At 40.3% G+C, this 144,179-nt stretch overlaps 1 pseudogene; it reads right to left on the reverse strand.

The window, feature by feature from the left end:
• Nucleotides 1-22,987: 22,987 nt before the first annotated feature.
• LOC136317665 (glyceraldehyde-3-phosphate dehydrogenase-like) lies at nucleotides 22,988-112,682 on the reverse strand (annotated as a pseudogene).
• Between the last annotated feature and the right edge of the window lie 31,497 nt (nucleotides 112,683-144,179).

Consider the following 144,179-nt stretch of genomic DNA (forward strand, 5'->3'; position numbering starts at 1 on the left):
GGGAGCAAAATCTAACATCTCTGAAGAACTTAATCAGAATTCTTCCTCCATTATCAAATGTTCTGACCAAATCCACTGACCGGTATACGTCTGTCATGCCAGGTATTAGGCATCTTGACAAAAATTGTAGAACCAAGGGTGAATGAGGGAGCTAGCTAGATACACTGCTTCCTTTAGCTGAAGATTGAAAAGAAGTAGTGATGATTGAAATAGCTGAGAAGCAACACATTCACTTTTATTTTCAGAATGATTAAAAATAAGTGCTTTGACTGAAATCCCAAGAGGAATGTCTTGCCAGGTAGAGAGAGCCATCCTGCTCTGTCAGGAGCCAGTGAGCATTATTAATGCACAGTACAGCGCTGTTGCTGAGTCAGACCCAGGCAGGTGTGAAAATTAATCAAAAAGGAATGAAATTATTGCAAAAAAACCAAGCAAACACGATTCAGTGATTAGCAAAATTCAATGAAGTGAAAAAGAGTGTCTTGGAAACTGAGTACAGTTTCAGGTGCTTCTCTTCCTCATATGAATCCGTCCCTGCACGTTGCTGTACATCTGCAGCTTCAGGCAACAAACAGCCCTTCTGAAGATGCCTTGGAATTTCAGGCTATCCTTAGTGCCTGTTTCAGACCAACAGATATTATTCCTGTCTCACCAGCTACACACCCAAGCGTATTCTACCAGCCTCCACGATTACCTGTATAGCCACATAAGTGTGTTTTACTCATTCCAAATCAGCCACACGTATTCATATTCCACAGAGAATGTATTAGTCAGGGAAACAAACATGGAAAGGCCATTTCAGATAAGGGGAATAACATGAGCAGAGGCATAGAGCACGAAGCCCCTGCTGTGTGTAGACAACCCCGATCTTTGCTGGAAGAGGAAATGCAAGTTATGGTTCAGCAAGTGAAGGGACATCTTCATTGCTTTCAGTTATGACCCACTCGCTCAAAAGTGCAAAGTACATGAATATTTAGAGGCAATAGTGAGTGAATGAGTCCATGCTTGGCATATGAGGATTACAGATGGCTAATACAGGGGATCCTCAGGTTACGACACAGTTCCGTTCCTACAACAGTGACATAACCTGAATTTTGGTGTAAGTCGAAACACACCCTAGCCTAATACAAACTGAACACTTGCGCTTTTAACAGTCCAAAATGCTGTAGTTAAGCATACTGGGGAACATCAACTTCCTCGCTCATATGCCATGTTACTGTGTATTCTCCCACCACATGCAGCCAACCTAGTTCATTCATGTAGATAAGGCTAACAGTGTAAGCCAAACACTCACATCTCAATTTTTTAAGGTTTTTATGGGAGTGAGAGTCATAAACTTGAAACGTCATGTCGAGACACATAACCCGAGGATCCCCTGTATATATGTCAATTGACAATAGAATCTTTCTCTGTACCTAATTGCCCTATTGTCATTAAACTTTCCTGTGTCCCAGTTCCAGCATGTGGTATCAGTGTTACGAAATTTCCTGTTTCAACAGGATATAATTAATTACCTCTATCTTTTCTTATTTATTAGTTGGCCCAAGCTTTCTAATATGGTGTCTCTCAAAGTATGGACTAGACATCTGCATCAGAAACCTCACTCAATGCTTGGTGACATGTAGATTCCTGGAACTCAGGCTAGGTCTGCCGAATCAGTGTAGAGTCTAGGAATCTGAATTGTGACAAACACCTTTAGCTGATTCTAACGTGAAAATCTAACCACGTCACTGGAATGACACCTATGTGTGGTAATTTACACCAGTCGTTTCTGCACTTTTTACACTTCGGGACTGGTGAAAATAGGAGAAATATTTTGGGGACTGCTAAGGCAAAAATCACCCTGAGCATAAGCGAATTCAACTAAGATCACTGGATCTGTGACAATTTGTGAGACATAAAACAGTAAAATACAGCTCACTTCTCTTATTAGAATTTTTTTTAAAAAAAGCATTTTGTTTGATAGCTGAGACATGATTTGGGGATTCTAGCAGATCAAATGTGACCTATAAAGCCACGTTTAGCAGTTATAGATCAGATGCTGTTTTCAATGACTTCGCGTTAACATCCTCCCCACATTCTGGTCCACGTGTGGTGCACTGTCCATTATCTGGCAGTGAATTCACTGCTGTGTGGATTTATTTGTGGGATTCTGAATTTTATTTTATCATTTTATTTTATTTTATTTTATTTTATTTTAGTGAGAAGAGGGGAGAGACAGGCCTCCAATGCACCCTGACCAGGATCCACTGGCAACCCCCATCTGGGGCCTATGCTTGAATCAACTGAGCTATCCTCAGTGCCGGGAGCCATGCTCAGACCAACTGAGCCACTAGCTTTGGGAGAGGAAGAGAGAGAGAAGAGGGAGGGGGAAGGGAAGAGAAGCATGTGGTTGCTTCTCCTGTGTGCCCTGCCCAGGGATCGAACTCAGGACATCCACATACTTGGCAAACGCTCTATCCACTGAGACACTTGGCTAGGGCCCTGAGCACAAATTCATCACCTCACACCGGACTGCTGAGCAGCCCTCCACCCCCGGGACACTGGAAACCCACAAAGAACTCCCAAATCCACTCAAATTTTACCCCAGTAGCCTTCCTTCCACCTATTTCTACAAATTACAGCCATAGGAACAAACTTTCACCTTTATAATGTCTCCAGAAGTTACCGTTTATTTCTGTATCGACTCATTTGACCCTACTGATACCATTCACCTGTTTCTCCACCATAACTTCCTTATTACCCTGGGAACCTTGAGCTTTAAATAAAATGAAACCAATTTAGGAAAGCACAGACATAGAGTCTTTTTGAAGCTGGGACCGAGTATGATACATGCAGTCATAATCCCAGGTAGAAATCATTTGCTTTAAAGACTTTATCAATGATAGACTGTCCCATTGTGAAAAGCAGTTTAGCACAGAATTAGCAATCAGAGCTTTTTGCCAGCCTCCTGAGCAGCTGTTAAAATTTGTTTGGAACCTTGGCATGAGAAAGGCTGCCGCCACTGTAAACTGCAGTGGTTCATCTGAAAATACATTTATGATTATGAAAAGCACAGCAAAACATCTGCAAAGGAAAGAAAGCATAGGGGGTTAGAAGGGCAAGTGAGTAAAGCTTCCCAGTATTATCTGAGGGCTAGCCAGAGGAGGCTGGAAAGGAGGTTTCCCAAGCAGCTGCCTGATCCAGGACGGAGTTGCCAACAGTTAACAGAAGCCAACAAAGGGAGAAGGGACCTAAGGGATCTCTCTCTCCCAGGCTCAGCCTGAGGAAATGGAGAGAGAGCCTCACTAACCTCCAAAGTAGAGGAACATACAAAGAAACACAATGGGTTGAGCCTTGTGTGATCAACACAATCTGTACACAAGGTAGAAGATATATTCTGTAACACGTGAAGCCTTCGCTACAGTCATGCCAACAAGGAGCTTCTCAATTGCTACTTTGAATGGGATAAAACTACATTATGTGGAAATTAGTCTACAAAATTAGAAACTTGATCAGTAAGAGTAAAAAATGCATTTGCAGCCTGACCGGAGGTGGCGCAGTGGATAAAGTATCTACCTGGAATGCTGAGGTTGCCAGTTGGAAACCCCGGGCTTGCACGGTCAAGGCGCATATGAGAAGCAGCTACTATGAACTGATGCTTCCTGCTTTTCTTCCCCCATTTCTCTCTCTTTCCCCTCTCTAAAATCAATAAATAAAATCTCTTAAAAACGCATTTTCTGAAGAAAATAGACTGTATATATGAGTCAAAGTCAAAGAAGGCAGTGTGGAGAATTCCAAGTAATTTTATTAAAGATTGAAGGGATTTGAGTCAAGTTCACTATAAATTCCGAAAAGTGCATTTGGGAATTTAAGAAGACATCGAATATTATCAATGGGTTACTTTTGCTTCAACTTATACCGGCCAACTGATTTATCTTCTCTCATTCCTCTTTCTTATAATCTTCTAAGTCATACATAGGCCAAATATATGTTAAATGGAAATATACAGAGATTTATGTTAAAAACTTCACAGTGAAATGTAAATCTATTGTGATTATCTTTCCATCATTAAGTGTTCAGTAGTAACTTTAGACATAGTGTAGAAATAATGTATAGAAAGTTCAATGCATTTATTCTCTGAGGAGGTATAAATCTAAGGTCGCCCTGATAGCTGCCACTGTCTTTTAATGTATTACAACACAGTGTTGGTAACTGCTACGCATTTTAAAGATTGTTTTGTTACCAAAAAAGCTAGGTAGCTGAATCCTAGAGAGTTTACTGAAAACCATCAAAGGGAACCAAAATTCTTGCCTTTTGGGATATTGATTTTTAAGCTGGTTATTAAGAAAACTCTCAGAAAGAAACTCTGACCCTTCTCTTTCAGATGGAAAAACCTGCTTCAGGAAGGGAACCTTAACATAATCATCTCTGCATTAGACAGGAAGCTTCTAGAGGGAGCCTGTTGAATAAATCCTGGAACCCCACCCCTGGATCTCATTGTTTCTGGGTTGCCTAGCAACAATTTAGGTGTCACATGTGTTCTGCTCCATCATCCTTAATTACCTGCAAATCACCCATTCTCACTTTTGAAATCTCAGATCCCTACCCCACCTTTCTCTTTGTCCAAAATAACATATATACCCAATTTCAGCACACTGTTTTGAGAATTTTCATACTTTTGTGAATTCCTCAAGCACACACATTAAAATTTGATTTTCTCCTGTTACTCTATCTCTGTTCATTTGATTATTAGCCCAGATAGAAGAACTTTGAAGGTGGGAGGAAAAGTACTTTTTTAGCCTTGACACCACACTCCTAGAAGTCAATAAAAGATAAAAAATATTTTTACATTCCAATATAGTTCATATTAATTTCTGCATCTTATGTTAGATAGGTCTGGAATCGTAACTAAAAAAAACGCAATTGAGTGATAATAGGGTGATGATGATAGGTTAACATTAGGATATTTATCCAAAAGTCAGAACAAGGTAAAAACCTCTGTGTTATAGATTGCTATTGTGTGTTTATAAAGATCATTTCTTAAGGATGTTCACCCTATATTGATATCAGTTTCTCTCAACTTTAGAACCCACATTCTAAATTCCTCCATAATAGGCCAATCTACTAGCATCAACTAAATTTCTCATCATCAATGCTATCTCTGCACCCTCACATATGAGGTCCCCTTACTTCAAATATCCTCACAGTGCCTCCCAGATCAATCCCCAAATCCTCCAATCTCTTTATGCTTCAGCTCAATGTTCATGTACTGTATCAAAAGTTTTGATGAGTCCTCATCTATACTTAACTTTCCACAACTTTAAGTTCCTCCAGCATTTGTTAATAGTTTATATCACAAGATCATATTCTTGCTCATATGCAGGAATTATTTTCTAGTAATGCTATAAAAAAATAAAGTTTGTTTGGCCCTAGATGGTGGCTCAGTGGATAGTGTCAGCCTGGCATATGGACGTCCCAGGTTTGGTTCCGGTTAGGACACAAAGGAGAAGTGACCATCTGCTTCTCTTCCCTCCCTCTCCCCCTTCTCTCCCTCTTCCTACAGTCAGTGGCTCCACTGAATGGAGCACAGCCCCAGGCCCTGAGGATAGCTCCTTTGTAGTGCATCAGCCTCAGGCACTAAAAATAGCTTGGTACTTGAGCATTGGCCCCAGACAGGGTTGTCTGGGTGGATCCCTGTTGGGGCACATGCAGGAATCTGCTTCACTATCTCCCCTCCTCTCACCTAAAAAAATAAATAAGTAAATAAAGCTTGTTCTTACAACTAGATCTCAAATTCCTCCAGGAGAAAGCTCAAACAGTGCATTTGGTCTTCCATAGCACTTACTTCAGGGCTATCATTCAGCCAAAAAGGACTTATTCGGGATTTGTTTGTGGTCCCAGCATTGTACAATGTATTATGGGTATGGGCACGAGTAAAGATCATTGTCTATGCACAGAGCAAATGTGAATAAATATTTCTCACATGAAGGAGTACATCCAGCAATGGATTGTGTGTAGACACACTGTGATCTGTCTTGGATTTGGCTATCTCTTGCCTAGGCTCTGGGATTTCTGTGGAAGGGCCACCTTTCCAAGCCTACTTTTTTCAATGCATCTTCTAATGCAAACAGAAATGTGTAACCCTTACCACTATATTATCTACATTTACATCCAGTGATTATAAGCACTTCAAATGGGTGGGTGACACCTAAGCCAAATCATAAACAAACTCTGATCTTTAGAGTGGTGTGAAGGGATAGAAGGGGCGCTGTGCAAAGAGTCAGGAGGCTGGGCTCTCTCGTTAGTTGACCGTGTGGGAATTGGACAGACTACTTGGTCTCTTCACTCCTGTTTCTCACGTATTTACCCTCCCAACCCTTAAATCTGAAGAAGCGGTCTGTGGACCAGCAGTACTGGCATCACCTTGGAGCTTGTTACAAATGCAAAGTGTCAGGCCCCACCCCAGACCTACTGGATTATGGATTAAAGTCTACATTTTAACAGATTTCCCAGGTGATCTGTACAGACATTAAAGTTTGAGAGGCACTATCTTGGATTATGACACTTTTGAGGACAGAGACAATTGTAATCACCATATATCCCCTAACATCTATTGATGAGCCTAGGGCATAGATAATTTGTTGAAAGGATAAATGAAAACGTAAAAAAAGGGAGGAGAGGGGCTAAAATTGATTGTATACCTGGTCCTTCCCAAGTTTAACACTCTGTAGGTCAAGCTTCAATTGGTGGATTTTAACATAGGCAAAATGGGACTTCAAACTAAATCCTGCTTGAGGCCTAATGTCTCTGACCTATTTTTCCATCTGCTAAATAAAAAATTATATGCCAACTCGTCGCACAGTATTCTCAATTAAATTAGATGAAAAACACTCAAGTATGTGTGTGCGTTCCTTTTATAATAAATTCTTGCATATGCTCACTGAGCTCCTGGATCTTAACATTAAAAATGTTCAAGTTTTTAGAAGTGGGAAAAAAAATGTTGTCCCGGCCAGCTGTTTTTATAGCTCCTGTCTACCAGCTGGCTTTAAATAATAACACCAGAGAGAGAATGTATGCCATTATTTACAGACGCTGTCAAACTGTGGGCACTGAATTTCTTGCCCTTCTACCACTACTTGTCTCTTGCTTTTCAGAGAGTTTAAATAATCTCGTATGCACTCCTGGGCTTCTGCCTGTCCCAACTCACTTGGCTTCCACTGTTCTCTAAATATAAATTGTACAAGCTCATATTTTCTCTCACAAGACTCAGTTATTACTGTAACATTCTAAGTAAAAACAAACAATGCAGAAATATTCATATTGCAATGACATCTCCTAATACGATTCTTCCATTACAGTTTGAAAATAAGGTTTTGTTTCTCCAAATACCAATAACGCTGAACAGAAAATATCTGTATCTGGGATACCGGGTTTCAGATTTTGCAAGCATCCAAAATACAAAGAGGTTTGCATTTACTTCTGCAAAATCCTAATAAATGATCTACTTAATTTCCTAGTTGGATTTATTGAATAAATTGGTTCCCTACAAAAGTGAATGGTGAATGTGCTACTTGTATAATTTCCACATCTAATTATGGCGCCTTTCGGAAAATGTCCAGCAAATCCTTGTCCCAACTTTCTGAACATTCTAACAGTTTGTCATTTCTGAATGAGTGAACTGTCTACCTGTGTGGATCTGTGTGAACACCTGGTGTTGTAAGCACTGGTGGCCGGAGAAGCACAGTGATGAAAATGGCAAAAAACAAACAACTGTAAGTGTTCTACACCAAAACACTGTGGCTACTTCTGAGCATAAGCTGGAGGTTAGAATACAAGGAGATAATGTTTCTGTGGAATGAGGCTTTACATTTCTGTCTCTGTGTGTCTACCAATAAAACAGAACTGATATTAACTACCACTTCTCCTCCTCCTATCCTAAGCAGTCTTAACATTTGCAATACAAGCACCCAACTGTTTATCTCTAACGCTATTCTAAACTCTACCATAACTGACCTTTCTAAAAGAATGCTGAGCAATTCATCACTGATATTAGCTTGCTAATAAATCTATCATGGTGAAAATAATGATGTTTCCTTGTTACTACTAAGGTTTTTTCAGATTCTGTCCTAGAAGGTATAATAGCTAACAGTTAAAAATCTTGCTGGGGAAAGATATAATTCAGATTGCTACAAATAATTGTTTTAAATTTTTATTTATTTATATTAGCCAAAGAGGAAGGGGATAGAGAGAGACACGAACACTGCTTCCTGTATGTGCCCTGACCAGAGACTGAACTCAGCAACCTCTGCACTTTGGGACAATGCTCTAACCAACCAAACTATCCAACCAGGGTACTGCAAATGGAGTTGAAACCTGGTTAAAAGGCAAACCATCTACTAATTTCATACATAGCATTATTCCTACATTTTAAATTGGTTAATAATGAACATAATCAGAATGATTGAAAAGTCTGTCTCTCCTCTTTTGACACGAAATATTTCTGAGAGATACATAAACAAGAAATTAAAACAAACAAAAAGCTAAAAACAGTGGCTCCAAAAACCCATATTTCACTCAGGAGACATTATTAGGTACCCTCAATTATTTGAGTAGAGTTTTTTTTGTTTGTTTTGTTGGGGGGTTTTTTTGTTTGTATTTTTCTGAAGTGAGAAACGGGGGCAGGGGGCAGAGAGACAGACTTCCTCATGAGCCCAACCGGGATCTACCCAGCATGCCCACCAGGGGGAGATGCTCTGCCCATCTGGGGCATTGCTTCATTGCAACTGGAGCCATTCTAGTACCTAAGGCGGAGGCCATGGAGCCATCCTCAGCGCCTGGGCCAACTTTGCCCCAATGGAGCCTTGGCTGCAGGAGGGGAAGAGAGAGAGAGAGGAAGGAGAAGGAAAGGGGTGGAGAAGCAGATGAGCGCTTCTCCTGTGTGCCCTGGCCGGAAATCAAACTTGGGACTTCCACACACTAGGCCAGTGCTCTACTACTGAGCCAACCAGCCAGGGCCGAGTAGAGCTTTTTTTTTAATACTTAATTTCATGTGGTAGGTTAGGTCTCTGTGGTATCTACACTCCCAGAAGTCAAATGCTCAACTCACCAATAGCCAAAGGTCTTAAAAACTGCCTGGTGTGCAGAGAAGTGGGGGGTGGGGGCCAGGTGAAAAAGGTGAAGGGATTGAGGAGTACAGACTGGCAGTTACAGAACAGTCATGGGGATGTAGAGTACAGCACAGGGAATACAGTCAATAACACTGTAATAACTGTACGGCACCAGGTGGGTACCGAAAATATAAGGGGAAACACTCTGTAAAGTGTGTGATTGTCTGACCACTATGCTGTACACCTGAAACTAACACAAAATAATCGTGTCAACTGTAATTGAAAATTTCTCTTAATTTTAAAAAATGTAAAAAAAAAAGGAAGGAAAAAGGGAGGGACGGAAGGAGGGAGAGAGACAGAGAGAGAAAGGAAGAAAACCACCCTGCCTAGCATGATCTAAAATCTAATTGACCCTGTTTAAGTACAATTCTGACAAGAGACATGAAGCAGTGTACAGGCAGTCCCCAGATTACGAACGAGATAGGTTCCATAGTTTTGAAAATGTTTATGTATTCATGTGCACAGAAAAGTAAAAATAAATACTATGCTAAGACAAACATCTGTCTAAATTGCATTTAACAGGTAAATGTACCTGTTCTGACTTAAATACAAATTCAAGTTAAGAACAAAGCTACTGCCTGACCTGTGGTGGCGCAGTGGATAAAGCGTCAACCTGGAAACGCTGAGGTTGCTAGTTCAAAACCCTGGGCTTACCTGGTCAAGGCACATATGGGAGTTGATGCTTCCTGCTCCTCCCCCCCCTCCCCTCCCTATAATGAATAAATAAAATCTTAAAAAAAAAAATGTCACTTAAAAGAGAAGTTAAAAAAAAAAAAAAAAAAAAGAACAAAGCTACAAAATCAATCTCATTTGGAACCTGGGGAATGCCTGTATTCATTTCCATAGGCTAGTATAAAAAAAAAAAGATAAAAGTACAACTAACTGGGTGCCAAATCTACACAATCTTTTTTTTCTTTTATGTTCAGCCTCTTTATATTTATTTTCAATATGGCTGATATATAATATTACATTAGTTTCAAGTGCACAATATAGTGGCTAAACATTTATATAACTTAAAAAAATGATCACCCCAATATATCTAGTACCGACATGGTGTCATGCATAGTTATTATATTATTGACTCTATTCCCTGTGCTGTACTTCTCATCCCTTCCCCTTCTTCACCCAGTCCCCTCAAATCCCCTCCCATCTGTCAACCAATTTGTTCTCTGTATTTCTGAGGGTTTTTTTCTGTTTTCATTAAGTTTTTATTTTATGTTTTTAGATTCCACACATAGGTAAAATCATATGACATTTGCCATTCTCTGTCAGACTTCCCTCACTTAGCATAATACCCTCTAGGTTTATCCAAGTTGTCACAAATGACAAGGTTTAATTCTTTTCTATGGTCAAGTAACATTCCATTGTATGCGTGTATAGCTTCTTTTTCCAATGGTCTATCAACAGACACTTGAGTTGCTTCCATATCTGGCTATTACAAATAACGCTGCAACAAACATAAGTCTGCATTTACCTTTTCACATTAGTGTTTTACATTTCCTCCGACAAATACCCGGAAGTGGAACTGCTGGGTCATATGTAAAACCACAGAATGTTATTCTTTCACAGTTCTAGAGGCTAGAAGAAGTCTGAAATTAAGGTGTTGGTGCTGTCATGCTCTCTCGGCAGCCTTTATAAGTGGGCCCTTTTTTACTTCCTCCAACTTCTGGTAGATTCAGACTTTTCTTGCCTTGTGGTAGCATTAATTCCAGTCTCTGCCTCTGTCTTTGCATGGCTGTCTTCCTTGTGGTTTCTTATAAAAGGAAATGTCAAAATTTTCCTCTTATAAGACACCAGTGACATTGCATTAGGGCCCGCCCTCCTTCATTATGACCTCATCTCAACTTTATTACACCTGCAAAGACCCTATTTCAAAATAAGGTCATGTTCACCAGTACCAGAGACTAGTCTTCAATATGTCTTTTATGCAGGGTGCAATTCAATCCATAACACTGAGAAAACTGGTGTCTGAATACCCCTTCAAGGTCTATCCTTCCTTAACTCCTTTATTCAAATGTCAGACAAGAAATCCAATTACAGCCTGACCAGGCAGTGGCACAGTGGATAGAACATCGACCTTGGATGCAGAGGACCCAGGTTTGAAACCATGAGGTCACTGGCTTGAGTGAGGGCTCATCTAGCTGGAGTTTCAGGCTCACCACTTTGAGAATGGCACTGGAGGCTTGAGTGTGGGAACATTGACGTGATCCCACTGGCTGGCTTGAGCCCAAAGTCACTGGCTTGAACCCAAGGTTGCTGGCTTGAGTAAGGAGTCACTCACTCTGCTGTAGTCCCCCAGTCAAGGCACGCATGAAAAGCAATCAGTGAACAACTAAGGTGCCACAACTATAGGTTGATGTTTCTAATTTCTCTCACTTTCTGTCTCTGTCTCTGTCTCTCTCCCTCTCTCTCTCTCTCTCTCTGCCTCTCTCTGTCTCTCTCTGTCTCACAAAAATAAAAAGAAATCCAATTACATCTTATAATGCTAATTTTTATATCAATCTGACTAAATCTGATATGTGGTAAATGAAAGCAAAGAGATTGAATTTACTTTTCTTTTTAAAAATATCACTTTTGAAGTATCTCCCAGATCCCACACTGCCTAAATATACATCTCAGAACTAGAATCAAGTACACAGTCATTAAAGACCAAAAACCACAGATGTCACAAGCTCCATGTGGTCAATGCCTTTAAGCAGACAGTCTGCTACAATCTGTACCAACTGACACTTCCAGGTGGTGGACAAACGAAGCCCCAGGGAAGCAACATCACTTCATACTAGCCACAGGGTAAGATACATCACAAAAATCGACTTTGTGTGTTTTTGAAAAAATTTCCCTCCTTAGGTGATCTAGGTGATTCTTAATTGCCTTCCTTCTTCTCCTTAAATCTGTCCTGGAATTAAGAGTGAATAGTATGTGATGTCTGTTATTTGGTGAGACTCTCATGTTTCTGTGCATACCGATGGTAGATGAAATTGCTGCCCCTACTGTGGAATGACAATCAATCACAGTGGCAAGTTTGTAGAGGGGTGATTTAAGGAAAGTATAATAGCTAGAACAAGCTCTATTACAGGCTAGCAATGTACTCTTATAAAAGGAAACGATGAGTAAATTCAATACTGTCAGAACAATGCTTTTCTTGAAGCATTTTTGGAATATTTTGCAACTATACCTGATTGACTTAAATGCAGAACAAAATAAGCAGATGACAATGACATCTGCTATCCTGTAGGGAGGAATTGTACATCAGATCCCTTGTACCTGAAACTTTCTGAGTCATTTAACTGTCAAATCTAGGTTTAAAACTACTCCAAACTCAGAGGTAGATTATGCTTGTAGGCAGGAGAAACACGGGGGCCCTAGGGTGGCCGGAGGCTTGTCTGCTCAAATTCAAGTAGCCTTGCTGGTATCCCTATGCTGACCTGTACTCTGGTTCTCACCTTGTTTTTGTGATCTGATTCTAATAAGTGGCCTCGCTCCTATTACTAGATCTTGGTCTTCTCACTGAAAACCCTGGGCTCTGCCTAGATTTCTACACCATTCCTCCAACTCTAGGATTCTGACTGATCACTGCGTCCTGGTAGAATCTTAGCTCCATCCTCGATCCCATTCCCTAATGAGGCCTGCTGAAGCTCTACCTATAGCCAGGTGACTGCTGTTCCCATCTGTATGGTCTGTCAAACATTCATGGCAGATCTCCATCGATCTCATCATTCATTCATTCATTCATTTAGAGACAGGAAGGGAGAGAGAAGGTGAGAAGCATCAACTCATAGTTGCTTTCACTTTTGTACATTGATTGCTTCTCGTACATGCCTTGACTGGGGCTGAGCCAGTGACCCCTTATCAAGCCAGTGACCTTTTGAGTTCAACAAGGTGAACTTTGGAATGTTTTCCCCACTCAAGCTAGTGACCCTGTGCTGACAAGCCTGCGCTCAGAGCCAGCAACCTTGGGGTTTCAAACTGGTGATCTCAGCGTTCTGGGTCAACACTTTATCCACTGCACCACCATCAGTCAGGCTCAATCTCATCTTAAACTCTCATATCCCATATTTCTGTCCTGCCTTTCTAGTAATCAGTCAGATATGAGTTCCAATCAACTTTGGACACAGTCTAAGCTGCAGTTATGATTTGGGATAACAGTTTGTTAAAAGTGTTAACTCCAAATAAGCAATCACTCAAACTATAAGCCCTCCATAGAAATAATAAGTATACTCACATATTACCTTGCTTCAGAGATTAACTGGAATAGTTCTGACACTTTTATTGTATATTTTGCAAGTTAGGGACTTCTATTTCCCCCTAGGTAATCTAGGTGCTTCTTAATTCCTTCTTTTTTCTTTTTTCCTACCATTAGAAATAGCTTGCGTTTATCTGTTTTTTAGGATTCTTCATTTCAGAAATTATTTTACGTTTAAACCTTCATGGGATGTCTCCGATTTCATACAGGTTTTATGTTGATGTTGGAAACTTTTAAAATGTAATTATAGCTCTCAGCTCTATCACATGAAGGTGCATTTGATTGCTAGGAAACCCCCTGTTGTGGACTGAGCTGTGTCCCTCCAAATTTCACCTGTTGAAATCATAACTCCAATTGCCTCTGAATGTGACTATACTTGGAAATAGGGCCTGTAAAGAGGTAATTAAGGTTAATGAAGTTAGAAGGGTGGAGCCCTAATCCAATGTGATTGGTATCCTTCTAAGAAGAGAAAGAGATACCATGGATATGCACTCACAAAGAAAAGGCCCGGTGAGGACACAATGAGAAAGCAGCCATTAGCAAGACAAGGAGAGAGGCCTCAGGAGAACGAATCCTGCTGCTGCCTTGATCTTGGACTTCTAGACACCGGAACTGTGAGAAAGTAAATACCCGCCATTGAAGCCACCCAGTCTGTGGTATTTTGTGACAAGCAGCCCTAGCAACAAACATATGTCCTTTAAGGTCACAACCCTTGAGTCAAGAACTAAGAGAAAAGAGGATGATCTTTGTTAATAGCTTATTCTTGATATTTAATACTTTCCTAGAAAATAAGCCATGAGCCTGACCAGGCAGTGGCACAGTGGATAGAGCATCAGATTGGAAGGCAGAGGATCCAGGTTCAAAACCCCGAGGTCGCTGGCTTGAGCAAGGGGTCAAGGCATATATGAGAAAGCAATCAATGGACAACTAAGGAGCCGCAACGAAAAATTGACGCTTCTCATCTCTCTTCATTTCCTGTCTGTCTGTCCCTATCTGTCCCTCTCTGTCTGTCTCTGTCACACACACACAAAAATGGATATATTCTAACAATAAATCTCAAAAACTAGTTACAGCTGGAAGATTTAGAAAGCCAATTAACAGGCAAGAAACTTGATTAGCCCTGACTGGTGGAGCAGTGGATAGAGCATCATCCTGGAGTGCTGAAGTTGCTGGTTTGCTGGCTCTATCTTAGGGTCACTGACTCGATCTCAAGGGCAGCCAATCAGGGCACATAGGAGAAGCAATCGATGAGTGCACAACTAAATGGAACATGTTTATGCTTCTCTCTCTCTCTCTCTCTCTCTCTCTCTCTTTCTCTCCCTTACCCCCTCTTCCTCTCTCTCAAAATCAATAGAAAAAAAAATGTGACTATAACCAGTTGAACCAATTTACTAGTTGTGAAACCTTGCGCAGGTCACAACCTCTCTGAACCTTGATTTATTACCTAGCAAAGGGGTTTACAGCCTCTGTCTGTTTCACCACAAGAGGTGTTATAAGTATCAAAAGTGAGAGGGTGTGAAAGTATTTTGAGGTTCCAAAGGTGTAAAAAATATAAGGGCTTCATTTTAATAAAGTTCAATGACTGTCAAACGTTAATAACGAGGGTTTTTTGCCCCCTACTCCCCACCATATTCATCACGTGTTGAAATATAATTGTAAGGCAACCCACTACGTGACCAACAAAAACTGCATGAGAATAGCCCTGTGAAGCCCACTGTCCTGTGATCCTCTTTGATAGTTAAAAGTGCCAGCTTTGCCCTGGCTGGTTGGCTCAGTGGTAGAGCATCGGCCTGGCGTACAAGAAGTCCCGGGTTCGATTCCCGGCCAGGGCAAACAGGAGAAGTGCCCATCTGCTTCTCCACCCCTCCCCCTCTCCTTCCTCTCTGTCTCTCTCTTCCCCTCCCGCAGCCGAGGCTCCATTGGAGCAAAGATGGCCCGGGCGCTGGGGATGGCTCCTTGGCCTCTGCCCCAGGCGCTAGAGTGGCTCTGATCGCGACAGAGCAACGCCTCGGAGGGGCAGAGCATTGCCCCCTGGTGGGCAGAGCGTCGCCCCCTGGTGGGCGTACCGGGTGGATCCGGTCAGGCGCATGCGGGAGTCTGTCTGACTGTCTCTCCCCGTTTCCAGCTTCGGAAAAATACAAAAAAAAAAAAAAAAAAGTGCCAGCTTTGGCCTAGAAACACCTGAGTTTAAGCTCTGCCACTTCCTTTGACTAACACAACTCTTTCTGCCTTAATTTCCTCATCTATAAAATAGAAAGATTAATTTTTACTGCACAGGTTAATTATCACAGCAATCGAGAAACTAATAAATATAAAGGCCGTAACACAACATCAGCACAATATGTGGTAAGCACTTAATAAATGCTGGTTATCATCATTATTGGTATTATGCTTCTCACTAAGAACCTAGAGAATATTCAGGAGGCTATAAGCGCTCTCACACTTTCCCAAGCTCAACTGTACTACATCTTACCACCCTCAACCCTCGTAGATAAGCCTTGCAGAACAACTACATCAATGTAAAATCTAGCATGTGATCGTGGCAAGAAAACTGACTCAAGAGGGAAAAAAAACACATGGGGTTTAACTTTTTGAAAAGTCTGACTTTCCAGGGTCCGGCCAAATTCAGTGACACAACCCAACTCTGGATTCTCCATCAGTGGGGCCAGGTGGCCAGGCACAACCTACAGTGAATCTGATCAGATGGTCACAGGTCAGCATTTGAGTGTTGAGGTTCAAACTGGGCTTAAATAATGAAGCAGCCCAACTGAGGCCAGCAAGACGAGGAGGAGGAGAACAGATGGGATGCTTCACACAGAAGCGTAGCTGGGGTGGGACGCAGAGGGTGCCTGTCTGGTGGCCTGCTTTCTGTGCTGATTCAAGCAATGTCGTATTAACAGTATGGGGAGAGGGGGAGGAGGAGGGGGAGGAGTGTCCAGGGAAAATAAATGGTAACAAGAAGACTTGGCTTGGGGGTGTGGACACACAATACAGTGTATAGATGATGTGTTACAGAATTGGGCACCTGAAACCTGTACAATTTTGTTAACCAGTGTCACCTCAGTAAATTTAATAAAAAGGGAGAAAAAAAGACAAGCAGATTCTGCAGTATCAGGGAATGAGGCAATGTTGACCAGGTAGCTGTGTCTACGTGGAGTGGAGGTTCTCGGTCAACAGGAAGTCCTAAGAGTTCTAAAAACCCCTTTAGCTATTCTGGCATGTGTGTGTGAGTCTGAAAAATTAACTTGTAGATGTCTAGACAGCGTGTTGATGAGGCACTGCAGTGGGAACGGCTCTGGAGTTCTAGGTATCTGCATTTTGACCCTGGTATATGATATATATGTTCACTTAGCCATCATGTATTTTACAGATATTCTTTTATGTTTGTTTTGATTGGCTAGGGAAGAGGATATGGTGGGAAGGGAAAGAGAAGTCTTCATGAAAATAACAAACATATAGTGTCATATATTGTTCTGAATGCTTCACACATAATTATCTCATTTAATTCTCCCAACATTCCTGCTTGTTTTTCTATTTTTCTAAAATTGGTTTTAGAGAAGAGAGAGAGAGAGAGAGAGAGAGAGAGAGAGAGAGAGAGAGAGAAGAGCAGGAAGCATCAACTCATAGTAGTTGCTTTCTGTATGTGTCTTGCTTGACTAGGCAAGCCCAGGGTTTCAAACCAGCAACCTCAGCATTCTAGGTCGATGTTTTATCTACTGCGCCACCACAGGTCAGACCCAACATTCCTGTGAAGTATTACTGTTGTCCTTATTTTCCAGATGGTAGCCCAAGGCACTAATAAGTAGTGAATTTAGGAATCAAAACTAAGTAGTTGATCCCCAGTCTCCCAGGCACCAATGTTGAGTATCTAGTAGTGCCTCAATAAACGTTTGCTTAATTGATGCATAAATAAATGTTAAATGTTAGGAAAGGTTGTAATTGTATGTGTACACCCTGATCTTCATGTGCAGGCACATTGACTATAAAATGTTTTCCACAGTCCTTGTACCTACTACTTCCTCGTGCATGGTCAATGCTTACACATCCTTGGTACTGATGATGAAAACCAGAATTAAATTTGATGCCTAACGGGTGATTCACACTTAGCATGTCCACAACAGTGTCATGAGCCAGCACAACTCATAATTTCAAAGGCCTCGAATGGGAATGGTGGAGGATTAGAAAAAAAAACATAGAAAGAAAAAGGATGGGGTCAGGAGGACTCATTGCCAAGACTGATGGTCTGCAAGAGCAAGTCTGCACCCCCAAAATGTTTTATTTATAGAGCAGAGAGCAAAGCCATTTGCAAAACAAAGAGAGCTCAGATACAAAGTCACACTACTTAGGCAAACCAAGAATTCTCCCAAGTGCAGAACCACCCCCCCTACCATGCATAACATTTTAACTTCACAAAACAAAGGGTAAAAAGAAAACTGCCTCCAGTCTCTTCTAGGGACATGAGCGATGGAGGATGAGTAGAAACAGTCAATATCACAGCTAACATGGAGGTGTGGGGAAGGGCAAGTAAATTGCCTTTACCAACTTAATCAATCAATCAGAGATTGTGGGAAAGAGCTTAGCCTTTTGGCTTAAGCCTTAAACTGCTAGGACTTTTTTCAGCTTGCAGTCTCCCACACAACAGCATTTTTTATTTTATTCCCCAAACCTGCTCCCTCTTCCGTCTTTCTGATCTCAACTAATCCTATCAGCTTCATCTTCAAATATTTTCAAATCTGACCGCCTCTCACTGTTCCGACTGCCACCACCAATGATTTCCTGGGTCGCTGCATTGACTGGTCTCCCTGTTTCCACCCTGGCCTCTTTCCAGCAGCCAGAGTTATTCCATTACTGATCTAAGTCAGATCATGCCATTCCCTTGTTCGCTTCATTGGCTCCCATCTCATTGTGAGGAGAAGACAAAGACCTTACAAATGGCCTAAAAGGCTCTGCAGGGTCATCGCTCTGACCACATCCTCCAAATCTCCATTCTTCGCAGGCTCACTGGGCTCCAGCCCCACGGGTGGGCCTCTGTGCTGCTCCTCCAACTCACGAGGGATGCTCTCTGATAACTGTTTCTCTCCCTGAACTTCTTCTTCCCACATATCTACTCCCTGCCTTCTTCCACTTTTTTCTCAGCTGTCACCGCAGCAACGTATATCCTGACCACCCTATTTAAAACCACACCTTTGCCCTACACTTCGGATCCCTGGACCCCACTTTAATTTTCTCCAAAGCCCTTAGCTTTAGAATATGTCACAGAATTGACTGATACAGTCTGTTTATGGTCTCCCTTCACCAGAATGTTAACTCTGCTAGGGCAAGTCTTTCTGCCTGGTTTGGACACTGATAATCCCAAGTACCATGAAGAAAGCTGGACACTGCACTCAATATATGCATTTTGAATTAGGAGCTTCTCATGTGCAATACTGATGAACAGGCCTCAAGTTAAAGAAAATCCATGTGGTTATACTTAAAGCAATATTTCAAGATAATTCAAGTCCATGTTAAATTGTTCAAGCAGGTAAAACCCACCCTCCCTAACCCCTCGGGTTGTTCTAAGCTAGATAGGTAGGTTCAAACTGTACTAGTATGTTCTGTTTGAATCCAACAAGCCCATGGTATGCACCAAGCAACTCCCACCCCCACCCAGGACAAAATGTAACCCAGGATAGCAAAATGTCAAAAGAAAACAGTGCCTCTAAAAGTCGGTCTATTAACGTGGACCGTTTCCAATGGAAATGGTAAAACTGATAAACTTGTGAAAACGAATACATTTGCCAAACTCATAAAATTTATTTTTTAATGTGAGGTTTTCTGTTTATTTTTTCATTGTTGGCACAAACTAAACCATGTCCTTTAGCAGGTAAATGGCTAAATAAACTGTGGTGGTGCAGGCAGACAACCCAATATTATTCAGGACAGGAGGCAGGAAGGGAGAGAGGGAGAGGGAGAGAGAGAGAGAGGGACAGAGGGAGAGAGGGAGGAAGGAAGGAAGAGAAGGAGGAAGGAGGGAGGAAGGAAAGAGGAAGGAGAGAGGAGAGGGAGAGAGAGGGGAGGGAGGGAGGGAGGAAGGGAGGAGGCAGGGAGGGAGAGAGGGAGAAGGGGGCAGGAAAGAGGCAGGGAGGAAGGAGGCATGGAGGGAGAAGAAAGGGAGAGGAGAGGGGAGGGGGGAGAAGAGAGGGGAGAGGAGAGGGGAGGGGGGAGAGGAGAGGGGAGGGGGGAGAGGAGAGGGGAGGGGGAGAGGAGAGGGGAGGGGGGAGAGGAGAGAGGAGAGGGGAGGGGGAGAGGAGAGGGGGGGAGAGGAGAGGGGAGGGGGAGAAGAGAGGGGAGGGGGAGAGGAGAGGGGAGGGAAGAGGAAGGGAGAAGAGGGTAGGGGGAGAGAAGAGAGGAGGGGAGGGGAGGGGAGGGGAGGGGAGGAGAAAAGAAAGGGAGAGAGAAGAGAGGGACAAAGAGGAGGGAGAGGATAGGTGAAGAGAAGAGAGGAGAGGGAGGGGTATGGGAGAGGAGAGGAGAGGAGTGGGGAGGGGAGTGGGGAGAGGAGGGGGAGGGGGAAGGAGGGAGGAGATGGAGGGATGAGGGAGGGGGAGGAGAGGGAGGGGGAGGGGGGAGGAGGGGGAGGGGGGAGGAGAGGGAGGAGGGGGAGGGGGGAGGAGAGGGGAGGGGGAGGGGGAGGGGAGGGGAGGGGGAGGAGAGGGAGGGGGAGAAGGGAAGAGAGAGGGGGAGGGGGAGGGGAGAGGGGGTTAGGAAGCTGGCTGTGCCCTCGGTGGTTGCTTCAACATTGTTTGGACCAAACAGACCCAGGGACCCTTCTTCCAGCCTCTGACTACCCTCGAAACTCTTTTCCAGGCACTACCTTCAGAAACCTCTCAGCCATCTCGGCCTCCAAGACCTGCCGACAACATGTTTTGACCATAACTCCTTGTTACCTAACAACCACAGGCTCCCAAATCTGTCAGAATGATTTTACTCAGGTGGGGGCCCCCACACCTACCTCTCCCTGGGCTCTTGTTTCCCCCGCGATGGTGGGGCTCCCGAGCGGTCTCACCCCCGCCAGGAGCATGAGGAGGGGGCACTTCTCTCCCAAGACGGGCCAGGTGACACTCACGACGCCATCAGATGCCGCCATGGCCTCGAGGAGAACCTCTGGATTCCATACGCCCGGGTTCTACCCTCACAGACACTCTTCTCTGTGACGCGGGAGAACCACATCCGGGCGGAAACGGAAACTCATCATGAAGATGACGCCCACTTGCCCACTTCCGCAATGTCCCCCAGCTGGGCTGGGGGAGGGTCTCTTCTGGAAACTCCCCCTCCAGCACGACTCGAACCTTTGGAGCCCAGAGGCCCTCATGCACCCTTCCGCCTCCCCCTGGTGTCTGGCTTTGCCTGAGCCCCTCCCTGAAACCACAAGGTTGCCCTGGCCAGTTGGCTCAGCGGTAGAGCATCGGCCTAGCGTGCGGAGGACCCGGGTTCGATTCCCGGCCAGGGCACACAGGAGAAGCGCCCATTTGCTTCTCCACCCCTCCGCTGCGCCTTCCTCTCTGTCTCTCTCTTCCCCTCCCGCAGCCAAGGCTCCATTGGAGCAAAGATGGCCCGGGCGCCGGGGATGGCTCCTTGGCCTCTGCCTCAGGCGCCAGAGTGGCTCTGGTCAAAACATGCGACGCCCCGGAGGGGCAGAGCATCGCCCCCTGGTGGGCAGAGCATCGCCCCTGGTGGGCGTGCTGGGTGGATCCCGGTAGGGTGCATGCGGGAGTCTGTCTGTCTCTCCCGGTTTCTAGCTTCAGAAAAATACAAAAAAGAAAAAACAAACAAACAAACAAAACACACCAGTGGTGGCCAGGGGCTGCGGGAAGGGACGGAATAGCGGGAGGAGCACACGGTGAGAATATGTTGTCTGCTACTGTTCTGCTCATAAAATTAGGGGATATTTTACAGCTTCATATTCACTTTGAAATATTTCTTAATTTTTGTGAGCAGTGCGTGTATAACCCATAGGATGGACGACATCGAGAAAGAGAACCTTACATAAACTACTGAGTTGGGGTGATAACGCTGTGTCAATTCGGTTTGTTAATTGTAACAAAAGTACCACTCTGGAGGGGATGTCAGGAACACGGGAGACCAACCAACCAGGTGTGGGGGCAGAGGCTATATGGGAAATATCTGCACCGCCCCCTCAATTGTGCTGTGAACTTAAAACTGCTCTAAAAATATAGTCTGATCAATCGCTTCCCAGCCTTTTGGCTAAGAGCAAGTGCAAAAATGTAGTATGATTTTTTTAATAAAAGAAGAAAACTAACAGCTACATGGCATGTGTGCCATAATACAGTGTGTCTGTAAAGTCATGGTGCACTTTTGACCGGTCACAGGAAAGCAACAGAAGACAATAGAAATGTGAAATCTGCACCAAATAAAAGGAAAACTCTCCCAGTTTCATACCTATTCAGTGCAGTTCGATGTGGGCTCACACACAGATTTTTTAGGGCTCCTTAGGTAGCTATCCAGTATAGCCTCTACAGATTCGTCAGTGACTGATGGCCTACCAGAATGGGGTTTCTCCACCAAACTGCCAGTTTCCTTCAACTGCTTATCCCACCAAGTAATGTTATTCCTATGTGGTGGCACTTCGTTATAAATGCGCCGACACTCACGTTGCACTTTGGTCATGGATTCGAATTTAGCGAGCCACAGAACACACTGAACTTTCCTCTGTACCGTCCACATCTCGACTGGCATGGCCGTGGGCTGCTCCGTTGTATACACAGTGTTACGTCATCATCTGCGCATGCGCACATGCTGCCACATCATCCTACAGAAACTGGGAGGGTTTTCCTTTTATTTGGTGCAGATTTCACATTTCTATTGTCTTTTGTTGCTTTCCTGTGACTGGTCAAAAGTGCACCATGACTTTACGGACACACTGTATTTCCCTTTGTGATCATTCAAAAGTATCATTTAATATTACTGAAGTAGTATTTGTGCATTACAGAAAATGAGAATATACATGCAAGCAAAACTTAAAAACGAAGTCTTCACGTTGCCCCTGCCACAGATCCCTTAGGAGGTTAATTCTGTAGTGCGTGTGCTTCTGAGCTTTGTGTAAGCATACATGCATATACAATATATAGGTTTATATATTTTCTTAATGTTCTTTATTTATTCATTTTAGAGTGAAGAGGAGAGATAGAGAGAGAGAAGGAGGAAGGGAGAAGCAGGAAGCATCAACTCCCATATCTGCCTTGACCAGGCAAGTCCAGGATTTTGAACCAACAACCTCAGCTTCCCAGGTTGACACTTTATCTACTGTGTCACCACAGGTCAGGCTGGGTTTATATATTTTTGATGAAAATAGCATTATACTGTTTGGCATTCTGCTGTACTTTTCTTTCTTTTTTTTGGCTGGTATAGTGAACTTTATTGATGGTACATGACAAGTTAGAGCTCTCTAAGTCCCTCTCCTTCCTCACAGCATCTGGGACGCTACTTGTGGGGATCAGGAGATTCTCAGTGTGTTGGGGGATTAATTTGGGGCATGGACCTTCCAGCAGCTGAGGGCCTCTCTTGCTCTTGCTGGAGCTGTTGGTCCAGGGGGCTCTTACTCTTTGGAGGCCATGTGGATCATAAGGTCTGCAGCCCTGTTGCTGTAGACAAATTCATTTTCATACCAGGAAATGAGCCCAAAGAAGGTGTCATGGAGGGCAGTGCCAGCCCTAGCATCAAAGGTGGAGGAGTGGGTGTTACTGTTCAAGCCACAGGAGACAACTTGGTCCTCAGTGTAGCCCAGGATAGCCCTAGAGGGGAGTCTGATGTTTCTTCCATACCTTCTTGATGTCATCATGTTTGGCAGTTTCCTCCAGGTGGCAGGTCGAACCCACAACTGACACATTGGGGTTGGGACATGGAAGGCCATGCCAGTGAGCTTCCTATTCAGCTCAGGGATGACCTTGTCCATAGCCATGGCAGTGCCAATAGAAACAGAGACAATGTTCTGGGAAGCCTCTCGATCATTATGCCACAGCTTCAGAAAGAGGGACCATCCATGGTCTTCTGGGTGGCAGTGATGGTGTGGACTGTGGTCATCAGTCCCTTCATGATGCTGAATTTGTCGTGGATGACTTCGGAATGGGGGCCAAGCAGTTGGCGCAGGAGGCATTGCTGACAATCTTGAAGGAATTGTCATACTTGTCATGGTTCACACCCATCACAAGCATGGGGGCATCCGCAGAATGGGCACAGATGATGATCCTCTTGGCTCCTTCCTTCAAGTGGTCCCCAACCTTCTCCAAAGTAGTGAAGACATAAGTGGACTCCGCAACTTACTCAGCACCAGCATCACTCCATTTAATGTTGGTGGGATCTCATGCCGGGGAGACGGAGATGGATTTTCCATTAATGACATTTCACATTCTGAGCCTTGACTGTGCCTTTGAACTTGCCATGAATAGAATCATACTGGAACATGTAGAGTCGTAGACCATGTATTTGAAGTCAATGAAAGGGTCACTGATGGAAATAATGTCCACTTTTTCAGAGTTAAAAGCAGCCCTGGTGACCAGGCGCCCAATATGGCCAAATCCGTCCACTCTGACCTTTACCTTTGTGTCTCAGGGTTGCGGCTGGCACTGTGGAGGGAGACAAGGCTGTCTGTCCAACAGGAGGAACAGAGAGCCGGGATCTTCTTTTCTTAATCAATGATCTTTGTCTTTCCATTTCAGTAAGATTTCACCCCATCTAATACCCAAACTGCAGCGAAATTCCACACGCCCTCTATTTAATGAAAAAAAAAAAAAAAAAAAAAACCAAAACACTACAGTTAGTTTGTCAAAAAACAGTATCTAATCCAGGACAATGCCCTGAGAAATCACTTTGAAAGTAATAGTAACCCAAACTTTTTTAATTGTATTATTTCATTTTAAAAATATTTCCAACCCCAAATGTTCCTTTATCTGAAGTTAGTCATTTTTATTGCTCCATTCATCTGAATGTGATTTCAACTTTGTTCAGTATAATTTTATCAGTGAGTTGTTAAATAAAATTCTAGAATAGATACTAAAATGTACAGGATCTTCAACTATAAAAATTAGAGAAAACTCATTTAATTATTACAAAAAGCTTTAGATCATTTTAACTGTTCCAAAAATCCACAGTATCACAGAATAACTCGCTTTTGCTGACTTTTTATTAGTGGGTCATTACTCATCTGATACTGATTATTTTAAATTGCCTTTTCTCTTTTTACTATGTAATGAACTGCTCATGTTCTGTGGCATTTTATTAAATTTTTCAGTCAAAAATATGAATCTTCATTTTGTTACTCTTAGTGATAACAAAGCATTTGGTAATAAAATGGCAAAGATCTTAGAATTAATGGAAAATAGAAATAATTTGTATTCAACAACTCTTTCTCTTCAGTATCCCTTACATTTCAATATACAGGTTGAGGCAGAAGTAGGTTTACAGTTGTGAGTGCATGAAACACAGTTCTTAACTTTTAATTTTTAATCTTTTTTAGTAACAGAGAGAGAGAGAAAGGCACAGACAGGAAGGGAGAGAGATGAGAAGTATCAACTCATAGCTATGGCACCTTAGTTGTTCATTGATTGCTTTTTTATATGTGCTTTGATAGGCAGGGGCCTCCAGCTGAGCCAGTGACCCCTTGCTCAAGCCAGTGACCTTTGGCTTCAAGCCAGCCACCATGAGGCCATGTCTATGATCCCAAACTCGAGCTGGTGACCCCATGCTCAAGCTGGTGAGGCCGTGCTCAAGCTGGATGACCCTGCGCTCAAGCCAGCAACCTCAGGGTTTCAAACCTGGGTCCTCAGTCCTCAGCATCCCAAGCTGATGCGCTGTCCACTGCGCCCCCAACCGATCAGGCAGTTTGGTCTTTATTATGATTTATTTATTGTATTATTTTTCATACAAACAACTGTAAACCTACTTTTGCCCTGCCTTGTATATTGTCCTTAAGACAATTAATGGAAGACTTACCATGGTGGTTTTCTGAGGGAATTTTCATTCTAAAGATAAAGTACAAGCACATAATATTTATATAATATTTATATAATAAATCCATTGATCTGTATAGGCCCTAAACTATGCTCCTGTGCTTGAGATTTGGGTATTAGGTGAAGGAAACTGAAGAATCTCAAGCTACACCCTGCGTAATGTTTTGTTTTGTTTTTTTTAATTCTGGAAATACGGTCTTGACATCTTTGTCAAAACTATTGCATTGCCTGACCTGTGGTGACACAGTGGATAAAGCATCCACCTGGGACACTGAGTCACCAGTTTGAAATCCTGGGCTGGCCTGGTCAAGGCACATATGGAAATTGATGCTTCCTGCTCCTCCTCCTTCTCTCTCTCTCTCTCTCTCTCTCTCTCTATTTCTCTTTCCCCTCTCTCTAAAATGAATAATAATAATATAAAAACTATAGTATTATTCTCAAAGACAAAACTAATGTGGTCAGTTTAAAGTGTTATTTACTAGGAAAGAGTATGGCCATTTCTTACAAAACTAAAAATGTAAACAATCATCTAACCCAGCAATCACACTCTTTAGCACTTATCCCACAAAACTAAAAGTTTATTTTCACAGGAAGAAAAAAAGCGCATACATGGATGTTCATAGCTTAATTGATAATAGCCTCAAAGTGGAAACCACCCAAATGTTCTTCAGTGGGTGACTGGATAAACAATCTTTGGGTCAGCCATGTAGTGTAATACTCTCAGTGATGAAAAGGAACAAACTGCTGGGACACTGGTCAACCTGGATGAACCACTGGAGACTTACACTGAGTGACAATAGTCAATCTTACAAGGTTACGTACTGTGCAGTGCCTTTCATACGATATTCTTGAAAAGACAAATTGTTAGAAAGGAAAATTAGTGGTTGACAGGGTATAGGGACAGGGAAAAGTGTGGGGAAAATGAGGATGGTTATAAACACAACAGACCCATGTGGCAATGGAACCATTCAGTATCTTGTCTGTGGTTGTACATATGGGAATCTGTCCATGGGATACAATTGTGTAGAAATAAATACACACACACAAGTGAGTACAGGTGAAGCTAGGAAATTTGAATAATATCAGTGGATTATATCATGCTGGAATTCTGATAACGATATTGTACTATAGTTTTGCAAGATACTATTAGTAGGGGAAACTGAGTCAAATGTGCATGAAACCTCTCGGTTATGTCTTACAACTCCATTACATTCTGCACAAACAACTATATTCATTTCTTCAATCTCAAAGAATATATGAAGATGGAAACAATCTTTGTTTAAATAACAATGGCCAGCCTTGTTTTTATTTTTATATTCTTCAAAAATACTGGGAAAAGTTTTATAGCTATACATTTCTTGAAATACAATTATTCATCTTACTCTTTTCATATAGATATTGCTTAGATAATCAGAGTTGAACCCACTTTGGGCTTATGGATCAAGGAGAAATCAGCATAGAAGTAATTGGTCTCAATTAATAATGATTGAGGGGAAAATAAAGTAAGCTTCCTCCCTTGGATGATTCTTCAAGGGTGAACAGAGGCGGCTTTAACGGCAGGTGCAATGGGAGTGTACCCTGGCCCCAACTTTTGAAGGGCCCTGCAAAACCCTAACTTTACACTTGTTTCTGATGACACCAAGCTTGGTTTTATATGTGCAATTTTAACATTAATAGTACATAATATTTTTTATTTATTTAAAAATATGGTTAATGTAAAGCCAGTATCCACGGCGACCATCCCAGTCGCCTGGCCCATGCAGGTTTGCATTAGATTCGGACAGTCGGTAAAGAAATAACAGAGCCACAAACTGATGGGCCATCATCTTTAATCCTAGCTTGCACCCAGCGGGCAAGTAAAAACACACACTGGGCTCCAAAACCCACTCATTCGGTGCTCACAAAGCTAATGATTTATCCGAGTTTCCTAGATCCAAAGGTTTCTAGCTCACCAGACTTAATCACCTCTGTTTCCCATCTCCTCTCTGCATAAATTCTGCACAAACTGGCCTCTCACTCAGCACTCCACCATCTTGGCTGCTTCTCCTGGTCTCCTCCAGGTGGCCTTTCTCTGCTCTCCTCTCTAATGCTAATCTCAGGAACCAAGAGAGAGCAAGCTCCAGGTCTGCCCTCATTTTATAGTGTAGAAATCAAAACCTTTAATCCAATATACAAACAAGGAAGTCTCTGATACAAAGTCACTTATCTGAGGCATAATGGGATTTCTTATGAGAGTGCACCACCCCACATCAAAAAGGGTGGGAATGGCCTAGTTCTAAAACCAAGCCCCAGGCTACAAGGATCCTGCCTGCCCACAGCCTGCCCCCAACACACATTAATATCACATGGGTGCCCTGGCCAGATAGCTCAGTGGGTTAGCACATAGGCCTGAAGTGCTGATGTTGCTGGTTCGATCCCTGGTCAGGGCACGTACAGGAACAGATCTATGTTCCACTCTCTCTCTCTCTCTCTCTTTCTCTCTCTCTCTCTCCTTTTCTCTCTCACTAAAATCAATAAAAATGAAAATTAAAAAAAATATATCACATGGGTGACGGGCTTCCACATGGGCAGCACCATTTTTAACAAAGTGAGCTTAATATATTTTATCTGCCCAACAGTTAACATGTATTTTTATTTTCCATCTCTTTCTATTTTTTAAGGGGCCCAATATTTTCTTCTGCACCCGGGGCTTCAACTGACCTTAATCCACCTCTGAGCATGAAAGAGTAAGGAAAGAACAGGTTTAAAAGAAGCTAAGTTTAAATTTAGGATAATCGAGCAGATGCCACTTCCTGGCCTTTACTTCTGGAAAGTTCTGTCTCATATCTACACTATATCAGACATATCCAACTGTTGGGAAGATAAAATATATTATGCTCATTTTGTTAAAGATGGTGCTGCCCACGTGGAAGCCTGTCACCCAGGTGATTGCTTGAGATGGGCGTGATTGTATTAATGTGTGTTGGGGGCAGGGTATGGGCAGGCAGTATCCTTATAGCCTGGTGCTTAGTTTTAAGACTAAGCCTTTCCCATCCTTTTTGATGTAGGGTGGTGCACTCTCATGAGGAATCCCATTATGCCTCAGATAAGTGACTTTGTATCAGAGACTTCCTTGTTTGTATATTGGATTAAAGGTTTTGATTTCTACACTATAAAATGGGGGCAGACCTGGAGCTTGCTCTCTCTCCGTTCCTGATATTAGCATTAGAGAGGAAAACAGAGAAAGGCCATGTGGAGGAGACCAAGAGAAGCAGCCAAGATGGCAGAGTGCTGAGGGAGAAACCAGTTTGTGCAGAGTTTGTGCAGAGAGAAGGAGATGGGAAACAGAGGTGAATAAGTCTGATGAGCTAGAAACCTTTGATTCTAGGAAACTCAGATAAGTCAGTAGCTTTATGAGCACTGAATGAGTGGGTTTTGGAGCCCAGTGTGTGTTTTTACTTGCCCGCTGGGTGCAAGCTAGGATTAAAGATGGTGGTCCACGAGTTTTTGGCTCCATTGTTTCTTTACCATCTGTCCAAATCTAATGCAAACCTGCATGGGCCAGGTGGCTGTGATGGTGGCCGTAGCTACTGACTTTACAGCAACTTAGATCAGTTCTCCTTCAAACAACCTACTTCAAGACCTTTAGTTTGCCTAGAGTTTCAGTTCTCATTCCTCCCGTTTCTACCCTCACAGAAACTGTTACTCAACACAGCCTTTTTGTTCTAGAAGGTTCTGTGCTCATACTCCCATTTTATCAGAAATACCCAGGGGACAAGGTTTAGCTCACATTTCTTTCAACAAACATGTTACAAACTGCCCCACACGTTTATTTTTCTCAGAATGTTCTGTCTCTCCCCAGGCCCCACACAGAAAACTTCTGTGAAGTGGGCTATTTAGTTTCTGGTTATCTAATCATGTGCTCAACTGATTCAATTACCTTTACTTCTTCCAGCTAGTTTTGTCTTTTTCCCCACACACACTGTCACAGAAATCCCAGGAGAGGGAACTTAGCTGATTAAACCAATCACACTCTGTCCCTGAGGGCTGACCTTGCATTTTCAGGAAGCTTCTGTCCTCTGCCCTTACTCTATCAAAAACACTCAGGGCAGTGAGCTTAGTTCAGTTCTTCTTCAACTAAGCATATTTGGATCTGCTACCAGACTTTCACTTCTTCCAGAAAAATCTGTCCTTACTTCCCTCCTCACAAACTCACCTGTAATTAACCCCTCAGGAGAGGAATTTTAGTTCATTTCTCCTTCAACCTAATATTTGACCTACCTCCTGACCTTGATTTCTTCCAGAAAATTCCATTCTTATAACTTTACTGTATCAGCAATACCCAGGGGAAAGACCTTAGTTCAGTTCTGCTTCAACCAATCATGTTCTGATCCCCCTTCTGTACTTTAATTTCCCCTAGAATTTTCTATCCTCATTCTCTCCACTCTAAAGGTCTCTGTGAGGATGGGTGGATGAAGATACAACATTCTGGGAGAATTATGGATCTAGGATGCTGTCTCAACATGATTGCTTGAAGGACAACTGAACTAGGTTTCTACATCTTGGGGTTTCTCAAATGTGTCTGTATGGAGGGTGGGGTGGGGTGGGATTGGAACAGAACTTTCTGGAAAGAGTAAAGGTTAAGAGGAGGGCTCAGAACATAAATGGATGAGGGAGGACTGATTAAGTCCCCACTTCTGGAGTTTCTTTCAGATTCGGTGCATGAGGAGTGAGCATTCTGGGGCAGGCACAGGTCTTGGAGCAGATCAGAACATGATTGGTTGAAGAATGTTTCTACCCAGAGTGTCTCTGACATGCCAATGGTATAAGGACAGAACTTTATGGTGTCAGAATGTGATGGATAGGTGCACTGACCGATGTTCCCGCCTGTGGGAATTCTATTAGGGTCTATATTGGGGTAAATAGTAAGGATAGAACTTTCTGAAAAACAGTGAAGTTTAAGAGGTAGCTCATAAAATTAATAGATGTGGAAGAACTAGATAATTATTTAACACTGAATCCTGGACAAATTAGTCACAGGGTCTGGTCCACTTAAGTATGTGAAGAAGGGAGGACAGACTGCTGCCGGCAAGATTCACTCCAGTAAAACTGGATCCTGAACCAGTTAGACATGGGCTCCAATCCATCTAAGAAATGCCTGTCTGATGCTGGAGAGGCAAGATGCTATTAATCACCAAGTTAGTTACAGAGATAGTGGATTCTGGATGAGTTTGTCACCAAGTCCAGTCTCCATAAGTGCTCATATCTCTGAAGAAGGAGGGGGAAAGTCACCTTCAAAAGTAAATCCAGAGATATTTGCTTCTGGAATAGGCAGTTGTGTTGTCTCACCCATGTGTACATAAGTGTGCCTCTAAAGGAGCATAAAGGAAAACCATGTATTTATTGGAAAGACTATGTGGACATGAGTGGCAACTGGTTTTTGTCCTGAAGTGCAGTTGTGGTGAAGAAGAGTGTGAGAGAGTCTCCCACTGGGAAGAAAATACCAGGGCATGGCATCAGCATGTTTTCATAAACAGATGTAGTTTAAGTCTCGTCTCAGAGTGGACAGGAAACTCCGGAATGGTGGCCGACAAACCAGTTATTCTGGATCAGAGTAAAAAAGAAAGTGGGCAACTGCAGTGGGTACGAAAAGCCAAAGACGATGGTTAGCAATCAAGAAATCTGTGAGGAGATCGAACACTTCAACTACGGGAGACAGCAAACCCATTTTCTTAATGGAAAGAAAACTAAACAACTGTAGAGCTAGGGAATCTAGATCAAGGATAAATAAGCAGAAACTTCCAGTGGGGAAGAACGGGGGTGGCTAGGAGAGTGCAGAGGATTGTAGGAATCAGAAGTTATTGAATAGGTCTTGAAGTGTACAGAAATAAATGTAGGAAGTAGCCAGCCACCCTGACCAGATAGCTTAGTTGGTTAGAACATCATCCCAGTACACAGAGGTTGCCTGTTTGTGTGTGTGTGTGTGTGTGTGTGTGTGTGTGTGTGTGTGTGTGAGAGAGAGAGAGAGAGAGAGAGAGAGAGAGAGAGAGAGACAGAGACAGAGACAGAGACAGAGAGAGGGACAGATAGGGACAGAAGACAGGAACAGAGATGAGAGGCATCAATTCTTTTGCTGCAGCACCTTAGTTGTTCATTGATTGCTTTCTCATATGTGCCTTGACTGGGAGCCTACAGCAGACCAAGTGACCCTTTGTTCAAACAAGCAACCTTGGATTCAAGCTGGTGAGCCTTGCTCAAACCAGATGAGCCCGCACTCAAGCCGGCGACCTCAGGGTTTCAAACCTGGGTCCTGTGCATCCCAGTCCGAAGCTCTATCCGCTGCATCACCATCTGGTCAGCCTAGATGCAGAGATCTTAAAGACAGGACAACTGAACTTTACAGAGAAGTGCAAGTGAGTTCTAGCACTTCTGACCCCCAACCCCAGGTGAAAGCACCACCAGAGGATGGGAAGGTGAATTGGAAGCTAAAGACTTTCTGCAGATGATTAAGGCCTCAAAATGTAAGTTGCATTTATTACAACGATCTTAGTGTGTGTTTGGAGGGAATTGGAAAGGGGTTTCGTTGTTCTGAGCAGCATGTGCCCATGAGACAGCAGCTGCAGTGCGGGAAAGGAGAGGAATCCGAGTGCACCCAGTCAGACACGCGCTACGCTTTTTCCCCATAGCAGTAGCAGGATAGGGTTTGGAACATTACTGTTGCAAATTAATACTTAGTGAGCATTTTCTATCTAGAGAATTTTTTTTTTGTACTAGGAAGTCATTTTGCATTCAACAATTTTGTAGAAATGACATAGCTAAGGATATATTGAGTGTAAACATTGTTATCTCCTAAGATGCCTTGTTAAGACCAAGGTGAACATCTGGCCTTGAAATCTACTTAAAAGTGAATTGTGGTTTAACACACTTCTTAGCTGAGTATTTCATTATACAGCAAGCCAATGCTCTCCCAGCTCTTCAGCGAGCAATTTCTGGTTGCCTCTACATATGTATGCTAGAAAAATAGCTCACAAATAATGGATTCTTGGAATAGCAATGCTTGTGTCCATAGTTCAAATCTATATTCTAAAGAATTTCTTAAAGTGCTACTTTATTTTAACTTTGTTCTTAGAGCATTTTTCAACTACAGTTCACTCTTCGTGAAGAGCATTTAAGCTTTATCTTCTGACTCCAACATGAGATAGTTCCTCTCAAAGTCCTCATCCTCTGAGGAAACAAGTTTAAAGGTTTCAGTGGTTTGCTTAAGGGTATGATAAATTATCCGAACTAGGACTAACCCAAATCCTGCTTCTGGCCAGTTCTCTTTTCAGTATCCCCATATTGTAGCAGGAATCAAGGGGGACAAAGACACCCAGAAAACTTGATGAAGGAAGTAGGATTTATTAGCTGGTGGTGCAGAGTGACCCCAAAAGAGGCAACAAAACACGAGCTCCCCAGAGTTAGATTTCTTACATCTTATATATTTTTACAGCTTTAGCTTTCACGTGACAAGTGCCTGATTTCTATGACTTCTTTGTCTGCAGACCTATGTGACTTCTGTATCTCTGGGAGGGAGGGGAGGGTGAGAGGACAACAGAGGGTCTGTTCTTGACTATCACTCATTCTCTCTGGAACAGCAAGTTCATTTCAAGGAACTGATAACAAACAAGGTCCACAGCCTTGGTTTGTTATTTTTCAAACTTTCTGTCTGCCCTTACTCCCTCAGTCCTGAACACTGACGTCAGTGGCTTGAGCGTAAGTCCCCAGACATTGCACGCCCCCTCTCTTCTATATTCTTCTGGTTTCTCCTCCCTCAATATGAATTGAACTTTAAATGACAACTATAATGTTGCAAACTTAAATTGTAATAAGATATTAAGAATTTTCTAGCTCTAGCTGGATAGCTTGGTTGGTCAGAGCATCATCCTGAAGCATGGAGATTGCTGGTTCGATCCTTGGTCAGGGCGCATACAGGGATAGATCAATGTTTCTGTCTGTCTGTCTGTCTCTCTCTCTCTCTCTCCTTTCCTCTCTTGCTAAAAAATCAACAAACAAAACATTAACAAAAAAGAATAATTTTCTAGATAGTATGGTGGCTTCTGTTAGCCTTTGCATCCCATAGGCATGGGCAATAACTGGTAGTATAAGTTTAACAACCAAGTTGTAAACTTAACTTTTAGATGTTAGACACTTCTGGCTAGAGGTGCAGGATTTGGGTGACTTTGTTCTCCTGAGGGCACTGTTGTTAACTGGCAGTATTTGGGTCAAGTCTTTGTGTGTCACTATTTTCTTCCAGAATTCTCTGAAAGCATTTTTGGGATGAAAATACTATATTGCCTAGGATTTTATTCAAAATAATCTAGTGAAGGGGAGGGGATTGTATATATACATATGTATAAAGAAAACAAAACTGGCCATGTGTCTATAACTACTGAGGCTCCATGGTGAGTACATGGAGGTTCATTATACTGCTCTACCTACTTCTGTATATACCTCAAATTTTCCATTATGAAAGGTTAAAAACTACATTTCTTATTTATATTATAAAAGACAAGCCTGATGGGTAACAGGAGCTAGCTAGTAATAAAGTAGCGAGGCTAAGGGCAGGTGGTATGTTTGGTAGATTTTACTTTCTTTTTCTTCTACATAATCTTCCTTCCATTTTAACATATGTGGGCACAATCGGACTTCTGTTTGGTGACCTAATTTTATACAAGATTGAAGAAAGACTGATGAATATAAAAGGCACCTATCTGATCTGAGTTAAAGTGAGAGGAAATTGCAGGTTTTCTGTAAAAGTGCCAATTTTCACCAGGGTGGCCCAACTACGAGTATCAAATTTATTGTTATTGTTATCCAAATTTTGATTGCTCATGAGGAAACCACATTTATGAAAGAAAGAATAGAAGCAATGAGACTTGTAGTGGACAAAAGCAGAAGAAAGTGTTTTTATGACCTTTATTCCTTTATTCATTCATTCATTCATTCATTTATTTTTGCTTCAGGGTTCTGAATAATCCCCGAGTTGTCATTTATTTCCTAAGCAATTCGACCATCCTGACTCTGCCTTCCCTGTTTCTGCTCTAAAACTTTGTATTCCTGCTGGGCACTAATGCTGTAAAAGAAAAAGATAAGATAAACAAAATGCAGCAACATATAATGTTTTCTTTTCAAACTTTTTCATTGTGAAATATAACAGATATAGAGAACTGCATAAAGCAAACATAGAGCTTAAGGAATTACTATGAGGCAAACACCCTTGTCACCAACCACCTAGGTTACAACTTAGGTTAAAAACTTAAAATATTGCCAACCACTCCACAGGGCCATCCTACCCACAACCCTTTCCATTTCCTCAAAAGTCACCTCTATTCTGACCTTTCTGGAAATCAATTCTTTGCTTTACAAGTTTATTATCCAGATGTTCATTAATAAACACTAGTTTAGTTATGCCTCCCCATAATAATTTCTAAATCACTTTTTTTTTTAAATGAGAGGAGGAGAGATAGAGAGACTGACTCCCGCATGCACTCAGACCAGAATCCACCCGGCAACCTCCACCTGGGGCTGATGCTTGATTCAACTGAGCTATCATCCTCAGTGCCTAGGGCTGGCGATCGAACCAACTGACCCACTAGCTGGAAGAGAGGAAGAAAGAGAGAAGAGGGAGAAGGAGGGAGAGAGAAGAAGCAGATGGCCGCTTCTCCTGTGTGCCCTGACTTGGAATTTAGTCCGGGTCTTCTACATGCTGGATCAATGCTCTACTACTGAGCAAACCAGCCAGGGTTTTCTAAATCTCTTTTAACTTGGAGTTTCTACTCCCTTCTTTTTATTTTTTATCACAATTTATTTGTTGAAGAAATCATGTCTTTTGTCCTCTAGAGTTTTTCACAATCCTGATTTTGCTCTGCCCTGCATTTCTTACAGATTGGTATTTGGTTCTATAGGCTTGATCAGATTTTAGTTGGTTGTTCTTCTTTCGGTATCCTAGGTGGTGGTGTGCTCCTCTGTCCAGGGTACCAAAGGTTCAGCTGCCTCTCTTGTCTCTGGCTTTGACTGCTCTCAGTGGTCAGGCCATCAAGTTTTAGGCTGAGGATCTCTCCAGACATTTTAATTTTTTGCTTTTTTATTTTATGTTTTTAATTTTTTCTATTGATTGATTGAGAGAGAAAGAGAGAGAGAGAGGGAGAGAAGCATCAACTCGTTGTTCCACTGAGTTGCTCCATCCAGTTGTGCACTCATTATCTGCTTTTCCTACATGCCCTGACCCAGCATGGAACCATGACTTCAGTGCACGGGGAGGACACTCTCTTTATCCACTGAGCCACCTGGCCAGGGCTCTCTCCACACATTTTAATTGTCAGAGCTCTTTTTTTAAAATGAAAATGACTGCATGAGAACAATATTCTCTGAGTTCTTGCTTGTTGAAATATCTCTTTGTATTTTTTTTCTATTTAAACGTCAGGCTGGATATAAAGTCTTGGGCTCCCGTTTTCTTTCCTTGGGTATAATTATGTGTGCTATTTCTTTTCTGCTTATGTAAAACTTTGCTGTCAAAGTCTGCTTATAATCTGATTTTCTTTTCTTTATGGCTGATTTTGATCCTTCTAACTGAAAGTTGATTTCTTTCCCCTTTGAAATCCAGTAATTTTATTAGAACATGTCTCTCTGTTGGTTGATCTGGGTCAATTTCCTCAGCTACATGGTTGTATTCTTTTAATATGCACTTTTAAATATAATTTAGGAAAGTTTCCTTGCATTCTATTTTTTAGACATTGTTTGATTTTGTTCCAACACTGTTTTTCTTTGGGGATTGAGAGACTGTGCAAAGTAAAAAAAAGGTTTCAGACAGCTGCTGGGGGCATCATTACAGGGATGAATGAAGAATTGCCAACTAGTATTGAAGGCCCAATTGAGATTGAATGGCATAAATTTGTAGTGGAGCCAATTGGCACTCTTCTCCAACTTTCCGTAGCAGAACTCAACACAAGCAAATAAAACAGATGTTTGGGTTCCTCTAGTGCTGTTGATTGGCAGGGCAGGTGGGTGTGAGGTCAGGGGGATGAGGGATTCTAGGTGTTAGTTAAAATGTAGTTGAAATAGTTATCAAATTGTTACGTGCACAAATAAGACAGAATTTGCAGGACAGCACCAATCATATCCTATTTAAGGGAATTTATTATTTTTCTATTAAACTTATTGGGGTGACACTGGCTAACAAAATTATACAGGTTTCAGGTGCCCAATGCTACAACACATTTCTGTATACCATACTGTACAGAAATTCTGTACACCATATTGTTCACTGCCCCCCCAAAGGAAATTTAAATGTATGACTAAACATACTTTAATTCTTACTCTTCTGTAACAGTGTTCACAACACATTAACAAATCAAAAACACATAATGTTGAGAAAGCATTTGTCCCAATTTTTATTTGGGTAAAAATATTCCATATCTATGGTTCTTTGGCCATGCTATACAAAATACACATGAATTGTGTTATATAACAGTAATGTCAATGAAAGCAGTGTTTGAGGAAAAAAAGACTTTAATTTGAATTAATCTGTCATGGAAAGCAGTGTTGGAAAGTTTACTATTCTTACCAATATTTTTTTTTTTTTGCTAAATTCTACGCTCGTGGAACTGAAGGTACTGACAACCTAGAAAATGAGCAAAGTTGATTTTTTCCCCAGAAATTTCCTTTCCAGCTTAAGGTAACACCAGACAACATTGTAATGATAAAAAGCATATCGTTTTGTCAGTCTCTTTTTCCTCATATGAGTGGCAAAAGTGCCCCTTGGTCACACTTCTTCTTATTCTCCTTTAAGATTCCCAGTGTTTCCTGCCTTTTCCCTGTAATCTCGTCATATCTGGCATCGTTTATGCTTATTAATTGGTTGGCTTTCTCCAACACTTTCCCTTATCCTCCTGTTAGCCAGGGGCGACATATGGAGTTAATGTTGATTTTTACATGGTGGTAGCCTCAAGGACAACAAAGCTGGATACGCAACAAGTCCCACCGACAAATCAGAAGAAATTCTGTAGTCAACTTGAGAACTCATATGAGGTTTTATTACCTCTAGTTGACCTCTTTTTGCTTTTCTTGTCACTACAAAGCCCACTTTTCTCTCTTTCCTGATGCCCTCTCTTGCAATTATCCAGTCAACAGCCATTTTATCATCTTTGCCCCATGTTTGTTTGCCCTAACATGATGAAATGTAGTCGAGATGCACTGGAATCAACTACTCAGGATCTTAGTATGAAGCTCTTGACTATTTGTCCACCTTGCAACCCTTATAAAATACTCCTTTTGTAAGATGTCAGCCATTTCTGGTCCCCAACTACCTTTAAGACATCTACTGCTGCTCTCCACAGGTGGCTCCAGGATGCTCATGGGTTCACTGAGAAGACCAAGGCTTAAAGTCTGCGGTAGGCCAAGGCCACATTACAGATGTTGAGTCCCTTCTCAAGACAATGCTACAGATGCCTACATTGAAATTAATGATTGTAATGTGTTGACAAGTCGACCTGGAACACTGAGGTTGCCGGTTTGAAACCCTGGGCTTTCCCGGTCAAGGCACATATGGGAATTGATGCTTCCTGCTCTTCCTTTTCTCTCTCTCTCTCTCTCTCTCTCTCTCCTCTCTAAAATGAATAAATTTTTAAAAGTTTATTAAAGTAATCTGTTGATAATATCTCCCCAAAGTTTCTGTACATCCAGAACCTTTGGATATAATCTTATTTTGAAATAAAGTATTTGAAGATGTAATTAGATTAAGGGTTGAGATGAGATCATAGTGGGATTCTAAATCCAATGGACTCTTATAAAGTGTTTATAAAAGATAGAAAAGGGCACACAGAGACAAACAGAAGAGAAGGCTACGAGAAGAAAGAGGTAGAGGTCAGAGTCAGGTTACCACAAACCAAGAAGCTGGGAAAGCCACCAATTTTGCGGTGATTTCTTATGGTAGTCTTAGGAAAGTATTAGTAATACACTAATACTGCACCAAAGTACCACATCATAATACTACCAAAACTGTTATCTCCAATGTAGTTGAGCCTTTGGCTTTGAATGTCTCAAGGACATTTAGTCTCTCAATTGTATGCAGTCCCCATGTATGTGTGAGGGATATGTTCTAAAACCACTCATGGATGTCTGAAATGGTGGATAGTACCAAGCCCTATAGGTACTGTGTTTTTTTCCTATACATACATACCTATTTCACACTTAATTTATAAATGAGGCACAGTAAGAGATTAACAACAACAGCAGCAAAAAGAATGATTATAACTATATACGTAGTAAATGTTATGTGAATGTGGCATTTTTGAGTAAAATAATGCTTACCTGAAATCAAGCACTCCAGTACCATGATAGTCGATCTGATAACTGTGATGGCTATGAAGTGACGGGTGGTTAGCTTATACAGTACGGAGATGCTGAACAAAGGGCTGATGCATGTCTCTGGCCTGATGGAATGGAAACAAGATTTCATCATGTTACTCAGAATGGAGTGCAACTTAAAACTTAAGAATTCTTTATTTCTGAAATTTTAATTTGATATTTTTGGGCCACCTTTGACCATGGGTAACAAATCACAGGAAATGAAACTATGGAGCTTGGCCAGACGGTGGCACAGTGGATAGGGCGTTGGCCTGGGATGCAGAGGACCCGGTTTGAAACCCCAAGCTTGTTGGCTTGAGCACGGGGGTTCTGGCTTGAGAGTAGGATCATAGACATGACCCTATGGTCATTGCCTTGAGCCTAAGGTCACTGGCTTGAGCAAGGAGTCACTGGCTTGGCTGGATCCCCCCATCAAGGCACATTTGAAAAAGCAATCAATGAATAACTAAGGTGCCGCAACTATGAGTTCATGCTTCTCATCTCTCTCCCGTCCTGTCTGTGTGTCCTTGTCTGTCCTTCTGAAGGAAGGAAGGAAGGAAGGAAGGAAGGAAGGAAGGAAGGAAGGAAGGAAAGGAGGGAGAGAGGGAGGGAAGGAGGGAAGGAGGGAAGGAGGAGGAGAAGAAAGAAAGAAGAAAGAAAGAAAGAAAGAAAGAAAGAAAGAAAGAAAGAAAGAAAGAAAGAAAGAAAGAAAAAAGGAAGGAAGGAAGGAAAAGAAAAGGAAGGAAGGAAGGAAGGAAGGAAGGAAGGAAGGAAGGAAGGAAGGAAGGAAGGAAGGAAGGAAGGAAGGAAGGAAGGAGAGACCATGGATGGGGGGAGGGTACTGAAGTCTCTTGAGTCTAACATAGAAGACAATTTGATGTATGCCATGTTACACTTAGCGTCTGCTTCCGCACCATACTCAAACACTGGTCTGCTTCCAGAGTTCAGCTTGTTCATCTTGATTCTGCTCCTATAATTCTTTCTCAGAAGATGCCTTAGATCCTAGTGCAATATAAATGGATCCTTTGCTTTGCAGTCCCAACAACTGTGAACATGTTCAAAATGTGCCTGATATTCCGGCTGTAATTTTTCCCTCTCCATTACCCCTGAATATAACTTATGTTGTCTCTTTTAAGAATATACCTCTATCTAATAATAAGCCCTTCTTAGAAAGATGGAGAAATTGACATTCTTTCAGGGGAGTCTTTCACAGTACCAAAGCCTGGGGGGAAGGAAAAGGTGGGCCACCTGGCATTTGCCTATCAGTTCACATAGGTTGCCTCTGTTGGTGTTACTATCCCTGTCTGGTGGCACATGGTAACCCATGGGGTTGAGAGAGAGCTGACATTCAGTGCCTACTTAGGTCATAGTATTCTTCCTATTGCTTCTTTGCCACATTTGGGGCATAAGTATAATTTATGAGGTTGCCTATGTTTCCATATTAGACAACACATACCAGTCATTTCCTCTCGAGTCATGAGACCTCATCATCCTCACTACAAAGCACCAGGGCAAAGAACCCCTGTCTTCCTTGTTCTCAGGAAGTAATACTTCCTTTCAGTTTCTTCTCTCTCCAAGCTAAGCAGAATATCAAGAATGTGGGGAATGACTTTGTCCCTACCACTCACTTTTATGAACTCATCTAATTCAACATACTTCTCCCATACAGCTTGGCTGGAGGGCAGATGGGGTGTGGTTAACAGAACCAGTTTCAATATTTGTTAGAAAGACTTATAGAATAGCTTAGAGCAGCCTTGTAGCTATTTGTCACTTTCTTTAGAATGGAAGTAGGGGGAAAACTTCACACTATTTTCAACTTCAGGATTTTAACCGAAATTGTGATTGAAAAGTCCACTTAAAGTAAGGTAAAATTCCACCATTAAATGTAGTCTTCCCTGTAAACATAGCAAAAACGTACTTTTTAATCTCTTATTTATTGTCTTTGGAACATTCTGAGTCCAGTGCTAGAGAGGATTCTTTCCAGCACTCTGAAATGCAGGCCTCCCATGGTCATGGACGGATAGCACTGTGGGACAGCCCCAAGGGGAGCGCTGGGAAGAACATTGGGTGATGCGGAACATAAAAAGGAGGGCGTTCTGTTTGAGTTATTGTATAACATGACAAACCAAAGCTATGTGCTTAAGTCTCTCCCATTTTTGTACTTACCAGTCAGTGTAAATAAATCAAGTGTAAGCATAGAATTTCAGAACAGGAATCAACATCTCCTGTGGCCCAGGGGTAAAAATACTTAGGGATCTTGATAGGGTTACATTAAAAAATAACATCAAATTGGCACTATTCAAGGAATAGACTGCTTTGAAAGGGGTCTGTTACTATTACATCTAGATGTCTTACTCTTTTGAGGGAGTAATCTAGGTACAGAAGTGATTTCCAATAAGAGTCAAGAAAACAGATGCATTGTGATTTCAGAATAAGCCTGGGATAGTGGGAAAAGTCATCAGCTCCTTTTAGTACGTTGGAACCCCAAAAGTAGATCTATACATTTAAACACTGGGGTGAGGAGAATATGCCACTATGAATGTTTTCTGTTACAGAATGACAAAGAAGTTGGCAGAACAGGCCCTGGCTGGTTGGCTCAGTGCTAGAGCATCAGCCCAGTGTTTGGATGTCCTGGGTTCAATTCCCAGTTAGGGCACACAGCAGAAGTGACCATCTGCTTCTCCACCCCTTCCCCTTCTCCTTCTCCTTCTCTCTCTCTCTCTCTCTCTCTCTCTCTCTCTCTCTCTCTCCTCCTCCTCCCACAGCCATGGCTTGATTGGTTCAAGAGAATTGGCCCTGGGCACTGAGGATGGCTTTCTGGCCTCCACTTCAGGCACTAAAAATAGCTTTATTGCTGAGCAACAGAACAACAGCCCAGATGGGCATAGCATCCCCCAGTAGGAGGCTTGCCCAGTGGATCCCAGTTGGGGTACATGGGGAGTCTTTCTACTTTCTCTATTTTCATTTAATAAAAAGAAGGAGGAGGAGGAGGAGGAGGGGAAGAAGAAGAAGAAAAGAAGAAGAAGAAGGAGAAGAAGAAGAAGAAGAAGAAGAAAAGAAGAAGAAGAAGAGAAGAAGAAGAAGAAAAGAAGAAGAAGAAGAAGACGAAGAAAAGAAGAAGAAGAAGAAGAAGAAGAAGAAGAAGAAGAAGAAGAAGAAGAAGAAGAAGAAGAAGTTGTTGTTGGTGGCAGTACTGTCATGTGTTATAGAAGAAGAAGAAGAAGAAGAAGAAGAAGAAGAAGAAGAAGAGAAGAAGAAGAAGAAGAGAAGAAGAAGAAGAAGAAGAAGAAGAAGAAGAAGAAGAAGAAGAAGAGAAGAAGAAGAAGAAGAAGAAGAAGAGAAGAAGAAGAAGAAGAAGAAAAGAAGAAGAAGAAGAAGAAGAAGAAGAAGAAGAAGAAGAAGAAGAAGAAGAAGAAGAAGAAGAAGAAGAAGTTGTTGTTGGTGGTGGCAGTACTGTCATGTGTTATAACATACAGCAATCACAAAATTCACACGTCCATAAAAGAAACGCAGGCTCACACGTGCTCAAGCCACTTCAGTAAGAAAAGGTGGAGACCAAAGTACATTTCCTTGGAATTTCTGTGGTGTGTACATCCTTTTGATTCTCATGAGTCAGATATGATAATATACTTTTCATAAATTTAGAATGATGAAACACCGGCCTCCTACCAAGCAGTACAAAGCACTTTATATTGAGGGTTGTGTGTAGTCTTAGCGTACAAATTGAAAGCATATTAATCCACATGTGCTGGAATCTTTTCAGATTTCTTATGACTATGATTACAGACATATCAGCAGTGAGATTTGGTAATGATCTTATTCTTTGTTTAGGCTTCTCTGACACAGCTTTCCTCCTAGATTATCCTGGAAGGCTTTGAGTCATTCAACTTTATGACACGCCACTCCTTCTGAGCTCACTCCACATCCTATGCAAATAGAGTGCACCTGGGTCCTTGACTTAAATTTCCATAGCCTCTTTTTCTATCCTTAGTCCTAGAAAGTCTCCTAAATGAAAGTCATTTTGATTATTTACATTTTAGGATATCCTAGAATGGTTGTCATAGGGAACAAACTAGAATTGGGAGTTACTTTCTTATATTTGCACCTAACTCCTTGTAAATTTTTATGGAACGAGTATATGGAGTGCTGGTAACCAGCAGTTCGCAACCTGCTGCAGGTATTCATATGCCAAGTGTTAAAAGTGGCCCAAATAATGCCACCACTTCCTCCACATCTGTCAAATCAGGATAATTTCAGTAGCCAGTTCACTTCTTTCATTTCCATAATGTTTTAGAGAAATTCTAATCTGACACTTAAGATACCAGCTGTTCACCTAAAACCTATTCTATTTTCTTACTGAATAATAGTACTTGATTTGTTTCATGGAGGAGACAGAGATCCTTTCATCTCAGTGTGGATAGATCCCTGACCTAGTCTCAGAGGATAAATTAATTGCTCTACTCATTTGAATTCTGTTTTCTTCCACACAAGTGACTTGTCTGGGATTGGACTCACAGCTGAGTGAGTGCTGATATCAATGGGAGTCTGGAGGGCTGTTTCTAGGAACTATTTTGCTTGCTAGTAAAGGTGACAGAGCATAAGGAAAGGGCTTGCTAACAATGTCCCTTCTTCCTTCTTCCAGCCTTAAACTAAAAAGAGAAGCCTGGAACTCTGTCAGCCATCTTATGACATGCAATGACAATGACGGGGATAAAAAGCTAACAGGAATGAAAAAGACAGAGCCTAGCAGAGAAGTATAGATACTGTATAGTCCCTCCTATATATATTATATCTTAAAAAACTGAACTTAGAAAATAAACAACAGTGTGGAATGGTGGTTACTAGAGGTTGGAGGGAAGAGCAGTGTGAAAAATGTTATTTAAGGCTACATACTTGCAACTAATAGATAAATAAGTCCTGGAAATATAACACACAGCAAGCACCATTGACCCTTGAACAATAAGGTTTGGAACTATGCAAGTCCATTTCCATGTGAATTTTTTTTTCAGTAAATACATTTACGTATACTGTTTTTGATTCACCATTGGGAGTCTGCAATGCAGAAGGCCATCTCTCTGTATGAATCTATGCCATGTATTGGAGACTTGAGCATCCATGGATTTCAGCATCTGTGGGAGAGTGGGTTCTGGAGTCAATGCCCTGCAGATACTGATGGAAAACTTAAGTTTTGGGGGAGTTAGAAGTTATACATGGATTATTCAACTGCTCAGGGGTCAGTGCCCTTAACCCCATGCTGTTCAAGGGACAACTGTCCAGTGATTACAGACAACAAAACTGTATTATAAACATTAAACTTGCTAAGAGACTAGATCTTAATTGTTTCCACCACTAGAAGAAATGATAATTATGTGACATGACAGAGGTGTTAGTGTTAGCTAATGCTACAATGGTAATATGATTGCAAATATGAATGTGTCAAATCAGTATGTTGGACACTTTAAACTTATGTGATGTTATACACCAATTAAATTATGATTTTACAAAAACAAAATCTGAGTTTTTTTGTTTGGTTTGGTTTTGCTTTTTTTTTTAAAGAAAAGAGGGGAAGCAAAGAGACTCCCACATGTGCCCTTACTGACCAGGATCCACCCAGCAATCCCCCTAGGGGCGATAGTCTGCCCATCTGGGGTTGTTGCTCCATTGCTTGGCAACTGAGTTATTTTTAGCACCTGAGGTAGAGGCCATGGAGCCATCCTCAGTGCCCTGGGCCAACTCACTCAAAACAATCAAGCCATGGCTGCAGAAGGGGAAGAAAAAGAAAAAGAGAGAGAAAAAAGGGAGGGGGAGTGGAGAAGCAGATGGTTGCTTCTCCTGTGTGCCCTGACTGGGAAACAAACCTGGTACCTCTACACACTGGACCAATTCTCTACCACTGAGCCAACTAGCCAGGGCGAGTCTGAATTTTTGATGCTGCTTTTGAGTTACTGAACTAATACTGGCAACTGCTTACCTATAAACTAACAGATATCAAACTTACCAGTCTCAGCACCGTTTACAGACATACTCATTACTTAGGAATGTTAATTTCTCAGTTTTGATATGTTTGCTATGGTTATGTCAGATGTAATATGAGGGGAAGCTAGATGAAAGTTACAGAGAAACTTTTATCTCTGCAATTCTCTTATAAATCTAAAACTTTTTCAAAGTAAAAAGCTAAAAAGTTATTAAGGACCCCCTAAAAAGCTTTCACTTATGTAAAATATATCTCTTGATACTGGCCATATTATCAATAAGAATGGACAGAATGTTTAATATTTTATTTACTCATTCATTTAAACATGAAAAATAATACCTCTCTCATGTTAACATAATGACATTTTCATGAACATTATACTTTCCAAAGCAAAAGTACATTTAGTGAGAAGAGTACTAATATCTTATATTTCTACAAATCTCTTTAATGTCTACCGTGACAGAACACTGCTAGATTCTCTTCTTCTCTGTTCAACCTGTTGTGACGTGTAGTTCTGGTTCAATAGAGAAAGAAAATCTAGCGTCACTAGGAATTGAACCTGGGACTTCCACACGCTGGCCCAATGCTCTATCCACTGAGCCAACCAGCCAGAGCCAGCATTTTGGGTAGACCTTTTACCCACTATGGATTTTGCAACATGATGTATTCATCTGTCATTTGAAAAATACTGGTTTGCTGAGTTTTACACTGGACTTTCAAATAGTGACACATTTCATCATAATATATTTTTAAAATCACATGTTTTGTTAATACCACCATTGATCTTATCAGAAAAGTCTTGGAAAGCTGACAAACAAATGGTAGTGGATATAAGTTTTCCCAAACTCAAGTTTTCACTTGAAAGCACAGATGTTATTTTGATTATAAATACTTAGAGTTGTTTTCCTTAAAATGACAGGCTCGTTTTGTTCATTTTTAAAGAAAATATCTGCCAAATACCCAAATCTGGGTAACTATACTTTGCCTGTCAGTCATTTTTTTAACAAAAAATTATGCTTCTTGACAAAAGCAGTCAATTCAGCTTGTTACTCAATTACATAAGCTTCTTTTTAGGAGACAACCATTAAACTCCAGTTCATAGCGTAAGTGCTTTATGCAAACTCCCCATGTCATCCCATCAAATATTAACAAGATGTATAGTCAAATGTTGAGTTTTAATAAAATTCACATTTTTACTGCTTCTTTAAGAGACTTTCAAAGTGTAACTGGCTTTTCTTTTCTTTTCTTTTTTTCCCCAGTACCTGACAATGAAGACTACAACAATGACTACTCATGCTGTTTGGGACCACCATGCTTGTTGATTCATGTTAAGAAGCCAACAGTTTTAACCTAATTGCTTTAGCTTGACCAGGCATTGGTGCAGTAGATAGTCGGACTGGGATGCAGAGGGCCCTGAGTTTGCTGGCTTGAGCACAGGGTTGCTGGCTTGCACATGGGGTCACTGGCTTGAACCTGGGATCATAGACATAATCTGATGGTCGCTGGCTTGAGCCCAAAAGTCACTGGCTTGGAGCCCAAGGTCTATGGCTTGAGCAAGCAATCACTCACTCTGCTGTAGCCTCCCAGTAAAGGCACATATGAGAAAGCAATTACTGAACAAGTAAGGAGCCACAACGAAGAATTGATTATTCTGTCTCTCTCCCTTCCTGTCTATCTCTCTCTCTGTCTCTGTTATTACATATACATACACAAACATATGTTGCTTTAGTAACAGTAAAAATGTCAACAGAGTGAAAGGGACAAATAATATTTTAGAGTTACTATTAAAATAGTTCTGGCCTGACCTGTGGTGGTGCAGTGGGATAAAGCGTCGACCTGGAACACTGAGGTTGCCGGTTCGAAACCTTGGGCTTGCCTGGTCAAGGCACATATGGGAGTTGATGCTTCCTGCTCCTCCCCCTTCTCTCTCTCTTTATCTCTCCCCTCTCTCTAAAAATCAATAAATAAAATATTTAAAATAGTTTTGACCTTGCAGAACTCTAACAGAATTTCAAGAACCCACATGGGTCCATGGACTAGACTTAAGATGGTTGTTTGCTTTATCTGCTTGTAATAAGGTTTTCTGTTATCTGCAACTGAAAGTATTCCTGATATATTACTGAGCATTCCTTAGTATTTAGAACATCTACAGTCCCACTTCTGCTTTAGGCAAAAGGCATGGTTATTTGTTTGAATTGTTTCTTCTTATATAGAGCCAGAGATAATTCATTCCTAAAAATCCCATGGCTTTGCCCTGGCCAGTTAGCTTTAGTTGGCTAGAGCATCATCTGAAAACAGCAAGGTTGCAGGTTTGATCCTCAGTCAGGAAGCAACCAGTGAATGCACAACTATGTGGAACAACAATGAATGTTCCCACCTTCTCTTCCTCTCTTGGTCTCTCTAAAAGCAAACAATAAAAATAAATTCTTTCCTGACAAGGTGGTTGCACAGTGGATAGAACATTGACCTGGGACACTGAGGTCCCAGGTTGAAAACCCGAAAGTCGCCAGCTTGAGCACAGGCTCATCCAGTTTGAGCATGGGATTATGCGTTTAAGACAGTGATCCCAATGCAAGGTCATTGGCTTGAGTCCAAGGTCGCTGGCTTGAGCAAGGTGCCGCTGGCTTGAGCAAGGGATCACTGGCTCGGCTTGAGTGCCCCAGTCAAGGTACATATGAGAAAGCAATCGATCAACTAACAACTAAAGTGCTACAACTACAGGTTGATGTTTCTCATCTCTCTCCCCTTTCTCTCTTTCTCTCTCAAACAAAAAATCATGTGGCTTTTTCATGACTGCTTTGTGAGGGCTATATTTCTCCACGTACGGGAACAAAGCTAAGCAACTCTCATACTGCATGTGATCTTCCAGTTCTGAAACATTTCCCATTACCTCATTTTTGGAATAGGAATCTTAAATGATAAAATTACCAAGCAGTGATTCTCCTCATTTGCATAGATGTATTTAGAAAGTTCTTATCAGCACCATTGCTGCCTCAAGCTAGACAAGCTGCCATCTCAGGAGAGCTGAGTCAGAAACAGCACAGCCCATTGCAGTAGGTGTGGCACTGGTGACCTGCGCCTCAAGGTACATGACACATTTGAAGGTGAAGAAGAAAGAGAAAACACACAGGCATAAATGTGAGCTTCTCCTTGTTTGTATTTTGGGGATATATTGCTACAACAGTGTTGGTTCTATTCTAATTTATTTTGTGGTTTGCTAGTGGTAAAGTCACTTAGTATTCTAAATCCCCTTTTGCTGCATTATCTAATTATGTCACATTTGAATATATGTTGTATATAATAAAACCAGTAGGTAACATGCTGGGGTGGGGGAATTGAGAGATTTGGGAACAGACAAATAAATCTGACTACAGTTTGGCCACAGGCTAATGGCTAGGAAAAAATACTTTAAAAAGACCAAGGGATTCCTGTGCTCTGAAATGTTAACCATGGAAATGAAACTCTTTAGTAATGGAGAAACTATGTTTTAAATGCCTAAATGTAACTGCAGATATTCTGATTTAAAAGATAGAATTTCTGGCCCTGGCCAGTTGGTCTAGTAGAAGAGCATCAGCCTGGCATGTGGATGTCCCAGGTTCAATTCCTGGTCAGAGCACATAGGAGAAGCGCCCATCAGCTTCTCAAACTCTCCCCCTCCATCTTCTCTCTCTCTCTCTTTCTCTTTTCCCCTCCCCCAGCCATGACTCAATTGGTTCAAGTGCATCAGCCCTGGGCACTGCTAATGGCTTTGTGGAGCCTCTGCCTCAGGTGCTAAAAATAGCTCAGTTGCAAGCATGGCCCCAGATGGCCAGAGCATTGGCCCCAGATGGGGATTTTTGGGTGGATCCTAGTTGGGGTACATACAATAGTCTGTCTATCTCCCCTCTTCTCACTTGAAAAAAGAAAAAAAAAGATAAAATTTCTTAAGCCTGTCACAGAAAGAAAAGTATTGCATGTTTCCACTTGTATGAGGTATCTAAAATAATTAAATTTATGGCATCAAAAAGTAGAATAGCGGTTGCCAGAGGCTGGTGGGAGAGAGCAATGGGCAGTTACTCATCAACAGGCATAAGATTTTAGTTAAGCAATATGAATAAGCTTTAAGATCTGTTGTAGATCATTGTACCTGTAGTCAACAATAATGTGTCATACACTTAAAAATGTGTTAATCTCATATTAAGTATTCTTACTACAATAAAAATTTAATTAAATAAATAAATAAGACACAAGATATAATTTCTTATTAAAATAGAGGAGACCTTCCAAAAACTGAGAAAGGACATCTGTAAAGCCAGTAGGCAGGGCCAGAGCCACCATCACAGCAGCCGCCTGGCCCATGCAGGTTCACATTGGATTTGGACAGTCGGTAAAGAAACAGCGGAGCCAAAAGCTGGTGGGCCATAGTCTTTAATTCTAGCTTGCACCCGGTGGGCAAGTAAAAACACACACTAGGCTCCAAAACCCAGTCACATTCAGTGCTCACAAAGCTACTGACTTATCCGAGTTTCCTAGAATCAAAGGTTTCTAGCTCACCAAACTTATTCACCTCTGTTCCCCATCTCCTTCCTTATTCCAGATACAAACTCTACACAAACTGGCATCTCACTCAGCACTCCGCCATCTTGGCTGCTTCTCCTGGCCTCCTCCACGTGGCCTTTCTCTGCTCTCCTCTGCTCTCTTTTCTAATGATAATCTCAGGAACCAAGAGCCAAGTCCTGTTCTGCCCCCATTTTATAGTGTAGCTTCACAACCTTTAATCCAATATACAAAATAGGGAAGTCCCTAATACAAAGTCACTTCTCTGAGGCATGATTGGATTGTACCACCCCACATCAAAAAGGGTGGGAGAGGCTTAATCCCAAAACCAAGCCCCAGGCTACAAGGATTCTCAACACACATTAATATCACCTGGGTGACGGCCTCCTCGTGGGCAGCGTAATCTTTAACAAAGTGAGCATAATACATTTTATCTGCCCAACAACATCTATGAAAAACTCTCAGTTAACATCACATTTAACATTAAAAAGAATGAGTGCTTTTGATCTAAGGTCAAGAACAAGACAATGCTGTTGCTTTTGCTACTTTATTTGACATTTTACTGGAGTTTTTAGCCAGGGAAACAGAATCAGAAAGTGAAATAAAATGCATCAATATTGGAAAGGGAGAAGCAATGTCATCAAAATGACATTATCTTATATACAGAAAAATCCTAAGGAATCTATTAAAAAAATTGATAAAACTAATAAAGAAGGTCAGCAAAGATATAGGCTATAAAGTCAACATACAAAAACGAACTATATTTCTATACACTTGCAATGAAAAATCTGAAATGAAATGAATAAAACAATTCGATTTGTGATAGCACAAAAAATATCAACTAGTTAAGAATAAATTTAACAAAATAAATTTAAAACTTATACTCTGAAAGCTCAAAAACATTGTTGGAGAAAACTAAAGAAGATGTAAATAAAATGGAAATGCATTTCTTGTTCATAGATCAGAAGAGAAGACTTAATATTGATCCACACATCATTCTACATAAGCTCTATCAGATTTCCAGCTGGCCTCTTTGTAGAAATTCACAAGCTAATTCTAAAATCCTTGTGGAATTGCAAAACACAGAACAGCCAAAACAATCTTGAAAAAGAAGAACAGAAGGTGGAGGACTTGCACGTCTTGATTTCAAAACTTGCTACAAAACAACAGTAATAGAAACATTGTGGTACTCGAATAAGGATAGACATTTAGATTGATGGAATGAAATTAACAGTCTAGAAATGAATTCAAGTGTCTAGGGTCAACTTATTGTCAACAAGGGAGACAAGCCCACTCAATAGGAAAAGATAGTCTTTTTTCCACAAATTGTGCTAGGACAACTGGATATCCACGTACAAAGGATAAAGTCATTGCATTCTCTATGCAAAAATTAATTCAAAATGGATCAGTAACCTAAACATAAGAGCTAAAACCATAGAACTCTTAGAAGAAAACATAGGAGTAATTACTAGTTTCTTGGATTTGGCAATGGAATAGTAGATATGACACTGAAGCACAAAAAAGAAAAGAAACCAATAGATAAATTAGATATAATCAAAATTTAAAACTTGCCTTACCAGACAGTGGCATGATGGATAGAGTGTTGGCCTGGGATTCTGAGGACCCAAGTTTGAAACCCCAAAGTCGTCAGCTTGAGCGCAGGCCCACCATCTTGAGCATGGGGTCACTGGCTTGAGCATGAGGTCATAGACATGACCCCATGGTCCTTGCCTTGAGCCCAAAGGTTGCTGGCTTGAAGCCCAAGGTCCCTGGCTTGAGCCCCAGGTCACTGGCTTGAGCAAGGGGTCACTGGCTCGGTTGGAGCCCCCTGATCAAGGCACATATGAGAAAGCAGTCAATGAACAACTAAGGTGCCACAACGAAAAATTGATGCTTCTCATCTCTCTCCCTTCCTGTCTGTCTGTCCCTGTCTGTCTCACTTCAATCTTGCAAAATAATAATAACTTTTCTGTATCAGAGGACATTATCAAGAAAGTGAAAAGACAGCCTACAGAAGTGGAGAAAGTATTTGCAAATTCTAGACTGTGGGGATGATTGCACATACCTACCACTATACTCAAAAAGATTAGCACATGTAGTTTTGAGAGCATGAAATATATAGTATGTAAATCATGCCTTAATAATGCTATGAAATGAAAAAAGGTATAATTTATTAGCAAAATATAAAAATGAGATGAGGCTGATGCACATTTTCTATTCCTTTAATGTCATTCACACAAACATTTTTCATCACCCTATTGAAGGGTCCTATCTCTAAAAATTCTTGTCAACCTGCTTGTGTTTACTGTCCTAACTCAGAGATCTGAGAAGCTGGGGACAGGCCTGAGGAATCTGCTTGCCAACAGGATTTGAATTGGGGACAGAGTTGAATGTGCTGGATGATGAAAGTATAGTAGGATAAGTACTAGAATGGTTGTATCTAATAAGATAGAAGCTATTGTAGATAGGTAAACTCAGGAAAGACATGGATCATATATTGATCCATGAGTCAGGGTTACAGAGAGCAAACATTGAAGTTTGTATGGGAAAATCTCCAAGACTTACCACGGATGAGTTAAGCTGTTGGGTTGGGTGGGGGTGGGTGGAGGGGGTCAATGTACATGAAGTAAGAAAAACAACCAAGATAACTGAAGACAAGAATCACTAGGTGATCTAACTGCACAAAGCTATTTTCTCTCTTTAAGTGGATCTTGTACTTGCCAGGTCTTATATTCAAGCTTCTTGAAGATGTTGCTTGTCATTTGAAAATAAGATTATGGGAGTCCTAAGTCTTGCAGGATGGCTCAGTTGGTTAGAGTATTGTCTAGAAGTGCAGAGGTGGCTGGTTCGATACCTGATCAGGGCACATACAAGACCAGATTGATGTTTCTGTCTCTCTCTCTCTCTCTCTCTCTCTCTCTCTTGCTAAAATGAATCAATTAATTTTTTTAACTTATTAAAAGATAAAAGATTATGGGAGTCCCAAATTGAGGGTATGTATGATTCACAAAGGATAGACATATCTGGCACACTGGTCAACATTGGTTGAATAAACCTGAGAGAAGTGTATGAGTTCTGAAGAGCCTCTTGGAAGTACTCCTCCCAAGGGAAAAAGGATACAGTCTTCGTGCTGTTAGGGGTGCAGTGATATTGCATAGAGCATGGCAGCTGTCATTTGCATTAATCTCCTGATCCCAGCTCCAACTTGACTCAAGGTTAAATCCTAAACTCTTCTGTTTCTGGGAGTATAGACATCACTTGCATGGATTTCCCTCTTAACACAGACAAATAAGAGGCAGACCAACAGCAGGCAGTCTGGTGGGGGTGCTGCTTCACCCAGCAGATGTACATTTCTTCAAGAATACACTTGGGGGGTCGCTTGCAACCTTCCAGAAACACTTAGCGGAGGACCTTTAAAGAAACCTGAAGTCATGTGTCATAACAAATGAAGACATGAACTAATTGGCTCAGGTATAACTATATATTTATGTCATCACCACAGGTTGATGAGTCCTAAAGAAATGGGAGATATGGACAAAGTCCTAATCCTTCTGGAACAGTTGAATGTTGTCTTATAGCAGAAGAGATCTTTGACCCGTGCTTTGAAGGAACACAAGGTGTTTGCCACATGGAGACAGGCTTCGTAGGGCACTTCAGATTGGAACAGAGGGGATGTACAAATACACAGATGCTCACTGTACCGACTTATGGAGAGTAGTTTTTGTGGACCAAGTGTTTGCCATTTTGTTTGGCTACACATGTCCATACTTAATGGGAATCCTGCCATTTGGACACAGTTCCCACTGAGAGCAGCTCAACTAATTCTTTTAACAGTTGGAATTATTAAAATATTAGCATGGAAAGGGACCACAGATGCCATGTACTCCCACTCCCTTTCCCCAAGTGCAAGGGATAATTGGAAAGCAATTAACAAACTCTGAGACTGAGAAACACAGTGTTTCCTTACAGCATCTGCTTTGTCATGTAAATCTCGAGGAGCTAACAGTTCCTATAAGATTTAGAAGGCTGAAGGGATGCTGAAACTCTGGTCAACAGGTCAGAAGTGTTTCTTCTGTTGGTCCAACAGTCTAGTCATTTGACGCACAATGAGGGCATAAAGTTCCCTGAAGAATTCTTTGAGGTACATGTAGCATTTGTACATATGACACAAAAGAAAATGGCGTTTGAGGCTGTTATAGTTTGCTTGTTAGTGAATCATATTGTTTACTGCTAGCATCTAAATGTCATGATAGCGCCTACAAACCGAACATTGTGACTGTAATTGAAATTATTTTTGTGCCACTTTACAGCATTTGCTTTCTTTCACACTGTCTCAATTAAGCAGCTGAATTCATCAGAAATGATACCAAGTAGAATTTATTTTGTGTAAAAAAGTGAGGTGACCCCCACCCAGTGTTACAGCAAGCCCCGAATGCAGTGCCAACTGTAATTTCTCTGAAAACCCAGGTCAAAAACATAAATAAAAGCAACTCTAAAATTCAGGAAACAGATTAAAATAAAACATAACATTTCTGTGGCTTTTCCAATGCAATTTGATTATTGTAGCCTTTCAGAGATTATAAATGAAACCATTCGTAGCTGAAAAACTTTAAGAATACTTACATAGAAAGGCATGCACATTAGATTTAGTCTTTCCATTGTGAGATACTCAAAACATCGTTATCAAAATTAAACACCAAAAAATGTTTTATACCAAAGTATAAAGCACAGTCCCTTTAATTTTAAACAATTCTTAGGTTCATAGAGTTCAATTAACCAGGCACTCTCTCATTATTGTCAGGCATTAAAATTACTTGAAATAATATCTCTGTTACGCACATTGCAATAAAACTCTAAATTAACACCACCTACCCAAAGAATGGTTGGAGAAATAAAGTGTAAGACCTTCTCCTGGAAGGATTTATGAGATACACACGAAATGATCACCATATGACATTACCCCTGTATCAAGTGAGTGTGACAGCTGATTACAGCTATAGGAACGCAGAGGAGGCTCTGAGATGCTTCTGTACATATGGCTTTGCAAGGCTAGAATTTGTAGAGCTTTCTTTAGACTGAGGAGTTCAGCTGCAATTAGAGCTGAGCTAACTGTTTGTTAGACAATAATATATTATTGACTTCTAACCCTGGGATGAATACTTTTATAAATTGCAATTGGTTCATACTTTAACAAAAGATTTAACCAAGTAAGTTTCCAATGACCATATTTTAAAAAATAATAACACATTTGGAGGAAAGTTGAAGAAATGAAAATAGCTAAAGACCATATGGTCTTAATATTTTAACAGCTGCACACCTGTTTTTCTTCTCTCTACCCCACTTGAGTTCCAAAAGAAGAAAGAATCATTAAGTTTAGTTGTTTCAGTTTCAAAAGCTTGAATAGACCCCCTTTGACTTCCAAGTTTTTCCCATGGTGTAGATTTGAATGACAAACAGAAAAAAGTATTTTCTTTGAAAAACTGGTTTTCTCTTACTGCACCACTCAACAATTCGCTCTTACACTCACCGATCTCTCTCATTCTCTTTGCTTATAGAAAACGTTGCCTGTTATATGACAAATGTAAGTTGACAGACATGATAAGAGAGATGAGAGCCATATATAATCTGTTGACGTAAGAAACGTCCAAACCAGTAAAGGACTTTTGTAAGGGTTTATCTGAGCCAAAAGGATTACAGTTGCTGGGAAGCAAGATCTCAAATGTTCCTGAGAATGACAGTGTTGTGTTTTCTTCTGTGCATTTGCAATTAAGGAGGGAATGTAGGGAAGAGAACATGAAAGAAAGCAAGACAGGGGGCAGGATAATTTACAAGGTCATGTGCTCCCTTGAGGTTGGTTATGCCTCCTAGGGATCTGAAAAGGAGGTTTAATCTGACATTTCAAAGGTGTGTTAACTAAACTGTACTAAGAAAAATGGTCAGGATTTGCTGAAGACAATGATAAACATTTTACTAAAGAAGTTATATGCCTGGAGTGTGACTACTGACCATTACCTGCCCAATTACAATTATGATAATTATGATCAGATCACCCTGTGAGGTTACTTTGTCAGTGGACTTGTCAGATTTCCTTTTTTGTGTGTGAGAATGAGAGAGAGGGAGAGACAGCAGGAAGGGAGAGAGATGGGAAGCATCAACTTATAATTGTGGCACCTTAATTGTTTATTGATTAGTTTCTCAAATGTGCCTTGACCAGGGGACTCCAGCAGAGCCAGTGACCCCTTGCTCAAGCTAGCAACCTTTGGGCTCAAGCCAGCAACCATGGGGTTATGTCTATCATCCTATACTCAAGCTGGTGACCCCATGCTCAGCCAGATGAGTCCATACTCAAACCAGTGACCTCGGGGTTTCAAACCTGGGTCCTTCATGTCCCAGGTTGATGCTCTATCCACTGCACACTGCCTGATCAGGCAACTTGTTAGATTTCTTACAGAACCCCTTTTTCTTCCACAAACCTTATTTCTTTCCTGTAATGACTGTGTTCTTCCAATCATAAGGATGTCTTTTTTTCTTTATTTCACTTATTTAACAAGAATTTGTAGAGCACACAGAAATATGTACCTGACAGTATACAAGTGTAGGACTACAAAAAATATTTTTCCTCCCATATTTTTAAGTTTTCCTGGCTGGGCTAATAATCAAATTAACATGAGACAGATTAATGGGAGAAAATGTCCAAATTTATTATATATATACATGTGGGGGTTCCATAAGACTATGAGACCTAAGACCATATTAGGCAGTTGAGGATTATATGCCATACTGGGCTGAAGAGAGAGGGACAGGGGTCCAGAATTTCAAAGGGCAATTAGGCAACTCACAGGGAGATGAAAAAGAGCAAATATGTGGTAAACCAATTATTGCTGGGCAACACAGAAGGGAGTCCAAAAACCATACTTTCCTAGAGTCTTTCTTGTCCACCACGCTTAGTTTGTAGTATGATCCTAAAGTGTTATTTCCTTCTTTTAAGTAGGTTTTGCTATCTGAATTCAGTCAGGCAGGCAAGGGGGAGGGTCAAAGCTTCTATCTGAATCTTGTGATTCTTAATAACCAGCTTAAAGTAAATATTTCAAAAGGCATATCTTATGGTGCCAAACTTCAGTCCACCTCACTAGATATCAAGGACACAAAAATAAAAAGAGAAAAAAGGCTTCATAATCATGTATACAAATAATTGCAACAGGATGGGATAAACAAAAGAGGAATGTTTGGCCCTGGCTGGATAGCTCGGTTGGTTAGAGCTTCATCCCAAAGTGCAGAGGTCACTGGTTTAATCCTTAGTCAGGGCACATGCAGGAACAGATAGATGTTTCTCTCTCTCTCTCTCTCTCTCTCTCTCTCTCTCTCCCTCCCTCTTTCTAAAATCAATAAACAAAAATTAAAAAAAAATTTTTAAAGAAGAGTGTTTGAAGGCCATACCATGTCCTCTAAGACCCTTGCTTACCTTTCTAATTTTATTTTAGCTGCTATCTTTGTGCCTCACTGGCCTCTTTGCTTCCAATGTTTCCCTTTCACTTCAGGACTTTGCACTTACTTCTACCCTATATTCTTCAGCTGGCCGAGCCCTACTTACCCTGTAGTAATCAATGTAAATATCATTTCTTCAGAAATACCTTAACTATCTCCTCAGATTATGTTTTCTTCCTGTTATATACTCTTCTTTTTAAAAGAGAGACAGACAGACAAGAAGGGAGAGAGATGAGAAGCATCAATTCTTCGTTGCGGCACCTTAGTTGTTCATTGACTGCTTTCTCATATGTGCCTTGACCAGGGAGGGAGACATCCAGCTGAGTGAGTGACCCCTTAATCAAGCCAGCGACCTTTGGGCTCAAGCCAACAACCATGAGGTCATGTCTATGATCCCACACTCAAGCCAGCAACCCCACGCTCAAGCCAGATGAGCCTGCAGTCAAGCTGGCAAACTTGAAGTTTCAAACCTGGGTCTTCAGTGTCCCAGGCTCAGTCTCTATCCACTGCACCACCACCTGGTCAAGCTCTTTTTGTCATATACTCTTATTGCCCCTTATGCTTTTCAGTTTTAACTCCAATCTAAATTGTAATTAAATAATCATCCACATATAGTTTATTGCCTGTTTTTAGGTGAGACTATAAAGTCAGTGAAAGCAGGACAACCTCAGTATTGTTCACTGGAATAGACCCCATGGTCAACATGGGGCCTGGCACATATAAGTTATTCAATAGACATTTGTGGAAGGATGGAATCTAAAAGGAGAGAAGTGGGTAAGGGAGAGAAGAAGGAAGGAGGGAAGGATGAACTAAAGGAAGGATGGACAAAAAGATTATATGTGCGTAAAGAAGAGAGGGGTTTACCCCTGTTTATGAGAATGAGAGGTGCTGATTTTTGAGGTTTATCTCTTCATCAGAGTTACTTATTCTTAGCATCCTTGTCACCTCCTTTCTGACTAATAATTTGTATCTTTGGTTATTAGACCCAGGAACAGGAAGATGTGCTAGCACCAACCTCTTTCTGACAATGACTACACCACTAGCATGACGTTTTAAAGTGATCACAGTACAACAACCTCCATAGTTTTACTATGGAGTCTACTGAATGCGCAGTTCCATAATCATACAAAACTCAAGTTTCCCCTTTTTTCCTCTTTAGTTAAATCTCGTATTATGTCTGCATCCATGCCTGCACTTCTACCTTGGTGATGGAGAAAGTAGAAAAGAAATACCAAAATTAGATCCTTGAGGTCATTTGTAAATGCACTCTTTTTTGCTCAATCTGCCCTTTTTTCTCATAGGTAATTACAAGTTGCTTGTATAAAGTGATTGTCATCAGTCTTAGAAAGACCGTTACAAGCAAAACTAACAGTTCCCTTCTCTGCTAGTTAATGCTTGAAGTCAGAGGTTTCTACATTTATACGAAAGAAAAAGGAGACAAGACAAAATCAGTCATCTTAGAAGCTTCAATAGCAACCTAGTCTCTTTCAAATATAAAACAGCAACTCCCTTCTCCACACTTCAAAAGATTAATATAGCATTGGAAATTGTCTTTTCATTCTACTTTTATTATAATGCTGAAAATTTAAGTTACTATAGTAACCATTTTGGATTGGAGTGAAAGCTTCATTATTGTCAGTTTAATTGTTTGGTTTTGTTTTCTATCTCAGCTACATTGGAGTTTTTAAAATGAAAAATAGATTTATCTTTTACTGCTCTCTAAATATTATGGAACACAAAGACAATTCAGATAATGATTCTATATAACTACTATTGGAAATATCTGTTTATTATACAATCTTAGATGTCTATTTTAAAAATACCAGACATTACATTAAAGCAGACCATTGTTCTGTATAATTAAATATCAGACTGCTATCAGCTAATCTTCAACACTCCACTGAAAAGCATATAACAATGCAACTACTTTTGTAATATGTCATTATTAAAGAACACTTGTTTTGACATTTTGTAGAGAACTATAAAGATGATGATCATGATATTTACATCATTATACAATTCATGCACTAAGAGACAGGACATTATAATGGATTTGTGTGATTTTATCATAATATTCCTCAAAATTACCAATTAATGTAATTTAAGTTATCCACATCTGATATATTTAAAAAAATTTTCAAATGTGTCTGATTATTCTCAACTGTTTTACTGGTTATTGCTCTAAAAAAAATTATTTGTGGAGAGTCCCTGAGGCTTGTAATAATTGCACTTTACCCCTCTCTGACTGCCTTTTAGAGGGTACACATTGGAGACCACACCAAATTTACTGCTTATCTATGCTATATGTTCCTGTGGTACAGTCAATATGAGGGCAGGTCTGTGATCACATCTTCTCATTAGTATTTTATCCCCCTTTTTATCCTGCTCCTTCTAAGTCCAGAGCAGGCTTTTCTCTGAGTTTATTGGGTGGGAGAATATCAGGAGCTGATAGGTTATTTCTGAGTCATCCTAATCCCGAGAGTATAGCCCTTTGGGACGCAGCTTAATGCAAGAAAAGGTATCCTGTAAAAGTCTTCAGATTGAATGTGCTCTGTGCCTTGACTTCTGTCATCATTATTCCTCCAATGTCTTCAAGCTAAAAGCAACTGTGGCACTCAAATAATACCCTAGTCTCTTTGGATTCAAGTTTCTGTCAAAGTTGCCCTGGTATAACTGTTATCTTTTCAATTCCTCAGTGCTTTTAAGGTGGCTTTTATTCAGAGTTGTTTTCAGCTGGTGGGTTTGATCTGAATAACTGACTACCTTATCTGCCCTTATGGGGAACTGATATTACATTTTTATTGTATAAAATGATGCATTTGTGTTTAACAACTATGATATTTGCCTTTAAGAACTTTATAATGCAAAAAGATCAAGGGAATGTTGGCCCACAAGTTCTTATTTGTTTTAAGAGATTAGCAACCATATGGAAGACTTATCTGGTATAGACTTTTAGAGAACAAAGTTATGAGCCTTTTGATGGGTTGTTCCATAAACATTATGAAATTAAAGACCCTATCTTTCTTGACACCACTTTTCTCAAGGAGTAACAATTGGCCAACAAGTTGTAGCCTTGTCTTGAAAATATAACCACCAAAATAAAACCACTCTTAGCTGGATTCCCAACAACCTCCGCCTGGTTCTGAGCTGCCCTATAGAGGTCAAAATTCAGCCTCTTCTAATTTGAAGCTAGCTATGATTCAGACTATAGAAATAGCATTAGCAGTCTCTTCTCTTATGCCCTGACACCTTAGCACTCCAACATATGTCTGTGACAGGCAGATTCCTGATTCTAGACATGATTAAGTGAATAAACTGGAGCCAGGTTTGTGACTTTGTAACTTCTTAATAACTAGCTACATTCACAGCTCAGTGCCAAACTAGCAAAAACAAAGGATTTGCTTCTGAGAAGACAAATCAGCAACACCAGGCACCACAGCTCTGAGGACAGGATTATGGTGAAAGTGGGATTTTAGATCTTACAGAGTAAAAACACATCTACATTCACTAATGACATAATTTAGGTATGAACATGCTTCCTAATATATGCTGAAAACTTGTTGAAATTATCCAAGATAAACCACAAATATAGAAATACATCGTAAAAATGAAAAAACTAAACTTAAAACCACAAGATTTCTAAAGCATATTAAAAGAGTGGTCATTAGTAATTCATTGAGTATTAACTCATTGTTTTGACATGTGCATAAATAGCACATTTTACCTAAGACAGTGGACATTTTTTTTAATAATTTTATTTTTAATGGGGCAACATCAATAAATCAGGATACATATACTCAAAGATAACAAGTCCAGGTTATCTTGTCGTTCACTTATGTTGCATACCCATCACCCAAAGTCAGATTGTCCTCTGTCACCTTCTATCTAGTTTTCTTTGTGCCTCTCCCCCTCCCCCTTTCCCTCTCCCTCTCCCCCCTCCCCCCGTAACCACCACACTTTTATCAATCTCTCTTAGTTTCACTTTTATGTCCCACCTACGTATAGAATAATGCAGTTCCTCGTTTTTTCTGATTTACTTATTTCACTTCGTATAATGTTATCGAGATCCCATCATTTTGCTGTAAATGATCCGATGTCATCATTTCTTATGGCAAAGTAGTATTCCATAGTGTATATGTGCCACATCTTCTTTATCCAGTCATCTATTGACGGGCTTTTTGGTTGTTTCCATGTCCTGGCCACTGTGAACAATGCTGCAATGAACATGGGGCTGCATGTGTCTTTACGTATCAATGTTTCTGAGTTTTGGGGGTATATACCCAGTAGAGGGATTGCTGGGTCACAAGGTAATTCTATTTTCAGTTTTTTGAGGAACCACCATACTTTCTTCCATAATGGTTGTGCTACTTTACATTCCCACCAACAGTGTATGAGGGTTCCTTTTTCTCCACAGCCTCTCCAACATTTGCTATTACCTGACTTGTTAATAATAGCTAATCTAACAGGTGTAAGGTGGTATCTCATTGCAGTTTTGATTTGCATTTCTCTAATAACTAAAGAAGATGAGCATCTTTTCATATATCTGTTGGCCATTTGTATTTCTTCCTGGCAGAAGTGTCTGTTCATGTCTTCTTCCCATTTTTTTATTGGACTGTTTGTTTGTTTGTTGTTGAGTTTTATGAGTTCCTTGTATATTTTGGATATTAGGCCCTTATCTGAGCTGTTGTTTGAAAATATCATTTCCCATTTAGTTGGCTGTCTGTTTATTTTGTTATCAGTTTCTCTTGCTGAGCAAAAACTTCTTAGTCTGATGTAGTCCCATTCATTAATTTTTGCCTTCACTTCTCTTGCCTTTGGAGTCAAATTCATAAAATGCTCTTTAAAACTCAGGTCCATGCATTTAGTACCTATGTCTTCTTCTATGTACTTAATTGTTTCAGGTCTTATGTTTAGATCTTTGATCCATTTTGAGTTAATTTTAGTACAGGGGGACAGACTATAGTCTAGTTTCATTATTTGCATGTGGCTTTCCAGTTTTCCCAGCACCATTTGTTGAAGAGGCTTTCTTTTCTCCATTGTGTGTTGTTGGCCCCTTTATCAAAAATTATTTGACTATATATATGTGGTTTTATTTCTGGGTTTTCTATTCTGTTCCATTGGTCTGAGTGCTTATTTTTCTGCCAATACCATACTGTTTTGATTGTCATGGCCCTATAATATAGTTTGAAGTCAGGTATTGTAATGCCCCCAGCTTCATTCTTTTTCTCTAGGATTGCTTTGGCTATTCGGGGTTTTTTATAGTTGCATATAAATCTGATGATTTTTTGCTCCATTTCTTTAAAAAATGTCATTGGAATTTTGATGGGAATTGCATTGAATTTGTATATTGCTTTGGGTAATATGGCCATCTTGATTATATTTATTCTTCCTAACCAAGAACAAGGTATATTCTTCCTTCTCATTATAACTTTTTCGATTTCCCTTAAAAATGGTTTATAGTTTTCATTATATAAATCCTTTACATTCTCTGTTATGTTTATTCATAAGTATTTTATTTTTTTTGTTGCAATCGTGAAGGGGATTATTCTTTTGAGTTTGTTCTCAAAAGTTTCATTGTTGGCATATAGAAAGGCTATTGACTTCTGTATGTTAATTTTGTATCCTGCGACCTTACTGTATTGGCTTATTGTTTCTAGAGTCTTTTTGTGGATTCTTTGGGGTTTTCAATGTATAGGATCATATCATCTGCAAAAAGTGATACTTGTACTTCTTCTTTTCCGATATGGATGCCTTTTATTTCTTTGTCTTGTCTGATTGCTCTGGCTAGAACCTCTAGTACCACATTAAATAAGAGTGGAGAGAGTGGACAACCCTGTCTTGTTCCTGATTTAAGGGGGAAAGCCTTCAGTTTAGTGCCATTTAATATGATGTTAGCTGATGGTTTATTATATATGGCCCTTATCATGTTGAGAAATTTTCCTTCTATACCCATTTTGTTGAGAGTCTTAAACATAAAATTGTGTTGTATTTTATCAAAAGCCTTTTCTGCGTCTATTGATAAGATCATGTGGTTTTGTTTTTTGTTTTGTTGATATGGTGTATTACGTTAACCGTTTTTCGTATGTTGAACCATCCTTGAGATTCTGGGATGAATCCCACTTGATCATGATGTATTATTTTTTTAATATGTTGTTGTATTCGATTTGCTAGTATTTTGTTTAGTATTTTAGCATCTGTATTCATTAGAGATATTGGTCTGTAGTTGTTTTTTGTTTTTGTTTTTTTTTGTGTGTGTGCCATCCTTGCCTGGTTTTGGTATGAGGGTTATGTTGGCCTCATAAAATGTGTGTGGAAGTATTGCTTCTTCTTCAATTTTTTGGAAGACTTTCAGTAGAATGGGAACCAAGTCTTCTTTGAATGTTTGATAAAATTCGCTGGTATAGCCGTCAGGGCCTGGACTTTTATTTTTAGGGAGGTTTTTAATGTTTTTTTTTTTATTTCTTCTCTACTAATAGGTCTGTTTAGGCTTTCTGCTTCTTCTTGACTCAGTCTAGGAAGGTTGTATTGTTCCAGGAATTTATCCATTTCTTCTAAGTTGTTGAATTTAGTGGCATAAAGTTTTTCCTAGTATTCTACAATAATTCTTTGAATATCTACGGTGTCTGTGGTGATTTCTCCTCTTTCATTTTGGATTTTGTTTATATGAGTTCTTTCTGTTTTTTCCTTGGTAAGTCTTGCCAAGGGTTTGTCAATTTTGTTGATCTTTTCAAAGAACCAGCTCCTTGTTCTATTAATTTTTTCAATAGTCTTTCTGTTCTCTATTTCCTTTATTTCTGCTCTGATTTTTATTATCTCCTTTCTTTGGCTGGTTTTGGGTTGTCTTTGTTCTTCTTTTTCTGGTTCCTTAAGGTGAGAAGTTAAGTGGTTCACTTGGGCTCTCTCTTGTTTGTTCATATATGCCTGAAGTGGTATGAACTTCCCTCTAATCACTGCTTTTGCTGCATCCCATAGATTCTGATATGTCGTATTCTCATTTTCATTAGTCTGTATATATCTTTTGATCTCTGCACTTATTTCTTCTTTGACCCATTCATTTTTTAAAAGTATGTTGTTTAGTTTCCACATTTTTGTGGGATTTTTTTCCTCTTTTTTGCAGTTGAATTCTAGTTTCAAGGCTTTATGATCAGAAAATATGACCTGTGGTGGCGCAGTGGATAAAGCGTCGACCTGGAAATGCTGAGGTCGCCGGTTCGAAACCCTGGGCTTGCCTGGTCAAGGCACATATGGGAGTTGATGCTTCCAGCTCCTCCCCCACTTCTCTCTCTCTGTCTCTTCTTCTCTCTCTCTCTGTCTCTCCCTGTCTCTGTCTCTCCCTCTCCTCTCTAAAAAAAAAAATGAATAAATAAAAAAAAATAAATAAAATAAATAAAATTTGTTAAAAAAAAAAGAAAAAAAAAAAAAGAAAATATGCTTGGTACAACTTTGATTTTTCTGAATTTGCTGATGTTGTTTTTGTGGCCCAACATATGGTCAATTCTTGAGAATGATCCATGTACACTGGAGAAAAATGTATACTCAGTCACTTTGGGATGAAATCTCCTGTAGATGTCTATCATATCCAGGTGCTCTAGTATTTTGTTTAAGGCCACTATATCTTTGTTGATTCTCTGTTTGGATGACTGAACTAGAGCCATCAGCGGTGTATTGAGGTCTCCAAGTATGATTGTATTTTTACAGTTTTTGTTTTAAGGTCAATAAGTAGCTGTCTTATATATTTTGGTGCTCCTTGGTTTGGTGCATATATATTAAGAATTGTTATGTCTTCTTGATTCAGTGTGCTCTTAGCCATTATGAAATGGCCATTTTTGTCTCTGAGTATTTTTGCTGTCTTGTAGTCAGCATTATCAGATATGAGTATTGCTACGTCTGCTTTTTTTTTGGATGTTATTTGCTTGGAGTATTGTTTTCCAGCCTTTCACTTTGAATTTGTTTTTATCCTTGTTACATAGATGAGTTTCCTGTAGGCAGCATACAGTTGGATTTTCTTTTTTAATCCATTCTGCTACTCTGTGCCTTTTTATTGGTGAGTTGAATCTGTTTATATTTAGTGTAATTATTGACACTTGTGAGTTCCCTATTGCCATTTTTTATATTGCTTTCTGTTAGTTTTGTGTCTTGTTTGATCCTTCTCTTTCGTTTTTCTATCTTTTGTTTTTATTTGGTTGTATTCCATACATCTTTTCTCTGTTGCTATCTTTTGTATCTCATGTGCTTCTGTGGTGGTCATTTCAATGGTGGTTACCTTTAAGTAATGAAAAGGGTTCCTACCCTGTTCATTGTAGTGCACTATTTTGTGAGTACTTTTGCACTCCGTCATCCTTTGCTACTGTTAATCTCCATCCTCTCCCCTTTCTTTTTGTTGTTGTCACAGTTTAAATTTGCTTTTATTGTGTTCTTCTTGGAGCTTTTACTTGTGGCTTTGTTTTTTTTTGTTTTGTTTTTTTGTTCTTTGTATCTGATTGGAGAACCCCCTTTAGTAATTACTGCAGTGGGGGTTTTGTGATGATAACTTTCCTCATCTTTTCTGTATCTGTGAATGTTTTTATTTCTCCTTCATATTTGAAGGATAGCTTTGATGGGTATAGTATTCGTGGCTGAAAGTTCCTCTCTTTCAGGACTTTAAATATTGGGGTCCACTCTCTTCTAGCTTGTAGAGTTTCTGCTGAGAAATCTGATGATAATCTAATGGGCCTTCCTTTATATGTTGTATTCTTCTTTTCCCTGGCTGCCTTGAGAATTTTTTCTTTGTCGTTGGTTTGTTCCAATTTCATTATGATGTGCCTTGGAGTAGGTTTGTTGGGGTTAAGAAAACTCAGAGTTCTGTTTGCTTCTTGAATTTGAGGCTTTAGTTCTTTCCACAGTCTTGGGAAGTTCTCATCTATTATTTGTTTGAGTATGTTTTTCATTCCATTTTCTCTTTCTTCTCCCTCTGATATACCAATTATTCTTATGTTATTCCTTTTGATGGAGTCAGATAATTCTTGTAGGGCTATCTCATTTTTTTTTAATTTTTTTTTTTTTTACACTTCTCTGAAGCTGAAAACGGGGAGAGTCAGTCAGACAGACTCTCGCATGAGCCCGACTGGGATCCACCCGGCACGCCCACCAGGGGCGACGCTCCGCCCCTCCGGGGTGTTGCTCTGCCGCGACCAGAGCCACTCCAGCGCCTGGGGCAGAGGCCAAGGAGCCATCCCCAGCGCCCGGGCCATCCCTGCTCCAATGGAGCCTCAGCTGCGGGAGGGGAAGAGAGAGACAGAGAGGAAGGAGGGGGGGTGGAGAAGCAAATGGGCGCTTCTCCCATGTGCTCTGGCCGGGAATCGAACCCAGGTCCCCCGCACGCCAGGCCGATGCTCCACCGCTGAGCCAACCGGCCAGGGCCTCATTTTTTTTTAATTTTTGAGTCTCTTTCTTCTTCTCTCTGTTGTGCCTCAAGTTGCTTGTCTTGTATTTCACTAATCCTCTCTTCTATCTGGCCTCTTCTATTAGCTAAGCTTGTTACCTCGTTTTTCAGCTCGTGAATTGAGTTTTTCATCTCTGTTTGATTTGTTTTTATAGTTTTAATTTCCTAGGAAATATATTCTTTGTGTTTGCTGAGTTGTTTTCTGAGCTCCCTAAATTGCCTTTCTGTGTTTTCTTGTATATCTCAGAGGATTTTTAGGATTTCTATTTTAAATTCTCTGTCATTTAGCTCCAAGGTTTCCAATATATTAAATTTTTTCTCCATAGGTTTTTCCTCATCTAGCTGTGTTACCTCTCTTTCTTATGTATCCATGATATTCGATTTTCTCTTCCTTAATGGCATCTGAGGGTGGTTTTCTTGATAGTATTAATGAGATTTAATAATGAATAAAGAGTTAAAAAAATAAAACATCGAAAAGAGTTGTTTTTTTAAAAAAAAATTAATAATGAAATAAAGAAAAATAAAATAAAATAAAAATTTTTTAAAAAAGGAAATTATTCCCCCCCTCCTTTTTTCCTCTCCTCTCCTCTCCCCTCTTTCTTGAGAAAAATCTTGTGGTGAACTGTGAATTATATTGTACTGAATAGAACAAACAATGCCTGTAATGGAGGGCCTGAATTGGGGAGAAGTAATAAAGGGGCAAAAAAAAAAGAAAAAAAAAGGGGGTATGGACCCACAAAAAGCAAATAAGAAAAAAAATTGGGTCAAGAATAAAATGATTTGCTTTTAGGTGTTGGTTGACTAAGAGTTATGATGAGAGGAATAAGAGGGAAACAGGAAAATGGGGGGACAAATTAAAAAATTACTATTGTATTTAGTGGAACAAGAATTAGATAAAATGGAGAGCCAAGGATGGGAGCACTGCTAGTGTGTTAAAAAGGTGAAGTAAAAAAACCCCAACATGCCACAAACATAAGTTTGAGTCCCAGATAAGATATTGTTTGTTATTGAGGTTTGAATGAGAGGAGACGTAAAGGAGAAAGGAAGAAACTAATATAGAGGGAGAAAAGAAAGAGAGAGAGAGCAAAAAAAGAGGGAACCACTAAAAGAAGAAAAAAGAAAAAAGAGGAGAGAGAGAGAGAGTTAAGGGTTTTGGAGTGCAACCCTTATAGAGAGAAAGGAAGAGGAAAGAAAAGATAATGGGAGATGAAACACTTATGGGTAGTGTAGTTCAAGGAGAGGAGAGAGTAAGACCGGCAGAGAGTTAAACAACCAAATTGGAGGAGGAAAAAAAATATATCAAGAATGAAGATAAGAGAAACAAATGAACAAATATAATAAAATGGGATAGGTTATAAAGTCTGCGTATTATTCTTGATTTTGAGAGTTTATCTTCTTGCTTTTTCTTTTCTCTCCCTCTTCCTGGTCGGTGACTCTGTACCCGGGGTTCTGCCCCTTTGGCACGCTCAGGTAGAGGTTTGCAGTTGATAAGTCTCTATGGCGATGTCATGTATTGTGCTTTAGTCTCGTTGGGAGTCGAGGCTCATTAGCATTTACAGGCTCCACCAGTGAGAGAGTCCGTATTCCTGGAGCCTTTCTCCTAGTCTTTCCTTCCTCAATTAGTAGCCTGATAGTCCAGGTATGGGGTTGCTGCTGCCTCTGCCTGGATAGTAAGAGGCTCAAAGAGCTGGCAACTCCCCACTCTATTCCCACTCAGCACAGGGCTCTGGGTAAGGCTCAGTCAGTCAGAGCTGCTAGCATAATCAGGCGGGGCTTCCACCCACTCAAAGACCTCTGGCTCTGCCACTCTGTGGGATAACACGGGCGCCCACTCCCGGGGCTTTGGAAGGAATCTCTCGCCCACTATCTGCGCGCCGACCAGGGGATTGGGGAAAATGGCTGCCCCACTTGTCTTTCTTTGTCTGGGTTTGGCGCAAGTGTTAGCTTGTATTGCCCGGGTTGCCACAGGAACAGTTTTTCCTCGGCTTGGATCTCCGTGCCACAGCCTGGTTCAGCCGTTTGTGCTGTGACCTGGTTCTCTTCACCCCCTTTGCCCGCCTTAGTTTCTATATTCTCAGTTCCCAGTGAAAGCCGTCCTGTTTAGGTTAGTCAGGAAGGCGGAGCGTTTCTTACTCCCTATTTCCTTCGGGGTTTGATTATATATTTAGCCAATTTTTTGCTCGACCATACCTTCAGGTGTATTGCAAAACATCTGGAGGCTCCAAGGATAGGTTTTTCTGTTTCTGGTTGAAGATCTTGTTGAGTTTTGGGGGAGATTTATCGGTATCGCTTCCTACCGCGCCATTACTCTGACGTCATCTCAGTGGACATTTTTTTAAAGCAGTCCATTATAATTAGTTCAGTGCCTTTAATAATGAATAGGCTGAAATGCAAGACAAGGTCTATTTATCCATGAATAAATTAGACCACCATTTTAACTTATTAGTGAAACAAAATTGCTAATCATCTATAAAATTATTATTTGTATTCATATAATATTCCATGGTTTATAAAGTACTTACATACCCAACATTTTATTTAATTGTCTTAACAGCCCTGTGAGGTAAGCATTATCACCATTTTACAGATTAAAAAACAAACTCCAGACTCATCTAGAACCCAGGTGTTCCTAAGGTCACAGAGCTAATCAGTGGCAACTAAGTGTCATTTTTCAGTTATCTGATTTACAATCCAGGGCTTCTCCCACTAAGTTCATAATTTACATTGTTCTTATCACTGTAGAATCATGACTATTGTCATCCTAGGAAAAAGACCATGTGGGCAGTCAAACAATGAAAAGGGACAAGTTCCACATAATTTCAGTTCAGGTTTGTCAGTCAAAAGATTATATAACTACAGACAGAAACACTTCCCCATGATGGACTCAAAGCAGTGCTTAGAAAATACTCTCCAAGTCTCAGTGAACAATGTTTCAGCTGTTTAATGAAAAGATTTTTCCCCTCCTTACAAATGGAGTTAAATCCTGACAAAGTCAGGGCTAAATAAACTGTTAAATGATTTTTTCCTCATACAATTTAGAAGTTGTTTTTCTTAGCTAAATTCACAGAGGCAGTCTACATATTTTAAGAATTTTCATTTAGTATTACATTGACTTTCACCTTTACTTTATGGCTGAAACTTTGAACAAGTGCCAATAAATCACAGCTGAGATGAAACTGAGTAAGATCCTTAGAAGCAGAATAATCAAGACTTAATATGCATTTGAGAGACCTGTAAAGTATGAATGAATGTTACCTGCCCTAGCAATTCTGTTTATATTAAATTTATATTCATTCTGCCTAAAATTATTTAAGACTTGCATTTGACATAATTCCTAAGTCATTAGTGCTTAAGATATCATACCATTTTTGAGGAAATATGTATGCATTATGTAAACAGTGATCTATAAACAAAATATTTTTTCAAGGACTGTCTCAATACAGTGAATAACTCTGTCACGTCGAAGCATTTCTGTTTTTTTCTACAAACTATAACTTTCACAAATGATTTTATCTCTATCTCAATATATTCATTTAATAATTAGAGACAGTTATAAATGAAAAGTTAATACAATATATGATATATTCAAAGTTAGCAGGCCAAAGAGCCTTTTTTTTCTAATTGACATTTGAACAAATCATTAGCATGCTACAGTACTTGTCTCACTCTTTTATATTCATTAATTATTCAGGATTAATTCTGTGAAAAGCCAGAGAATGCTTACGATGATGAGTCTTTAAGATATACAGCTGTTCTAGGAGATAAGAAATGTTCATGAATTTATTATATATTGAAATACACTCCGCAGAGCTTGACTGCTAGACATGACTCTTCCCTTTTAAAAAACGTAATTACTAAATAATGGTGGAGAATGCACATTAACATTTGCCCATTAAAATCCAATTACAATTTTCTAAACTATTAAGATGTATTAACCTTACACAGGGCTATATAGAAATTATTCAAGTGCTTTTTATTTGTAAAGTACTTGATACATATCACCTATTTCCCATGCATTGCCACATCTGGTCCTCTGGAAAATCCTGGGAGATGGGCGGAGCCATCAGTGAGTCAAATATAAAGGCAGAGAACATGTGCCCATGCGCAGAGGCCAGCAGAGGAAGTGCCAAGCCTTTTCAAAGTAAAGTACCAGATGCTAAGGGAATAATGAACAAGTGCATCATCAGGAAGCTCATCATAAACTGAAAAGACAAACAAGCTTTAACAATGAGGGGGCATGGGAAAAAAAAAAAGAATGACCTGTGGTGCCTGACTAGGCGGTGGCACAGTGAATAGAGCATAGGACTGGGATGCAGAGGACCCAGCTTCAAAACCCTGAGGTCACCCGCCTTGAGCGCCCGGTCTCATCTGGTTAGAACGCAGCTCATCAGCTTGAACTCAAGGTTGCTGGCTTGAGCAAGGGGTTACTCGCTCTGCTGTAGCCCTAGGCTGAGGCACATATGAAAAAGCAATCAATGAACAACTAAGATGCCGCAACAAAGAACTAATGTTTCTCATCTCTCTCCTTCCTGTCTGTTTCTATCTGTCCCTCTCTCTGTTCCTATCTGTCACTCTCTCTGTGTCTCTGTCACACACACCAAAAAAAAAAAAAAAAAAGAATGAGCTGTGGTGAGTACTCTGATGGGGAAGTCAAGAGCTGGAGGCTCATAATAGGGCAACCTAACTTAGTCTTAGAGGAATCAGGGAAAGTGTCCTGGAGTGTAGAGAGACTTGGCAGGCATAATGTCAGGAACTTCCTTGCAAGACACACTCCAAGACAAGTTCCATGTTTTATATTTTATTGTGAACTCTGTAAGAGCTGTGGTGAGGGGGAAGGATGAGGACAAATACTAGAAACATATATCTGGGATAGACAAAAATTTTTACTAATATTACACTGGTAGTCATTAACCACTAATGGAGACTAGAAATTGTGGCAAATGTATTTCTGCAATCTGTATTTCATGTAATCCTCACATCAACCCTTGGACTCAGTTACTAATGACATTGACATTGGTGTGTTATTATTATTGGTAGTAGCAGTAGTAAGGGTAGTGTTTGACCTAAATGTGTAAATAAACAGTTGATTGCTACCTAAATACATTATAACAGGTCATTAAACAGCAAATGTGGTAATATCCCTTTTTCTATAAAATGATGGAAAAAAATGTCAGACAGGATAGGAAAGACATACATCCAGGTGTAACAGTCATTGTTTTTGGATATGAGACTTATGAACATTTTCAGATCTTGTATTTGCTTGTGAATATGCATGGATATGTATATATATATATATACATGTGTGTATGTATGCAATGAACATGTTTTTGTAATAAGAAACTAGAATGAATTAAAATAAAATTGTTCTAGTATATTTAGCTTTAGACATTTTTATTTTCATAAAAAGCACAAACAATTGAATGAAAACTAATTATGAATAAAAATTTAACATGGCAAAAATGCTCTGAAAAAGAATGGAATCCAAATAACAGAAGACTAGACTTTGGGTGGTAAGCACACAATGCAATATAGATGGTATATTATAGAACTGTACAACTGAAACCCATATAATGTCATTAACTAAGTTCACCCAAATAAATTTAATTTTAAAAAAGGAAAAGAAGGCCCTGGCCGGTTGGCTCAGCGGTAGAGCGTTGGCCTGGCGTGCGGGGGACCCGGGTTCGATTCCCGGCCAGGGCACATAGGAGAAGCACCCATTTGCTTCTCCATCCCCGCCCCTCCTTCCTCTCTGTCTCTCTCTTCCCCTCCCACAGCCAAGGCTCCATTGGAGCAAAGATGGCCCAGGTGCTGGGGATGGCTCCTTGGACTCTGCCCCAGGCGCTAGAGTGGCTCTGGTCGCGGCAGAGCAACGCCCCGGAGGGGCAGAGCATCGCCCCCTGGTGGGCAGAGCATCGCCCCTGGTGGGCGTGCCGGGTGGATCCCGGTCGGGCGCATGCGGGAGTCTGACTGTCTCTCCCGTTTCCAGCTTCAGAAAAAAAAAAAAAAAGGAAAAGAAAGCTTAAAGATGTATAGAGGGTTGTAAAAAATCCAGTGTTGTACCCAAATGGTCAATTCCCAAAAAGGTAATCATGGTGATTATTATGGATTGAACTGTGTCTCTTCCAAATCATGTGCTGAAGCCATAAGCCCTAATGTGACTGTATTCGGAGACAGGTCCTTTAAGCAGGTAATGAAAGTTAAATGAGGCCCCAGCAGTAGGGCTCTAATCCAACCGAACTGGTGTTCTTAGAAGAAGGGAAGAGACACCAGGGATGCAGGCAGGCAGGGAAAAGGCCCTGTGAGGACACAGAGAGAAGACAGCTGTGTACAGGCCAAAGAGAGAGGCCTCAGGAGAAACCAAACCCAATGACATCTTGATTTTGGAATCATAGCCCACAGAACTGTGAGAAAATACATTTCTGTTGTTTAAGCCACGCAGTCTGTGGTATCTTGTTATCGTGGCATGAGCAGATTAATACAGTAACTATTTTTCAAACAGATCATCATATTGACAAACATTGTTTTCATTTTGGGGAATGTTTTTCTAGTGAGAAGAGGGTGGATATTCTGCCCTTAGCTTTAGCAGAGTTTGATCCCACCAGTGCGGGTGTAGGAACAGAGGGAACCAAACCTATGTCTCAGGCAAGACAGCGTGGTAGAGCAAGGGGGATGGATGGGTGGTCTGTCATTGGCAAGAATTACATCTGAGCCCCATATTTGGAGGCACAGGATGAAGGACAGAGGTTGGGAAGGTGAAGGTCAGTGAGATCACCTGACATTACAGCCTGCATAGAGGACATTTATAAAGAATCAGCTCTAGAGTCTGTGTTGAACTAGTAGAGACCTTAAAAGAAAAAAAAAATAAAGTCATGCTCTGGTTGGATAACACAGTTGGTTAGAGCAGTGATTTTCAACCTTTTTTGAGCCATGGCACATTTTTTACATTTACAAAATCCTGGGGCACACCACCTACCAAAATGACACAAAATGACACTCTGTTAGAATTTATTTAAAGTTTAAATAAATTACATCTATTTTTAAAAAAATTAAATAAAAAAGGATAACCCCCTCATATATACAGTCCCATGTAACATCCCTCATATATACAGTTGCACGTAATATCCCCTTATAAATATAGTCCCACGTAACATCCCCTCATATACATTCCCACATAACATCCCCTCATATACAGTCCCACGTAACATCCCCTCATATACAGTCCCACGTAACCTCATATATACAGTCCCATGTAACCTCATATATACAGTCCCATGTAACCCCTTACATATACAGTCTCATGTATCCCCTCATATATACAGTCCCACTAATAGATACTGGAGCTTTCATCAAGGTTGTAGGTTCAAATCAATTTGGCAAATACTCTCTCTATATAGAGACTGGACAAAATCAATTTTAGAAAATGTTGGGTACTTGTGTAACATCATAAGTTCTCAGAGCATCTGTACTGTCAGATTGAGAAGTTTGCTTTCTAGGTAAGGATTCTGATAAATACTAGAGTTCTCCCTGAGGTTGTGGGTTCAAATCCCATGGTCAGCTGGATGCAGGGGCCTTAGTTCTGTCTGTTTTGATGGTATATATAGAGATTTGAGCTCTTTAAGAAGATGACCCTTCAGGAGGCCATATACAATATAGATAACATTGTGATGCATTGTATATCACCCTCTGCGGGGCCTCTTTTAAAAAGAAAAAGGTCAAATATCTATATACACCATCAGGATAGACATAACCAGCTGAGGCTGAGGCTTCATCTAGTGGTGGCAACATTTACCTCCAGTCCTGACCAGGATTAGAAATCGGAACCATGGGGAGGAGTAGCAGCTTCAACTACTCACTGTGGCCACACAATGACAAGTGCCCGGCAGCCTGAGCGGGGACCTTCCTGGGTGTGGATGAGAGGCGGCCTACTATTGGCTTATTGCTAGTGGTCGGGATGAATCCTAGAAGGTGATTGGTCAGTGAGCGTTCCCTGTGCCTCCACTCTTCCTGTCGCTGATAGCTGGAGGGATTGTGAGGGGAATGTTTATGTTCAGATGGAGGCGGCTGGCGGCGGGCTGGATAAATAGCCTCTGCAGGCCATATCCGGCACGTGGGCCATAGTTTGGGGACCCATGTTTAATTTCCCCACGGCACACCTGACCATGTCTCACTGCACACTAGTGTGCCACGGCACACTGGTTTAAAAACACTGGGTTAGAGCATCATCCCTATTTGCAAAGTTTGTGAGTTTGATCCTCAGTCAGAGCACATTCAGGAGCAGATCAATGTTTCTGTCTCTCCCTTCTTCTCTTGCTAAAATCAATAAATACATTTTTTGAAAAGTCTGGACAAAAACATGAGAATTGCTTCTATGAAGGAGGAAAGAAGGAAGGAAGGAAGGAAGGAAGGAAGGAAGGAAGGAAGGAAGGAAGGAAGGAAGGAAGGAAGGAAGGAAGGAAGGAAGGAAGGAGGGAGGGAGGGAGGGAGGGAGGGAGGGAGGGAGGAAGGGAGGGAGGGAAGAAGGGGAAGGAAGGAGGGAGGGAGGGAGATAGAAACAGGCAAACAAAATGAGTGATAGGAATGTGTGTGAGTGTGGGTGTGTGTGTAGGAGTGAGAGAAGAGGAAAAAAGTGGTGATTGGGGGGAGAGAGAACGAGGATGGTTTAGACCATGAACACTCTGGAGCCAAATGTCTATGTTGAAATAGCATTTCTCCCATTTCCTAGCTATGTGAACTTGGAAGAGTGACTTTCTCTTTCAGTACCTCAGTGTCCTCATCTGTAGAGTAGGCATAATAACACCTACCTCAGTTAATACATATAAATTCCTTGAAGGGATCGGCGTCCACCCCCCCTTGCTTTCCTACGCTGTCTTACCTGACACACAGTTTGGTCCCCTCTGCTCCCACACTCGCACCAGATCTCATTATATAGGAGAGTTTAGGGTCATGATTTGTTTTACAAAAATGGTATTACAGTATAATATATGAATCTTTTTGGAAGAAGAACCTTGTTTTCCTGATAGGTGAGACATAATACTGTATTCACTCTAAAATGCCTCTGATTGTAAAATGTGTTATTATATGTACCACTAGGAAAGAAAATGTACTTCCAGTTAAAGATGACACAATGCTTTCTTATCACTTAGAATCATTTTAGTATTATTGGAAGAGCTCTTTTAGACATATTTACACATAGAATTTTATCATATATTATTTTTGTGCACTTTTAAACTATAAAAAACCGAATTGGTTACAGTATTGGTTTAAAAAAATATTTTCTCACACAAGTACGGTTATTTTTAAATAATTTTTGCCACTTAAATTTTTTTTAATTTTAATTACGTTTTATAGTCAATATTATTCTGTATTAGTTTCGTATGTACAGCAAAGTGGTTAGGAAATTATGTCCTTTATAAAGTCATCCCTCCACTGCTTCAAGTACCCACTTGGCCCCAACATATTTATCACAGTATTCTTGACTATATCCCCTATGTAGTATAGTCTATATCTCTATGGCTATTTTGTAACTACCAATTTCTACTGCTTAATCCGTTCACTTTCTTTTACTTAAGTCTCTAAATCTCCTCCCCTCTGACAACTGTCAGTATCTCTGAGTTTCTTTGTTTTGTTTGTTTATTTTGTCTACTAGACTCCACATATAAGTGAAATCATGTGGTACTTGTCTTTTCTGAGTTATTTCATTCAGCATAATGATCTCCAGATCCATCCATGCTGTCACAAAAGGTAAGATTGCCTTCCCACTTTTCATGGCTGCATAGTATTCCACCATAGAAATGTACCACAGCTTTTTTTATCCACTCATCTACTGATAGGCCAATCTTCTGCACACATCTAAGTCAGACTCATCATCACCCATGTTTTTGCACACAAAATTGTTTTCTGTGCCATCAAGAATATTAGTTGTGCCTGACCTGTGGTGGCGCAGTGGATAAAGCGTTGACCTGGAAATGCTGAGGTCGCCGGTTCGAAACCCTGGGCTTGCCTGGTCAAGGCACATATGGGAGTTGATGCTTCCAGCTGCTCCCCCTTCTCTCTCTCTGTCTCTCTCTCCTCTCTCTCCCTCTCTGTCTTTCTCTCTCTCTCCTCTCTAAAAATGAATAAATAAAATAAAAATAAAATTAAATTAAAAAGAACAAAGAATATTAGTTGTGAGGCATATCTTAAAAGACAATGCCTCTAACATCACCAGTGTTTTATTTTAAGCCAATGGCCCTCAGTCTGCAATTATTACTGCTGGAGTCTTCCGGATCATATCAGTAAGTATCAATACAAGGTTTTCAAAAAACAACCAGGACTCAGATATTTTCTCCAATGATTTTTGTGTGTGTGTGACAGAGACAGAGTGAGGCAGAGAGAGGGACAGATAGGGACAGACAGACAGGAAGGGAGAGAAATGAGAAGCATCAACTAATAGTTCTGGTACCTTAGTTGTTCAGTGATTGCTTTCTCATATGTGCCTTGATGCGGGGGGCCTCTAGATGAGCCAGTGACCCTTTGCTCAAGCCAGCAACCTTGGGATCAAGCCATTGACCATGGGGTCATGTCTATGATCCTAGGCTCAAGCCAACAACCCTGCACTCAAGCCAGATGAGCCTACGCTCAAGCCGGAGACCTTTGTGCATCCCAGTCTGATGCTTTATCCACTGTGCCACCACCTGGTCAGGCTCTCTGATGATTTTTTTTTCCTGAAGCTGGAAACGGGGAGAGACAGTCAGACAGACTCCCGCATGCGCCCGACGGGGATCCACCCGGCACGCCCAACAGGGGCCACGCTCTGCCCACCAGGGGGCGATGCTCTGCCCCTCAGGGGCATCACTCTGCTGCGACCAGAGCCACTCTAGTGCCTGGGGCAGAGGCCAAGGAGCCATCCCCAGCGCCCGGGCCATCTTTGCTCCAATGGAGCCCCGGCTGCGGGAGGGGAAGAGAGAGACAGAGAGGAAGGAGGGGGTGGGAGTGGAGAAGCAAATGGGTGCTTCTCCTATGTGCCCTAGCCGGGAATCGAACCCGGGTCCCCCGCACGCCAGGCTGATGCTCCACCGCTGAGCCAACTGGCCAGGGCCTCTCTGATGATTTTTATTGAGTAAAATACTGAGGGATTGTAGTCACACAGTCATGCTTGTTGAAACAACAACTGCATTCACGTGTGCGCAGCTGGAGTAACTATGGCATGACTGTTACTTAGCCTAGAGTAGAATGTAATCAAGTTTAAGGCACATTTCAATTTTAGAAATGAAAAACCAAGAGGAAAAGCTAACATTATTTTGATTTTTTAAAATTCCTGACAGTCAGTGAGTTTAGCATATTTACATTTTTGAGGAAGCATTTATTTTTTGGTCATTTGCTTTTGTTATATCCTTTGTCATTTTTCTACTGAGATACTACTTCCTTGTCTTTCTCACTCTGTAATAGTTCTACATATAAAAGGTATTAATTCTTTGTCATCTTTAGTACGAGGATTTTCCCAAATCTATAAATTGTTGACTTCTTGGACCTTTTTCTATACCAAATATTTTCAGTTTTATGTATTCAAATATGTTTACTTTTTTAGCATAACTTCAAGTTCTCTGACTTTGCTGATGTCTCTTCTGTTTCTAAGCTGTAAATAGAGTCTCCTTATTTTTCTTTTAGGATTTTTATTTGTATTTATTTACACTTAGTGTTTAATCCATCTGCTTTTCTAGGGTTGTGTTTTACTTTTTAATAATATGAGCTAGGAGTCCAACTTTATTTTCCTCCATATAGATAGGCAGTTGTCCCAGAACCATATATTAAATATTTAATGTATTCCCACTGAATTTGAAATACTGTCTTTGTGATATATTAGCTTCTCATATATGCTGAGGTCTATTACTGGGTACATTTCATTCTTCAATTTATTCACAATTTATTTTTGTGCAAATGGTTACCCATTTGTTTAGAGTTGTTTATTGGGCCAATATTCCAGTCGTCTCTCTGTTCTGGCCCCAGTATCACCTCTTCCCATTTCTGCAGCTCTATAATGCGTTTTCATATCTGGTAGACAAGTCAGCTCCTGCCCATCTCTTACTCTTCTATATCAGAATTTATGTGGCTATCTTTTTCGTGTTTATTCTTTCAAATGAACCCTAAGGTGCTCTGGTCACATCACGTCTTTCTCCCCATACACATGGATAAGAAACAAATAATAAATAAAATTCTGTGTTGTGGTTTGGGGCGAGGAAGGCTCAGGGAATTGATTTCTTTGTGTGTTTTATTTTTCAGTGACAGTTCGCATTCAACACTACATGATATGGTTTGGATTGAAACTGTATTGCGTGTATAGATGGATCTCTCCATGAAGATATACTTCCTAGACTGTGTTTCTTCATTTACTAACGTCTTATTTTATGTCTTGATTAGAGTTTTCTAGTTAGCTTAATTGAGTCATGCATAGTTTTATTCATTATTTTGTATTTTATATATATTTTAGTATCATAAAGTTTGATTCGTTTTTTAAAAGATTTTACTTATTTATTTTATAGAGGGGAGAGAAAGAGAGAGAAGAGGGATCAACTCCTATATGTGTCCCAACAAGGCAAGCTCGGACTTTCGAACTGGCAATCTCAGTGTTCCAAGTCGACATTCTGTCCACTGCACCACTACAGGTAAGATTCATTTTTATTATCAAATAGATTATTGTTGAAATATAAGAAATACATTGGCCCTGGCCAGTTGGCTCAGTGGTAGAGCGTCGGCCTGGTGTGCAGGAGTCCCAGGTTCAATTCCTGGCCAGGGCACACAGGAGAAGCGCCCATCTGCTTCTCCACCCCTCCCCCTCTCCCTCCTCTCTGTCTCTCTCTTCCCCTCCCGCAGCCAAGGCTTCACTGGAGCAAAGTTTGCCCGGGTGCTGAGGATGGCTCTGTGGCCTCTGCCTCAGGCGCTAGAATGGTTCTGATTGCGGCAGAGTGACGCCCCAAGATGGGCAGAGCATCGCCCCCCGGTTGGCCTGCTGGGTGGATCCCAGTTGGGTGCATGCGGGAGTCTGTCTGACTGCCTCCCCGTTTCCAGCTTCGGAAAAATTAAAAAAAAAAAAAGTACATTGATTTTAGTATATTAATGTCTAGCTTTGTACAGATGCTCCTCAGCTTACGATGGGGTTACATCCTAGTAAACACATTGTAAATTGAAAATATCCTAAGTCAAAAACATATTTAATTCACCTAAACCTATTGAGCACTATAGCTTAGTCTAACCTACCTTAAACATACACAGAACATTTGCATTAGTGAACAGTGAGGCAAAACCATCTAATTTAAATCCTACTTTATAATAAAGTGTTGGCTATCTTATGTGATTTATTTAAGTATGGCTTGCCACCTTCACACTGGGCAATTATCTGGAGTCTCATCTCAAGAGCAATTGCCTTCCTCTTCTTCTCACCAGGAACAGGAAACACAGATGGGCACTTTGTAAAAATGTTAGGATGGGAAAACACAAAACACAATATCCAAAAAGTGCTGGCAGCCCAGTCCACTGTAGAGTACCAGTTGTTATCCATTGTGAGAGAGTATCGTACCGTATATGGCCAGCCTGGGATAAGATCAAAATGCAAAATTTGAAGTACAGTTTCTACTAATTGTATATTGCTTTCACACCACCATTAAGTCAAAAAATTGTAACTCGAACCAGCATGAGTCCAGGACTGTCTGTACTTCGTCCCCCAGGGGTTTGCTGATGAAGAATTATACCATTTACAAATAATAAAATTTTCCTTATTTTTTATTTATATTTAATTTGTATATTTACATTTTATGAACTCACTGACAAACACATCCATATTATGTTAAATAATAGAGATAATGGTGAACAATCCAATTCTAAATTTTAATGGGAATGTTTCTTGTCTTTCTTCATTAAGTATGATGCCAGTGTTAGCTTTTGAAAAAAATTTTAATGTTTATTTTATTAATTTTAAAAAGAGAGGAAGGGAGAGAGAGAGACAGGAACATCGATCTGTTCTTGTATGTAGCCTAACTGGAGATTGAACTGGCAACCTCTGCACTTCAGGACGATGTTCCAACTAACCAAGCTATGTGGCCAGGGCTGATCTTTCTTTCTTTTTTTTTTTTTTTTTCATTTTTCCGAAGCTGGAAACGGAGAGGCAGTCAGACAGACTCCCGCATGCGCCCGACCGGGATCCACCTGGCATGCCCACCAGGGGACGAAGCTCTGCCCCTCTGGGGCGTCGCTCTGTTGCGTCCAGAGCCATTCTAGCGCCTGAGGCAGAGGCCACAGAGCCATCCCCAGCGCCGGGGCGATCTTTGCTCCAATGGAGCCTCGCTGTGGGAGGGAAAGAGAGAGACAGAGAGGAAGGAGAGGGGGAGGGGTGGAGAAGCAGATGGGCGCCTCTCCTGTGTGCCCTGGCCGGGAATCGAACCCGGGACTCCTGCATGCCAGGCCGATGCTCTACCGCTGAGCCAACCGGCCAGGGCCCAGGGCTGATCTTTCAATTTCCATATTACCAGGGGTTTCCTATACAAGTGTCTGTTGAATATCCCCTCTGGAAAAGATGTGTGTGTGTGTATACATATATTTTTTAATCAAGTGAGAGGCAGGAAGGCAGAGAGACAGATTCCCACATGCACCTTGACCAGGATCCATCTGGCAACCAAGCTATTTTAGCACCTGAGGCTAGGCCATGAAGCCATTCTCAGTGTCCAGGGCCAAATTACTCAAACCATTTGAGCCATGGCTGCAGGAGGGGAGGAGGGAGAGAGAGAGAGAGAGAGAGAGAGAGAGAGAGAAAGAAGAAGAAGAAGAAGAAGAAGAAGAAGAAGAAGAAGAAGAAGAAGAAGAAGGAGGAGGAGGAGGAGGAGGAGTAGGAGGAGGAGGAGGAGGAGGAGGAGGAGGAGGAGGAGGAGGAGAAGGAGGAAGAGGAGGAGGAGGAGGAGGAGGAAAGGGGAGGGGGAGGGCGAGAAGGAGGAGGAGGAGGAGGGGGAGGGGGGAGGGAGAGGGTGGAGAAGCAGATAGTTGCTTCTCCTTTATGCCTTGTTGGGGAATCAAACCCAGGACTTCCACAGGCCACGCCGATGCACTACCACTAAACCAACTGGCCAGGGCCAGAAAAGACATTTAAGCATGTGTTGAAAAATTTTTCTCTTTAGATGTGTTGTTGTGAAGTATTAGTTTCTTAATATTGAGCCATCTATGCATTAATGGTATAATATTTACTTAATCAGCAAATATTATTCTTCAAGTATATTAATGGATTCAGTTTGCTTTGCCATTTAAAATTTTTTACAACAGTTGATACAATTGGTGTTAGACAGTTGTTTTTTTATTTTTGTGTTGTTAAATTTTGGCAACAGATTTATACTAGCTTTGTGAAATAATTTATGGAAGCTTTCATTCTCTATGATCTCTTATTTGGATGTTCGAAATAACTTACTATAAAACTGTCTCAGCAGGTGGTTTCTATAAGGTGTTTTTTGTAACAATTCTCAATCATAATCAAGTTTTCTACCTCTGCTAGGGTTGACTTTAGTGACTTTAATAACTAGTGTTTCCCAAACTGCTCACCATGATATTCAAATTTTCAGATCTAAAAACAATTTTTTTTGATAGAGCATATTTCTATCACTAGTTATACCATTTCATTACTTTCGACTATCACATTGCTTTTTTCTTGTTTGGCCTTGCTAAAAGTTTGTCCATTTAGTTGCTGTCTCTGAAGAAATAGTTCCTGTAAATGTTTATAAATAAAATATTCTATTAAATCTAATAAATTTTTGTTCATAATTCATTTATCCACTTTCTCTCAGTTTTACTTTTCTTTCTGTTGTTTTTTGAGGGTAAAGGAGATTGCTCTTTTTTCCATCCTCTTGAAATAAATGTTACTTTCATTCTTTCCTGTTTAATAATAAACTCATTTAGAACTAGAAAGTGCCTGGCCCTGGCTAGTTGGCTCAGCAGTAGAGCGTCAGCCTGGCATGTGGAAGTCCCAGGTTCAATTCCCGGTCAGGGCGCACAGGAGAGGCGCCCATCTGCTTCTTCACCCCTCCCCTTTGTCTCTGTCTCTCTCTTCCCCTCCCACAGCCAAGGCTTCACTGGAGCAGTGTTGGCCCGGTCACTGAGGATGGTTCCATGGCCTCTGCCTCAGGCGCTAGAATGGCTCCAGCCACAACAGAGCAATGCCCCACATGGGCAGAGCATCGCCCCCTGGTGGGCATGCTGGATGGATCCCGGTCGGGCGCATGAGGAAGTCTGTCTGACTGCCTCCCCACTTCTAACTTTGGAAAAATACAAAAAACAAACAAAAATTAGAAAATGCCTGACCTGTGGTGGTGCAGTGGATAAAACACCAACCTGGAATACTGACGTTACTGGTTCAAAACCCTGGGCTTGCTTGGTCAAGGCACATATATATGGAGGTTGATGCTTCCTGCTCCCCCCACCCCCCGCAATTCTCTCTCTCTTTCCAAAATGAAAAAAGTCTTAACAAAAAAGAAAAATAAAACTAGAAAGTTTTCTCTGAATGCACCTTTGGCCTCTTAAATTTTTTTTTTTTTTTTATATTTTTCTGAAGCTGGAAATGGGGAGAGACAGTCAGACAGACTCCCGCATGCGCCCGACCGGGATCCACCCGGCACACCCACCAGGGGCGATGCTCTGCCCACCAGGGGGCGATGCTCTGCCCCTCTGGGGTATCGCTCTGCCACGAGCAGAGCCACTCTAGCGCCTCGGGCAGAGGCCAAGGAGCCATCCCCAGCGCCCGGGCCATCCCTGCTCCAATGGAGCCTCGGCTGCGGGAGGGGAAGAGAGAGACAGAGAGGAAGGAGGGGGGGTGTGGAGAAGCAGATGGGCGCTTCTCCTATGTGCCCTGGCCGGGAATTGAACCCGGGCCCCCCACACGCCAGGCCGACGCTCTACCACTGAGCCAACTGGCCAGGGCTGGCCTCTTAAAATTTTATAGTATTGATTTCACTGCATTATTTTCTAAATAGTGATTTCAGCAAAGCTTGATTTTTCTTAAATCTAATAGTTATAACTGATTTTTAGTTGCTTAATGGTTCGATTTTTTTTTCCTATTTTTACCTTTGCTATAAATATATGGTTTTATGCATTCTTGTCAAAGAATATGGTTTACACAATCTCTAATTTGAGGACAGTAGTAAGGTCTTCTATGATCAATTTCAGTAACTGTTCTGTAGACATTTGGGGGAGAGTATATTTTCTATAGTATAAATGTGTATCAAGTTGACAGTATTATTAATATTCCTTTACTTTCTTCTATTTCTATTTAATTTGTCAAAGATTAGGAGAAATGTGCTAAAATATTTCCTGATGGTTGTGATTTTGTCAGCTTTTCCTTACAGTCTAACAACTTTTGCAGTATATATTTTGAGGTTATCTTATTTGAGACATAAACATTGTTCACCCAGAAAAACTAGTCTTCTTAATGTAGTTTTCTACTATTTTTTTTTCTCTGTATTTTTCTGAAGCTGGAAACAGGGAGAGACAGTCAGACAGACTCCCGCATGCGCCCGACCGGGATCCACCCAGCACGCCCACTAGGGGCGATGCTCTGCCCACCAGGGGGCGATGCTCTACCCCTCCGGGGTGTCGCTCTGCAGCGACCAGAGTCACTCTAGCGCCTCGGGCAGAGGCCAAGGAGCCATCCCCAGCGCCTGGGCCATCTGTGCTTCAATCTGAGCCTTGGCTGCGGGAGGGGAAGAGAGAGACAGAGAGGAAGGAGGGAGGAGGTGGAGAAGCAAATGGGCGCTTCTCCTATATGCCCTAGCCGGGAATTGAACCTGGGTCCCCTGCACGCCAGGCCAACACTCTACCGCTGAGCCAACCGGCCAGGGCCTAGTTTTCTACTATTTGCTTTTAATTCTACTTTGCCTGGTATTAAAGTTGTAAGTCTTTCTTTTCTCTCAGTTTTATTTGCCTGGTACAGTTTTGTTCTTCACTTTATTTTTTAACTAATTTTTAATATTTTAATTATAGTTGATACACAATATTATATTAGTTTTAGGTGTACAACCCAGTGATTAGACATTTTTTAAAAAATTTACTTGTTGATTTTAAAGAGAAAGAGGAAGGGAGAGAGAGATAGAAACATTGATCAGTTTCTGCATGTGCCCTGACTGGGCATCAAACCCACAATCTTTGCATATCTGGATGATGTCCTAACCAAACATTTATATAACTTATGAAGTGATTACCCCATAATTCTAGTACCTATCTTATAACATACATAGTTATTACAATATTATTGACTGACTATGTTCACTATGCTGTACTTTACATCTCTGTGACTATCCTGTAACTGCCAATTTGTACTTACTTCTTCAACCCTTCACCATTTTCACCTATCCCTCTAAGTTCGCCCATCTAGCAATGTCAAAATGGTCTCTCTCTATATATGAGTCTACTTCTGTTCTGCTTGTTTATTTTTTGTGTTAGATTCCACATATGAGAGAAGCCTATGGCATGTCTTTTTTTTTCTGAATTATTTCACTTAGCACAACTGCTATTCTCTTACTGCTTTTAAGATTCTCTCTTTTTAACCTTTGGTGTTTTAATTACAATGTGTCTTGGTGTGGGCCTCTTTGGATTCATCTTGTTTGGGACTCTCTGATCTTCCTGGGCTTGTATATTTATTTCCTTAGCCAGGTTAAGGAAGTTTTCTATCATTATTTCTTCAAATAAGTTTTCAATGTATTTCTTTCTCTCTTCTCTTTCTGGTACACCTATGATGAAAATGTTGGTACACTTGGTGTTGTCCCAGAGGGTCCCTAAACTATCCTCATTGTTTTGGATTCTTTTTTGCTGTTCCAACTGGATGTGTTCTGCTATCTTATCTATCAAAGTGCTAATTTGATTCTCTGCTTCATCTAATCTACTGTTCAGTTCTTCTAACGTATTCTTCATTTTGGTTATTGTACTCTTCATTTCTGACTAGTTCTTTTTTATGGTTTCTATGTCTTTTTTTATACCATTGAAGTTCTCACTAAGTACCTTGAGCATCCTTATAACCTTTTTTTTTTTAGCTCTGTATCTGGTTGTTTGCTTGCTTCCATTTAATTTAGTGGTTTTTCTGAAGATTTCTCCTGTTCTTTTATTTGGGACCTGTTTCTTTGTCTTATTTTGATGGCCTCTCTGTATTTGTTTCTATATATTAAGTAGAGATGTTGCATCTCCCAGTCTTGATAGGGTGCCTTTATGAAACAGGTATCCTGTTGGGCTTAGTGGCTCAGCCTCCCAGTCATCACCCAAGCCAGGTGCTTGAGGTCCAACCCTTCACATCATGTGTACTGTGTGCACCTTCATGTTGTACTTGAGCCTTGATTGTTGTTGGCACATCAATGGGAAAGATTTCAGCCCCACACCAATCAGCTGTGATGAATGAACAAGACCACAGCAGAGAAGCTGCTGTGCAGGGGCCAACACCATGGAAAAGGACTTGCTACAGTGGGAATCTGGTGCTCACCACATCTGCCTCAAGTGTGTTTCTCGTGGAGGTGGTTAGGTGGTACTCTGATGTGGTCTGAAGCTGTTCATCAGGCATGCTGGCTCTGGGGCTTCCCAGTAGATGTAGGCCAAGGTTGGCTGCTGCCTGTGTTGCCTGAGGCAATCCAGCATGAGCTGCAGAGCAATTTCCAGATGGTTGCTACTTGTGTTGGGCTGGAAGTACTTGGGAGAGTTAAACTGTGAACCTAACCAACCAGCTGTCTGTAGTTCTGAGCCTGGGACCACATAGCAAGAGGTATGTAGCCTGTCAAGGCCAGATGCAGCTTTTTTTTTGGGGGGGTAAACTTTTGAGAGATTTTAGGAAAGTGTGTGCCATGAGCCAAGACAGGCCATTTGTATGGAAGAGCCACAGGAAATGGCTTGGTTAGTCGCCCCTATCGCACACTCCACAAGTTATGCGGGGTGGAGTCTCAGGGGCTCACAGGGTGGGGCAAACAGTAATAGCCAGGTTGATGAACACTCAGATATGGTGCCCTCCTGCACCCGCAGGGGGAGCACTCAGCAAAGGAACATTGCTTCTGTCAGCCCTTCTGTCTGGGAGAAAGCTGCTTCTCTGACCCTGGTGGCAAAACCAGACAGTTCAGTTTTTGTTCCTATGTCCCTGCCACCCTTCACACTGCTGCCCCAGCACTGGATCTCAGAGTGAGACTGGAGGCAGCCATGTTAGGCTTGCTCGAGGGTTTACCAACTGCAAGCACTTTGCTTGATTTGCGTGTGTGAGCACTTGGCAGAGGCACGTGTACATAGCCTATATAAGGCTATGGATGCTTCCCCTGGGCGGCAATTCTCCCAGATCGCTCTCCTGCCACCTTGAGGTGTGGTGTTCCTTGTTCCTTTGCCCTTACTGCAAATAGCAGATTTTCCTTTGTGTATCAGCTCTTTCCCTTTACTCGTTTATTCGCTCGCCTGTCCTTGCGAGCCTCCAATAAAGGGGTATGGCCGGATGCTTCTCTGCTCTGCAGTTCCTCTACTGTCTGCCCTAATTCAATGGCAACCTGCCTGGCCTCAAACACCAGCATTACAGAGACCATGAGCAAGTCAGTCAATGTGCAGGCCCTATAAAAGGAATGCCTGGGTATCCAGCAGCCCTTTGTCTCAACTGGACAGAATCCCCACTTGTATTCACAGACAGAAGTTATGGAGACTTCTCTTGCCAGCACTGGAACCTTGGACTAAGGGCCTGGTGTGGGGGCTGGGACTGCTCACTCCTCAGGAGGGATGTGTGCAACCAATATACCCTTCTTTGTTTTTAACCACCACATATACTTGTGGGACCAGCCTGTTCTGCATCTCCACCCTTTCTTCAAGTCTTGACATGTCCTTAGTTATAGAAGTTCCATTCAGCTAGATTTCAGGAGGTTCTAAATGATAGTTCAGTTGTAATTTGGATGTGGTCACTGGAGGATGCAAGTACTGCATTTGCCTATGTCACCATCTTGACTGGAAGCCTCTTTACTTCATTTTTAACTTTCTCTGACCCAGTCTTAGAATATTGGTCTTGTATTAGGAGGGTTTAATCCATTTACATTTATCAAAATAAATGATATATTTGTTCTTAAATTTGGCATGTTATTTGATGCTTCACTATTTAATATGTCCAGATTCAATGTGCCATTGCTTTGTGTTTTTTTAAAGATTTTATTGATTTTAGAGAGAGGAGAGAGAGAGAGATGGGGAGGAGCAGGAAGCACCAACTCATAGTAGTTGCTTCTCATATATGCCTTGACCAGGCAAGCCCAGGGATTTGAACTGGTGACCTCAGCATTTCAGGTTGACGCTTTATCCACTGCACCACCACAGGTCAGGCTGTGTGCCATTGCCTCATTTCTCCAGTTTTCCTCATGCTCACTTTCTGTCTTTCTCTCTCTCTCTCTTTTTTTTTTTGTCTTTCTCTGTTTAATTTAGTGATGTGAAAGTTGTATATGATATTATTACTATGGGGTTTTCTAGTAAATTGCTCCACCCCCCAAGAAACTGCTTTGTAGTGTTTTTGTGGTATTTACCAATTGCTGATACTGGTGGTATAAATACTCACACCATGGCCAATTTCAGGTCACCAACACAATATAACTGAATGCAGAAATAGTGCCAGCATACCACTGGATTCATTCTACAAATGTGTATGTTTATGTTTTTTAAGTTGATTATATCTTCATAAATGTCAAAAATATGTGTCAATTCCTCTCCTCTATAGGACAAAAGAGTTATGTGCTTTTTATTCTTTGTCACTATGTATCCCTACTCACCCTTGTGTTTTATTGAAATAACCTGATCTCTTAAATTGAGATGATTGAATCTTTCTTTATTATATAATTTATCCTTTAGTAATTATATTTGAAATTACTGTTGTATTTTATAACCACATCAATAATGATTATTTCTATATTAGCTATATAGTTTTCTGATTAAAGCATGTGCTGTCATATTTTATGATATTCTTGAGAAATTATTCAAATGATATTCAATTCTATCACTTTTCTGGATATTTTAAATTCTACTCTTGTATTAAGCTAGACTATCTGGATGGTATGTCTATAGCCTTTGTTACCTCAGACCTTGAGTAATAACTTTAATCAAGTCAACTGTATGTTAACATCAGGGTAATATTTTTAGGTGAGAAGAGGGGAGACAGTGGGGCAGACTCCCACATTCACCCCAACCAAGATCCAAAGAGCAACCCCATCTGGAACTGATGTTCGAGTACCAAGCTATTTTTAACACCTGAGGCTCATGTGCCCAGACCAACCGAGCTATCCTTAGTGTCTGGGGCCACCTCAACCAATTCACCAGCTGCGGGAGGGGAAGAAGAGAGGAGAGAAAGAGGGAGGGGGAAAAGCAGATGGTCACTTCTTCTGTGTGCCCTGGCTGGGAATTAAACCCAGGAAGTTTATACACCGGGCTGACACTCTATCCACTGAGTCACTGACCAGGGCCTTATCAGGGTAATTTTCAAAGACCAGCACTAGAAACGATAAAAATGTCACTAGAGATTATGCTGTAGATTGAAATGGTTGTTCACTATACCACTCAGTATTCTTTTTTTTTTCTTTTTCTTTTTTTTCATTTTTCTGAAGCTGGAAACGGGGAGGCAGTCAGACAGACTCCCGCATGCGCCTGACTGGGATCCACCTGGCATGCCCACCAGGGGGCGATGTTCTGCCCCTCTGGGGCATCGCTCTGTTGCATCCAGAGCCATTCTAGCACCTGAGGCAGAGGCCACAGAGCCATCCCCAGCGCCCGGGCCATCCCTACTCCAATGGAGCCTCGGCTGCGGGAGAGGAAGAGAGAGACAGAGAAGAAGGAGAGGGGGAGGGGTGGAGAAGCAGATGGGCACTTCTCCTGTGTGCCCTGGCCGGGAATTGAACCCGGGACTCCTGCACGCCAGGCCGACGCTCTACCGCTGAGCCAACCGGCCAGGGCCACCACTCAGTATTCTTAATAGAAATCTCCGTGTGTGGAATTTCTTTTAATATCCAATTGGTACTTGAAAAGCTTCCAGGAGGATTGTGAAAATTACTATGTTTTTTTTTTTTCCTTTGAGTTCCAGTAATCTCAGAGCTACATTTGAACCTCAACTTCAGGAGTTATATAAACTCTTATGCCCTGATTTTCCCTGATCTTGATTTTTTGCTCATAATTTTATTTTGGCTTGTCTTGCTAATTCCTATTTATATTTCCTCATTATTCTATAGTATGTGTTCTTCAAAAGGCAGCTTTACATTCTTTGCAGACAAGGAGAGAGAAAAATGAATAAACAGAAACTCTATAGAAATTCTGCAAGTTTGCTTTTTGCTTCGTGGTTTCTAAAATGGAATTTAATGCAGTTTATATTTCTTCAAGGTCCTTATATAAGACAAAAGCTACTATATATATATTTAAATAAATATATATATAAATATATATATAAATATATATATTTAAATATATATATAAATATTTATATATATATTTAGTTTATGAGTATTTGTGTATTAATGTGTTCTTTAACTCTTTGAAGTTGAAATTTAAATTATTTTTGTTTTTGTTTTCATGTAGATATTATAGTAGTTTGCCTCATGAACTCCACTGAATTTAATAAAAACCTCATGGGTGATACTGAGCCTGTCTTACCCTCAGTGATTTGAGTAGTGCTACAATGTATTAGTAAGATTCCTGAAATAACAAGCAGGCATGTTGTTTCCAGTTCAAGTTAAGGTTGATCTATAAATTCATCTTTTGATTTGTGATAAATCACTTTACTTGTCTGAGTCTCTAAAAGAAGATATGTGTGGTGATCCCGGGAGGGTGGGGAGGTGGAAGATGGTATGGGAGGATAACTGGTGATGGATGAAGACTTGACTGGGAGAGTGAACACACAATATGGTGTACAGAGATATATTGTAGAATTGCGCACCTGAAACTGGTATAATTATGTTAACCAGTGTCAACTCAATAAATTTAATTAAAAAATAAATAAGCCTGACCAGGCAGTGGTGCAATGGATAGAGAGTCAACCTGACATGCTGAGGTCCCAAGTCCAAAACGCCAAGATTGTCAGCTTGAGCGTAGTCTCAGCAGCTTGAATGTGGGGTCGCTGGATTGAGCACGGGGTCACTGGCTTGAGTGTGGGATCATAGACATGACCCCATGGTCACCTGCTTGAGCCCAAAGGTCACTGGCTTAAAGCTTAAGGTTATAGGCTTGAGCCCAACGTCACTGGCTTGAGCAAGGAGCCACCTGGTCAAGGCACATATGAGAAAGTAATCAATGAACAACTAAGGTGCTGCAGTTATGAGTTAATGCTTCTAATCTCTTTCACTTCCGGTCTTTCTGTCTCTGTTTGTCTGTTGGTTTGTCTCTCTCTCTCTCTCACAATAAATAGGTAAGTAAGTAAATAAATAATAAATAAAAGAAGAGATAAAATGATATGCATTTTAAGTTCTCATCTAGTTCTAATATCTTATTTGCATTATGAAAAAAGTAGCTAGTGAATATTTACTGATAAAATATGTTCTTTATACCTTTATACCATATTCCATCTTTGGCCATGCCTTAAATCTATATGAGTAAGTATGCTTATTAATACAGCTAAAATAAAAATAATAAAATAATGAATATCTTATTTATGCATGCATAATTTTTATTCTGATGACATTTTTGAGACCCATGGTATTACTACAAGTACTCTTTTTCCTGTTTCCATAATGACAAAATAACATTAATAGAGCATGCCTGGAATAGTAATTATGTTGTGCTAATGAGACTTTCAATAGCCAAAAAAAACTCTAACAAATAGCTCATGATTGTGTTTTCTGAGTAGTTCATTCACTTTGAAGTAGAGATCATCCCTAAATGCCATGAGATATTATAAGACTATCAAAAATGTGTTACATTTATAAGCATTGACTTGGAGAGAGAAATACATATACACATTTAAATGAACAGAGAAAGATATAGTAGGACATCTAACTTTGATTACTTCAGGGAATAGGTTGGAAAAAGTCAGAAAGATATATATATATATATATATATATATATATATATATATATATATATATATATATTGCTATAGATACAGATTGGTGTAAGGTGGGGTGACTTGGTCATGCAGGTTCACACTAGATTTGGGCAGTTGGTAAAAGAACTGTGGAGCCAGAGGATGGTGGGCCAGTCCATTTATTAGAGTCTTGCAATAGCCTGACCAGGTGGTGGCACAGTGGATATGACATGGAAGACCCAGGTTCAAAACCTTGAGGTCACTGGCTTGAGCACAGGCTCGTCTGGTTTGAGCAAGGCTCACCAGCTTGAGCCCAAGGTCACTGGCTTGAGCAAGGGGTCACTCTGTCTGCTGTAGCCCCCCAGTCAAGGCACATATGAGAAAGCAATCACTGAACAATTAAGGTGCCACAATGAAAAATTGATGCTTCTCATCTCTCCCTTCCTGTCTGTCTATCCCTATCTGTCCCTCTTTCTGTCTCTCTCTGTCTCTATCACAAAAAAAAAAAGTCTTACAATAACTGATGAGCAAGCAGGCAGGGCAAAATGCTTCTCTTATTTTTTTTCTCAGGACTCATGAGCAAACAGATGGCAGGGGGACCCCTTCTCCAGCAAAAAATGACCCTTCTCAATGGCAGCAGACAATCCACAATTACACTCTGCCACTCTGAGGGCAAGCACCTGCAGCCTTATATAGACTATACACACATGGTGCTCATGCACCAATTAGGCAAAGTACAAGTGAGCAAGCCTAACACACTTATTTGCCCAACAATTGATACAGTTTATATATTTAAATAAGCATATAATATTTTTAATTAAAATATAATGAACCAGGCCCTGACCAGATGGCTCAGTGGTAGAGCATCGGCCCAGTTTGTTGATGTCCCAGGTTTGATTTCCAGCCAGGGCACACAGGAGAAGTGCCCATCTGATTCTCCACCCTTCCACTTCTACTTTCTCTCTATCTCTCTCTTCCCCTCCTGTAGCCAAGGCTCCATTGGAGCAAAGTTTGCCCGGGCGCTGAGGATGGCACCATGGCTTCTGCCTCAGGTGCTAGAATGGCTCCAGTTGCAAGAGAGCAATGCTTCAGATGGGCAGAGCATCGCCCCCTGGTGGGCTTTCAGTCTGTCTGACTGCCTCCCCACTTCTCACTTCAGAAAAATAAAAAAATAAAATATAATGAACCACTGAAACTATATAAGAACTAATAAATGAGTTCAGCAAGGTTACAGAATACAAGATCAATATACAAAACTCAGTTGTATTTCTATACACTTGCAATGAACAATCCAAAAATTATACAGTATTAGGAAAATAATTTTATTTACAATAGCATTAAAGAGAATAAGATACTTACAAATAAATTTAACCAAATAGGTGTAAGACATACACAGAAACTACAAAATTCTGTTCAAAAATGAAAGATCTAAATAAATGTAAAGATATTACATGCTTATAGGCGAGAAGACTTAGTATACTTAAGATCACAACTCTTCCCAAAATGATCTACAGAGTCAATGTAATTCTGATTACAGGTGGATTCTTGATAGAAATTGACAAGCTTATGCTAAAATTCATATAGAAGCTCAAGGACCCATAATAGTAAAAATAATCTTTAAAAAAGAACAAAGGTAGAAGACCTATTTCTCAATTTCAAAACTTAATACAAAGCAACAGTCATCAGGACAGACATATATAGATCAATGTAATCAAATTGAAAGTTCAAAGATAACCCCATTATATCTGTGGTAAGTTAATGTTCAACAAGGGTGTCAAGACCATTCAATAGGAAGAGATTCAGCTCATCAACAAACGGCATTAGGACAACCTTAGGTCCACAGGCAAAAAAAGTTGGAGCTCTACAATATATCATACACAAAATTAACTCAAAATGGATCAATGACCTAGACATGAGAGCTACAACAATAAAATGCTTAGCTGAAAACAGGGATAAATCTCAATGACCTTATATTTGGCAATGGATTCTTAGATATCACATCAAGATAAAAAATAGACCAATTAGACTTCATCAAAATTAAAAACCTTTGTGCTTCAAAGTACAAAGTATCAATAAAGTGAAAAACAACCCATAGAATGGAAGAAAATATTTGCAAATCATATATATAATAAGGGACTTGCATTTAAAACACACAACTAAATTTTACAACTCAAGAATAAAAAGAGCCTGACCAGGTGGTGGCGCAGTGGATGGAGTGTCAGATTGGGATGCAGAGGACCCAGGTTCGAGACCCGGAGGTTGCCAGCTTGAGTGCGGGCTCATCTGGTTTGAGCAAAAGCTCACCAGCTTGGACCCACCCAAGGTCGCTGGCTCAAGCAAGGGGTTATTTGGTCTGCTGAAGGCCCGCGGTCAAGGCATATATGAGAAGGCAGTCAATGCCGGGTTCGATTCCCAGCCAGGGCACACAGGAGAAGCACCCATCTGCTTCTCCACCCCTCCCCCTCTCCTTCTTCTCTGTCTCTCTCTTCCCCTCCCGCAGCCAAGGCTCCATTGGAGCAAAGTTGGCCCAGGGCGCTGAGGATGGCTCTGTGGCCTCTGCCTCAGGTGCTAGAATGGCTCTGGTTGCAGCAGAGCATCGCCCCCTGGTGGGCGTGCTGGGTGGATCCTGGTCGGGCACATGCAGGAGTCTGTCTGACTGCCTCCCCGTTTCCAGCTTCAGAAAAATACAAAAAATTAAAATTAAAATTAAAAAAAAAAGAAAAGGCAATCAATGAACAACTACGGTGTCGCAATGTGCAACGAAAAACTAATGATTAATGCTTCTCATCTCTCTGTTCCTGTCTCTCTGTCCCTGTCTATCCCTCTCTCTGACTCTCTCTTTGTCTCTGGGAGAAAAAAAAGAATGAAAACAGAGCCTGACCAGGTAAAGGCAGAATGGATTGAGCATAGACCTGGGACACTGAAGATCCAGGTTAGAAACCCTGAGGTTGCTGGCTTGAGCACGGGCTCATCTGGCTTGAGCTCAGGTTTACCAGCTTGAATACAGGTCGCTGGCTTGAGCTTGGGATCATACACATGACCCCATAGTCGCTGTCTTGAGCCCAAAGGTTGCTGGCTATAGCAAGGGGTCACTAGCTCAGCTGGAACCCCCAGTCAAGGCACATATGAGAAAGCAATCAATGAACAGCTAAGCTGCCACAATGAAGAATTGATTTTTCTTATCTCTCTCCTTTCATATATGTCTTTCTGCCTCTCTCTCTCTCTCTAATAAAAGAATAAAATCACAAATGACCCAAATAAAAAATGAATAAAGTTCTGAATAGACATTCTCAAAAGAAGGTATACAAATGTCCAGTAAGCACATGACAATATGCTTTGACAGCATTAGTCATCTGTGGAATTCAAATTCAAACTCCAGTGAGATACTTCTTATACCTACAGACACGTCTAAAATAAAAAAGTCAGATAATAATGTGTTGGTGAGGGCATGGATCAAATGAAACCATCATATGCTGTGGTATAAATGTAAACTGGGCGGCTACTTGGGAAAGCAATCTGTCAGTTCTTCAAAAATTAAACTTGGAGTTATCATTTGACCCAGCAAGTCTACTTTTAGGAATATACCCCAAATAAATAAAGCATAGCCTGACTTGGTGATGCAGTGAATAAAGCGTCAGCCTGGGATGCAGAAGACCAAGGTTCAAAACCCTGAAGTTGCTGGTTTGAGTGTGGGCTCATCCAGCTTGAGCATGGGGTTGCTGGCTTGAGCATGGGATCATAAACATGACCCATAGTCGTTGGCTTGAGGTCAAGGTCACTAGCTTGAGCTAGGGGTCACTGGCTCATCTGTAGCCCCCTCCCCCGGTCAAGTCACATACGAGAAAGAAGTCAATGAACAACTAACGTACTACAACTATGAGTTGATGCTTCTCATCTCTTTCCCTTCCTGTCTGTCTGCCCATCTCTCACTCTCTCTCTCTCAAAAAAACAAAACAAAAGAAAACAAAAAACAAAAAACAAAACCACACAGAAAGCCTGGTGTGAATATCCCGGGTTCAATTCCCGGTCAGGGCACACAGGAGAAATGCCTATCTACTTCTCCACCCTTCTCCCTCTCCTTCCTCTCTGTCTCTCTCTTCTCATCTCTTTCCCTTCCTGTCTGCCTGCCCATCTCTCACTCTCTCTCTCTCTCAAAAAAACAAAGCAAAAAACCCCAAAAAACAAAAAACAAAACCACACAGAAAGCCTGGTGTGAATATCTCGGGTTCAATTCCCGGTCAGGGCACACAGGAGAAGTGCCTATCTGCTTCTCCACCCTTCTCCCTCTCCTTCCTCTCTGTCTCTCTCTTCTCATCTCTTTCCCTTCCTGTCTGTCTGCCCATCTCTCTCTCTCTCTCTCTCTCTCTCTCTCTCTCTCTCTCTCTCTCAAAAAAACAAAAACAAAAAACAAAAAAAAACACACACACAGAAAACCTGGTGTGAACATCCCGGGTTTGATTCCTGGTCAGGGCACACAGGAGAAGTGCCTATCTGCTTCTCCACTCTTCTCCCTCTCCTTCCTCTCTGTCTCTCTCTTCCCCTCCTGCAGTCAAGGCTCCATTGGAGCAAAGTTGGCCCGGGCGCTGAGGATGGCTCCATGGCCTCTGTCTCAGGTGCTAGAATGGCTCTGGTTGCAACAGAGCAACACCCCAGATGGGCAGAGCATCGCCCCCTGGTGGGCATGCTGGGTGGATCCCAGTCAGGCCCATGTGGGAGTCTGTCTGACTGCCTCCCTGCTTCTCATTTCAGAAAAAAGATGATTCAGGGGGCATACCCTTATTTTTCTGAACAACCATAATTCTTCAAAAGTATTCCAGGGAGGAATTTGGCTCAGTCCTCTATTCCTCTTCTGTGGTGATTATCAGCCATTATGAACCCCTTGTTGACTGAAGTTTTAATTATCCAATACTTCTTTTGCCATGAGAAAATATCACTAGTTTACTTTGAATCATTTTTTTATTTTTTATTGCCAGTCGGCATCCAATATTTTATTAGTTTCAGATGCACACCCCAGTGATTAGACATTATGTAACTTACTAAGTGATCATCCCAATAAATCTCACACCCACCTGACACCACACATAGTTATTAGAATATTATTGACTATATTCTCTAAGTCTTAAGTTTCTCACATTTTGAAGTACTAACCAGTCACATTACAGGGAATGTTCTGGAAAATACTAGCATTTTATTTTTCTGGCTTTCATCCCTTTAAACAGAGGTGGTACAGAGTTGAGCCACAGTTTCCTTACTGTGGTCATGACAACATTTCATTTTCAATACTTCATACTGTATAAAGCCATTTATGTAATGTTGTATAATGCACTTAGGGTTAAGAACTTTCAAACATCATGTACACAAATCCCACTCTTCCACAAAAGGATATGTGAACTTATGTGTATATACATGTTAAAATTTCACTACATTGTGATAACAAAAAACTGCCATGTGATGTGGTGGAAAAGACTACCTTTGTGGGGTTTTTTTGGGTTTTTTTGTTTGTTTGTTTGTTTGTTTGTTTGTTCGTTTGTTTGTTTTTTTAGCTAGAGAGACAGAGACAGATAGAGAGGGACAGATAGACAGGAAGGGAGAAAGATAAGAAGCAACAATTCTTTGTTGCAGCACTTTAGTTGTTCACTGACTGCTTTCTCATATGTGCCTTGACCAGGGGCTACAGCTGAGTCAGTGACCCCTTGTTCAAACCAGTGACCTTGGGCTTCAAACCAGTGACCATGGGGTCATGTCTATGATCCCATGCTCAAGCCAGCAACCTCAGGGTTTTGAACCTGGGTCCTCTGTGTCGCAGGCCGATGCTCTATCCACTGTGCTACCACCTCGTTGGGTAGAAAAGACCAACTTTTAAAGTAGTTTTCAAAATATATTTTCTACCTTCAAGCATGTCACTTAGAAAGTATAATACGAATCATACATGTCATGCAAAACATTCATGAAAATTTGACCCTAATCCACTACATTGCATCATAAGTACTGGCATTCAGTTTCAGACCAACAATGATTCCTTACATGCTTTAAGTTTTTTATATTGTGGTTAGATAATCTACTGAGTTCTGACTCCCCTTAATCATTAGTTATCCCCTAAAGGTCTAAGTGGAAAAATTTTTAATTTTTTTCTCAAGAAATATTATGCTAAGCCCAAATTATTATAAAGTTTACATTTTCAGTGGCGTTTTATTAACGGATGGGCTCTGAAAGTTTTTGCATACAAATGGATTTGGTTAAGTTTCATCAGCTTTCCTTTCTTCTCTAATATCTGTCAATCTATGAAAAGGATGAAAATGAGTGGCCATGTCTACATTAATACGGAGGGTTTGAGTAGCAGTGAATAAGCAGGAAGGACACACAGTGCCGGCAAAGGCTGGGCACGGCTCATTTGGAGGAGTGACTAACGTATGCTCAGTAAGCCCTGGCACTCTAATTACAACAGTAGACCAGAGGTCAATGCATTATAACTCAAGGATGTATCCATATACATAAACTATGTCATTCACTATGTGCATGTTTTTCCCAATCCTGATGGGAGCGCAAGTTTTGTGTCCTTACTCAGCATTGCTGTTTCAGTCTCTCCCTCTTATCTGACATGCATTCAATGAAAGGGAGTGATTTTTCCATTATTAAGAATTATATATACACTGATTTTTTTTGTATTGCATATAATCCTAGTGAATTATACATGGGTCTGCCAAGGAAGTTATAATTCTGTCATTCCAAATACATGGTTCAACCAAGAGACCCAGACTGATTTAACAGTATTCTGTGATTGTAAACCACTTCGGGATCCTTTGGGATGAAGCACAGTGGATAATAATGTTACATCATATGAGAACAGGTCGGAACAAGAATTACAGAACATACAAGGTGTTAATCATTCAACATTATTTCTAAATTATTCAAAGTGATCCCCAAGACAAATGTTATCTTCATTTTGACATCAAATCCATGTAGACTTTACAGGTAGGAAGCATACTGCTGCTTTCTATGGGCCTGCCTTTTTTCTTCAGATTCATAAGTCAATTGTAAGTCGGCTTGCTTCTTTACAAAAGACGGAACTACATCAATAGACATCATCCATGAAATAAAACTTAAATCGTCCCCCAGGGAGACGGATTTCCCCCCAGGTACTCTTTAAATCCCCACAGTGGTCAACATGCTGTTCTACCCTCTCTGTCTTTCTCCTGGACAAGAATTGCTTTCTTTTTTTAATTCAATGGAGATTTGACGTTTTCTAAGGCAGCCCTCTGGGACGTTCTGAAAGCTTTCTCAAGATTGTATCATTTATTTGTCGGCCACAAAGAAATGCAAGCAAAAAGCCAAGCTGGAGGTAACAGCTACATACTGTACATTGGGAGGCCCCCTTCCCTTATGTTCAGCTCAGCGTCTTGCTGTTTAGTTTTCATCTACAGAATAATAAGTCATTGTTACTCTTTGGAAGATGGAGGCAAACTGAGGGGAAGTGAAGCAACTCTTTTAGGGGAAAGAGAAAAAGATCAGTGAAACTCAACTGTCCACCTTCATCAGTTGGAGAGCTGGCTTTTATCTTCCCTTTCAAGAATGTATATGGGAGTATTCATCTTTTCCGTCAGTCACGTCAATGAAAAATTTCCTCATGTTGCTAATGAGAATTCTGAAGACATTTCCAAATGAATTTTGCCATGATTTTTATGATTAAAGGAAACATTTAAATGAAAATTGGGAAGATTACAGCAAAAATCATCAAAACAAAATTTAGCATTTCAGCTTGGGAAGCATCTCATATTGGTAGATTAAAGATTATATTTTTAAAGTCCTGCTGGTTATTAAAACTACCAACTTCTATAAAAGGTTTATTTCAAATACTCAGTGAGCCTTCAAAAAACATAGCACCCAGCACAACACAAGCAATCTGCCTTACTGGATGACTCAGTGAAATAAGAACACCAGACTTTAGCGTTTCATGAATATATTAAGTGATATTTTGCCTCAAACGTGTATAAATCTGTATTTATCTGCAAGCTAATATACACTAATGCCGTGTCTGTACAATTTAATTATATATGAGACAGATAATTTTTCTCTTTAAAACTGCATATGTTTCCAAGAAAACTCCGTATTTTTCTCTGTTTGTCTTCTTTTTCAAAGACCATTTCTCATGCTTTTCTTCCTTAGGGTTTTTGATGTTATATACACTGATCTCTCTATCTGCATGTGTTGTAGGAGAGGAAAACTTTTCCATTCTTTCCTTCTAGGTCCTTTGGCAGGCCTAATAATTAAATTGACGTAAGATAGATTAACAGGTCTGACCAGGTGGTGGCACAGTAGATAGAGCATTGGACTGGGACACGGAGGACCCAGGTTCAAAAACCTGGGATCACCAGCTTGAACACGGGTTCATCCAGTTTGAGCAAAGCTCATCAGCTTGAGCCCAAGGTTGCTGGCTTGAGCAAGGGGTCACTCGTTCTGCTGTAGCCCCCTGGTCAAGGCACATATGAGAAAGCAGTCAGTGAACAACTAAAGTGCCACAACGAAGAATTGATACTTCTCATCTCTCTCCCTTCCTATCTGTCTGTCCCTATCTATCCCTCTCTCTGACTATCACTCTGTCTCTGTCAAAAAAAAAAAAAAGATTAACAGGAGTAAAAAAAATTTTTTTTAATGTTATTTTTTATTTTTTTTAAAGTTTTTTTTTAATTTTATTTATTCATTTTTAGAGGGGAGAGAGAGAGGGAAAGAGAGAGGGAGAGAGAGCAGGGGGAGGAGCTGGAAGCATCAACTCCCATATGTGCCTTGACCAAGCAAGCCTAGGGTTTCGAACCGGCGACCTCAGCATTTCCAGGTCGATGCTTTATCCACTGCGCCACCACAGGTCAGGCGGAGTAAAACAAATTTAATTTTGTACATATGGGAGCTCATAGAAGAAATACAATACTCAAGGAAGTGACCAGAGAAGTCAGTTTTTCTACCATTTAAACAAAGAAACAATAAATTTGTGAAGAATTGACAAGACAAAGGGGTTTGGGCTTGGGGTAACAAATTGGTTTAAAATGTAACAAAGTTTGTTTATACAGCCTTCTTGGCATGAATTCCCTATCTTTGGCAATATGGATGCTTTTTACCCTTCTGATATAGGGCGAGTACCTTTCACAGGGTAGATTTAAGTTCTGCTTTGAGGGAGACAAAGGAGGGTAAGAGGGTTCTTTTTTGCACTGATTGTTTCTTAAGCAACTTTAATTCAAAAGTCGATATGCCAAAGTGGCATATTTTGCTCCCACTCAGTGTCGCCTAGCATACTAGAAATTTTGTAAGGAAAGGGAACATTTTATTTTGCTTTCTATTTTTATCACTTCTGTTCCAGCACAGCACCCTCTGTTTTACTCTATCACTTTGGATTTCAATTGCTCATTTGCTTAGAGAGGGACAGCATTCTTACAATTTGAACCTTTCCATTCAACTATTTCAGAACATTGTTATGTGAGTCAGTAAATAAAAACATTTTGAATTGGTTGTATATCCCTGCACCACAAATATTCCCCATAAATTTCTTTTTCTTTTTTTTTTTTTTTTGAGAGAGAGAGAGAGAAAGAGAGAGAGAGAGTCAGGGACAGACAGAAAGGAAGGGAGAGAAATGAGAAGCATCAACTTGTTGTTGTGGCACCTTAGTTGTTCATTGATTACTTTCTCATCTATGCCTTGGGGGGGATCCAGTCCAACTAGTGACCCCTTGCTCAAGCCAACGACCTTTGGGCTCAAGCCAGCAACCATGGGGTCATGTCTATGATCCCACACTCAAGCCGTGCTCAAGCTGGTGAACCTGTGCTCAAGCCAGTGACCTCAGAATGCGCATCTGGGTCCTCAGCATCCCATTTCAATGCTCTATCCACTGCACTAGTGCCTGCTCAGACACACCCTGTAAACTTGATACTAATATCTAGAAGAATGATATTGGAAAGTAAAAGAGTCCTATAGTAGAACTGATGATTGCAATTGGAATGGGGGATGCCAGGATCTCCTGCTTCCCACTGTGATATTGACAAACCCTATTTTGTGGTACCTCATTAGACAGCCCCTGCTGCATCTTAGGATTCAGACTTGGGGCTAACTAAAGTTTGGGAACTTGATATAACTTCTTCAGAATATTGGGTTTCACTGACTACTGCTTTTAACCTTGAACAATTGCCTGTCAGGAGGATAAAAGCTGTGGTCCAGCCTGACCGGTGGTGGTGCAGTGGATAGAGCATCACCTAGGGACACTGAGTCCCCAGTTCAAAACCCCAAGGTTGCTGGCTTCAGTGCAGGTTCACCAGCTAGAGTACGGCATCTCCAGTTTGAGCATGGAATCATAGGCATGATCCTATGGTCGCTGGCTTGAGCCCAAGGTTGCTGGCTTGAGCAAGGAGTCACTCACTCGCTGTAGCACCCCCAATCAAGGCACATATAAGAAAGCAATCAATGAACAAGTAAAATGAAGCAACAAGTTGGTGTTTGTAAGTTAGTCGTGGGGCCAAGCTAGTGTGCCTGAAAGCAGACAGAGAGGAAAAGGAAGGAAGGAAGGAAGGAAGGAAGGAAGGAAGGAAGGAAGGAAGGAAGGAAGGAAGGAAGGAAGGAAGGGAGGATGGGAGGAAAGAAGGAAGGAAGGAAGGGAGGGAGGGAGGGAGGGAGGGAGGGAGGGAGGGAGGGAGGGAGGGAGGAAGGAAGGGAGGGAGGGAGGGAGGAAGGAAGGAAGGGAGGAAGGAAGGGAGAAAGAAAGAAAGAAAGAAAGAAAGAAAGAAAGAAAGAAAGAAAGAAAGAAAGAAAGAAAGAAAGAAAGAAAGAAAGAAAGAAAGAAAAAAAAAAAAAAAAAAGTAAGTCGTGGGGTCAAGTCAAGCTGGTGTGCCTGAAAGCAGACAGAGAGGAAAATAGAGATCCTTTCTGTTTATGGTGAGCAATACACAGTGGTGACAGGCAAATAATCATGAATCTTTCCAGGTTGGAAGCGCTGGATGTTCTACTCCAAGCTAAACAGGGTGAACAAACTTGGGAAATGAGCAGATATAGCAGGAGCTAAGACTGGTGCTAATCCCTTTGTTCCCTACTAAGGACCTTATCCTGTACATTCCCCATGTGGCAAAGGGCAAAATTACCTGCATTTTAAATAAGACCTCATCTGGAATCTGCCTTGGGCAGGGGCAGACTAACTGTGTTTCTGCAACAACCTAACCTAACAGAGTAGTTCCCCATTTATCCACAGGTTATCTATGTTTCAAGACCCCAGTGGATGCCTGGAATCTCAGATAATACCAAACTCTATATATATACTATGTTTTTCTTCTGCATACATACCTACAATAAAGGTTAATGTATAAATTAGCAAAGTAAGACATGAACAACAGTAACTAATAATAAAATAGAACAATTTTAACAACATAAAGCATAAAAGTTATGTGAATGTGGGCTCTCTCTCTGAAAATATCTTATTGTACTTTTTCAGTAGGAAGCAGTTTGCAGCTTCTCTGTGGCATATCCAAGTTGCCAGCATCACTACTCTTGTGCTTTGGGGCCATTATCAAGAAAATAAGGGTGACTTGAACACAAGCACTGCAATACCACAACAGTCAACTGATAACCCAGATGGCTACTAAGTGAGTAATGGAAGGGGAGGATATACAGAGTGGATTCATCGGGCAAAGGGGTGATTCATGTCCTGGGCACCACAGAGTGGCAGTAGATTGCATGATATTCCTCAGAACAACATGCAATTTAAAACTTATAAATTGGTTATTTCTGAAATATTCCATTTAATATTTTTGGACTATGGTTGACTGTGGGTAATTGAAACTGTGGAGAGTGAAACCATGGATAAGGGGGATGCCTATTATATCATTTGCATTGTCCCAAGAAATAACAAGATGGAGATGCCATTTGACATCTGGGCTGGGTCGGTGGGCAGAGCAGTGTGGTATGTTGTTTAAAGGCAGAAGCTTTGAGGCTCCAATTCAAGGACTGTGACCCAAAGAGATATGGGTCTTTGCTTATTAGCCCGTGAAGCCAACAAGGTGCAAATTGACAAAATGTCGATTAAGATTTTAAAAGGAATGGATTGATAGCCTGCCTGAAAATAAGCCAAAACAGTGGAAAGCAGAGCCAAGAGATAAAGAGACGTTCAAATGGCATTGGTAGAACTCCTTGAATTTTCCAGTTAAATGAATGAACATATTCCTTTTTCAAAAAACCCTGTTTGAGACCCTAGCCAGTTGGCTCAGTGGTAGAGCATCAGCCCAGCATGTGGATGTCCTGGGTTTGATTCCCAGTCAGGGCACACATGAGAAGCAACCATCTGTTTTTTCACCCATCCCCTTCCAAATCCCCATTTTTTCTTTCTTTCTCACTTCCCCTCAGCAGCCATGGCTTGAATGGTTTGAGCTCATCAACCCCAGGTGCTGAGGATGGCTCCACAGAGTCTCTGCCTCAGGCACTAAAAGTAGTTTGTTTATGAGCATGGCCCCAGATGGGCAGAGCATCAGCCACAGACAGGGGTTGCTGACTGGATCCTGGTTAGAGCACATGTGGGAGTTTGTCTATCTCCCCTCCTCTCACTTGGAAAAGGGGGGGGGGAATCCTGTTTGATGTAGGTTTTCATCACTTGAACAAGCAAGTCTTAACTCATATAAGGCTAAGGGGAACTGGAAGGAAATTAAACTGGATTGAGAATTTATGTTGTGCCAGAAACTGTAGGTGTTTTACAATATTGTTAATGTTTACAATAATGCTGTGAGAGGTACATAGTGTCTTTTCTCATTATGTTTAAAGAAAACTGAGGTTCAAAGACATAAGTATACATTAAGTTCCCATGGCTACATGGTTAGTAAGCTGTGGATTAAAGATTTAACCTGTGTCTTTGATACTAAAACCAATACTATTTTTATTATGCCACATTTTTCTTCAATAGAATGAGTATTATTATAGTGCTTGCTTCATAGGATTATTGTAAATGCTTAGAATATTGTTGGGCACAAAGGAAATGCTACATAGTTAAATGAAATACATGAGAATAAAATAAATGAATAGACATACAGTAGATCAAGGGATCCTTCTTGACGTGAGAATTTAATATAATCTGTGAATGATATCTTGTTTGATCCTGGGGAATCTTACCTTTAATGACCTGTGTTATTTAAAATCTCTAATCAGAAGATGGTTATAGTCACTCAATAGCTTAAAAATGCTTATAATTGCTGTAAACTTTTATTTTTTAATTTTTATTTATTTATTTTTAGAGAGAAGATGAGAGAGAGAGAGAAACATTGATTTGTTGTTCCACTTATTCACACCACCATTGGTTGATTCTTGTATGTGCCCTGACCCGAGATCAAACTTGCACCCTTGACATGTCAAGGGCAATGCTCTCACCAGCTGAGCTACATGGCCATGGGTGTGTAAACTTTTAAAATATAAAAGCTACAACCGGACCAGGTGCTTGTGCAGTGGATAGAGTGTTGACCTGGGATGCTGAGGACCCAGGTTCAAAAACTCGAGGTTGCCAGTTTGAGCATGGGATCACCAGCTTGAGCATGGGGTCTTTGGTTTGATTGTGGGATCATAGACATGACCCCATGGTCACTGGCTTGAGCACAAAGGTTCCTGGCTTGGGCCCAAGGTCACTGGCTTGAGCAAGGGGTCACTGGATCAGCAGGAGCCCACAGTCAAGGCACATATGAGAAGCAATCAATGAACAGCTAAGGTGTCGCAACTATGAGTTAATACTTCTCATCTCTCTCCCTTCCTGTCTGTCTGTCTGTCTCTCTCTCTCACTAAAATAAAAATATACATATACATATATATATATATATATACACACACATATAGCTACATATAGTCAGAGTAGATTTATTTGCCCTTTTCTCAGCAAAGCTAAAAAAAATTAAAATATGTATATTATAAAAAAAACTTTATTTGAAAATTGTAATTACTTAACAAGCTGAGCATTTTTAGCATGAATATGATAAACTATGAAACATTAAATGCATGACTTTTGTAATGAGATTTTTTAACTTAATATACAGTAGTTCCCCCTTCTCCACGGGGAATACATTCTAAGACCCCAATGGATGCGTAAATCCACAGACAGTTCTATGTTTTTTCCTATGCAAACATGTCTATGATAAAGTTTAATTTATAAATTAGGCACAGTGAAAAATTAAAAACAATAACTAATAATAAAATAGAATGATAACAATATACTATAAAATTTATGTAAATATGCTCTCTCTCTCTCCTTCTCTCCGCCCAGTAATTTTTATGTTTTTCAGACTAACCCTATCCCTGAGTTTGCATGACCGCCCCTTACTTTCCATCAATGGCTTGGTGTCACTCATTTCAGGCGATCCCTTCCTGAAGTCTTCCTATAGGCTCAATGCTTTCTGGTGCAACACGTTGCTGTCAGTCGGAACACATTTTCTGTTCATGTCTTCCACCCACAATCTAATGCCTCTTCCATCTCAACTAAGCACTTATTATGCACCGTGGCTGTCAGCTGTGCAGGCTGAGGTGTGATGGGAAAACTAGCACAGGTTTCCTTCTTCATGACTTCATGTGTATGCTGGACAAAGGGAAGATCTGAGTCCCGGGTGGCACTGAGCAGGACCTAGTGAGGTTTCTTCACGCTACTCAGAACGGCATGCTATTTGAAACTTATGAATTGTTTATTGCTGGAATTTTTATTTCACATTTTTGGACCATGATTAACTGCAAGTAACTAAAACCACAAGAAACAAAACCACAGAGAAGGGAAGACTACTGTGTAATACTATGCGTTTCACTTGAATGCACTGATATCTCAACTGGAATTTGTTTGAAAATTTAAGCACAGTTAACTTTGCTTTGCACAGGGTTTTAAGCTAAAAAATAAATTATTCATAATGAGTTAATTACCATCTCAGTGTACCATCATTTCTATTTTAAAAATAATATTCAAAATTTTAAATACCCAGAAATTTAATCATAATTTGCATACACTATTTTTAAAATTAAGTAACAGTCTCTTGATCAATGCAAAATTACCTAATCCTCCAGATGGAAGACAACCTTGACATCACAACACAGATAGAAAAACAATTTCCCTATTTTAAAAAAAGCTAATGACCACCCAATTGCTTGAAGACATTTTACAGTTTATTTCAATAAATTGCCTCACATTCCTTTTTCCTGTAAGAAAAGGAAAAATTGTGTCTCTAATTCTTCATGGGCCTTTGGTTTTCAGCACATGAAGCACTGAGCTTAAATAATTGAGTTCACGCTTCTGCTCTCCTCCGTCCCTTAATATATAGGTGCTTGCTAATCACTGAATCTTCTAGACACAAAACAGTGACCGATGTGCAGTGTTCCCCTCCAAATTACTTAGACTGGCATAGAAAAGAAACTACCAGATCATCACAGTAATTATTATTTCCTCCCCGAAGCCACTGTGAAACATAATGGCTCAACAGCAGAATATAAACTCTGTTTCTTTCAGGCACCAAAACCAGCCTTTGTGATAACCAAGTCTTCATATGTAAAAAAAGAAGCAAGGACCAAATATTAGCAAATAGGAGACAGAACATCTCTTTCACTTTGAAAATAAAAAAAATATATTGCATGACCAGTAGTGGCGCAGTGGATAGAGTGTCCAGTGGGATGTTGAGGACCCAAGTTCAAAACTGGCTTGAGTGCAGGCTTGCCAGCTGCAGCTAAGGGTCACCAGTTTGAGCATGGGTCACCATGGTCGCTGGCTTGAGCCCAAGATCACTGACCTGAGCGCAGTGTCGCTGGATTGAGCAAGAGGTCACTGGCTCTTCTGTAGCCCCCCCTCCCAATCAAGGCACATATGCAAAAGCATTCAATGAATAACTAAGGTGCCACAACTATGAGTCAATGCTTCTCATCTCTCTCCCTTCCTGTCTGTCTGTCCCTCTCTCTCTCTCTCTCTCTCTCTCTCTCTAAAAAAAAAAGAGAGAGAGAGAGAGAAAAGAAAGAATATATATAGATGTGAAACATTATTTCTCATATTTAGTTTAGTAACAGATTATATTTTACTCCAGTAAAAGATACTTCCTGCTCAGAAATGCACACAACTATGGCATACTGAGAAATTATTCAGAATTAAACCATTTAATTTTACAAGCATATTTATTCCTTGGTTCAACATGTGACAGATCACAATCAAGCCTACTTATTATAATTTATCACTTAACCTAAGAAATGTGTTTAACCAAAATTTATTACTAATTCAAAGTAGTAATGTCTGAAGACTCTAACATTTTCCTATTAGCATTTCATACTCTATCATCACGTTGACAAAATCCCATACGACTTCTTTAAAAACAAAACATGTTTGCTATGATTCTAATCAAATAGTGTCTAGACATCAAAAGAAAAAATTTTTTTTCGAATCTTTCCACTTTTTAAAACACTCAGAGAATTTACTGGAGAGGAAGAGAAGACTAGATCAAAGTTTTAACAGTTTTAAAGCTATATGTTCCCGTTTCCTGACAGATAAAAAGACAATAAATAAGATCTGCATCCTGTGATCAATAGAAATATAGAGGTTAGAGTTTTACTATTTTTCTCTTGCTTTTAAAAAATAAATAGAGCTTGCCAATAACTTCATTACACACAGCCCTTCAAGGTAAGCATAATAGAATTCAACTTTACTGGCATAGCACAATGGCATGTTCTTCTAGGTAAGGAAAAGTTGACATTGAATTAAAGAACTTTATTCTTTCATAGGAACTCAATTACAGTCTTCTCTGGTATTTTTCTGAATTAAATCTACTGGTACATCTCCTTTTTTTTAAATCCAAAGAGAGAAAAAGAGGAATAGACAGGGACAGACAGACAGGAAGGAGACAGATGAGAACCATCAATTCTTCATTGTGGCACCTTAGTTGTTCATTGATTGCTTTCTCATATGTACCTTGACAGGGTGGGGAGTGGGGCGGGTGGGGAGGGATGGCTCTAGCTGAGCCAGTGACTCCGTAATGAAACCAGTGACCTTGGGCTTCAAGCCAGCGGCCACGGGGTCATGTCTATGATCCCATGCTCAAGCAGGCAACCCTGCACTCAAGCCAGGGACCTTTGGGTTTCAAACCTGGGTCCACAGTGTGCCAGGCCAATGCTCTATCCACTATGCCACCACCTGGTCATGTTACTGCTACATCTTAAGTTAAAATTCTCCATCTTTCTCTTTGATTTTCCTTTCCAACCAGGTGAAAATCCAACACAGGATTTTTAACAAAGACAGCTTATATATATAAAAAAACAATTGCTAGAATACCCAAATGTTGCCAAGTTCTCCAGTCTTCGGAAGTCACTCTTTCATTTAAAATCCAACTAAGGCCTTGGCCAGTTGGCTCAGTGGTAGAGCATCAGCCTGGTGTGTAGGAGTTCCGGGTTCGATTCTTGGCCAGGGCACACAGGAGAAGCACCCATCTACTTCTCCACCCCTCCCCCTCTACTTCCTCTCTGTCTCTCTCTTCCCCTCTCGCAGCCAAGGCTCCATTGGAGCAAAGTTGGCCTGGGCACTGAGGATGGCTCTATGGCCTTTGCCTCAGGCACTAGAATGGCTCTGGTTGCAACAGAGCGGCACCCCAGATGGGCAGAGCATCGCCCCCTGGTGGGTATGCCGGGTGGATCCCAGTTGGGTGCATGCGGGAGTCTGTCTGACTGCCTCACCGTTTCCAGCTTCAGAAAATTTTTTTAAAAAATTAAATAAATAAATAAATAAATAAATAAATAAATAAATAAATAAAATCCAACTATAAAATGACTTCAGTCACCATCACTCATACAATAAGCAGCGTATGAGCTGGACAAGAAGTCCAGAACCCTCCCTAAAATCCAACTATTCCTGCCACAGTGGTTGGTTCCTGGAAAGCAAAGTCTCAGCCCTAAACACCTGCCCCCTTAGCATCTTTTGCCTGAAAGCCAATGACTTCTTAGAGCCCCACTTTGCAAGCCCTCCACCTCTCCACCCCCCTACAGAGCACTCTTCCTGCTTGATTTCCCAAAGTGGTGCTAACACATGCACTATGGAGTTCAAGAAAGATTTGTTGAATCAAACCAAGCCCAAATGAGATGGGGAATGAAAAAATGCAAACAGCAGAAATGTCAAACCAGAAGCCTAAAAGTGACAATGAAGACAGAGGTGCAACTCAGGAAGTATAAGAGAGGTGGTCAATGCCTTCAAGGGGTATGCAGACAGTCTAGTAGGGCATGTTGACACATACCTGAGCAGAGGTTAGGCTCAAGCTGGGACCTTTGTTATATACTTTATGTCTTTTCAGAATGGTGTTTTTTCCTTTAATAAACCCAGTGATCAGAGATCTGTCAAAGTAAATAGGAAACCAGAGAGTAACCAGGAAACTTGTATTGTGTTTTATAACTGGCCCAGTGATGGAAGACCTGTCTATAGTGAATAACTGGACAGGAAGTGGCCAGGGAGGGATAATATTTTCAGAAGGTCTTACTGAGAGGAGCTGTATATTCTCATTGTCTAGCAGGATGCCCGAGATCTGCCAATCATTACGCATGAATCAGTGAGAAGCAAGGTTGGTCTGCCAGATCAATGTACCTGTGGCCGATAATATCCTAATTTCTGATCAGAAGTCATTTGCTCTACAGAAAGCCATTCCTGAATGAAGTGTTCCTATTTCATCTTCCTGATTTTAGTCCTTGTTTCTTAGACTCAAAGGAGTGCTTGCTAAAAGGATAAATTTTTCTTAAATGTTCCATTAGCTGAGAAAGCAAATAACTGTTGGCTCCTGATTGTAAATAGAAAAGGTAGCAAAGGGAGGATATATTAACATTAGGAAGCAGAACTCTGTAATCAGAGTTGGGAATGCAGACAAAGAAGTAGGCAAGACTGTCAAAAAAAGAATTTTCCAGACACTCTTGTAATTTACTTAGATATTTTACTGTTTGACCTTGAAGCAACTTCTGGCAAGTTGGATGGCATAATTTCCTAGAATATCATAGTGGATAAATCCATTAGCCCAATGACCCTCACTTGGCATTTTCAAAGAAATTTACTGCTGGCAGTGATAAGGTTGCAAACACTGAAAGCTGCTCAGCTGATGAAATTCCTGTTTGAAAAAAATATATATTCTAGGCAGATTTCACTTAGGAGTTCCACCAAATACACTCACACACCCGTACTGTGAAAACGTATATCTTTTTAAAGCATGCATTAAGGTCTGAGGATAGCATGGGCCTCACAAGGTCTACTTCATCTTTGAAATTACTTTTAATCCATCAAAAAGGTTTTGAGACCAACTATGTGCTAGCCATATGGTAGGTACTTAGGAGAGCGCAAAAATCACGGAGAGAGTCCCTCCTTCTGTCTTGTAACAGAAATAAGACAATAAGGCAGATAGCGAAAGCAGAAGAAGTAAGCACTGCATCAAGATACAAATACTCAACCAGAAGAGCACAGGGAAAGCAATGATTGATCCTCACCAACAAGGATAAGGGGAGGCTTAATCAAGGTGAGGATTGACTCATAGACAACAAATTAAGCCACACCCTTTCTGGAATCAAACAAGAATGCTCCTTCTTTTAGCTGGATTTTATACACAATGGGTAGTCTGCTCCGAGACTATGCATTCTCCAAATGTTACTAATGAAACAAAAGAGCTTTTTGGCCACGTCATCATGTACCTACCACCAAAAATGCTATCAGTGAATAATATCTGTTCTCGTGGGAATTGCGACGTTACCAAAAAAGTAGAAAATATTTAATTCAAGACAAATAATGTCATAGCTCTTTGTTGTAGAAAAAGAACATTTGAACACTGTTTAAAGGAGCAGGAAGACATAAAAATTCTATTGTAAGAAAGATGTCAAGCGGGAGTAGTTTTTTGATACAAATATGACTGAGATGCGCTCTTCTCCCAAGACTACCAATTATTTTGCTCTTATTCCCTAATTACCTAGTAGCCTTTTCATTACTATGTAATCATTTACCTTAATGCCAGAAAGGAAATTATTTTTAAGGATAATTTTTGAACTTCTTGGGGACAGGGACTATATACTGGTTAACATTGATCAGTATGACAGCATTTGATGACTGGTAAAATTGCAAATTCACAAAGCTGTCAAAATCACAATTCTAAGTACCAGCAAGGTAAAATTCACTCCTTTTTTTTAATGTTTATTTTATTGATTTTAGAGAGAGAAAGGGAGAGAGCAGGAGAGAGACAGGAACATCTGTTCTTGTATGTGCCCTAATTGAAGATTGAACCAGCAACCTCTGCGCTTGGGGACAACACTCCAACCAACTGAGCTATTCGGCCAGTGCAGTAAGATTGACTCTTAATTGTCACGTAACTCTTACACGTCTTACCTGACTTGCAAACTTACCTAGTATATCCTTATTTTCCCAAATGAAAGAAAATCAGTAGGAAGTTATGGAAGAATCCACATAAATAATCTGATATATATCACAGGTCTACATTCTCATTTGGCTATAAGTATTTTATATCAGAGTGAAGTAGAAGGGTAGGTGGTCAAGAATCTATTTCAAGTAAAAAATATATATATACATATATATATATGTATGTATATGTATATGTATATGTATATATATATATCAGGAGCCCTGGCTGGATAGCTCAGTCGGTTAGAGTGTTAGCTGGAGCACAGAGGTCACCGGTTCAATCCCTGGTCAGGAAATATACAGGAACAGAATGATGTTCCTGTTTTTTTTTCTCTCTCTCTAAAATCAATAAATAAATTTTAAAAAGTTATATCAGAAATATTTTAGTAATACATATGATGAGAGAATGTAGAATAATTTTCTTTTTTTTATTGAGAGGCAGGGAGGCAGACAGACAAACTCTCACATGTGCCCCAACTGGGATCCACCCGGCAAGCTTCCTATAGGGCAATGCTCTGCCCATCTGAGGCCACTGCTCCATTGCTCAAGTAACCTAGCTATTTTAGCACCTGAGTTGAGGCCATGGAGCCACCCTCAGTGCCAGGGCCAACTTCCTCAAATCCTCAAGCCATGGCTATGGGAGGGGGAGAAAGAGAGTGAGAAAGAGAGAGAGAGAGAGAAGGCGAGGGGGAGAGGTGGAGAAGTAGCTGGTCACTTCTCATGTGGCCTGACTGGGAATCGAACCTGGGACTTCCAAACGCCAACCCAATGCTCTACTGCTGAGTCACCAAGCCAGGGCCATAGAATGTTTTTCAAGTACATCAAAACTAGAGCACAGGGTGACGTCAGATAAATGGCGCCGTGAGGAGCGCGACCAACGAATCTCCCCAAAATTTCAACAAGTTCATCAACCAGAGACAGAAAAATCTATCCTTGGAGCATCGGGGAGTTCCACATGCTGAAGGTGAAGGTAGGGTCGAGCGAAAAATTGACTAAATATATAATCAACCCTGAAGGAAATAAGTTGGACAAAAAAACACTCTGCCTTCTTCACTAACCTGAGCAAAGGCTGCTTTCACTTGGAACTGAGAGTCAGGGGTGGCTAAGGGTATGGAGGAGGCTAGGCTGCTGCACGACATTCGTTCAAGCTGAGGAAAGAGTGTACCTGTGGTGAATCAGCCCACGTAAGCAAACGCGCGTGCCGCAAGCAGCAGCTGCCAGAAGCGTGTGGGGAGTGCGTCAAAGTGAATTTCCCTACGCCGAGCTTCTCTGGGCAGGCGGGGCGCCTCACCCAGCCATTCAAGCTAACAATTAAGAGTCAGGGGAGGGGCATGCGGGCAGGTTGCAATTCTTTCTGTAACAGATCAGCAGATCCAATCACTGAAATTAGCTTAACCCACAGTCTGCTCACCTCCCAACTGACCTACGCAGCTCTAATTGACAAGATCTCTCTCAGTTCAGTGATCTAAGACAAGAGGCGTGATATTTTTAGTGCCTCTTGCTAAAGGGGTGGGGGCAACTTCTGATTGGCAGAGCTTTCATACTCAGGGATATATGCTAAAAAGTGGGACTTGGCAGATGTTAAGACCTCCTGTACTGCAGGCAGTGACTAGGGTATCTTCTTCTCAGCCAAAACAGGTTACAAAGTGTGGAAAGCCTGGGGAGAGTGGTCCGACAGAGTGCTAGGCATGCTGAACAGGCCTGAAGGATCATAGAAAGTCACCCTGAGAGCAATTGGCTCCCAGCCCTGCCTGATTACGCTGGCGGCTCTGACTGTCATAGCCTTACCCAGAGCCCTGAGCTGAGTGGGGATAGAGTGGGGATTTGCCAGCTCTTTGAGCCTCTTACTCCCCAGGCAGAGGCAGCAGCAGCCTCATAGCTGGATCATCAGGCTGCTAATTCAGAAAGGAGAGACTAAAAGAGAGGCTCTGGGAAAACAGACTCTCTCATTGTTGGAGCCTGCAAATGCTAACAAGCCTTGACTACCGACGAGACTGAAGCCTAATATATGACATCACTATAGAGTCTCATCAACTGAAAATCTCTACCTAAGCATGCCACAGGGGCAGAGCCTGGGTTACAGAGTCACCAACCAGGAAGAGGGAGAAAAAAGGAAAAGGAAGAAGTTAACCTCTCAAAATCAAGAAAAATCCAGACTTTATAACTTGTTCCACTATTTTTTGTTTCTTTCATCTTCTTGCCTTTATTATTATTATTTCTATTTCCTCCCCCTTGGTCCCTTTATCCTCTGCCAGTCTTATTCTGTCCTCTTCTTGAACTACACTACCCATAAGTGTTACATTTTATTTCTTTTATTCTCCCTTACTCTCCATGAGGGTTACACTCCAAAACTCTTAACTCTCTCTCTCTCTCTCTCTCTCTTTGTTTTTTTTTCTTCTTTTCCTTTCCCCCTTTTTCTTATTTTTCCCTCTCTATTAGTTTCTTTTTTTCTCTTTTTATTTTTCTTCTCATTCAATCCTCAATCACGAACAAATTATTTAATTTGGGACTCAAGTTGGGTTTTTTTGTGGCATTTTGGGTGTTTTTACCTCGCTTTTTAACTCATTAGCATTCCTCCCAAACCAGGATCTCCATTCTATTTAGTTTTTGCTCCACTTAATACAATAGTTATTTTTTTCCTTTTTCCTGTTTCCCTCTTATCCCTCTCATTATATCTCTTAGTCGACCATCACTTACAAGCAAATCATTTTATACTTGATCCAAATTTTTTCCTTTTTTGCCTTTTTGGGACCCTACTTCCTATTTTGCCCCTTGAACACTTCTGCACAACTCAGGTCATCCATTATAGGCAGTTTTTGTTCAATTTAGCAAAATATAATTCACAGTTCATCACGATATTTTCCTAAGGAGGAGGGGAGAGGAGGGGAAGAGAAGAAAAAAAAGGGGGAAATAATAAATTATTATTGTTTTTTTTGTGTCTTTTTTCTCTCCAAATTTTTTCTATTCTTTTACTTTTTATTCTTTATTAATTTTCATTAGTGCTATTAACAAGACCACCCTCAGATGCCATTAAGAAAAAGGAAATCTAATATCATGGATACAAAAGATAGAGAAGAAGCACAGATAGATGTGGAAAAATCTATGGAGAAAAAATTTAATATATTGGAAACCTTGGAGCTAAATGACAGAGAATTTAAAATAGAAATCCTAAAAATACTCAGAGATATACAAGAAAACTCAGAAAGGCAATTTAGAGAGCTCAGAAAACAACTCAAGAAACACAAAAATATATTACCAAGGAAATTGAAACTATAAAAACAAATCAAACAGAAATGAAAAACTCAATTCATGAACTGAAAAACAAGGTAACAAGCTTAGCTAATAGAACAGGCCAGATAGAAGGTAGGATTAGTGACATAGAAGACAAGCAACTTGAGGCACAACAGAGAGAAGAAGAGAGAGACTCAAAATTTTTTTTAAAAATGAGAAAGCCCTATAGGAATTGTCTGACTCCATCAAAAATAATAACATAAGAATAATAGGTATATCAGAGGGAGAAGAGAGAGATCATGGAATGGAGAATATATTCAAACAAATAATAGACAAGAACCTCCCAACCCTGTGGAAAGAACTACAGCCTCAAATTCAAGAAGCAAACAGAACACTGAGTTTTCTTAACCACAACAAACCTACTCAAAGGCACATCATAATGAAAATGGCACAAACCAATGACAAAGAAAAATTCTCAAGGCAGCCAGGGAAAAGAAGAATACAATATATAAAGGCAAGCCTATAAGATTATCATCAGATTTCTCAGCAGAAAATCTACAAGCTAGAAGTGAGTGGACCCCAATATTTAAAGCCCTGAAAGAGAGGAACTTTCAGCCATGAATACTATACCCGTCAAATTTATCCTTCAGCCCTGGTCGGTTGGCTAAGTGGTAGAGTGTCGGCCTAGCGTGCGGAGGACCCGGGTTTGATTCCTGGCCAGGGCACACAGGAGAAGCGCCCATTTGCTTCTCCACCCCTCCACCGCACCTTCCTCTCTGTCTCTCTCTTCCCCTCCCGCAGCCAAGGCTCCATTGAAGCAAAGATGGCCCAGGCGCTGGGGATGGCTCCTTGGCCTCTGCCCCAGGCGCTAGAGTGGCTCTGGTTGCAACATGGCGACACCCAGGATGGGCAGAGCATCGCCCCCTGGTGGGCAGAGTGTCGCCCCATGGTGGGCGTGCTGGGTGGATCCCGGTCGGGTGCATGCGGGAGTCTGTCTGTTTCTCCCTGTTTCCAGCTTCAGAAAAATGCAAAAAAAAAAATTTATCCTTCAAATACAAAGGAGAAATAAAAACATTCACAAATACAGAAAAGATGAGAGAATTTATGATCAGAATACTCCCACTTCAGGAAATACTAAAGGGGGTATTCCAACCAGAGTCAAAAAACAAAACAAAACAAAACTACAAGTAGAAGCTCCACCAAGAACACAATAAAACCAAATTTAAACTGTGACAACAAAAGCAGAAAAAAGGGGAGAGGATGGAGATTAACAGTAGCAAAGGACAATGAAGTGCAGAAACACTCATAAGATAGGGTACTACAATGAATATGATAGGTACCCTATTCATTACTTAATGGTAACCACCCTTGAAAAAACCACCACAGAAGCACATGACTTAAAAAAGGTAGCAACAGAGGAAAGAAGTATGGAATACAAACAAACAAAAACAAAGGATAGAAAAACAAAAGAGAAGAATCAAACAAGATACAAAACCAACAGAAAGCAATTTATAAAATGGCAATAGGGAACCCACAAGTATCAATAATTACACTAAATATAAATGAATTAAACTCACCAATAAAAAGATACAAAGTAGCAGAATGGATTAAAAAAATTCAACTGTATGCTGCCTACAAGAAACACATCTAAGCAACAAGGATAAAAACAAATTCAAAGTGAAAAGCTGGAAAACAATACTCCAAGCAAATAACATCCAAAAAAAAGCAGGTGTAGCAATACTCATATCTAATAATGCTGAATACAAGACAGAAAAAGTACTCATAGACAAAAATGGTCATTTCATAATGACTGAGGGGATACTGAATCAAGAAGATATAACAATCCTTAATATATATGCACCAAACCAAGAAGCACCAAAATATATAAGACAGCTACTTATTGACCTAAAAACAAAAACTGACAAAAATACAATCATACTTGGAGACCTCAATACACTGCTGACGGCTCTAGATCGTTCATCCAAACAGAGAATCAATAAAGATATATTGGCCTTAAATGAAACACTAGAGCACCTGGATATGATAGACATCTACAGGACACTTCATCCCAAAGTGACAGAGCATACATTTTTCTCTAGTGTACATGGAACATTCTCAAGAATTGACCATATGTTGGGCCACAAAAATAACATCAGCAAATTCAGAAAAATTGAAATTATACCAAGCAATTTTCTGATCATAAAGCCTTGAAACTAGAATTCAACTGCAAAAAAGAAGGAAAAAACCCCACAAAAATTTGGAAACTAAACAACATACTTTTGCAAAATGAAAGGGTCAAAGAAGAAATAAGCGCCGAGATCAAAAGATATATACAGAAAAATGAAAATGACAATACGACATATCAGAATCTCTGGGATACAGCAAAAGCAGTAATAAGAGGGAAGTTCATATCACTTCAGGCCTATATGAACAAACAAGAGAGAGCCCAAGTGAACCACTTAACTTCACACCTTAAGGAACTAGAAAAAGAAGAACAAAGACAACCCAAAACCAGCCGAAGAAAGGAGATAATAAAAATCAGAGCAGAAATAAATGAAATAGAGAACAGAAAAACTATAGAAAAAATTAATAAAACAAGGAGCTGGTTCTTTGAAAAGATGAACAAAATTGACAAACCCTTGGCAAGACTCACCAAGGAAAAAAGAGAAAGGACTCATATAAACAAAATCCAAAATGAAAGAGGAGAAATCACCACAGACATCATAGATATACAAAGAATTATTGTAGAATACTACAGAAAACTATATGCCACCAAATTCAACAATTTAGAAGAAATGGATAAATTCCTAGAACAGTACAACCTTTCTAGACTGAGGCATGAAGAAGTAGAAAGCCTAAACAGACCAATTAGCAGGGAGGAAACAGAAAAACTATTAAAAACCTCCCCAAAAATAAAAGTCCAGGCCCAGATGGTTATACTAGTGAATTCTATGAAACATTCAAAGAAGACTTGGTTCCTATTCTACTCAAAGTCTTCCAAAAAATTGAAGAAGAAGCAATACTTCCACACACATTTTATGAGGCCAACATAACCCTCATACTGACACCTGGCAAGGACGGCACAAAAAAAGAAAACTACAGACCAATATCTCTAATGAATACAGATGCTAAAATACTAAACAAAATACTGGCAAATCAAATACAACAACATATTAAAAAATAATACATCATGATCAAGTGGGATTCATCCCAGAATCTCAAGGATGGTTCAACATACGTAAAACGGTTAACGTAATACACCATATCAACAAAAGAAAGAACAAAAACCACATGACCTTATCAATAGATGCAAAAAAGGCATTCAATAAAATACAACACAACTTTATGTTTAAGACACTCAACAAAATGGGTATAGAAGGAAAATATCTCAACATGATAAAGGCCATATATGATAAACCATCAGCCAACATCATATTAAATTGCATAAAACTGAGGACTTTCCCCCTTAAATCAGGAACAAGACAGGGTTGTCCTCTCTTTCCACTCTTATTTAACGTGGTGCTAGAAGTACTGGCCAGAGCAATCAGACAGGAGAAAGAAATAAATGGCATCCATATCGGAAAAGAAGAAGTAAAGGTATCACTTTTTGCAGATGATATGATCCTATACATCAAAAACTCCAAAGACTCCACAAAAAGATTATTAGAAACAATAAACCAATACAGTAAGGTCACAGGATACAAAATTAACATACAAAAGTCCATAGCCTTTCTATATGCCAACAATGAAATATTAGAAAACGAACTCAAAAAAATAATCCCCTTTACGATTGCAACAACAACAAAAAAAATACCTAGGAATAAACATAACAAAGAATGTAAAGGACCTATATAATGAAAACTACAAAGCATTGTTAAAGGAAATCAAAAAAGATACAATGAGATGGAAAAATATTCCTTGTTCTTGGATAGGAAGAATAAATATAATCAAAATGGCCATACTACCCAAAGCAATTTATAAATTTAATGCAATTCCCATCAAAATTCCTATGACATTTTTTAAAGAAATGGAACAAAAAATCATCAGATTTATATGGAACTATAAAAAACCCCGAATAGCCAAAGCAATCCTAAGGAAAAAGAATGAAGCTGGGGGCATTATAATACCTGACTTCAAACTATATTATAGGGCCACGACAATCAAAACAGCATGGTATTGGCAGAAAAATAGACACTCAGACCAATGGAACAGAATAGAAAGTCCAGAAATAAAACCACATATACATGGTCAAATAATTTTTGATAAAGGGGCCAACAACACACAATAGAGAAAAGAAAGCCTCTTCAACAAATGGTGCTGGGAAAACTGGAAAGCCACATGCAAAAGAATGAAACTCGACTACAGCTTGTCCCCTTGTATGAAAATTAATTCCAAATGGATCAAAGACCTAAATATAAGACCTGAAACAATAAAGTACATAGAAGAAGACATAGGTGCTAAACTCATGGACCTGAGTTTTAAAGAGCATTTTATGAATTTGACTCCAAAGGCAGGAGAAGTGAAGGCAAAGATAAGTGAATGGGACTACATCAGACTAAAAAGTTTTTGCTCAGCAAGAGAAACTGACAAAAAAATAAATATATGGACAACTAAATGGCAAATGATATTTTCAAACAACAGCTCAAATAAGGGCCTAATACCTAAAATATACAAAGAACTCATAAAACTCAACAACAAATAAACAAACAATCCAATAAAAAAATGGGAAGAGGACATGAACAAACACTTCTCCCAGGAAGAAATACAAATGGCCAACAGATATATGTAAAAGATGCTCATCTTCATTAGTTATTAGAGAAATGCAAATCAAAACTACAATGAGATACCACCTCACACCTGTTAGATTAGCTATTATCAACAAGACAGGTAATAACAAATGTTGGAGAGGCTGTGGAGAAAAAGGAACTCTCATTCACTGTTGGTGGGAATGTAAAGTAGTACAACCATTATGGAAGAAAGTATGGTGGTCCCTCAGAAAACTGAAAATAGAACTACCTTATGACCCAGCAATCCCTCTACTGGGTATATACCCCCAAAACTCAGAAACATTGATATGTATAGACACATGTAGCCCCATGTTCACTAAAGCATTGTTCACAGTGGCCAAGACATGGAAACAACCAAAAAGCCCTTCAATAGAAGACTGGATAAAGAAGATGTGGCATATATACACTATGGAATACTACTCAGCCATAAGAAATGATGACATTGGATCATTTACAACAAAATGGTGGGATCTTGATAACATTATACAGAGTTAAATAAGTAAATCAGAAAAAACCAAGAACTATATGATTCCATATATTGATGGGACATAAAAACGAGACTAAGAGACATGAACAAGAGTGTGGGGGTTACCAGGGGTGGGGGGGAAGGGGGGGCACGGGAGGGAAGGAAGGAGAGGGGAAGGTGGAGGAGCACAAAGAAAACTAGATAGAGGGTGACGGAGGACAATCTGACTTTGGGTGATGGGTATGCAACACAATTGAATGACAAGATAACCTGGACATGTTTTCTTTGAATATATATACCCTGATTTATTGATGTCACCCCATTAACATTAATAAAAGTTTATTTATAAAAAGAAAACTAGAGCACAAATTAACTTAGGGGAAAAATATAATAAAATGATTATATCTTGACTCAGTTAAAATTATTCTGAAGACTATTGTATCCCAAATATTTAGAAATTCTTCTTGTTTAGTAAAAATTTAATTCATTTACTCATTTAGGAACTATTTATTAAACATCTACTGAATATCAGGCAATAGTGAAGGCCAAGACAGGTACCATTCCTGTCTCTCTGAAGCCAGCTCATTCATTCAGCATAGTAAACACAGTGCCTAGGCACCACAATATTTTTAGAGGTCCATGAATAATGTTTTTCTTTTAAAATGAGAAAGAAAAAATGAATATAATCCTGGCTCAACTGTATCAGTCTTTATATCAATCCAGTTGCAAAATATAATTGTAATATTTTTATGGAGAAAGAGGCCCATAAAGACAGAAGTTGCTAAGGCTCATTAGCGATGTAATGTGGGCCTGTTTGAAGTTCACATTCTGTTAGAAAAGAGTGGCAAATGATTAGACAGAATATAATACAGTGTAAAAGAGTCCCTCTTGGGAGATCGTATAGGTTTTTCAAAAGCTTCAGAAGAAACAAGAAGGATGATAAGAGTAGGAAAGATATTCACAAAAGTGAGAATATGACAGATTGGAAAGTAACTGAGACCATGGTGAGTGGGGTAAATGCCACGTACCCCGTACTCTTAGAGCAGTGGCTCTTAGCTCTAGGAGAATTTGCCACCCAGAGGACATGTGGCAATGCCTGGAGACATTTTTAGTTGACACAGTTGTCACAACAGGAAAGGAATGCTACTGGCATCTAGTGGGTAGAGGCCAGGAATGCTGCAAAACATCCTCCAGTGCACAGGACGGCTCCCACATCAGCAGGTTATCCTGCCCAGGTGTCAACAGTGCTGAAGTTGAGAAATCTGCATTAGAGAGAATTGGATATTTTTTAATTTTGAGTGTTTTCTAATCTGATAGCTAGAGATGCTATCTGTGGCTTAGATTTATACTTTTTCGATCTCCAGTGAGCTTAAACATTTAAATATATTTATTTAGCTTTGTATTTTATTCCCTTAGTCTAGTTTCTACTTGTATCCTTTGGAGATTTTTCAACTGGTTATTGAGCTGTTGCTTAGTGTCTTTGAGGAACTCTTTGTATATTACAGATAGAAAACCTGTGTGTCATACATATTACAACTATTTCCCCTACTTTTTCACTCTTCTTCAGTTTCCTTTTTCTTTCTGTGCAGTTTCTAACTTTTATGTAATCAAATCTTTTGTTTTCATTGTTCATATTTTCTGCCTTTACATTATAAAAGCTGTTTTCGCCCTGGCCGAGTAGCTCAGTTTATTAGAGCATCATCCTGATACACCAAGAATGTGGGTTCAATCCCCAGTCAGGGCCATTCAAGAATCAATCAATGAATGCATAAATAAGTGGAACAGTAAATTGATGTTTCTCTCTGTCTCTGTCTCTCTCTCCCTTTCCCCCTTCTTCTCTCTCAAAAATCAATGAACAAAAGAATTAAAAGTAAATAAATAAATAAAAGCTGTTTTCAACCCAAATTGCATAAACCGATTATTTTAATATAATGTGATAAGCAATATAGTGCAACATGTCCCACGTCAACAGTGTAGAAGCACAAAAAAGTGGTCAATTAAAATAGGCAGAAGAGGTGGGATTAATTCATTTTTTTTGTTGTCCTATGGATGTTAAGTGCCTAGAAAAGTGACTGGCATGTAATAGGTTACCATAAATATTCATTGAATGTTGAATGAATAAATAAGTGGTATGGAATTAGTCATATAATTGCAGTTTATGAAGTAGTATAAAATATTTATACTTGCAAACATCCTTTGTGGAATTGTATAATGAGTAGGAGAGATCATATAGTTTTGCATTACTCTTAGTTTATGCACTTCAAAGCTATCTCTGAATAAAGGACTTCCAGGCTCTCAAAGTCATCCTAGGAACATGCACCAAGCTTGGGACTGATCTGAATGACTTTGGACATAGCTATGCATCTCTGGACCCTCTTCTAAACCCAAATTTGTGTTTCTGTTTTGGAAGATAATTCTCCTTTCCCCAGATACACACACATGCCCACATACATTTTAACTAAAAAATGAAAGCTCCTCTAGCCCTCCTTCCTACTTCCCAGAGGCTTGGTGTATCTATCCTTCCATCTGTAAAATGTATTTGTGATAGGTGTGAATTTGTTCCAGATCACTTGGGTACAAGAAATGTCACATTTTTCTCCTTTTGTTATTTTAAATTAAATGCGACTTGGTTCTGAGCCTTCACATGACTCATTGATAGGACGTTCACTCTCAGTCATTATTAGAGCATCTTTCTCTAGCAGATCCTATAGGAATCTCAGTGCCTACTAAGTCACAGGAACATGAGAGAAGGGGTAATTGTTTTTGTTTGTTTGCTTGTTTCCTTTACCAAGTAAGAGGAGAGGAGATAGAGAGAGAGAGACTCCCATATGTGCCCCAATTAGAATCCACCCCACTATCTGGGGCAGATGCTCTGCCCCTCTGAGGTCATGCTCACAACCGAACTATTTTTAGTGCCTGAGGCAGAGGCTCCACAGAGCCGTCCTCAGCACCCGGGCCAATGTGCTTGAACCAATGGAGCCATGGCTGCAGGAGGGGAAAAGAGAGAAAGAGAGAGTGAGAAAAGGGGGAGGGGTGGAGAAGCAGATGGTCACTTCTTGTGTGTGCCCTGACTGGAAATCTAATCAGGAACCAGGGGCAACCACACGTTGAGCCAATGCTGTACCACTGAGCCAACTGTCCAGAGAAGAGTTAATCCTTAATAGCTACTGGTCACCATCGTTACAGATGATTCTGCTGCCCAGTGCTGCCAGGCACCAATGCTTTGAAGTCTGTAGGCAGGAAGCAGGATGACACATCTGCCTCTCAGAGATGCTTTTTTCCATGCCTCCAATGACTCTAGGATTTACCCCAGGAAATCCTCACTGGTCTTCTCAAGGCAAGACACACAACGTTTTGATCAGCCCCTAGCACACATCTCCCCCAGCAATAGTACTGCCAGCTGCCTGACAACATTCTCAAGGGAACACCTCCTCTCCAGCAATAATCACTCACCAATTTGACAGCAAGTATAAACCTCTATCCACCTTTGACATCTAGGGCAACTCCAGACTTTACCAACAAAGACTTGGACAGGTGTTACTGTTTGTTTTAGGAGTGGTTCTGGTTTATGAACTTTTCTTCTAGGGCTGTTCCTATTACAGAAAGAAAAGGGGGAGGGGTGGGGGAGGAAGAAAGAGAGAGAGAGAAAGGGAGGGGGAGGGAAGAGAGAAGAAGGAAAGAAATGAAGAAGGAAGAAAAGAAACAAGGAAGGAGGGAAAGAAACAAGCAAGGAAGGAAAAAAACAAGGAAGAAAGGAAAGACAGATGAATGGAAGAATGAAGGGAAGGGGGAAAGAAACAGCTATTAATTTTACTTACCCTTCCACTTCCCATCTCCAAGAAGCCCCTAGACATGAATGGGCTTCAGGCCAAGCAAGATGAGTTGTACTCATAGGTAAATCAAAAACCAACAAGTGTCGGTGAGGTTGTGGGAGTTGCACTCATCGGTACATCAAAAACCAACAAGTGTCGGTGAGGTTGTGGAGAGAATGGAACCCTCATGCACTGTTGGTGGCATTGAAAACTGGTGCAGCCACTGTGGAAAACAGTATGGCGTTTCTTCAAAAAATGAGACATAGACTTGATTTATGACCCAGCAATTCTACTTTTGAATATTTATCCAAAGAAAGAAAAAATACTAATTCAAAAAAACATATGCACCTCTACATTCCCTGCAGCAACCTTAATGTCAAATGGTTACAGAAGATCAGTCCATATGTACAAGAAAGTATTACGCAGCCATAAAATGTGGAATCTTCCCATTAGTGGCAATATGGATGGACCTAGATAGAGGGTATTATGCTAAATGCAATAAGTCACACAGAGAAAGACAAATACCATATGATTTCACTTAGACATGGAATATAAAAAAACAATATCAACCAACAGTCAAAACGGAAACAAACTCACAGATACAGATAACAAATTGGTAGTCTCCAGGTGAGAGGTAGATTAAGAGGGTGGGGTGAGAAAGGTGAAGGGATTAATATGTACAAACTGGCAAGTACAAATAGTAACAAAGATGTAAAGTACAGCATAGGGGATATAGTCCATACATTGCAATAGCTATGGATGGTGTCATAGAACTACTAGACTTATTGGGGTAATCACTTCATAAGATATATAAACGTCTAATCACTATGCTTACACCTGGAGCTAATATAATATTGTATGTTGCCTGACCAGGCAGTGGTGCAGTGGATAGAGCATCAGCCTGGGATGCTGAGGACCCAGATTCTAAACCCTGAGGTCACCAACTTGAGTGTGGGATCATCTGGCTTGAGTGCATGGTCTCTGACTTGAGTGTGGGATCATAGACATGACCCTATGGTCTCTGGCTTGAGGCCAAACATTGCTGGTTTGAGCCCAATGTTACTGGCTTGCAGTCCAAGTTTGCGGGTTTAAGCAAGGGGGCACTGGCTCAGCTGAAGTCCCCTGGTCAAGGCACATATGGGAAAGCAATCAATGAACAACTAAAGGTGCCACAACAATAAGTTGATGCTTCTCATCTCTCTCTGTTTCTGTCTGTCTCTCCTTGTCTGTCTCTTTCTCTCTCTCTCTAAAAAAAATTAAAAATAAAATTAAATAATAATAAACTCTTCTGTAACATATTTAAAATCTAGTTAAAGAGTTCAGAAGGTAGAAAAATATTTCCCTCTACTCCCTAGGTCCTCTATAGACAAAGCTCACTGATTTTGATAGGACATCACAATCACTTCTCTTTTCTCCCTCAGGTTGGCAATGACCCAAATGCTTTTTGATTGTTGAAAAGGATAAGATCACATGACCTGTTAGAAGATTTTCAATCAATGAAAAAAGAGCAGCAGGCACAAACGTCTGGAGTTTATCAGACACTGGAGCAGCAACTTAAGATTTGATTAGAGTGGATTTCCACTTAAAACGACAACATCAAACTACTGTATTATTGGAAAACCATTACAAGTAAGGATGAAGCAAAGCATGGACTACTTTAGGAAGAGTATACTTTAGAATCTTTTAGCAATAAGTGGAAAAAGTTATTTTCTAATATCTTCACAAGGCTTTGTATTTTGGAAAATACTCTGAGTTCCAGTTAACTTTAACATGAACTAAAAGATTTTTTCCAAGAATGTTCTGACACTAATTTTGCATCAAATTCATTGGCATAGTTTATGAACCCCCGAGTACTAGCTCGATGATCCCACTGCCACATAGACTGCTGACTGTGGATTTGCTACACCAAAAGTTATCACTGGAATGGGCGAGGCAAGTATTCTGCCACCTTAAAAGAGAAAAAGCCCAGTATCAGGGAGATGAATTGAGTACACTTAGATTAGTTGGTGCATCACAAAAATTGTGGGAAAAATATTATTTTATAATTTTTATCAATGGATTTTAGAGAGAGAGGAAGAGAGAAAGAATGAGAGACAGAAACATAAATCTGTTTCTGTATTGCCCTGACCAGGGACCAAACTGACAACCTTTGCATATTGGGACAATATTCCAACCAACAAAGCCATCTGGCCAGGGCAAAAAAAAAAAAAAAAAAAGAGATTAAACATTAGATGATATATAAACAATCAGTTCTCACATCTTTAAAGGAGCTAAAATACACACACACACAAACTCAAAAATATGTCTGAGGGAAAAGTACTTGCCAATACCCATGTACAATCATAGTAACTTCCTTTTTTATGTTTGCGAATGAGTGCAAACCTTCTTATCACCTATTCAGAAGGGCACTTACTGACTCATAGATGGCCTGCCTTGCCGTTTGTCACTAAATAGTTTTAGTAAGTTAAGTTAATTTTAAAAAGTTAATTCATCACACTAGATCTTTGTCTCCTCATCTATAAAATGGTGATAATATGTCTGACCAGATGGTGGTGTGGGGGATAAAGCATCAACCTGGGTCGCTGAGGACCCAGGTTCAAAACCCAAGGTTGCCAGCTTGAGTGTGGGCTCACCAGCTTGAGTGTGGGATCATAGACATGACCCAATGATCACTGGCTTGAGTAAGAGGTCACTGGCTAGGCTGGAGTCCCCCAGTCAAGGCACGTATGAGAAGCAATCAGTAAACAACTAAGGTGCCACAACTATGAGTTGATTCTTCTCATCTCTCTCCCTTCCAGTCTGTCTGTCCCTGTCTGTCTGTCCATTTCCATCTGTCTCTTCTAAAAAATAAATAAAAAAAATAAAATATGGATAATAAACTACCTTATCTACTAGTCCATGAAGCTCATAAAAGGCTGAAATGATATCATTTAGCCAAGAAGTATACTAGGTGCTCAAGATATACAAATAAATTTCACAGTCGTCGTTCTCGTGGGTCTATAACACAAGGTGGGAAGTAAATTGGCAGACCTATTTGAGCACCTAATATGGTGGTCACTGTGCTAAGTGAGGAGGTTGCAGTAAGTCCTTGAGTTATAAACATCTGACTTATATACGTACAAATATCATACTTACGAACGGAGCACCATAAGGGCTATGGGTAATCACCTGCACTTGGACATCAGTGAAAATGATATCATAGTAACTCGACTCCCACGGCAAAGAACTAACCAGTGAAGACCTTATGGAACTAGAGCAGCAGATGAGAGCATTTAGAAAAGAAAACAGAGATTTAGAAACTCCAGAACCAAAACAGTTTTCTACAAGAGTTAGCTGATGCTTTTCATCTCATTGAAGCAGGAATGGCAAAGTGAGAGGAGCAAGATCCTGACACAGAGAGGCTTACCAGTGTACTATACAGTTACCGAAGGCCCAAGATGTTACAAGGCCATGTATGATGAGAAAAAGAGAAGTTCTGTCCAAACCTCCCTTGATGCCTACACTTCAGGAAACTGACTCCGGCAGCAGAATCGAACCCTGACTCTGACACCAGTCCCATCCTCTCCAACAAGTCCACCACCTTCTGCATCACCCAAGATTGTTTACAGTTGTTTTTGAAAATGTTTAAGTATTTATATACACAGAAAGATAAAAATAAATACTATGCTAAGACAAACATCTAACTTGCATTTAATAGGTAAATGTACCGGTTCCAACTTACACATAAATTCAACTTAAGAACAAAGCTACAGAATCTATCTCATTAGTAGCCTGGAACTGCCTGTGTAAAGATGGAAGACAAGTCCTTACCCTTGAGAAGCACAGAGTCAAAGCAAGAGGGATGCCCATAAACAAACAATAAAATAGCACAATAAATCCCATAATACTGAAGAATAGCAAAAAGGGGAAAGGCTTGCATGCTTTTCTGTTCATTTCTAATGTACTCTGTCTGGAATTGGGAGACGGTGCTGACATGTCACCTGTACCAACTTGGACACGCTCTTCTGACTTGACCTGTCATGCACCTCATATGCATGGTTCACTGAGAAAGAAATTAGCATACTTTAGCCTGACCTGTGGTGGCGCAGTGGATAAAGCGTTGACCTGGAAATGCTGAGGTCGCCGGTTCGAAACCCTGGGCTTGCCTGGTCAAGGCACATAAGGGAGTTGATGCTTCCAGCTCCTCCCCCTTCTCTCTCTCAATCTCTTCTCTCTCTCTCTCTCTCTCTCTCTCCCCCTCTAAAAATGAATAAATAAAATGAAAATTAAAAAAAAGAAATTAGCATACTTTATACTCAACTATCCATTTTATGATTAAAGAAACAAAAATCTTTATTAAAATGGGTTAAGCACCAACATTAAAGAGTAAAACAGATAGACATCCGAGGCAAGTTTTTAAAAAGACATTAACTCCTTAAGTATGATGTGTTACCTCTCTCACTAATGGTTACAACAAGCGTTGTTTGGGTCAGAGCCACATTCTCTGTGCTGTCGTCCTCCAGAACAAAATACCTGTTTATTTTTGGAAGACATCTTGGAGTAGAATTGCTCTTATTAATTATATAATTTAATCTTCCTTGAAATATTTAAAGCTAAATAAATGTAAAATTCCAACTAGAAGCATATAAAATTCATTAAGGACTTCTAAACCATTTATTTTATTATTATTATTTTTTAGTGAGAGAGACAAACAGACAGACAGATGGAAGGGAGAGAGATAAGAAGCATCAGTTCTTCGTTGCAGCACCTAGGTGTTCATTGACTGCTTCTCATATGTGCCTTGACCGAGCCAGTGACTCCTTGCTCAAGCCAACAACCTTGGGCTTCAAACCAGTGGCCTCTGGGTTTCAAGCCAGTGACCTCTGGGCTCAATCCAGAAACCATGGGATCACGTCTATGATCCCACTCTCAAGCCCACTACCCTGAGCTCAAGCTGGTCAGCCCGAGTGGTTTCAAACAGAAGTCCTCAGCATACCAGGCCAACAATATCCACTGCACCACCGCCTGGTCAGGCTATTCTAAGCACTTTAAACGACATGAGATACTCTTGTGCATGAGCTCTTTTTAAAAAAAATAAAGTATGAAGTTTTTCTATGAAAACATCCCGTAGGAACTGGAAATTTTATTTTTAAAGGGTATAATTTTTTTTTTCTTTAATATGCTGCTATCATTCTAGGACAGCAGTCTTTCTCTGGGAAAAAAAATGGCATTCAAGTGGTTGCCATCTGGATAGCACCATCTCAAATGATAGAAACAAGCTGGTTCAGACACTGAATGACAAATATTATTAATTTCAAACAAATCTAAACCTGCCATTTTTTCCAGCTCGGATGTTCAAGAAATCATTTAAAACATTTGATAACCATGTCGTTGCACACCTTGAGAGGCGGTTTAATTTCAGGGATTACAATTATCCAAGAAACACAAAACCATTTGCCTCCCAGAAGTTATTTCAATTTGAAGACCCCTTCATCACAGCCCTGAAACTTCATCTTACATCATCCCCTACACGCGAGCTGACTGTGTGATGCTCAGAGCCATTGAAAGGCTGCAGCACTACCTTCACTGTGGGCTTATTTCCCTCAAGAGCTTTGCAGCCTGCAGTAGGATGACAGGCTGCGGCATATGTAGTGACTTTTGAGAAGCAAGGTGAAATCCTGCAGGGAACAGGGTTGGGAGAACAAACGATTTAGCAACAGGAAGAAATCAGTTAGCCAGCAAAGCAGCAGGACTGAACAGGTATCTAGCTCTTCAGGGAAACATCTAGCGATGTATCAAGGTCAAGAAAAAGCCTGCGATCAATTAGAGTAGATATTTAAAGGCACTTACTATTTCATGATGCTGATATTTAAAGAGAAAGGACAAAGAATTCGCCTCTTCTGTGAGCCATTCATTTATAAATATTCTGTATTGGAATGTAAAGTTTTTCAGAGAAACAATGTCCTTCTGCCATCTTTCTTTTTTAAAGCATATTTCTTGTTTGATTTGTTTTCAATAATTGAACTACATTAGAGCACGCCATTTAAAGTGCTTCTTCGTTTAACCCCAAAGTAATTAAATCAGCAATAGGCATGTATTATGAATAACTTTATCAATCAATGTCAGCATTTCAAATGTTTGAAATTGTGCAGTAATATCCAAGATAATGGTTTCAGAAATGCAGGAGAGGCACCATGATTTTTAATGTGTATTATGACATTTATGAAATGTTAAGGGAAAAAATGTGAGAAAGAAAAAAAATGGAAAAAGAGCTATTAAAAGTATGCATGTCAATTTCATGAAGTGGTTCAAGATTAGCATTTTATTCAGAATGAGCTAATTTTATTATTATTTCATAATCTTCAGACCAATAGACCAGTTTCCACTTCAGAAATGTTCAGATAACATTGTTCTAATTTAAGGTTTCTCTCTGCTTAAAGTTTACTTATCTGAGAAATAATACTTGCAATAATTACAAGTTTTATCTATTTTTTGCCTCACCAGTAATAGCCTCCAAAGATTTCTTGCCTTCAATAGTTTGATTGTTTCTTCCAAGACTTGAGTTACCAAAGATTTAAATTGTTCCCTGGGATATGTGGGGATAATGACATTACTGCCCTTAAAACCTGCATTCAACAGCAATGATTTTATTTCAAGTTTTAAAAGAACTAAAACAGCGGTTATCTTGTTAGAAGTTCATTAGATATGACGTTATCCAAAAATAAGTTCTTTGAGGGGTCATTTTATTTTTCATTAGAAACCTAACAAATTCATTCCAAAATCCCCAAAGCATAAATCTATACCCTTCCAAATTCTCAAATATATTTATACAAAAAAGAGGTATTTTTATGTTGAATTTGTTTCAATCTAAAAATACTAGTTTTAGAAAATCCTCTCCTGTCTTTAAAAAAGATGTAAAGATGTATATAGGAAGCCATTTTTGTATATATCTATGATCACCTTCTGATATATTATGTTGTTATAAACTTGGGGCGTTAATGATATTTTTCAGTCTTTATAACATTTTGTGAATCTCTTGAATAATAAAGTAAAACTGAGGTTTATATTATTCCATCACCATGCACTCTTTTTCTATTTCTGTACTCAACATGAATCATTTATTCAACAGTCATTTTGCTAAACATTGCAGGTAACACAAAAGAAATATAATACACAGTCTTTGCCCTCAAACATACACACTCTTTCTAGAAAGTCAAGACACATACAAATACCATTGAGGAGAAAAAACGATTATGTGCCAACATACATAATATACCAGGGGTTACAATAGACATTTTTTTAAAGAAAATGAAATCCATGTTTACCGAAATGTTTATAGATTTCACAGAGGGGATGAGACTTGAACTGGGTCTTAAGGGACATTGGATGAAGTTGACATGAATGGAAAGGGTCTGCACAAAAAAAGTGTAAAGAAACAAAAAGGAGAACATGAACAAGACATGACAAGCATGGACACTGGTTGACATATGTGGAAAGACCTTGATGGGCAGTAGGGAAAGATAAAGTTAGAAATAAATTGAGGTCCAGTTATGGAGGAACTCAAATATTAAAGGGGAGAGTTTAGACTTGATATTATTTGATGTGGGCTAGGCTAACAGTGAGAATGAGATAACCAGGTTGAGAACAGGAAACCTCAGGGAAGAAGCATTAATAAGGCTTTTATCCATTTGGTTGAGCAAGCATTTGTCAAGTACCATTTATTTAGCAGAATATTGTTAGGAGCAAAGATTCTAAGATGGCTTCAAGGCTTTGAGATCTCAAAAAGAGAGAAGTGTTTGTATTAACAGAAATTTTACTATACCATCTGAGACCTTTAGAAATAAGACTTATCCCTAGATGGCTGGTACAGTGGTAAAGCATTGGCCCAGTGTGTTGATGTCCCATGTTCAATTCATGGTCAGGTCACACAGGAGAAGCAATCATCTGCTTCTCTCCCTCTCCCCCTCTCATTTTCTCTATCTTCCTCTCCTGTCACTATGGCTTGATTGGTTTGAGAGAGTTGGCCTTGGGCACTGAGGATGGCTCTATGGAGCTTCTGCCTCAGGCACTAAAAGTAGTTCAGTTGCCAACCAATGACCCTAGATGGGCAGAGCATCACCTTGTAGGGAACTTGCCAGGTAGATCCTGGTTGGGGCACATGCAAAAGTTTGTCTCTCTGCCTCCCCTCCTCTCACCTGGAAAAGAAAAATTAGAAAAAGAAATAAGACTAGCTTCCAAATGATGCTTGAGACACTTAAGAAGGATGGTGACACAGATGAATAAATTTATGTAGTTGAACTGACTTTCAATTCCACTGTATTTTTCCTTGCCTTTGACTCATTCAGTTATCAAATCTTTTTGTTTCTAGCTCCTTTCCTGCCTCACCTCTCTAACCAGCAAAGGCAGAAAATGGCCACAACTGAGGCCCAAGTGTGAGCTCAGTCTTGCCAGGCTGGGGCGAAGGGGATGTACAAAAGTGGTCAAGCCCACCTGCGGGCCACCTGCAATCCAGCCTGCGGGAAAAGGGCGGGAGCCCCAGAAGGGGCAGAGACCCACCCTTGAGCAAGGGCACAGGAGCACAGCTTTGCCCAGACTGCGGGAACCAAGGTTTGAGGCCTGACGCACCAGCCGGATCCTCCCGTGGGGGTAGAGTGAAAGGCCAGAACGTGCGGAGTCCCACGACTGAGCTAGGGCATGCAGCCTCGCCTAGCCCATGGAGCCAAGGCTTGCAGCTGTCCCATGAGCGGGATCCTCCCACAGGGGCGGGGCAAAAGCCCAGAATCAGGCAGAGACCCACAGCTAAGCAAATGTGCTCATCCCTGCCCTCAGGGCCAAGGCTTACAGTCGGACGTGGCACATAACCCCACCCGCGGGGGCAGGGCAAAGACTGAGGTGACCGAGGATTGTACACCCGAGCATGTGATCACAGCCCCTCCCATGAAGGAGAGGTGGAAAACCACAGCAACAACCACAGTGGGCTGGAACCAGCAAACCCCATACTCGAATGCCCTAGGCAGAAGCAGCAGACGGGGTGGCAGGAGGCCTGCAGACAGACCACACCTAGGGAACACAGAGGTCATACCCAATAGACTCCAGTGGCCAAAACCTTTTTTTACACAGACAAAATGAGAAGGCAGAGAACTGCAACACAAATGAATCAAGAGAAATTCCCAGAAAAGGACCTGACTGAGATATAACCAAATTACCAGATGCAGAGTTTAATATAATGATTGCTAGGATGCTCAAAGATATTAGAACAACAATAGATGGTCATTATGAACACCTAAGTAAAGAGATAGCAAATATAAAAAGGGACATTGAAATAATAAAAAAGAATCAGTCAGAAATGACAAATACAATATCAGAAATGAATAACACAATGGAAGGAATTAAAAGCAGGATGGATGAAGCTGAGAATCGAACCAGCAAGTTAGAGGACAAGATAAATGAATGCATGGAAGTAGAGCAGAAAAAAGAAAAGAGACTCAAAAAGTCTGAGGTAGCTCTGTGACAACATGAAGAGAAATAACATTCTCATCATAGGGGTTCTTGAAGAAGAAGAGAAAGAACAAGGGATAGAGACTTTGTTCAAGCATATCATAGCTGAAAACTTCCCTCAATTAAGGCAGGAAAACATCTCACAAGGTCAAGAAGCACAGAGAACTCCATTAAAGAGAAACCCAAGGAAATCTTACACTAAGACACATCATAATTAAAATACCAAAGCTAAGGGATAAAGAGAAAATATTAAAAGCTGCTAGAGAAAAAAAGGCTATCACCTACAAAAGAGCCCCCATAAGGATGACTTCTGACTTCTCAACAGAAACACTAGAGGCCAGAAGGGAATGGCAAGAAATATTCAAAGTAATGCAGAACAAGAGCTTACAACCAAGACTACTTTATCCAGCAAGGCTATCATTTAAAATTGAAGGAGAAATAAAAAGCTTTCCAGACAAAAAGAAACTCAAGGAATTTACTACAACCAAACCAATGCAGCAAGAAATGCTAAGGGGCCTGTTGTAAACAGATCAAAGGGGAAAAAGAATATAGCAAAAAAGGATACAGTTTTCTTTTTTTTTTTTAAGTTTATTTTATTTTTTTGTATTTTTCTGAAGCTAGAAACGGGGAGAGACAGTCAGACAGACTCCCGCATGCGCCCAACTGGGATCCACCCGGCACGCCCACCAGGGGGCGATGCTCTGCCCACCAGGAGGCCATGCTCTGCCCCTCCGGGGAGTCGCTCTGCCATGACCAGAGCTACTCTAGCGCCTGGGGCAGAGGCCAAGGAGCCATCTCCAGTGCTCGGGCCATCTTTGCTCCAATGGAGCCTCAGCTGCAGGAGGGGAAGAGAGAGACAGAGAGGAAGGAGAGGGGGAGAGGTGGAAAAGCAGATGGGCACTTCTCCTGTGTGCCCTGGCCGGGAATCAAACCCGGGACTTCTGCACACCAGGCTGATGCTCTACCACTGAGCCAACTGGCCAGGGCAAACAGGATACAGTTTTAAAGAATAAAATGCCAATAAACAACCACTTATCAATAATAACCTTAAATTAAATGGATTAAATGATCCAATCAAAGGACATAGGGTAGCTGCATGGATAAGAAAACAGGAGCCATACGTATGCTGTCTACAAGAGACGCACCTTAAAAAATGCATATAGACTTAAGATAAAAGGATGGAAAAAATATTTCACACAAATAAAAATGAAAAAAAAACCTAGGGTAGCAATACTAATATCAGACAAAATGGACTTTAAAACAAAGGCTATAGTAAGAGATAAAGAAAGTCATTACATAATGTTAAAGGGAGCAATCCAACAGAAAGATATTACTGTTATAAATATCTATGCACCTAATATAGGAGCACCTAATATATAAAACAGACTTTAAAGGATATAAAGGGCAAGATCAACAGCAATACTATGATAGTAGGGGATTTCAATACCCCACTAACATCACTAGATAGATCCTCAAGGAAAAAAATTAACAAGGAAACAGTAGACTTTAAGGACACACTAGATCAGCGGTTCTCAACCTGTGGGTCGCGAACCCGGTGGGGGTCGAATGACCAAAACACAGGGGTCGCCTAAAGCCATCAGAAATACATATTTTATTTAAAAATGTATTGTATAATAAATATGTATTTTCCGATGGCTTTAGGTGACCCCTGTGTTTTGGTCACTCAACTCCCGCACCCACAGGTTGAGAACTGCTGCACTAGATCAACTCAATTTAATAGATATCTTCAGAACCTTTCACCCTAAAGCAGCAGAATATACATTCTTTTCAAGTGCTCATGGTACATTCTCTAGGATAGACCACATACATGTTAGGGCACAAAAGTGGTCTCAACAAATTTAAGAAGGTTGAAATCATATCTAGCACTTTTTCTGATCACAATGGCATGAAACTAGAAATCAACCACAACAGAAAAATTGAAAAATACTCAAACACTTGGAAAGTAAATAGCACGTTATTAAATAATGAATGGATTAACAAAGAGATCAAAGAAGAAATAAAAAAAATTCCTACAAATGAACGATAGTTAGCATACATCAACTCAAAATTTATGGGACACAGTAAAAGCAGTCCTGAGAGTGAAGTTCATAGCATTACAGGCATACCTTAAGAAGCTAGAAAAAGCTTAAATAAACAACTTGACCTTCCATCTAAAAGAACTAGAAAAAGAACAGAAAGTAAAGCCCAGAGCTAGTAAAAGGAAGAAAATAATAAAGATCAGAGAGGAAATAAATGACATAGAGGCTAAAGAAACAATACAGAGGATCAATGAAACCAGGAGCTGGTTCTTTGAAAAGGTAAACAAGATTGATGAACCTTTAACCAGACTCACCAAGAAAAAAAGAGAGAGGACTCAAATAAATAAAATTAGAAATGAGAGTGGAGAAATAACAACTGACACAACAGAAATACAAAATATTGTAAGAAAATACTATGAAGAACTGTATGCCAAAACACTAGACAACCTAGATGTGATGGACAAATTCCTTGAAACATATAATCTTCCAAAAATTAATCTGGAAGAATCAGATAACCTAAACAGACCGATTACAACAAATGAGATGGAAACAGTTATCAAAAAACTGCCAACAAAGAAAAGTCCTGGGCCTGATGGCTTCAAAAGTGAATTCTACCAAATATTCAAAGAACTAACTCCTATCCTTCTCAAGCTATTTCAAAAAATTCAAGAGGAAGACTTCCAAGCTCCTTTTATGAAGCGAGCATAATTCTGATTCCAAAACCAGGCAAAAACAACACAAAGAAAGAAAATTATAGGACAATATCCCTGATGAATTTAGATGCTAAAATCCTCAGCAAAATATTAGCAAACCGGATCTAGCAATATATGAAAAAAATCATACACCATGGTCAAGTGGAATTTATTCTGGGGAGGCAAGGCCGGTACAATATTCGGAAATCAATCAATGTGATTCATCACATAAACAAAAAGAAGGAGAAAAACCAAATGATAATTTCAATAGATGCAGAAAAAGTATTTGATAAAATCCAGCACCCATTCATGATCAAAACTCTCAGCAAAGTGGGAATACAGAGAAAATACCTCAACATGATAAAGGCCATCTATGACAAACCCACAGCCAATATCATACTCAATGGGAAAAAATTAAAAGCAATCCCCTTAAGATCAGGAACAAGGCAGGGGTGCCCCCTTTCACCACTCTTATTCAACATTGTTCTGGAAGTCCTAGCCAAAGCAATCAGACAAAAAAAGAAATAAAAGCATCCAAATTGGAAAATAAGAAGTATAATTATCATTATTTGCAGATGATATGATATTGTATATAGAAAACCCTAAAGTCTCAGTCAAAAAACTGCTGGACCTGATAAATGAATTCATCAAGGTGGCAGGATATAAAATTAATCCTCAGAAATCAGAGGCATTTTTATATACTAACAATGAACTGTCAGAAAGAGAAATTAAGGAAGCAATCACCCTCACCATTGCAAGCAAAAAAATAAAGTACTTAGGAATAAATTTAACCAGGAAGATTAAAGACTTGTACTCAAAAAATTATAAAACACTGATAAAAAGAAATCAGGAAAGATACAAACAAGTGGAAGCATATACCGTGCTCCTGGTTAGGAAGAATAAACATCATTAAAATATTTATATTACCCAAAGCAATTTATAAATTTCATGCAATACCAATTAAGATACCAATGACTTACTTCAAAGATATAGAACACATATTCCAAAAATTTATATGGAACCAAAAGAGAACACAAATAGCCTCAGCAATCTTGAAAAGGAAGAATATAGTGGGAGGTATCACACTTCCGGACATCAAGTTATACTATAAGGCTATTGTACTCAAAACAGCCTGGTACTGGTATAAGAACAGGCATATAGATAAATGGAACAGAACGGAGGACCCAGAAATAAACCCATACCTTTATGGACAACTGATATTTGACAAAGGAGGTAAGAGCATACATTGGAGTAAAGACAGCCTCTTCAACAAATGGTGTTGGGAAAATTGGACATCTACCTGCAAAAAAAGGAAACTAGACTACCAACTTACACCATTCACAAAAATAAACTAAAAATGGATAAAAGACTTAAATGTAAGCCGTAAAACCATAAGCTTCCTAGCAGAAAACATAGGCAGTAAGCTCTCCGACATCTCTCGCAGCAATATATTTGCCAATTTATCTCCAGGGGCAAGTAAAATAAAAGACAGGATAAACAAATGGGACGAGATCAAACTAAAAAGCTTCTGCACAGCTAAAGACAATAAGAATAGAATAAAAAGACAAACTACACAATGGGAGAACATATTTGACAATACGTCTGATAAGGGGTTAATAACCAAATTTTATAAAGAACTTGTAAAACTCAACATCAGGAAGACAAACAATCCAATAAAAAAATGGGCGAAAGAAATAAATAGACACTTTTTCATAGAAGACATACAGATGGCCAATAGGCATATGAAAAAATGCTCAATATCACTAATCATTAGAGAAATGCAAATTAAAGCCACAATGAGATCACCTCGCACCAGTCAGAATGACGCTCATCAACAAAACAACACAGAATAAGTGCTGGTGAGGATGTGTTGAAAAGGGAACCCTCCTGCACTGCTGGTGGGAATGCAGACTGGTGCAGCCACTGTGGAAAACAGTATGGAGATTCCTCAAAAAATTAAAAATCGAACTGCCTTTTGACCCAGCTATCCCACTTTTAGGAATATACCCCAAGAACACCATAGCACTGTTTCAAAGGAGAAATGCACCCCCATGTTTATGGCAGCGTTGTTCACAATAGCGAAGATCTGGAAACAGCCCAAGTATCCATCAGTGGACGAGCGGATTAAAAAGCTTTGGTACATATATACTATGGAATACTACTCAGCCATAAAAAATGATGACATCTGAGCATTTACAACAACATGGATGGACCTTGATAACATTATACTCAACAAAATAAGTAAATCAGAAAAGACTAAGACTATATGATTCTGTGGTGGCACAGTGGATAAAGCGTCGACCTAGAAATGCTGAGGTCGCCGGTTCGAAACCCTGGGCTTGCCTGGTCAAGGCACATATGGGAGTTGATGCTTCCAGCTCCTCCCCCTTCTCTGTCTCTGTCTCTCTCTCCTCTCTCTTTCTCCCCCTCTCTCTCCTCTCTAAAAAAAAAAATGAATAAATAAAAATAGACTATATGATTCCATACATAGGTGGGACATAAAAATGAGACTCAGAGACATGGACAAGAATGTGATGGTAACGGGGGGCAAGGGAGGAGAAGGAGGATGTTGGGGGAGGGGAGAGGCACAAAGAAAACCAGTTAGAAGGTGACAGGAGACAATTGGACTTTGGGTGATGGAAATGCAGCATAATCAAATGTCAAAATAACCTAGAGATGTTTTCTCTGAACATATGTACCCTGATTTATCAATGTCACCACATTAAAATTAATAATAAATAAATAAAAAGGAAAAAAATAAAAAAAATTATAATTTAAAAAAAAATAGAAAGCAATCAATGAACACCTAAGGTGTCACAACAAAAAATTGATGCTTCTCATCTTTCTCCCTTTCTGCTTGTCTGTCCCTATCTGTCCTTCTGTCTCTCTGTCTCTGTCGCCAAAAAAAAAAGCCATATAGAGTTTAACGGTACGACTCAATCAAACACCATTTGTATACTGCATTGTATGCCCGTCACCCCAAGCAAAGTCTCTTTCTGTCCCCATTGCCCCTCTTTGCCCACCTCCAAGTACCCCCACCCCCTCTCCCTCTGGCCATCACCACCCTGTTGTCTGTGTCTGTGTGTTATGTATGTATGTTATTTGGCTAATTCCCTCACCTTCTTTTATCCAGTCCCTCACTCCTCTCCCCTCTGACAGCTATCAGTCTGTTCCATGTGTCCATGCCTCTGTTTCTATTTTGTTCATCAGTTTATTTTGTTCATTATATTCCACATATAAGTGAGATCATACAGTATTTGTGTTTCTCTGACTGGCTTATTTCACTAAAGCCTAATAACCCGAGGTCTATTCACGCAGTCACAAAGGTAAGATTTCCTCTTTTTTAATGGCTGAGTAGTATTCCATTGTGTAAATGTCCCACAGCTTTTTTAATTTGAAAAAAAGCATGTAGTTGAGGCACTTTTGTTTTAAGGAAGAAACCACAACTCTGAGACATTGTAAAAAGTTTCTGGTCACACAGCGGGCAGGTGGGAGCGGTCAGTTGTGAATCTCGTTCACCTGACTTCCAGTTCAGTGCTTATTCTACTGCACCAGCCTGCGTGGAATCCCCACACCTTGACTAAACGAATAAATTCAAAAGTAATGATTGAGTTTTTACTATGTGCTTACCAATGTGACACATATTAAAGGGGAAGCTACAGTTAAAAAAACCCAAAAAACGGTTTTTAAATTTTAAGATATTGATTCTGTTGCCAGGAGCTTCAAATTTTTTGTGAGGTTAGCATACAAGGAAATGCTAACAAGTAGCAACAGAACTAATATACATATAACCAAGTGTCCGAGAGCAGCGGGGTGTTGACTAGGGAAAATAAAGGGTAGACACAGCTCAGCAGAGCCATTCTTTGGCCAGACCTGTGTTGTCACCAATACACCAGGAGTAAAAAGACACTTTGTCTTCACTTTCCTCACAGAGTACACAGAGAGAAGTTGGTGAGAGTTAAAGTTTGCTAAGGAATTTTAAATCCTGCCTCCCAAAACAGGCTGTGTTGACTCTCACCGTGAAATTGTTAAAGTGCCTGCCAAAGTATTAAAAAGAAGTTTGCTCAAATGGAAGATCTTAGATTTCACTAACCTTATGATAAAAAAAAAAATATAGTCTCCTTTATATGGCAAACAGTACAGAACTCCGGACAAATGTCAGGTAATTTTGAACAGAAGTCCTCGCTGAGGTGGAAGTAGTCAGTGCCTTAAATTGCTTTAAATTAATGGTTACTGCAAAAAGGGTACGATAAAAATGTATACTTAGCGCCCTGGCCAGTGGCACAGTGGATGGAGTGCCTCCCTGGATCACCAAGGTCATGGCTCAAGGCCAGTTCTCTGGCTCCACCTGAGGTCGCTGGCTCAAGCCCCGCCCCCTCCTGTCAGGGGACATTTAAGAAGCAATTGATGGCAAAACTAAATGGAATAACAAGTTGATGTCTCTTCTCTCCCCCCAAAAAAATATGTACTTAGCAAATGAAAAAAAAGAGAAAAAGAAAATATAGGCAAGTTTGGTTTTATTTATTTACTATGAAATTATTATACTGCAGATACTAAACCTACAAAAATATATAACGTGTTTCAAGAAAAAACTAACTCAACTATTGAGGAATTTTAAAATGCATTTTTCATTGCCATTGGATCAGTTTTTGGTATAAATATACCCTTTTTTTGTCTTTCCTTTTTCCCTATGTCTTGTTCACAGCTGTGCTCCCCTGGGGCCGATAGCTGCACCTGCGCATAGTAGGCACTCCATAAACATTAGTTGAATTTTTCTATATCAGGCTCTTTTCTCTCCCAAACCATATTAACATTTAATCTTGATTGTTGCTTAGGCCACAAGGGCTACACAAAGAGATGAATGGCAATTTGAAAACATACTTCTCAAGTCTTTGCATAAACAATGCTAAAATTAGATGTAGTCCTGTGGGAAAAGAACGCCACTCCTCTTCTTCTTGTGGAAAAATGAAGAATTAAAACTGGCAAGACTTTTCAGAGCCTCAGTATGGATAAGAATAACTCCCACCCCCAACAAAAAATAAAGAAAAGAAAAAGCAAGTCACCAGGAAACAGAACAAGGGACCCAAGAACCACTTTTATCACTAACTCCCCCCCCCAAAAAAAAGTGTGAATAAACAGAACCAAAAAAGGTAACACCTGTTCCCTACCAACAGCAAACGGAAATTGTAAGACATAGCTCCCAGCTGACATCTCTCACCTACTTGGCCTGAAACAAATTCAAGGCAGAGGAGTTAAGAGAGCTGGTTTTGGAGTCCGACAGACCGGGCTATGCATTCCAGTTCTGAACCTTAACAGGTGTGAGACTTTTAGGGGACATTGGAGACGGTATCAACAAGTAGCAGCAATCAGTAAGTGTGGTCTTTTCAGCTTCTTAAGTTATAATTAGTATTTAGATTATAGACAACTGTGCTGGATTTATTTCGTCCTATTAAGGCCATTTTTTTCTGCGTAAAACAAATACCCACACCATAGGCGTTAGGAATATGTCAATAAAACCTTCTTAGCATATTTTTAAGCACAGCTTGTATCACACTAAGAATACCCCTCAAGTCACTGCAAGCAGAAATTGTTGCCACAGTCCAATCAATTGTTCAAAACATAAACATGAAATCAGTGCCTACTACATGTCAAGTGCTTTGTAGGATGCTGAGGATACTGCAATGAGTAAGGTTTAATCCTCGCCCTTTGGCAGCTAATAGTTTGGTGGGAGAAGATTTTTATAAACATTGATAAAAGGGTAATGAGAAGGTTCCACTGTTTTAAACTCAATGTGTCATTTGGCAGAAAAAAAACCTTAGATCAGAAATGGGTCTAAATATTCTTGCCCTTACTTCTCTTAGTCCTGCTAATGACAATTGCAAGTGTTAAGTAGGTCACCACTAAAACGGGGGCCACCTAAACTATCTGAAAACAGTCACATTTAGAAAACAGAACAGAGGATGGATGTCCAACTAATAAACTCAGTTAATGTTTAAAAAATTGAAAGTATGCCTGGCCTGTGGTGGCGCAGTGAATAAAGCATCGACTTGGAACGCTGAGGTCACTGGTTCGAAATCTTGGGCTTGCCTGGTCAAGGCACATGTGGGAGTTGATGCTTCCTGCTCCCCACCCCTTTTTCTCCCCTCTGAAAATGAATAAGTAAAACATCTTAAAAAAAATTAAAAGTAAGTGCTAACATAAACTCAACATTTTTAGAGAGTATATAACTTACAAAGGACCTTACTTCATATACTCTCATTTGAGTCTCCTAAATCCATGAGTTAAGCAGACATTCTTGGGCACATTTTATAGGTAAAGAAACAGGTTTTAAAAAGTGAGGACCTGACCTGTGATGGCGCAGTGGTAAAGCGTCATCCTGGAACACTGAGGTCGCCGGTTCAAAACCCCAGGGTTACCCGGTCAAGGCACAAAGGAGAAACAACTATGAGTTGATGCTTCCCGCTCCTCCCCTCCCCTCTTTCCTCAAAAAAAAAAAAAGTGAATGAGGAAATTGACTCAATACAACACACTGGGAAATAAGAGCAGGTGCACTTGAGAATGAAAAATATAAATGCCCAAAAGATAGAAGTCAGATGGGATCAAATTAAAGAAAGAAAATGGATGAAAAAATGAAAGGGAAGGAGGGAGAGAGCGAAAGAAAGAGGGCAGGAGAGAGAGATACCCAGGAGGGGCTCTTTCAGGTGTGCCTCTAGCACTGAGATCGCAGACCGTGAGCAGCCAGATGACAATGGCTGTGAGTCCGACAGAAGAAGCAGACAGAGCATTTGACCACAATGTAATGCCCATCCTGGGTTCTTTGGCCAAACATCAACGTTGCCTACAATTCCTATGTCTACCTTCTCTTCTCCATGCTCTTTGCACTGCTCTAATCAGCTTCTAGCTCTCCCATTAACTCTACCAACATCACTGTCATGGAGTGACTAATGAATTCCAGATTGCTTACTCCAATGCTTCATTTTCCATTCTCATCTTCCTTGATGGCAGAGGCTATGGTCTGAATGTTTTTGGCCCCTGAGATTCCTGTGTTGAAATCCTAATGCCCAGTGTGATGATATTAGGAAGCAGGGTTTGTGGGGGATGCTTAGGTTGTGAAGTGAAAGCCGTCATCAGTTGGAAGAGTGGCTCTATAAAGGAGACTGACCCAACTCCCCAGCCTCTGCACCCACGTGAGGATGCAGGAAGAAATCAGTTGTCCATGACCTGGAACAGGGTTCTGTAAAATTTATATACACAGCCTGACCACACGGTGATGCAGTGGCTAGAGCACTGGCCTGGGACGCTGACAACTCAGTTTCGAAACCCCAAGGTTGCTGGCTTGCGTATGGGATTATAGACATGACTCCATGGTCGCTGGCTTGAAGCCCGAAGTCACTGGCTTGAGCAAGGGGTCACTCGCTCTGCTGTAGCCCCCCCCCACTCCCGGTCAAGGCACTTATGAGAAGCAATCAATGAATAAGGTGCTGCAGCTATGAGTTGATGCTTTTCATCTCTCTCCCTTCCTGTCTGTCTGTCATTGTCTGTCCCTGTCTCTCTCTCTCTCTCTCTCTCTCTCTCTCTCTCTCTCCTTCTCTCTCTCTCTCTCTCAAAAAAAAAAAAAGATATATACATAGAGCCAGTTTAAAATGGAGCCAGAACTGTCATCCCAAAGGAATGTTAAAACAAGGTAAAATAACCTTTGGACTGGATCTAAACCAACACTGTGTCCCAAAGAACTGTTTGCAAGGATAACAAAAAAGTAGATATGACTACCAACTGAAAATTAGAAACATTGTTGAGAATTCAAATCACTGTGTTAGCTTATCGGCACCAATAGAAACATCTTCCTTCTATTGATTTAATTCTTCCCTCCTCCCTTTCTCATAAAGACCATAGCCTTTGTCTTTAAATCAGAACACTGTTCAAGTTTCTGCCTGAATCAGGGTTTCCAGAACAGCAATTCTTTCTCATCTCAAATAAATACTGGTTACATCTCACTATGGCCTTTTATATTCAGGTTAACAGCTCTTGCCCGACCATGCCAGGACTCTGGTCTCAGACTTCCAGTCCCCAGAACTGTGAGAAATAAATTTCTGTTGTTTTGAAGCTGCTCCGTCTGTGGTCTTTTGTTACAG

Source organism: Saccopteryx bilineata, chromosome X (genome assembly GCF_036850765.1).
Source record: "Saccopteryx bilineata isolate mSacBil1 chromosome X, mSacBil1_pri_phased_curated, whole genome shotgun sequence".
Taxonomy (NCBI): domain Eukaryota; kingdom Metazoa; phylum Chordata; class Mammalia; order Chiroptera; family Emballonuridae; genus Saccopteryx; species Saccopteryx bilineata.